Genomic DNA, 144,179 nt, shown 5'->3' on the forward strand with positions numbered 1-144,179 from the left:
ATTCAGTTAGTTCCTGGTAGCCTGCTCTTGTAATATGTGTACTTTTAAAGATTTATAAAAATTTGTTGAGCCGAATCTGAGTAACATGGTGAATTCGGTTAGTTCCCAATAGGCCGCACTAGTAATAAGTGGACTGTTCGGGATATAGGAAAATTTTCACGAACGGAATCAAAATTTCTAGGCGAATTCAGTGAGTTCCCAATGGGACATGCTTGTATGAGTTTGCTTTTCAATATCGAGCAACATTTTAAGGAACGGAATCTAAGTATCATGTTGAATTGAGTAGGTTCCGAATAGGATTCGCATGTAATAAGCTTGTTATTCAAGATAGAGCAACGTTTTAACGCACTGAAACACTGTTTCATTGTGAATTCAGTTAGTTCCTAGTAGCCTGCTCTTGTAATATGTGTACTTTTAAAGATTTATAAAAATTTGGTGAGCCGAATCTGAGTAACATGGTGAATTCGGTTAGTTCCCAATAGGCCGCACTAGTAATAAGTGGACTGTTCGGGATATAGGAAAATTTTCACGAACGGAATCAAAATTTCTAGGCGAATTCAGTGAGTTCCCAATGGGACATGCTTGTATGAGTTTGCTTTTCAATATCGAGCAACATTTTAAGGAACGGAATCTAAGTATCATGGTGAATTGAGTAGGTTCCCAATAGGATTCGCATGTAATAAGCTTGTTATTCAAGATAGAGCAACGTTTTAACGCACTGAAACACTGTTTCATTGTGAATTCAGTTAGTTCCTAGTAGCCTGCTCTTGTAATATGTGTACTTTTAAAGATTTATAAAAATTTGGTGAGCCGAATCTGAGTAACATGGTGAATTCGGTTAGTTCCCAATAGGCCGCACTAGTAATAAGTGGACTGTTCGGGATATAGGAAAATTTTCACGAACGGAATCAAAATTTCTAGGCGAATTCAGTGAGTTCCCAATGGGACATGCTTGTATGAGTTTGCTTTTCAATATCGAGCAACATTTTAAGGAACGGAATCTAAGTATCATGTTGAATTGAGTAGGTTCCCAATAGGATTCGCATGTAATAAGCTTGTTATTCAAGATAGAGCAACGTTTTAACGCACTGAAACACTGTTTCTTTGTGAATTCAGTTAGTTCCTAGTAGCCTGCTCTTGTAATATGTGTACTTTTAAAGATTTATAAAAATTTGTTGAGCCGAATCTGAGTAACATGGTGAATTCGGTTAGTTCCCAATAGGCCGCACTAGTAATAAGTGGACTGTTCGGGATATAGGAAAATTTTCACGAACGGAATCAAAATTTCTAGGCGAATTCAGTGAGTTCCCAATGGGACATGCTTGTATGAGTTTGCTTTTCAATATCGAGCAACATTTTAAGGAACGGAATCTAAGTATCATGTTGAATTGAGTAGGTTCCCAATAGGATTCGCATGTAATAAGCTTGTTATTCAAGATAGAGCAACGTTTTAACGCACTGAAACACTGTTTCTTTGTGAATTCAGTTAGTTCCTAGTAGCCTGCTCTTGTAATATGTGTACTTTTAAAGATTTATAAAAATTTGGTGAGCCGAATCTGAGTAACATGGTGAATTCGGTTAGTTCCCAATAGGCCGCACTAGTAATAAGTGGACTGTTCGGGATATAGGAAAATTTTCACGAACGGAATCAAAATTTCTAGGCGAATTCAGTGAGTTCCCAATGGGACATGCTTGTATGAGTTTGCTTTTCAATATCGAGCAACATTTTAAGGAACGGAATCTAAGTATCATGTTGAATTGAGTAGGTTCCCAATAGGATTCGCATGTAATAAGCTTGTTATTCAAGATAGAGCAACGTTTTAACGCACTGAAACACTGTTTCTTTGTGAATTCAGTTAGTTCCTAGTAGCCTGCTCTTGTAATATGTGTACTTTTAAAGATTTATAAAAATTTGGTGAGCCGAATCTGAGTAACATGGTGAATTCGGTTAGTTCCCAATAGGCCGCACTAGTAATAAGTGGACTGTTCGGGATATAGGAAAATTTTCACGAACGGAATCAAAATTTCTAGGCGAATTCAGTGAGTTCCCAATGGGACATGCTTGTATGAGTTTGCTTTTCAATATCGAGCAACATTTTAAGGAACGGAATCTAAGTATCATGGTGAATTGAGTAGGTTCCCAATAGGATTCGCATGTAATAAGCTTGTTATTCAAGATAGAGCAACGTTTTAACGCACTGAAACACTGTTTCTTTGTGAATTCAGTTAGTTCCTAGTAGCCTGCTCTTGTAATATGTGTACTTTTAAAGATTTATAAAAATTTGGTGAGCCGAATCTGAGTAACATGGTGAATTCGGTTAGTTCCCAATAGGCCGCAGTAGTAATAAGTGGACTGTTCAGGATATAGGAAAATTTTCACGAACGGAATCAAATATCTAGGCTAATTCAGTGAGTTCCCAATGGGACATGCTTGCATGAGTTTGCTTTTCATTATCGAGCAACATATTAAGGAACGGAATCTAAGTATCATGTTGAATTGAGTAGGTTCCCAATAGGATTCGCATGTAATCAGTTTGTTATTCAAGAGAGAGCAACGTTTTAACGCACTGAAACACTGTTTCTTTGTGAATTCAGTTAGTTCCTAGTAGCCTGCTCTTGTAATATGTGTACTTTTAAAGATTTATAAAAATTTGGTGAGCCGAATCTGAGTAACATGGTGAATTCGGTTAGTTCCCAATAGGCCGCACTAGTAATAAGTGGACTGTTCGGGATATAGGAAAATTTTCACGAACGGAATCAAAATTTCTAGGCGAATTCAGTGAGTTCCCAATGGGACATGCTTGTATGAGTTTGCTTTTCAATATCGAGCAACATTTTAAGGAACGGAATCTAAGTATCATGGTGAATTGAGTAGGTTCCCAATAGGATTCGCATGTAATAAGCTTGTTATTCAAGAGAGAGCAACGTTTTAACGCACTGAAACACTGTTTCTTTGTGAATTCAGTTAGTTCCTAGTAGCCTGCTCTTGTAATATGTGTACTTTTAAAGATTTATAAAAATTTGGTGAGCCGAATCTGAGTAACATGGTGAATTCGGTTAGTTCCCAATAGGCCGCACTAGTAATAAGTGGACTGTTCGGGATATAGGAAAATTTTCACGAACGGAATCAAAATTTCTAGGCGAATTCAGTGAGTTCCCAATGGGACATGCTTGTATGAGTTTGCTTTTCAATATCGAGCAACATTTTAAGGAACGGAATCTAAGTATCATGTTGAATTGAGTAGGTTCCCAATAGGATTCGCATGTAATAAGCTTGTTATTCAAGATAGAGCAACGTTTTAACGCACTGAAACACTGTTTCTTTGTGAACTCAGTTAGTTCCTAGTAGCCTGCTCTTGTAATATGTGTACTTTTAAAGATTTATAAAAATTTGGTGAGCCGAATCTGAGTAACATGGTGAATTCGGTTAGTTCCCAATAGGCCGCAGTAGTAATAAGTGGACTGTTCGGGATATAGGAAAATTTTCACGAACGGAATCAAAATTTCTAGGCGAATTCAGTGAGTTCCCAATGGGACATGCTTGTATGAGTTTGCTTTTCAATATCGAGCAACATTTTAAGGAACGGAATCTAAGTATCATGGTGAATTGAGTAGGTTCCCAATAGGATTCGCATGTAATAAGCTTGTTATTCAAGATAGAGCAACGTTTTAACGCACTGAAACACTGTTTCTTTGTGAACTCAGTTAGTTCCTAGTAGCCTGCTCTTGTAATATGTGTACTTTTAAAGATTTATAAAAATTTGGTGAGCCGAATCTGAGTAACATGGTGAATTCGGTTAGTTCCCAATAGGCCGCACTAGTAATAAGTGGACTGTTCGGGATATAGGAAAATTTTCACGAACGGAATCAAAATTTCTAGGCGAATTCAGTGAGTTCCCAATGGGACATGCTTGTATGAGTTTGCTTTTCAATATCGAGCAACATTTTAAGGAACGGAATCTAAGTATCATGGTGAATTGAGTAGGTTCCCAATAGGATTCGCATGTAATAAGCTTGTTATTCAAGATAGAGCAACGTTTTAACGCACTGAAACACTGTTTCATTGTGAATTCAGTTAGTTCCTAGTAGCCTGCTCTTGTAATATGTGTACTTTTAAAGATTTATAAAAATTTGGTGAGCCGAATCTGAGTAACATGGTGAATTCGGTTAGTTCCCAATAGGCCGCACTAGTAATAAGTGGACTGTTCGGGATATAGGAAAATTTTCACGAACGGAATCAAAATTTCTAGGCGAATTCAGTGAGTTCCCAATGGGACATGCTTGTATGAGTTTGCTTTTCAATATCGAGCAACATTTTAAGGAACGGATCTAAGTATCATGTTGAATTGAGTAGGTTCCCAATAGGATTCGCATGTAATAAGCTTGTTATTCAAGATAGAGCAACGTTTTAACGCACTGAAACACTGTTTCATTGTGAATTCAGTTAGTTCCTAGTAGCCTGCTCTTGTAATATGTGTACTTTTAAAGATTTATAAAAATTTGGTGAGCCGAATCTGAGTAACATGGTGAATTCGGTTAGTTCCCAATAGGCCGCACTAGTAATAAGTGGACTGTTCGGGATATAGGAAAATTTTCACGAACGGAATCAAAATTTCTAGGCGAATTCAGTGAGTTCCCAATGGGACATGCTTGTATGAGTTTGCTTTTCAATATCGAGCAACATTTTAAGGAACGGAATCTAAGTATCATGGTGAATTGAGTAGGTTCCCAATAGGATTCGCATGTAATAAGCTTGTTATTCAAGAGAGAGCAACGTTTTAACGCACTGAAACACTGTTTCTTTGTGAATTCAGTTAGTTCCTAGTAGCCTGCTCTTGTAATATGTGTACTTTTAAAGATTTATAAAAATTTGGTGAGCCGAATCTGAGTAACATGGTGAATTCGGTTAGTTCCCAATAGGCCGAACTAGTAATAAGTGGACTGTTCGGGATATAGGAAAATTTTCACGAACGGAATCAAAATTTCTAGGCGAATTCAGTGAGTTCCCAATGGGACATGCTTGTATGAGTTTGCTTTTCAATATCGAGCAACATTTTAAGGAACGGAATCTAAGTATCATGGTGAATTGAGTAGGTTCCCAATAGGATTCGCATGTAATAAGCTTGTTATTCAAGATAGAGCAACGTTTTAACGCACTGAAACACTGTTTCTTTGTGAATTCAGTTAGTTCCTAGTAGCCTGCTCTTGTAATATGTGTACTTTTAAAGATTTATAAAAATTTGGTGAGCCGAATCTGAGTAACATGGTGAATTCGGTTAGTTCCCAATAGGCCGCACTAGTAATAAGTGGACAGTTCGGGATATAGGAAAATTTTCACGAACGGAATCAAAATTTCTAGGCGAATTCAGTGAGTTCCCAATGGGACATGCTTGTATGAGTTTGCTTTTCAATATCGAGCAACATTTTAAGGAACGGAATCTAAGTATCATGGTGAATTGAGTAGGTTCCCAATAGGATTCGCATGTAATAAGCTTGTTATTCAAGATAGAGCAACGTTTTAACGCACTGAAACACTGTTTCTTTGTGAACTCAGTTAGTTCCTAGTAGCCTGCTCTTGTAATATGTGTACTTTTAAAGATTTATAAAAATTTGGTGAGCCGAATCTGAGTAACATGGTGAATTCGGTTAGTTCCCAATAGGCCGCAGTAGTAATAAGTGGACTGTTCGGGATATAGGAAAATTTTCACGAACGGAATCAAAATTTCTAGGCGAATTCAGTGAGTTCCCAATGGGACATGCTTGTATGAGTTTGCTTTTCAATATCGAGCAACATTTTAAGGAACGGAATCTAAGTATCATGGTGAATTGAGTAGGTTCCCAATAGGATTCGCATGTAATAAGCTTGTTATTCAAGATAGAGCAACGTTTTAATGCACTGAAACACTGTTTCTTTGTGAACTCAGTTAGTTCCTAGTAGCCTGCTCTTGTAATATGTGTACTTTTAAAGATTTATAAAAATTTGGTGAGCCGAATCTGAGTAACATGGTGAATTCGGTTAGTTCCCAATAGGCCGCACTAGTAATAAGTGGACTGTTCGGGATATAGGAAAATTTTCACGAACGGAATCAAAATTTCTAGGCGAATTCAGTGAGTTCCCAATGGGACATGCTTGTATGAGTTTGCTTTTCAATATCGAGCAACATTTTAAGGAACGGAATCTAAGTATCATGTTGAATTGAGTAGGTTCCCAATAGGATTCGCATGTAATAAGCTTGTTATTCAAGATAGAGCAACGTTTTAACGCACTGAAACACTGTTTCATTGTGAATTCAGTTAGTTCCTAGTAGCCTGCTCTTGTAATATGTGTACTTTTAAAGATTTATAAAAATTTGGTGAGCCGAATCTGAGTAACATGGTGAATTCGGTTAGTTCCCAATAGGCCGCACTAGTAATAAGTGGACTGTTCGGGATATAGGAAAATTTTCACGAACGGAATCAAAATTTCTAGGCGAATTCAGTGAGTTCCCAATGGGACATGCTTGTATGAGTTTGCTTTTCAATATCGAGCAACATTTTAAGGAACGGAATCTAAGTATCATGGTGAATTGAGTAGGTTCCCAATAGGATTCGCATGTAATAAGCTTGTTATTCAAGATAGAGCAACGTTTTAACGCACTGAAACACTGTTTCATTGTGAATTCAGTTAGTTCCTAGTAGCCTGCTCTTGTAATATGTGTACTTTTAAAGATTTATAAAAATTTGGTGAGCCGAATCTGAGTAACATGGTGAATTCGGTTAGTTCCCAATAGGCCGCACTAGTAATAAGTGGACTGTTCGGGATATAGGAAAATTTTCACGAACGGAATCAAAATTTCTAGGCGAATTCAGTGAGTTCCCAATGGGACATGCTTGTATGAGTTTGCTTTTCAATATCGAGCAACATTTTAAGGAACGGAATCTAAGTATCATGGTGAATTGAGTAGGTTCCCAATAGGATTCGCATGTAATAAGCTTGTTATTCAAGAGAGAGCAACGTTTTAACGCACTGAAACACTGTTTCTTTGTGAATTCAGTTAGTTCCTAGTAGCCTGCTCTTGTAATATGTGTACTTTTAAAGATTTATAAAAATTTGGTGAGCCGAATCTGAGTAACATGGTGAATTCGGTTAGTTCCCAATAGGCCGAACTAGTAATAAGTGGACTGTTCGGGATATAGGAAAATTTTCACGAACGGAATCAAAATTTCTAGGCGAATTCAGTGAGTTCCCAATGGGACATGCTTGTATGAGTTTGCTTTTCAATATCGAGCAACATTTTAAGGAACGGAATCTAAGTATCATGGTGAATTGAGTAGGTTCCCAATAGGATTCGCATGTAATAAGCTTGTTATTCAAGAGAGAGCAACGTTTTAACGCACTGAAACACTGTTTCTTTGTGAATTCAGTTAGTTCCTAGTAGACTGCTCTTGTAATATGTGTACTTTTAAAGATTTATAAAAATTTGGTGAGCCGAATCTGAGTAACATGGTGAATTCGGTTAGTTCCCAATAGGCCGAACTAGTAATAAGTGGACTGTTCGGGATATAGGAAAATTTTCACGAACGGAATCAAAATTTCTAGGCGAATTCAGTGAGTTCCCAATGGGACATGCTTGTATGAGTTTGCTTTTCAATATCGAGCAACATTTTAAGGAACGGAATCTAAGTATCATGGTGAATTGAGTAGGTTCCCAATAGGATTCGCATGTAATAAGCTTGTTATTCAAGATAGAGCAACGTTTTAACGCACTGAAACACTGTTTCTTTGTGAATTCAGTTAGTTCCTAGTAGCCTGCTCTTGTAATATGTGTACTTTTAAAGATTTATAAAAATTTGGTGAGCCGAATCTGAGTAACATGGTGAATTCGGTTAGTTCCCAATAGGCCGCACTAGTAATAAGTGGACAGTTCGGGATATAGGAAAATTTTCACGAACGGAATCAAAATTTCTAGGCGAATTCAGTGAGTTCCCAATGGGACATGCTTGTATGAGTTTGCTTTTCAATATCGAGCAACATTTTAAGGAACGGAATCTAAGTATCATGGTGAATTGAGTAGGTTCCCAATAGGATTCGCATGTAATAAGCTTGTTATTCAAGATAGAGCAACGTTTTAACGCACTGAAACACTGTTTCTTTGTGAACTCAGTTAGTTCCTAGTAGCCTGCTCTTGTAATATGTGTACTTTTAAAGATTTATAAAAATTTGGTGAGCCGAATCTGAGTAACATGGTGAATTCGGTTAGTTCCCAATAGGCCGCAGTAGTAATAAGTGGACTGTTCGGGATATAGGAAAATTTTCACGAACGGAATCAAAATTTCTAGGCGAATTCAGTGAGTTCCCAATGGGACATGCTTGTATGAGTTTGCTTTTCAATATCGAGCAACATTTTAAGGAACGGAATCTAAGTATCATGGTGAATTGAGTAGGTTCCCAATAGGATTCGCATGTAATAAGCTTGTTATTCAAGATAGAGCAACGTTTTAATGCACTGAAACACTGTTTCTTTGTGAACTCAGTTAGTTCCTAGTAGCCTGCTCTTGTAATATGTGTACTTTTAAAGATTTATAAAAATTTGGTGAGCCGAATCTGAGTAACATGGTGAATTCGGTTAGTTCCCAATAGGCCGCACTAGTAATAAGTGGACTGTTCGGGATATAGGAAAATTTTCACGAACGGAATCAAAATTTCTAGGCGAATTCAGTGAGTTCCCAATGGGACATGCTTGTATGAGTTTGCTTTTCAATATCGAGCAACATTTTAAGGAACGGAATCTAAGTATCATGTTGAATTGAGTAGGTTCCCAATAGGATTCGCATGTAATAAGCTTGTTATTCAAGATAGAGCAACGTTTTAACGCACTGAAACACTGTTTCATTGTGAATTCAGTTAGTTCCTAGTAGCCTGCTCTTGTAATATGTGTACTTTTAAAGATTTATAAAAATTTGGTGAGCCGAATCTGAGTAACATGGTGAATTCGGTTAGTTCCCAATAGGCCGCACTAGTAATAAGTGGACTGTTCGGGATATAGGAAAATTTTCACGAACGGAATCAAAATTTCTAGGCGAATTCAGTGAGTTCCCAATGGGACATGCTTGTATGAGTTTGCTTTTCAATATCGAGCAACATTTTAAGGAACGGAATCTAAGTATCATGGTGAATTGAGTAGGTTCCCAATAGGATTCGCATGTAATAAGCTTGTTATTCAAGATAGAGCAACGTTTTAACGCACTGAAACACTGTTTCATTGTGAATTCAGTTAGTTCCTAGTAGCCTGCTCTTGTAATATGTGTACTTTTAAAGATTTATAAAAATTTGGTGAGCCGAATCTGAGTAACATGGTGAATTCGGTTAGTTCCCAATAGGCCGCACTAGTAATAAGTGGACTGTTCGGGATATAGGAAAATTTTCACGAACGGAATCAAAATTTCTAGGCGAATTCAGTGAGTTCCCAATGGGACATGCTTGTATGAGTTTGCTTTTCAATATCGAGCAACATTTTAAGGAACGGAATCTAAGTATCATGGTGAATTGAGTAGGTTCCCAATAGGATTCGCATGTAATAAGCTTGTTATTCAAGAGAGAGCAACGTTTTAACGCACTGAAACACTGTTTCTTTGTGAATTCAGTTAGTTCCTAGTAGCCTGCTCTTGTAATATGTGTACTTTTAAAGATTTATAAAAATTTGGTGAGCCGAATCTGAGTAACATGGTGAATTCGGTTAGTTCCCAATAGGCCGAACTAGTAATAAGTGGACTGTTCGGGATATAGGAAAATTTTCACGAACGGAATCAAAATTTCTAGGCGAATTCAGTGAGTTCCCAATGGGACATGCTTGTATGAGTTTGCTTTTCAATATCGAGCAACATTTTAAGGAACGGAATCTAAGTATCATGGTGAATTGAGTAGGTTCCCAATAGGATTCGCATGTAATAAGCTTGTTATTCAAGATAGAGCAACGTTTTAACGCACTGAAACACTGTTTCTTTGTGAATTCAGTTAGTTCCTAGTAGCCTGCTCTTGTAATATGTGTACTTTTAAAGATTTATAAAAATTTGGTGAGCCGAATCTGAGTAACATGGTGAATTCGGTTAGTTCCCAATAGGCCGCACTAGTAATAAGTGGACAGTTCGGGATATAGGAAAATTTTCACGAACGGAATCAAAATTTCTAGGCGAATTCAGTGAGTTCCCAATGGGACATGCTTGTATGAGTTTGCTTTTCAATATCGAGCAACATTTTAAGGAACGGAATCTAAGTATCATGGTGAATTGAGTAGGTTCCCAATAGGATTCGCATGTAATAAGCTTGTTATTCAAGATAGAGCAACGTTTTAACGCACTGAAACACTGTTTCTTTGTGAACTCAGTTAGTTCCTAGTAGCCTGCTCTTGTAATATGTGTACTTTTAAAGATTTATAAAAATTTGGTGAGCCGAATCTGAGTAACATGGTGAATTCGGTTAGTTCCCAATAGGCCGCAGTAGTAATAAGTGGACTGTTCGGGATATAGGAAAATTTTCACGAACGGAATCAAAATTTCTAGGCGAATTCAGTGAGTTCCCAATGGGACATGCTTGTATGAGTTTGCTTTTCAATATCGAGCAACATTTTAAGGAACGGAATCTAAGTATCATGGTGAATTGAGTAGGTTCCCAATAGGATTCGCATGTAATAAGCTTGTTATTCAAGATAGAGCAACGTTTTAATGCACTGAAACACTGTTTCTTTGTGAACTCAGTTAGTTCCTAGTAGCCTGCTCTTGTAATATGTGTACTTTTAAAGATTTATAAAAATTTGGTGAGCCGAATCTGAGTAACATGGTGAATTCGGTTAGTTCCCAATAGGCCGCACTAGTAATAAGTGGACTGTTCGGGATATAGGAAAATTTTCACGAACGGAATCAAAATTTCTAGGCGAATTCAGTGAGTTCCCAATGGGACATGCTTGTATGAGTTTGCTTTTCAATATCGAGCAACATTTTAAGGAACGGAATCTAAGTATCATGTTGAATTGAGTAGGTTCCCAATAGGATTCGCATGTAATAAGCTTGTTATTCAAGATAGAGCAACGTTTTAACGCACTGAAACACTGTTTCATTGTGAATTCAGTTAGTTCCTAGTAGCCTGCTCTTGTAATATGTGTACTTTTAAAGATTTATAAAAATTTGGTGAGCCGAATCTGAGTAACATGGTGAATTCGGTTAGTTCCCAATAGGCCGCACTAGTAATAAGTGGACTGTTCGGGATATAGGAAAATTTTCACGAACGGAATCAAAATTTCTAGGCGAATTCAGTGAGTTCCCAATGGGACATGCTTGTATGAGTTTGCTTTTCAATATCGAGCAACATTTTAAGGAACGGAATCTAAGTATCATGGTGAATTGAGTAGGTTCCCAATAGGATTCGCATGTAATAAGCTTGTTATTCAAGATAGAGCAACGTTTTAACGCACTGAAACACTGTTTCATTGTGAATTCAGTTAGTTCCTAGTAGCCTGCTCTTGTAATATGTGTACTTTTAAAGATTTATAAAAATTTGGTGAGCCGAATCTGAGTAACATGGTGAATTCGGTTAGTTCCCAATAGGCCGCACTAGTAATAAGTGGACTGTTCGGGATATAGGAAAATTTTCACGAACGGAATCAAAATTTCTAGGCGAATTCAGTGAGTTCCCAATGGGACATGCTTGTATGAGTTTGCTTTTCAATATCGAGCAACATTTTAAGGAACGGAATCTAAGTATCATGTTGAATTGAGTAGGTTCCCAATAGGATTCGCATGTAATAAGCTTGTTATTCAAGATAGAGCAACGTTTTAACGCACTGAAACACTGTTTCTTTGTGAATTCAGTTAGTTCCTAGTAGCCTGCTCTTGTAATATGTGTACTTTTAAAGATTTATAAAAATTTGGTGAGCCGAATCTGAGTAACATGGTGAATTCGGTTAGTTCCCAATAGGCCGCACTAGTAATAAGTGGACTGTTCGGGATATAGGAAAATTTTCACGAACGGAATCAAAATTTCTAGGCGAATTCAGTGAGTTCCCAATGGGACATGCTTGTATGAGTTTGCTTTTCAATATCGAGCAACATTTTAAGGAACGGAATCTAAGTATCATGGTGAATTGAGTAGGTTCCCAATAGGATTCGCATGTAATAAGCTTGTTATTCAAGAGAGAGCAACGTTTTAACGCACTGAAACACTGTTTCTTTGTGAATTCAGTTAGTTCCTAGTAGCCTGCTCTTGTAATATGTGTACTTTTAAAGATTTATAAAAATTTGGTGAGCCGAATCTGAGTAACATGGTGAATTCGGTTAGTTCCCAATAGGCCGCACTAGTAATAAGTGGACTGTTCGGGATATAGGAAAATTTTCACGAACGGAATCAAAATTTCTAGGCGAAATCAGTGAGTTCCCAATGGGACATGCTTGTATGAGTTTGCTTTTCAATATCGAGCAACATTTTAAGGAACGGAATCTAAGTATCATGTTGAATTGAGTAGGTTCCCAATAGGATTTGCATGTAATAAGCTTGTTATTCAAGATAGAGCAACGTTTTAACGCACTGAAACACTGTTTCTTTGTGAATTCAGTTAGTTCCTAGTAGCCTGCTCTTGTAATATGTGTACTTTTAAAGATTTATAAAAATTTGGTGAGCCGAATCTGAGTAACATGGTGAATTCGGTTAGTTCCCAATAGGCCGCAGTAGTAATAAGTGGACTGTTCGGGATATAGGAAAATTTTCACGAACGGAATCAAATATCTAGGCTAATTCAGTGAGTTCCCAATGGGACATGCTTGCATGAGTTTGCTTTTCATTATCGAGCAACATATTAAGGAACGGAATCTAAGTATCATGTTGAATTGAGTAGGTTCCCAATAGGATTCGCATGTAATAAGTTTGTTATTCAAGATAGAGCAACGTTTTAACGCACTGAAACACTGTTTCTTTGTGAATTCAGTTAGTTCCTAGTAGCCTGCTCTTGTAATATGTGTACTTTTAAAGATTTATAAAAATTTGGTGAGCCGAATCTGAGTAACATGGTGAATTCGGTTAGTTCCCAATAGGCCGCACTAGTAATAAGTGGACTGTTCGGGATATAGGAAAATTTTCACGAACGGAATCAAAATTTCTAGGCGAATTCAGTGAGTTCCCAATGGGACATGCTTGTATGAGTTTGCTTTTCAATATCGAGCAACATTTTAAGGAACGGAATCTAAGTATCATGGTGAATTGAGTAGGTTCCCAATAGGATTCGCATGTAATAAGCTTGTTATTCAAGAGAGAGCAACGTTTTAACGCACTGAAACACTGTTTCTTTGTGAATTCAGTTAGTTCCTAGTAGCCTGCTCTTGTAATATGTGTACTTTTAAAGATTTATAAAAATTTGGTGAGCCGAATCTGAGTAACATGGTGAATTCGGTTAGTTCCCAATAGGCCGCACTAGTAATAAGTGGACTGTTCGGGATATAGGAAAATTTTCACGAACGGAATCAAAATTTCTAGGCGAATTCAGTGAGTTCCCAATGGGACATGCTTGTATGAGTTTGCTTTTCAATATCGAGCAACATTTTAAGGAACGGAATCTAAGTATCATGTTGAATTGAGTAGGTTCCCAATAGGATTCGCATGTAATAAGCTTGTTATTCAAGATAGAGCAACGTTTTAACGCACTGAAACACTGTTTCTTTGTGAACTCAGTTAGTTCCTAGTAGCCTGCTCTTGTAATATGTGTACTTTTAAAGATTTATAAAAATTTGGTGAGCCGAATCTGAGTAACATGGTGAATTCGGTTAGTTCCCAATAGGCCGCAGTAGTAATAAGTGGACTGTTCGGGATATAGGAAAATTTTCACGAACGGAATCAAAATTTCTAGGCGAATTCAGTGAGTTCCCAATGGGACATGCTTGTATGAGTTTGCTTTTCAATATCGAGCAACATTTTAAGGAACGGAATCTAAGTATCATGGTGAATTGAGTAGGTTCCCAATAGGATTCGCATGTAATAAGCTTGTTATTCAAGATAGAGCAACGTTTTAACGCACTGAAACACTGTTTCTTTGTGAACTCAGTTAGTTCCTAGTAGCCTGCTCTTGTAATATGTGTACTTTTAAAGATTTATAAAAATTTGGTGAGCCGAATCTGAGTAACATGGTGAATTCGGTTAGTTCCCAATAGGCCGCACTAGTAATAAGTGGACTGTTCGGGATATAGGAAAATTTTCACGAACGGAATCAAAATTTCTAGGCGAATTCAGTGAGTTCCCAATGGGACATGCTTGTATGAGTTTGCTTTTCAATATCGAGCAACATTTTAAGGAACGGAATCTAAGTATCATGGTGAATTGAGTAGGTTCCCAATAGGATTCGCATGTAATAAGTTTGTTATTCAAGATAGAGCAACGTTTTAACGCACTGAAACACTGTTTCTTTGTGAATTCAGTTAGTTCCTAGTAGCCTGCTCTTGTAATATGTGTACTTTTAAAGATTTATAAAAATTTGGTGAGCCGAATCTGAGTAACATGGTGAATTCGGTTAGTTCCCAATAGGCCGCACTAGTAATAAGTGGACTGTTCGGGATATAGGAAAATTTTCACGAACGGAATCAAAATTTCTAGGCGAATTCAGTGAGTTCCCAATGGGACATGCTTGTATGAGTTTGCTTTTCAATATCGAGCAACATTTTAAGGAACGGAATCTAAGTATCATGGTGAATTGAGTAGGTTCCCAATAGGATTCGCATGTAATAAGCTTGTTATTCAAGATAGAGCAACGTTTTAACGCACTGAAACACTGTTTCTTTGTGAATTCAGTTAGTTCCTAGTAGCCTGCTCTTGTAATATGTGTACTTTTAAAGATTTATAAAAATTTGGTGAGCCGAATCTGAGTAACATGGTGAATTCGGTTAGTTCCCAATAGGCCGCACTAGTAATAAGTGGACTGTTCGGGATATAGGAAAATTTTCACGAACGGAATCAAAATTTCTAGGCGAATTCAGTGAGTTCCCAATGGGACATGCTTGTATGAGTTTGCTTTTCAATATCGAGCAACATTTTAAGGAACGGAATCTAAGTATCATGGTGAATTGAGTAGGTTCCCAATAGGATTCGCATGTAATAAGCTTGTTATTCAAGATAGAGCAACGTTTTAACGCACTGAAACACTGTTTCTTTGTGAACTCAGTTAGTTCCTAGTAGCCTGCTCTTGTAATATGTGTACTTTTAAAGATTTATAAAAATTTGGTGAGCCGAATCTGAGTAACATGGTGAATTCGGTTAGTTCCCAATAGGCCGCAGTAGTAATAAGTGGACTGTTCGGGATATAGGAAAATTTTCACGAACGGAATCAAAATTTCTAGGCGAATTCAGTGAGTTCCCAATGGGACATGCTTGTATGAGTTTGCTTTTCAATATCGAGCAACATTTTAAGGAACGGAATCTAAGTATCATGGTGAATTGAGTAGGTTCCCAATAGGATTCGCATGTAATAAGCTTGTTATTCAAGATAGAGCAACGTTTTAACGCACTGAAACACTGTTTCTTTGTGAACTCAGTTAGTTCCTAGTAGCCTGCTCTTGTAATATGTGTACTTTTAAAGATTTATAAAAATTTGGTGAGCCGAATCTGAGTAACATGGTGAATTCGGTTAGTTCCCAATAGGCCGCACTAGTAATAAGTGGACTGTTCGGGATATAGGAAAATTTTCACGAACGGAATCAAAATTTCTAGGCGAATTCAGTGAGTTCCCAATGGGACATGCTTGTATGAGTTTGCTTTTCAATATCGAGCAACATTTTAAGGAACGGAATCTAAGTATCATGGTGAATTGAGTAGGTTCCCAATAGGATTCGCATGTAATAAGCTTGTTATTCAAGATAGAGCAACGTTTTAACGCACTGAAACACTGTTTCATTGTGAATTCAGTTAGTTCCTAGTAGCCTGCTCTTGTAATATGTGTACTTTTAAAGATTTATAAAAATTTGGTGAGCCGAATCTGAGTAACATGGTGAATTCGGTTAGTTCCCAATAGGCCGCACTAGTAATAAGTGGACTGTTCGGGATATAGGAAAATTTTCACGAACGGAATCAAAATTTCTAGGCGAATTCAGTGAGTTCCCAATGGGACATGCTTGTATGAGTTTGCTTTTCAATATCGAGCAACATTTTAAGGAACGGATCTAAGTATCATGTTGAATTGAGTAGGTTCCCAATAGGATTCGCATGTAATAAGCTTGTTATTCAAGATAGAGCAACGTTTTAACGCACTGAAACACTGTTTCATTGTGAATTCAGTTAGTTCCTAGTAGCCTGCTCTTGTAATATGTGTACTTTTAAAGATTTATAAAAATTTGGTGAGCCGAATCTGAGTAACATGGTGAATTCGGTTAGTTCCCAATAGGCCGCACTAGTAATAAGTGGACTGTTCGGGATATAGGAAAATTTTCACGAACGGAATCAAAATTTCTAGGCGAATTCAGTGAGTTCCCAATGGGACATGCTTGTATGAGTTTGCTTTTCAATATCGAGCAACATTTTAAGGAACGGAATCTAAGTATCATGGTGAATTGAGTAGGTTCCCAATAGGATTCGCATGTAATAAGCTTGTTATTCAAGAGAGAGCAACGTTTTAACGCACTGAAACACTGTTTCTTTGTGAATTCAGTTAGTTCCTAGTAGCCTGCTCTTGTAATATGTGTACTTTTAAAGATTTATAAAAATTTGGTGAGCCGAATCTGAGTAACATGGTGAATTCGGTTAGTTCCCAATAGGCCGAACTAGTAATAAGTGGACTGTTCGGGATATAGGAAAATTTTCACGAACGGAATCAAAATTTCTAGGCGAATTCAGTGAGTTCCCAATGGGACATGCTTGTATGAGTTTGCTTTTCAATATCGAGCAACATTTTAAGGAACGGAATCTAAGTATCATGGTGAATTGAGTAGGTTCCCAATAGGATTCGCATGTAATAAGCTTGTTATTCAAGATAGAGCAACGTTTTAACGCACTGAAACACTGTTTCTTTGTGAATTCAGTTAGTTCCTAGTAGCCTGCTCTTGTAATATGTGTACTTTTAAAGATTTATAAAAATTTGGTGAGCCGAATCTGAGTAACATGGTGAATTCGGTTAGTTCCCAATAGGCCGCACTAGTAATAAGTGGACAGTTCAGGATATAGGAAAATTTTCACGAACGGAATCAAAATTTCTAGGCGAATTCAGTGAGTTCCCAATGGGACATGCTTGTATGAGTTTGCTTTTCAATATCGAGCAACATTTTAAGGAACGGAATCTAAGTATCATGGTGAATTGAGTAGGTTCCCAATAGGATTCGCATGTAATAAGCTTGTTATTCAAGATAGAGCAACGTTTTAACGCACTGAAACACTGTTTCTTTGTGAACTCAGTTAGTTCCTAGTAGCCTGCTCTTGTAATATGTGTACTTTTAAAGATTTATAAAAATTTGGTGAGCCGAATCTGAGTAACATGGTGAATTCGGTTAGTTCCCAATAGGCCGCAGTAGTAATAAGTGGACTGTTCGGGATATAGGAAAATTTTCACGAACGGAATCAAAATTTCTAGGCGAATTCAGTGAGTTCCCAATGGGACATGCTTGTATGAGTTTGCTTTTCAATATCGAGCAACATTTTAAGGAACGGAATCTAAGTATCATGGTGAATTGAGTAGGTTCCCAATAGGATTCGCATGTAATAAGCTTGTTATTCAAGATAGAGCAACGTTTTAATGCACTGAAACACTGTTTCTTTGTGAACTCAGTTAGTTCCTAGTAGCCTGCTCTTGTAATATGTGTACTTTTAAAGATTTATAAAAATTTGGTGAGCCGAATCTGAGTAACATGGTGAATTCGGTTAGTTCCCAATAGGCCGCACTAGTAATAAGTGGACTGTTCGGGATATAGGAAAATTTTCACGAACGGAATCAAAATTTCTAGGCGAATTCAGTGAGTTCCCAATGGGACATGCTTGTATGAGTTTGCTTTTCAATATCGAGCAACATTTTAAGGAACGGAATCTAAGTATCATGTTGAATTGAGTAGGTTCCCAATAGGATTCGCATGTAATAAGCTTGTTATTCAAGATAGAGCAACGTTTTAACGCACTGAAACACTGTTTCATTGTGAATTCAGTTAGTTCCTAGTAGCCTGCTCTTGTAATATGTGTACTTTTAAAGATTTATAAAAATTTGGTGAGCCGAATCTGAGTAACATGGTGAATTCGGTTAGTTCCCAATAGGCCGCACTAGTAATAAGTGGACTGTTCGGGATATAGGAAAATTTTCACGAACGGAATCAAAATTTCTAGGCGAATTCAGTGAGTTCCCAATGGGACATGCTTGTATGAGTTTGCTTTTCAATATCGAGCAACATTTTAAGGAACGGAATCTAAGTATCATGGTGAATTGAGTAGGTTCCCAATAGGATTCGCATGTAATAAGCTTGTTATTCAAGATAGAGCAACGTTTTAACGCACTGAAACACTGTTTCATTGTGAATTCAGTTAGTTCCTAGTAGCCTGCTCTTGTAATATGTGTACTTTTAAAGATTTATAAAAATTTGGTGAGCCGAATCTGAGTAACATGGTGAATTCGGTTAGTTCCCAATAGGCCGCACTAGTAGTAAGTGGACTGTTCGGGATATAGGAAAATTTTCACGAACGGAATCAAAATTTCTAGGCGAATTCAGTGAGTTCCCAATGGGACATGCTTGTATGAGTTTGCTTTTCAATATCGAGCAACATTTTAAGGAACGGAATCTAAGTATCATGTTGAATTGAGTAGGTTCCCAATAGGATTCGCATGTAATAAGCTTGTTATTCAAGATAGAGCAACGTTTTAACGCACTGAAACACTGTTTCTTTGTGAATTCAGTTAGTTCCTAGTAGCCTGCTCTTGTAATATGTGTACTTTTAAAGATTTATAAAAATTTGGTGAGCCGAATCTGAGTAACATGGTGAATTCGGTTAGTTCCCAATAGGCCGCACTAGTAATAAGTGGACTGTTCGGGATATAGGAAAATTTTCACGAACGGAATCAAAATTTCTAGGCGAATTCAGTGAGTTCCCAATGGGACATGCTTGTATGAGTTTGCTTTTCAATATCGAGCAACATTTTAAGGAACGGAATCTAAGTATCATGGTGAATTGAGTAGGTTCCCAATAGGATTCGCATGTAATAAGCTTGTTATTCAAGAGAGAGCAACGTTTTAACGCACTGAAACACTGTTTCTTTGTGAATTCAGTTAGTTCCTAGTAGCCTGCTCTTGTAATATGTGTACTTTTAAAGATTTATAAAAATTTGGTGAGCCGAATCTGAGTAACATGGTGAATTCGGTTAGTTCCCAATAGGCCGCACTAGTAATAAGTGGACTGTTCGGGATATAGGAAAATTTTCACGAACGGAATCAAAATTTCTAGGCGAAATCAGTGAGTTCCCAATGGGACATGCTTGTATGAGTTTGCTTTTCAATATCGAGCAACATTTTAAGGAACGGAATCTAAGTATCATGTTGAATTGAGTAGGTTCCCAATAGGATTCGCATGTAATAAGCTTGTTATTCAAGATAGAGCAACGTTTTAACGCACTGAAACACTGTTTCTTTGTGAATTCAGTTAGTTCCTAGTAGCCTGCTCTTGTAATATGTGTACTTTTAAAGATTTATAAAAATTTGGTGAGCCGAATCTGAGTAACATGGTGAATTCGGTTAGTTCCCAATAGGCCGCAGTAGTAATAAGTGGACTGTTCGGGATATAGGAAAATTTTCACGAACGGAATCAAATATCTAGGCTAATTCAGTGAGTTCCCAATGGGACATGCTTGCATGAGTTTGCTTTTCATTATCGAGCAACATATTAAGGAACGGAATCTAAGTATCATGTTGAATTGAGTAGGTTCCCAATAGGATTCGCATGTAATAAGTTTGTTATTCAAGATAGAGCAACGTTTTAACGCACTGAAACACTGTTTCTTTGTGAATTCAGTTAGTTCCTAGTAGCCTGCTCTTGTAATATGTGTACTTTTAAAGATTTATAAAAATTTGGTGAGCCGAATCTGAGTAACATGGTGAATTCGGTTAGTTCCCAATAGGCCGCACTAGTAATAAGTGGACTGTTCGGGATATAGGAAAATTTTCACGAACGGAATCAAAATTTCTAGGCGAATTCAGTGAGTTCCCAATGGGACATGCTTGTATGAGTTTGCTTTTCAATATCGAGCAACATTTTAAGGAACGGAATCTAAGTATCATGGTGAATTGAGTAGGTTCCCAATAGGATTCGCATGTAATAAGCTTGTTATTCAAGAGAGAGCAACGTTTTAACGCACTGAAACACTGTTTCTTTGTGAATTCAGTTAGTTCCTAGTAGCCTGCTCTTGTAATATGTGTACTTTTAAAGATTTATAAAAATTTGGTGAGCCGAATCTGAGTAACATGGTGAATTCGGTTAGTTCCCAATAGGCCGCACTAGTAATAAGTGGACTGTTCGGGATATAGGAAAATTTTCACGAACGGAATCAAAATTTCTAGGCGAATTCAGTGAGTTCCCAATGGGACATGCTTGTATGAGTTTGCTTTTCAATATCGAGCAACATTTTAAGGAACGGAATCTAAGTATCATGTTGAATTGAGTAGGTTCCCAATAGGATTCGCATGTAATAAGCTTGTTATTCAAGATAGAGCAACGTTTTAACGCACTGAAACACTGTTTCTTTGTGAATTCAGTTAGTTCCTAGTAGCCTGCTCTTGTAATATGTGTACTTTTAAAGATTTATAAAAATTTGGTGAGCCGAATCTGAGTAACATGGTGAATTCGGTTAGTTCCCAATAGGCCGCACTAGTAATAAGTGGACAGTTCGGGATATAGGAAAATTTTCACGAACGGAATCAAAATTTCTAGGCGAATTCAGTGAGTTCCCAATGGGACATGCTTGTATGAGTTTGCTTTTCAATATCGAGCAACATTTTAAGGAACGGAATCTAAGTATCATGGTGAATTGAGTAGGTTCCCAATAGGATTCGCATGTAATAAGCTTGTTATTCAAGATAGAGCAACGTTTTAACGCACTGAAACACTGTTTCTTTGTGAACTCAGTTAGTTCCTAGTAGCCTGCTCTTGTAATATGTGTACTTTTAAAGATTTATAAAAATTTGGTGAGCCGAATCTGAGTAACATGGTGAATTCGGTTAGTTCCCAATAGGCCGCAGTAGTAATAAGTGGACTGTTCGGGATATAGGAAAATTTTCACGAACGGAATCAAAATTTCTAGGCGAATTCAGTGAGTTCCCAATGGGACATGCTTGTATGAGTTTGCTTTTCAATATCGAGCAACATTTTAAGGAACGGAATCTAAGTATCATGATGAATTGAGTAGGTTCCCAATAGGATTCGCATGTAATAAGCTTGTTATTCAAGAGAGAGCAACGTTTTAACGCACTGAAACACTGTTTCTTTGTGAATTCAGTTAGTTCCTAGTAGCCTGCTCTTGTAATATGTGTACTTTTAAAGATTTATAAAAATTTGGTGAGCCGAATCTGAGTAACATGGTGAATTCGGTTAGTTCCCAATAGGCCGCACTAGTAATAAGTGGACTGTTCGGGATATAGGAAAATTTTCACGAACGGAATCAAAATTTCTAGGCGAATTCAGTGAGTTCCCAATGGGACATGCTTGTATGAGTTTGCTTTTCAATATCGAGCAACATTTTAAGGAACGGAATCTAAGTATCATGTTGAATTGAGTAGGTTCCCAATAGGATTCGCATGTAATAAGCTTGTTATTCAAGATAGAGCAACGTTTTAACGCACTGAAACACTGTTTCTTTGTGAATTCAGTTAGTTCCTAGTAGCCTGCTCTTGTAATATGTGTACTTTTAAAGATTTATAAAAATTTGGTGAGCCGAATCTGAGTAACATGGTGAATTCGGTTAGTTCCCAATAGGCCGCACTAGTAATAAGTGGACAGTTCGGGATATAGGAAAATTTTCACGAACGGAATCAAAATTTCTAGGCGAATTCAGTGAGTTCCCAATGGGACATGCTTGTATGAGTTTGCTTTTCAATATCGAGCAACATTTTAAGGAACGGAATCTAAGTATCATGGTGAATTGAGTAGGTTCCCAATAGGATTCGCATGTAATAAGCTTGTTATTCAAGATAGAGCAACGTTTTAACGCACTGAAACACTGTTTCTTTGTGAACTCAGTTAGTTCCTAGTAGCCTGCTCTTGTAATATGTGTACTTTTAAAGATTTATAAAAATTTGGTGAGCCGAATCTGAGTAACATGGTGAATTCGGTTAGTTCCCAATAGGCCGCAGTAGTAATAAGTGGACTGTTCGGGATATAGGAAAATTTTCACGAACGGAATCAAAATTTCTAGGCGAATTCAGTGAGTTCCCAATGGGACATGCTTGTATGAGTTTGCTTTTCAATATCGAGCAACATTTTAAGGAACGGAATCTAAGTATCATGATGAATTGAGTAGGTTCCCAATAGGATTCGCATGTAATAAGCTTGTTATTCAAGAGAGAGCAACGTTTTAACGCACTGAAACACTGTTTCTTTGTGAATTCAGTTAGTTCCTAGTAGCCTGCTCTTGTAATATGTGTACTTTTAAAGATTTATAAAAATTTGGTGAGCCGAATCTGAGTAACATGGTGAATTCGGTTAGTTCCCAATAGGCCGCACTAGTAATAAGTGGACTGTTCGGGATATAGGAAAATTTTCACGAACGGAATCAAAATTTCTAGGCGAATTCAGTGAGTTCCCAATGGGACATGCTTGTATGAGTTTGCTTTTCAATATCGAGCAACATTTTAAGGAACGGATCTAAGTATCATGTTGAATTGAGTAGGTTCCCAATAGGATTCGCATGTAATAAGCTTGTTATTCAAGATAGAGCAACGTTTTAACGCACTGAAACACTGTTTCTTTGTGAATTCAGTTAGTTCCTAGTAGCCTGCTCTTGTAATATGTGTACTTTTAAAGATTTATAAAAATTTGGTGAGCCGAATCTGAGTAACATGGTGAATTCGGTTAGTTCCCAATAGGCCGCACTAGTAATAAGTGGACTGTTCGGGATATAGGAAAATTTTCACGAACGGAATCAAAATTTCTAGGCGAATTCAGTGAGTTCCCAATGGGACATGCTTGTATGAGTTTGCTTTTCAATATCGAGCAACATTTTAAGGAACGGAATCTAAGTATCATGTTGAATTGAGTAGGTTCCCAATAGGATTCGCATGTAATAAGCTTGTTATTCAAGAGAGAGCAACGTTTTAACGCACTGAAACACTGTTTCTTTGTGAATTCAGTTAGTTCCTAGTAGCCTGCTCTTGTAATATGTGTACTTTTAAAGATTTATAAAAATTTGGTGAGCCGAATCTGAGTAACATGGTGAATTCGGTTAGTTCCCAATAGGCCGCAGTAGTAATAAGTGGACTGTTCGGGATATAGGAAAATTTTCACGAACGGAATCAAAATTTCTAGGCGAATTCAGTGAGTTCCCAATGGGACATGCTTGTATGAGTTTGCTTTTCAATATCGAGCAACATTTTAAGGAACGGAATCTAAGTATCATGTTGAATTGAGTAGGTTCCCAATAGGATTCGCATGTAATAAGCTTGTTATTCAAGATAGAGCAACGTTTTAACGCACTGAAACACTGTTTCTTTGTGAATTCAGTTAGTTCCTAGTAGCCTGCTCTTGTAATATGTGTACTTTTAAAGATTTATAAAAATTTGGTGAGCCGAATCTGAGTAACATGGTGAATTCGGTTAGTTCCCAATAGGCCGCACTAGTAATAAGTGGACTGTTCGGGATATAGGAAAATTTTCACGAACGGAATCAAAATTTCTAGGCGAATTCAGTGAGTTCCCAATGGGACATGCTTGTATGAGTTTGCTTTTCAATATCGAGCAACATTTTAAGGAACGGAATCTAAGTATCATGGTGAATTGAGTAGGTTCCCAATAGGATTCGCATGTAATAAGCTTGTTATTCAAGATAGAGCAACGTTTTAACGCACTGAAACACTGTTTCTTTGTGAACTCAGTTAGTTCCTAGTAGCCTGCTCTTGTAATATGTGTACTTTTAAAGATTTATAAAAATTTGGTGAGCCGAATCTGAGTAACATGGTGAATTCGGTTAGTTCCCAATAGGCCGCAGTAGTAATAAGTGGACTGTTCGGGATATAGGAAAATTTTCACGAACGGAATCAAAATTTCTAGGCGAATTCAGTGAGTTCCCAATGGGACATGCTTGTATGAGTTTGCTTTTCAATATCGAGCAACATTTTAAGGAACGGAATCTAAGTATCATGGTGAATTGAGTAGGTTCCCAATAGGATTCGCATGTAATAAGCTTGTTATTCAAGATAGAGCAACGTTTTAACGCACTGAAACACTGTTTCTTTGTGAACTCAGTTAGTTCCTAGTAGCCTGCTCTTGTAATATGTGTACTTTTAAAGATTTATAAAAATTTGGTGAGCCGAATCTGAGTAACATGGTGAATTCGGTTAGTTCCCAATAGGCCGCACTAGTAATAAGTGGACTGTTCGGGATATAGGAAAATTTTCACGAACGGAATCAAAATTTCTAGGCGAATTCAGTGAGTTCCCAATGGGACATGCTTGTATGAGTTTGCTTTTCAATATCGAGCAACATTTTAAGGAACGGAATCTAAGTATCATGTTGAATTGAGTAGGTTCCCAATAGGATTCGCATGTAATAAGCTTGTTATTCAAGAGAGAGCAACGTTTTAACGCACTGAAACACTGTTTCTTTGTGAATTCAGTTAGTTCCTAGTAGCCTGCTCTTGTAATATGTGTACTTTTAAAGATTTATAAAAATTTGGTGAGCCGAATCTGAGTAACATGGTGAATTCGGTTAGTTCCCAATAGGCCGAACTAGTAATAAGTGGACTGTTCGGGATATAGGAAAATTTTCACGAACGGAATCAAAATTTCTAGGCGAATTCAGTGAGTTCCCAATGGGACATGCTTGTATGAGTTTGCTTTTCAATATCGAGCAACATTTTAAGGAACGGAATCTAAGTATCATGTTGAATTGAGTAGGTTCCCAATAGGATTCGCATGTAATAAGCTTGTTATTCAAGATAGAGCAACGTTTTAACGCACTGAAACACTGTTTCTTTGTGAATTCAGTTAGTTCCTAGTAGCCTGCTCTTGTAATATGTGTACTTTTAAAGATTTATAAAAATTTGGTGAGCCGAATCTGAGTAACATGGTGAATTCGGTTAGTTCCCAATAGGCCGCACTAGTAATAAGTGGACAGTTCGGGATATAGGAAAATTTTCACGAACGGAATCAAAATTTCTAGGCGAATTCAGTGAGTTCCCAATGGGACATGCTTGTATGAGTTTGCTTTTCAATATCGAGCAACATTTTAAGGAACGGAATCTAAGTATCATGGTGAATTGAGTAGGTTCCCAATAGGATTCGCATGTAATAAGCTTGTTATTCAAGATAGAGCAACGTTTTAACGCACTGAAACACTGTTTCTTTGTGAACTCAGTTAGTTCCTAGTAGCCTGCTCTTGTAATATGTGTACTTTTAAAGATTTATAAAAATTTGGTGAGCCGAATCTGAGTAACATGGTGAATTCGGTTAGTTCCCAATAGGCCGAACTAGTAATAAGTGGACTGTTCGGGATATAGGAAAATTTTCACGAACGGAATCAAAATTTCTAGGCGAATTCAGTGAGTTCCCAATGGGACATGCTTGTATGAGTTTGCTTTTCAATATCGAGCAACATTTTAAGGAACGGAATCTAAGTATCATGGTGAATTGAGTAGGTTCCCAATAGGATTCGCATGTAATAAGCTTGTTATTCAAGATAGAGCAACGTTTTAACGCACTGAAACACTGTTTCTTTGTGAACTCAGTTAGTTCCTAGTAGCCTGCTCTTGTAATATGTGTACTTTTAAAGATTTATAAAAATTTGGTGAGCCGAATCTGAGTAACATGGTGAATTCGGTTAGTTCCCAATAGGCCGCACTAGTAATAAGTGGACTGTTCGGGATATAGGAAAATTTTCACGAACGGAATCAAAATTTCTAGGCGAATTCAGTGAGTTCCCAATGGGACATGCTTGTATGAGTTTGCTTTTCAATATCGAGCAACATTTTAAGGAACGGAATCTAAGTATCATGTTGAATTGAGTAGGTTCCCAATAGGATTCGCATGTAATAAGCTTGTTATTCAAGAGAGAGCAACGTTTTAACGCACTGAAACACTGTTTCTTTGTGAATTCAGTTAGTTCCTAGTAGCCTGCTCTTGTAATATGTGTACTTTTAAAGATTTATAAAAATTTGGTGAGCCGAATCTGAGTAACATGGTGAATTCGGTTAGTTCCCAATAGGCCGCACTAGTAATAAGTGGACTGTTCGGGATATAGGAAAATTTTCACGAACGGAATCAAAATTTCTAGGCGAATTCAGTGAGTTCCCAATGGGACATGCTTGTATGAGTTTGCTTTTCAATATCGAGCAACATTTTAAGGAACGGAATCTAAGTATCATGTTGAATTGAGTAGGTTCCCAATAGGATTCGCATGTAATAAGCTTGTTATTCAAGATAGAGCAACGTTTTAACGCACTGAAACACTGTTTCTTTGTGAATTCAGTTAGTTCCTAGTAGCCTGCTCTTGTAATATGTGTACTTTTAAAGATTTATAAAAATTTGTTGAGCCGAATCTGAGTAACATGGTGAATTCGGTTAGTTCCCAATAGGCCGCACTAGTAATAAGTGGACTGTTCGGGATATAGGAAAATTTTCACGAACGGAATCAAAATTTCTAGGCGAATTCAGTGAGTTCCCAATGGGACATGCTTGTATGAGTTTGCTTTTCAATATCGAGCAACATTTTAAGGAACGGAATCTAAGTATCATGTTGAATTGAGTAGGTTCCCAATAGGATTCGCATGTAATAAGCTTGTTATTCAAGATAGAGCAACGTTTTAACGCACTGAAACACTGTTTCTTTGTGAACTCAGTTAGTTCCTAGTAGCCTGCTCTTGTAATATGTGTACTTTTAAAGATTTATAAAAATTTGGTGAGCCGAATCTGAGTAACATGGTGAATTCGGTTAGTTCCCAATAGGCCGCACTAGTAATAAGTGGACTGTTCGGGATATAGGAAAATTTTCACGAACGGAATCAAAATTTCTAGGCGAATTCAGTGAGTTCCCAATGGGACATGCTTGTATGAGTTTGCTTTTCAATATCGAGCAACATTTTAAGGAACGGAATCTAAGTATCATGTTGAATTGAGTAGGTTCCCAATAGGATTCGCATGTAATAAGCTTGTTATTCAAGATAGAGCAACGTTTTAACGCACTGAAACACTGTTTCTTTGTGAATTCAGTTAGTTCCTAGTAGCCTGCTCTTGTAATATGTGTACTTTTAAAGATTTATAAAAATTTGGTGAGCCGAATCTGAGTAACATGGTGAATTCGGTTAGTTCCCAATAGGCCGCACTAGTAATAAGTGGACTGTTCGGGATATAGGAAAATTTTCACGAACGGAATCAAAATTTCTAGGCGAATTCAGTGAGTTCCCAATGGGACATGCTTGTATGAGTTTGCTTTTCAATATCGAGCAACATTTTAAGGAACGGAATCTAAGTATCATGTTGAATTGAGTAGGTTCCCAATAGGATTCGCATGTAATAAGCTTGTTATTCAAGATAGAGCAACGTTTTAACGCACTGAAACACTGTTTCTTTGTGAATTCAGTTAGTTCCTAGTAGCCTGCTCTTGTAATATGTGTACTTTTAAAGATTTATAAAAATTTGGTGAGCCGAATCTGAGTAACATGGTGAATTCGGTTAGTTCCCAATAGGCCGCACTAGTAATAAGTGGACCGTTCGAAATATAGGAAAATTTTCACGAACGGAATCAAAATTTCTAGGCGAATTCAGTGAGTTCCCAATGGGACATGCTTGTATGAGTTTGCTTTTCAATATCGAGCAACATTTTAAGGAACGGAATCTAAGTATCATGGTGAATTGAGTAGGTTCCCAATAGGATTCGCATGTAATAAGCTTGTTATTCAAGATAGAGCAACGTTTTAAAGCACTGAAACACTGTTTCTTTGTGAACTCAGTTAGTTCCTAGTAGCCTGCTCTTGTAATATGTGTACTTTTAAAGATTTATAAAAATTTGGTGAGCCGAATCTGAGTAACATGGTGAATTCGGTTAGTTCCCAATAGGCCGCACTAGTAATAAGTGGACTGTTCGGGATATAGGAAAATTTTCACGAACGGAATCAAAATTTCTAGGCGAATTCAGTGAGTTCCCAATGGGACATGCTTGTATGAGTTTGCTTTTCAATATCGAGCAACATTTTAAGGAACGGAATCTAAGTATCATGTTGAATTGAGTAGGTTCCCAATAGGATTCGCATGTAATAAGCTTGTTATTCAAGATAGAGCAACGTTTTAACGCACTGAAACACTGTTTCTTTGTGAATTCAGTTAGTTCCTAGTAGCCTGCTCTTGTAATATGTGTACTTTTAAAGATTTATAAAAATTTGGTGAGCCGAATCTGAGTAACATGGTGAATTCGGTTAGTTCCCAATAGGCCGCACAAGTAATAAGTGGACTGTTCGGGATATAGGAAAATTTTCACGAACGGAATCAAAATTTCTAGGCGAATTCAGTGAGTTCCCAATGGGACATGCTTGTATGAGTTTGCTTTTCAATATCGAGCAACATTTTAAGGAACGGAATCTAAGTATCATGTTGAATTGAGTAGGTTCCCAATAGGATTCGCATGTAATAAGCTTGTTATTCAAGATAGAGCAACGTTTTAACGCACTGAAACACTGTTTCTTTGTGAATTCAGTTAGTTCCTAGTAGCCTGCTCTTGTAATATGTGTACTTTTAAAGATTTATAAAAATTTGGTGAGCCGAATCTGAGTAACATGGTGAATTCGGTTAGTTCCCAATAGGCCGCACTAGTAATAAGTGGACAGTTCGGGATATAGGAAAATTTTCACGAACGGAATCAAAATTTCTAGGCGAATTCAGTGAGTTCCCAATGGGACATGCTTGTATGAGTTTGCTTTTCAATATCGAGCAACATTTTAAGGAACGGAATCTAAGTATCATGGTGAATTGAGTAGGTTCCCAATAGGATTCGCATGTAATAAGCTTGTTATTCAAGATAGAGCAACGTTTTAACGCACTGAAACACTGTTTCTTTGTGAACTCAGTTAGTTCCTAGTAGCCTGCTCTTGTAATATGTGTACTTTTAAAGATTTATAAAAATTTGGTGAGCCGAATCTGAGTAACATGGTGAATTCGGTTAGTTCCCAATAGGCCGCAGTAGTAATAAGTGGACTGTTCGGGATATAGGAAAATTTTCACGAACGGAATCAAAATTTCTAGGCGAATTCAGTGAGTTCCCAATGGGACATGCTTGTATGAGTTTGCTTTTCAATATCGAGCAACATTTTAAGGAACGGAATCTAAGTATCATGGTGAATTGAGTAGGTTCCCAATAGGATTCGCATGTAATAAGCTTGTTATTCAAGATAGAGCAACGTTTTAACGCACTGAAACACTGTTTCTTTGTGAACTCAGTTAGTTCCTAGTAGCCTGCTCTTGTAATATGTGTACTTTTAAAGATTTATAAAAATTTGGTGAGCCGAATCTGAGTAACATGGTGAATTCGGTTAGTTCCCAATAGGCCGCACTAGTAATAAGTGGACTGTTCGGGATATAGGAAAATTTTCACGAACGGAATCAAAATTTCTAGGCGAATTCAGTGAGTTCCCAATGGGACATGCTTGTATGAGTTTGCTTTTCAATATCGAGCAACATTTTATGGAACGGAATCTAAGTATCATGTTGAATTGAGTAGGTTCCCAATAGGATTCGCATGTAATAAGCTTGTTATTCAAGATAGAGCAACGTTTTAACGCACTGAAACACTGTTTCATTGTGAATTCAGTTAGTTCCTAGTAGCCTGCTCTTGTAATATGTGTACTTTTAAAGATTTATAAAAATTTGGTGAGCCGAATCTGAGTAACATGGTGAATTCGGTTAGTTCCCAATAGGCCGCACTAGTAATAAGTGGACTGTTCGGGATATAGGAAAATTTTCACGAACGGAATCAAAATTTCTAGGCGAATTCAGTGAGTTCCCAATGGGACATGCTTGTATGAGTTTGCTTTTCAATATCGAGCAACATTTTAAGGAACGGAATCTAAGTATCATGTTGAATTGAGTAGGTTCCCAATAGGATTCGCATGTAATAAGCTTGTTATTCAAGATAGAGCAACGTTTTAACGCACTGAAACACTGTTTCTTTGTGAATTCAGTTAGTTCCTAGTAGCCTGCTCTTGTAATATGTGTACTTTTAAAGATTTATAAAAATTTGTTGAGCCGAATCTGAGTAACATGGTGAATTCGGTTAGTTCCCAATAGGCCGCACTAGTAATAAGTGGACTGTTCGGGATATAGGAAAATTTTCACGAACGGAATCAAAATTTCTAGGCGAATTCAGTGAGTTCCCAATGGGACATGCTTGTATGAGTTTGCTTTTCAATATCGAGCAACATTTTAAGGAACGGAATCTAAGTATCATGTTGAATTGAGTAGGTTCCCAATAGGATTCGCATGTAATAAGCTTGTTATTCAAGATAGAGCAACGTTTTAACGCACTGAAACACTGTTTCTTTGTGAATTCAGTTAGTTCCTAGTAGCCTGCTCTTGTAATATGTGTACTTTTAAAGATTTATAAAAATTTGGTGAGCCGAATCTGAGTAACATGGTGAATTCGGTTAGTTCCCAATAGGCCGCACTAGTAATAAGTGGACTGTTCGGGATATAGGAAAATTTTCACGAACGGAATCAAAATTTCTAGGCGAATTCAGTGAGTTCCCAATGGGACATGCTTGTATGAGTTTGCTTTTCAATATCGAGCAACATTTTAAGGAACGGAATCTAAGTATCATGTTGAATTGAGTAGGTTCCCAATAGGATTCGCATGTAATAAGCTTGTTATTCAAGATAGAGCAACGTTTTAACGCACTGAAACACTGTTTCTTTGTGAATTCAGTTAGTTCCTAGTAGCCTGCTCTTGTAATATGTGTACTTTTAAAGATTTATAAAAATTTGGTGAGCCGAATCTGAGTAACATGGTGAATTCGGTTAGTTCCCAATAGGCCGCACTAGTAATAAGTGGACTGTTCGGGATATAGGAAAATTTTCACGAACGGAATCAAAATTTCTAGGCGAATTCAGTGAGTTCCCAATGGGACATGCTTGTATGAGTTTGCTTTTCAATATCGAGCAACATTTTAAGGAACGGAATCTAAGTATCATGTTGAATTGAGTAGGTTCCCAATAGGATTCGCATGTAATAAGCTTGTTATTCAAGATAGAGCAACGTTTTAACGCACTGAAACACTGTTTCTTTGTGAATTCAGTTAGTTCCTAGTAGCCTGCTCTTGTAATATGTGTACTTTTAAAGATTTATAAAAATTTGGTGAGCCGAATCTGAGTAACATGGTGAATTCGGTTAGTTCCCAATAGGCCGCACTAGTAATAAGTGGACTGTTCGGGATATAGGAAAATTTTCACGAACGGAATCAAAATTTCTAGGCGAATTCAGTGAGTTCCCAATGGGACATGCTTGTATGAGTTTGCTTTTCAATATCGAGCAACATTTTAAGGAACGGAATCTAAGTATCATGGTGAATTGAGTAGGTTCCCAATAGGATTCGCATGTAATAAGCTTGTTATTCAAGATAGAGCAACGTTTTAACGCACTGAAACACTGTTTCTTTGTGAATTCAGTTAGTTCCTAGTAGCCTGCTCTTGTAATATGTGTACTTTTAAAGATTTATAAAAATTTGGTGAGCCGAATCTGAGTAACATGGTGAATTCGGTTAGTTCCCAATAGGCCGCACTAGTAATAAGTGGACAGTTCGGGATATAGGAAAATTTTCACGAACGGAATCAAAATTTCTAGGCGAATTCAGTGAGTTCCCAATGGGACATGCTTGTATGAGTTTGCTTTTCAATATCGAGCAACATTTTAAGGAACGGAATCTAAGTATCATGGTGAATTGAGTAGGTTCCCAATAGGATTCGCATGTAATAAGCTTGTTATTCAAGATAGAGCAACGTTTTAACGCACTGAAACACTGTTTCTTTGTGAACTCAGTTAGTTCCTAGTAGCCTGCTCTTGTAATATGTGTACTTTTAAAGATTTATAAAAATTTGGTGAGCCGAATCTGAGTAACATGGTGAATTCGGTTAGTTCCCAATAGGCCGCACTAGTAATAAGTGGACTGTTCGGGATATAGGAAAATTTTCACGAACGGAATCAAAATTTCTAGGCGAATTCAGTGAGTTCCCAATGGGACATGCTTGTATGAGTTTGCTTTTCAATATCGAGCAACATTTTAAGGAACGGAATCTAAGTATCATGGTGAATTGAGTAGGTTCCCAATAGGATTCGCATGTAATAAGCTTGTTATTCAAGATAGAGCAACGTTTTAACGCACTGAAACACTGTTTCTTTGTGAATTCAGTTAGTTCCTAGTAGCCTGCTCTTGTAATATGTGTACTTTTAAAGATTTATAAAAATTTGGTGAGCCGAATCTGAGTAACATGGTGAATTCGGTTAGTTCCCAATAGGCCGCACTAGTAATAAGTGGACTGTTCGGGATATAGGAAAATTTTCACGAACGGAATCAAAATTTCTAGGCGAATTCAGTGAGTTCCCAATGGGACATGCTTGTATGAGTTTGCTTTTCAATATCGAGCAACATTTTAAGGAACGGAATCTAAGTATCATGTTGAATTGAGTAGGTTCCCAATAGGATTCGCATGTAATAAGCTTGTTATTCAAGATAGAGCAACGTTTTAACGCACTGAAACACTGTTTCTTTGTGAATTCAGTTAGTTCCTAGTAGCCTGCTCTTGTAATATGTGTACTTTTAAAGATTTATAAAAATTTGGTGAGCCGAATCTGAGTAACATGGTGAATTCGGTTAGTTCCCAATAGGCCGCACTAGTAATAAGTGGACTGTTCGGGATATAGGAAAATTTTCACGAACGGAATCAAAATTTCTAGGCGAATTCAGTGAGTTCCCAATGGGACATGCTTGTATGAGTTTGCTTTTCAATATCGAGCAACATTTTAAGGAACGGAATCTAAGTATCATGTTGAATTGAGTAGGTTCCCAATAGGATTCGCATGTAATAAGCTTGTTATTCAAGATAGAGCAACGTTTTAACGCACTGAAACACTGTTTCTTTGTGAATTCAGTTAGTTCCTAGTAGCCTGCTCTTGTAATATGTGTACTTTTAAAGATTTATAAAAATTTGGTGAGCCGAATCTGAGTAACATGGTGAATTCGGTTAGTTCCCAATAGGCCGCACTAGTAATAAGTGGACTGTTCGGGATATAGGAAAATTTTCACGAACGGAATCAAAATTTCTAGGCGAATTCAGTGAGTTCCCAATGGGACATGCTTGTATGAGTTTGCTTTTCAATATCGAGCAACATTTTAAGGAACGGAATCTAAGTATCATGTTGAATTGAGTAGGTTCCCAATAGGATTCGCATGTAATAAGCTTGTTATTCAAGATAGAGCAACGTTTTAACGCACTGAAACACTGTTTCATTGTGAATTCAGTTAGTTCCTAGTAGCCTGCTCTTGTAATATGTGTACTTTTAAAGATTTATAAAAATTTGGTGAGCCGAATCTGAGTAACATGGTGAATTCGGTTAGTTCCCAATAGGCCGCACTAGTAATAAGTGGACTGTTCGGGATATAGGAAAATTTTCACGAACGGAATCAAAATTTCTAGGCGAATTCAGTGAGTTCCCAATGGGACATGCTTGTATGAGTTTGCTTTTCAATATCGAGCAACATTTTAAGGAACGGAATCTAAGTATCATGGTGAATTGAGTAGGTTCCCAATAGGATTCGCATGTAATAAGCTTGTTATTCAAGATAGAGCAACGTTTTAACGCACTGAAACACTGTTTCATTGTGAATTCAGTTAGTTCCTAGTAGCCTGCTCTTGTAATATGTGTACTTTTAAAGATTTATAAAAATTTGGTGAGCCGAATCTGAGTAACATGGTGAATTCGGTTAGTTCCCAATAGGCCGCACTAGTAGTAAGTGGACTGTTCGGGATATAGGAAAATTTTCACGAACGGAATCAAAATTTCTAGGCGAATTCAGTGAGTTCCCAATGGGACATGCTTGTATGAGTTTGCTTTTCAATATCGAGCAACATTTTAAGGAACGGAATCTAAGTATCATGTTGAATTGAGTAGGTTCCCAATAGGATTCGCATGTAATAAGCTTGTTATTCAAGATAGAGCAACGTTTTAACGCACTGAAACACTGTTTCTTTGTGAATTCAGTTAGTTCCTAGTAGCCTGCTCTTGTAATATGTGTACTTTTAAAGATTTATAAAAATTTGGTGAGCCGAATCTGAGTAACATGGTGAATTCGGTTAGTTCCCAATAGGCCGCACTAGTAATAAGTGGACTGTTCGGGATATAGGAAAATTTTCACGAACGGAATCAAAATTTCTAGGCGAATTCAGTGAGTTCCCAATGGGACATGCTTGTATGAGTTTGCTTTTCAATATCGAGCAACATTTTAAGGAACGGAATCTAAGTATCATGGTGAATTGAGTAGGTTCCCAATAGGATTCGCATGTAATAAGCTTGTTATTCAAGAGAGAGCAACGTTTTAACGCACTGAAACACTGTTTCTTTGTGAATTCAGTTAGTTCCTAGTAGCCTGCTCTTGTAATATGTGTACTTTTAAAGATTTATAAAAATTTGGTGAGCCGAATCTGAGTAACATGGTGAATTCGGTTAGTTCCCAATAGGCCGCACTAGTAATAAGTGGACTGTTCGGGATATAGGAAAATTTTCACGAACGGAATCAAAATTTCTAGGCGAAATCAGTGAGTTCCCAATGGGACATGCTTGTATGAGTTTGCTTTTCAATATCGAGCAACATTTTAAGGAACGGAATCTAAGTATCATGTTGAATTGAGTAGGTTCCCAATAGGATTCGCATGTAATAAGCTTGTTATTCAAGATAGAGCAACGTTTTAACGCACTGAAACACTGTTTCTTTGTGAATTCAGTTAGTTCCTAGTAGCCTGCTCTTGTAATATGTGTACTTTTAAAGATTTATAAAAATTTGGTGAGCCGAATCTGAGTAACATGGTGAATTCGGTTAGTTCCCAATAGGCCGCAGTAGTAATAAGTGGACTGTTCGGGATATAGGAAAATTTTCACGAACGGAATCAAATATCTAGGCTAATTCAGTGAGTTCCCAATGGGACATGCTTGCATGAGTTTGCTTTTCATTATCGAGCAACATATTAAGGAACGGAATCTAAGTATCATGTTGAATTGAGTAGGTTCCCAATAGGATTCGCATGTAATAAGTTTGTTATTCAAGATAGAGCAACGTTTTAACGCACTGAAACACTGTTTCTTTGTGAATTCAGTTAGTTCCTAGTAGCCTGCTCTTGTAATATGTGTACTTTTAAAGATTTATAAAAATTTGGTGAGCCGAATCTGAGTAACATGGTGAATTCGGTTAGTTCCCAATAGGCCGCACTAGTAATAAGTGGACTGTTCGGGATATAGGAAAATTTTCACGAACGGAATCAAAATTTCTAGGCGAATTCAGTGAGTTCCCAATGGGACATGCTTGTATGAGTTTGCTTTTCAATATCGAGCAACATTTTAAGGAACGGAATCTAAGTATCATGGTGAATTGAGTAGGTTCCCAATAGGATTCGCATGTAATAAGCTTGTTATTCAAGAGAGAGCAACGTTTTAACGCACTGAAACACTGTTTCTTTGTGAATTCAGTTAGTTCCTAGTAGCCTGCTCTTGTAATATGTGTACTTTTAAAGATTTATAAAAATTTGGTGAGCCGAATCTGAGTAACATGGTGAATTCGGTTAGTTCCCAATAGGCCGCACTAGTAATAAGTGGACTGTTCGGGATATAGGAAAATTTTCACGAACGGAATCAAAATTTCTAGGCGAATTCAGTGAGTTCCCAATGGGACATGCTTGTATGAGTTTGCTTTTCAATATCGAGCAACATTTTAAGGAACGGAATCTAAGTATCATGTTGAATTGAGTAGGTTCCCAATAGGATTCGCATGTAATAAGCTTGTTATTCAAGATAGAGCAACGTTTTAACGCACTGAAACACTGTTTCTTTGTGAATTCAGTTAGTTCCTAGTAGCCTGCTCTTGTAATATGTGTACTTTTAAAGATTTATAAAAATTTGGTGAGCCGAATCTGAGTAACATGGTGAATTCGGTTAGTTCCCAATAGGCCGCACTAGTAATAAGTGGACAGTTCGGGATATAGGAAAATTTTCACGAACGGAATCAAAATTTCTAGGCGAATTCAGTGAGTTCCCAATGGGACATGCTTGTATGAGTTTGCTTTTCAATATCGAGCAACATTTTAAGGAACGGAATCTAAGTATCATGGTGAATTGAGTAGGTTCCCAATAGGATTCGCATGTAATAAGCTTGTTATTCAAGATAGAGCAACGTTTTAACGCACTGAAACACTGTTTCTTTGTGAACTCAGTTAGTTCCTAGTAGCCTGCTCTTGTAATATGTGTACTTTTAAAGATTTATAAAAATTTGGTGAGCCGAATCTGAGTAACATGGTGAATTCGGTTAGTTCCCAATAGGCCGCACTAGTAATAAGTGGACTGTTCGGGATATAGGAAAATTTTCACGAACGGAATCAAAATTTCTAGGCGAATTCAGTGAGTTCCCAATGGGACATGCTTGTATGAGTTTGCTTTTCAATATCGAGCAACATTTTAAGGAACGGAATCTAAGTATCATGATGAATTGAGTAGGTTCCCAATAGGATTCGCATGTAATAAGCTTGTTATTCAAGAGAGAGCAACGTTTTAACGCACTGAAACACTGTTTCTTTGTGAATTCAGTTAGTTCCTAGTAGCCTGCTCTTGTAATATGTGTACTTTTAAAGATTTATAAAAATTTGGTGAGCCGAATCTGAGTAACATGGTGAATTCGGTTAGTTCCCAATAGGCCGCACTAGTAATAAGTGGACTGTTCGGGATATAGGAAAATTTTCACGAACGGAATCAAAATTTCTAGGCGAATTCAGTGAGTTCCCAATGGGACATGCTTGTATGAGTTTGCTTTTCAATATCGAGCAACATTTTAAGGAACGGAATCTAAGTATCATGTTGAATTGAGTAGGTTCCCAATAGGATTCGCATGTAATAAGCTTGTTATTCAAGATAGAGCAACGTTTTAACGCACTGAAACACTGTTTCTTTGTGAATTCAGTTAGTTCCTAGTAGCCTGCTCTTGTAATATGTGTACTTTTAAAGATTTATAAAAATTTGGTGAGCCGAATCTGAGTAACATGGTGAATTCGGTTAGTTCCCAATAGGCCGCACTAGTAATAAGTGGACAGTTCGGGATATAGGAAAATTTTCACGAACGGAATCAAAATTTCTAGGCGAATTCAGTGAGTTCCCAATGGGACATGCTTGTATGAGTTTGCTTTTCAATATCGAGCAACATTTTAAGGAACGGAATCTAAGTATCATGGTGAATTGAGTAGGTTCCCAATAGGATTCGCATGTAATAAGCTTGTTATTCAAGATAGAGCAACGTTTTAACGCACTGAAACACTGTTTCTTTGTGAACTCAGTTAGTTCCTAGTAGCCTGCTCTTGTAATATGTGTACTTTTAAAGATTTATAAAAATTTGGTGAGCCGAATCTGAGTAACATGGTGAATTCGGTTAGTTCCCAATAGGCCGCAGTAGTAATAAGTGGACTGTTCGGGATATAGGAAAATTTTCACGAACGGAATCAAAATTTCTAGGCGAATTCAGTGAGTTCCCAATGGGACATGCTTGTATGAGTTTGCTTTTCAATATCGAGCAACATTTTAAGGAACGGAATCTAAGTATCATGATGAATTGAGTAGGTTCCCAATAGGATTCGCATGTAATAAGCTTGTTATTCAAGAGAGAGCAACGTTTTAACGCACTGAAACACTGTTTCTTTGTGAATTCAGTTAGTTCCTAGTAGCCTGCTCTTGTAATATGTGTACTTTTAAAGATTTATAAAAATTTGGTGAGCCGAATCTGAGTAACATGGTGAATTCGGTTAGTTCCCAATAGGCCGCACTAGTAATAAGTGGACTGTTCGGGATATAGGAAAATTTTCACGAACGGAATCAAAATTTCTAGGCGAATTCAGTGAGTTCCCAATGGGACATGCTTGTATGAGTTTGCTTTTCAATATCGAGCAACATTTTAAGGAACGGATCTAAGTATCATGTTGAATTGAGTAGGTTCCCAATAGGATTCGCATGTAATAAGCTTGTTATTCAAGATAGAGCAACGTTTTAACGCACTGAAACACTGTTTCTTTGTGAATTCAGTTAGTTCCTAGTAGCCTGCTCTTGTAATATGTGTACTTTTAAAGATTTATAAAAATTTGGTGAGCCGAATCTGAGTAACATGGTGAATTCGGTTAGTTCCCAATAGGCCGCACTAGTAATAAGTGGACTGTTCGGGATATAGGAAAATTTTCACGAACGGAATCAAAATTTCTAGGCGAATTCAGTGAGTTCCCAATGGGACATGCTTGTATGAGTTTGCTTTTCAATATCGAGCAACATTTTAAGGAACGGAATCTAAGTATCATGTTGAATTGAGTAGGTTCCCAATAGGATTCGCATGTAATAAGCTTGTTATTCAAGAGAGAGCAACGTTTTAACGCACTGAAACACTGTTTCTTTGTGAATTCAGTTAGTTCCTAGTAGCCTGCTCTTGTAATATGTGTACTTTTAAAGATTTATAAAAATTTGGTGAGCCGAATCTGAGTAACATGGTGAATTCGGTTAGTTCCCAATAGGCCGCAGTAGTAATAAGTGGACTGTTCGGGATATAGGAAAATTTTCACGAACGGAATCAAAATTTCTAGGCGAATTCAGTGAGTTCCCAATGGGACATGCTTGTATGAGTTTGCTTTTCAATATCGAGCAACATTTTAAGGAACGGAATCTAAGTATCATGTTGAATTGAGTAGGTTCCCAATAGGATTCGCATGTAATAAGCTTGTTATTCAAGATAGAGCAACGTTTTAACGCACTGAAACACTGTTTCTTTGTGAATTCAGTTAGTTCCTAGTAGCCTGCTCTTGTAATATGTGTACTTTTAAAGATTTATAAAAATTTGGTGAGCCGAATCTGAGTAACATGGTGAATTCGGTTAGTTCCCAATAGGCCGCACTAGTAATAAGTGGACTGTTCGGGATATAGGAAAATTTTCACGAACGGAATCAAAATTTCTAGGCGAATTCAGTGAGTTCCCAATGGGACATGCTTGTATGAGTTTGCTTTTCAATATCGAGCAACATTTTAAGGAACGGAATCTAAGTATCATGGTGAATTGAGTAGGTTCCCAATAGGATTCGCATGTAATAAGCTTGTTATTCAAGATAGAGCAACGTTTTAACGCACTGAAACACTGTTTCTTTGTGAACTCAGTTAGTTCCTAGTAGCCTGCTCTTGTAATATGTGTACTTTTAAAGATTTATAAAAATTTGGTGAGCCGAATCTGAGTAACATGGTGAATTCGGTTAGTTCCCAATAGGCCGCAGTAGTAATAAGTGGACTGTTCGGGATATAGGAAAATTTTCACGAACGGAATCAAAATTTCTAGGCGAATTCAGTGAGTTCCCAATGGGACATGCTTGTATGAGTTTGCTTTTCAATATCGAGCAACATTTTAAGGAACGGAATCTAAGTATCATGGTGAATTGAGTAGGTTCCCAATAGGATTCGCATGTAATAAGCTTGTTATTCAAGATAGAGCAACGTTTTAACGCACTGAAACACTGTTTCTTTGTGAACTCAGTTAGTTCCTAGTAGCCTGCTCTTGTAATATGTGTACTTTTAAAGATTTATAAAAATTTGGTGAGCCGAATCTGAGTAACATGGTGAATTCGGTTAGTTCCCAATAGGCCGCACTAGTAATAAGTGGACTGTTCGGGATATAGGAAAATTTTCACGAACGGAATCAAAATTTCTAGGCGAATTCAGTGAGTTCCCAATGGGACATGCTTGTATGAGTTTGCTTTTCAATATCGAGCAACATTTTAAGGAACGGAATCTAAGTATCATGTTGAATTGAGTAGGTTCCCAATAGGATTCGCATGTAATAAGCTTGTTATTCAAGAGAGAGCAACGTTTTAACGCACTGAAACACTGTTTCTTTGTGAATTCAGTTAGTTCCTAGTAGCCTGCTCTTGTAATATGTGTACTTTTAAAGATTTATAAAAATTTGGTGAGCCGAATCTGAGTAACATGGTGAATTCGGTTAGTTCCCAATAGGCCGAACTAGTAATAAGTGGACTGTTCGGGATATAGGAAAATTTTCACGAACGGAATCAAAATTTCTAGGCGAATTCAGTGAGTTCCCAATGGGACATGCTTGTATGAGTTTGCTTTTCAATATCGAGCAACATTTTAAGGAACGGAATCTAAGTATCATGTTGAATTGAGTAGGTTCCCAATAGGATTCGCATGTAATAAGCTTGTTATTCAAGATAGAGCAACGTTTTAACGCACTGAAACACTGTTTCTTTGTGAATTCAGTTAGTTCCTAGTAGCCTGCTCTTGTAATATGTGTACTTTTAAAGATTTATAAAAATTTGGTGAGCCGAATCTGAGTAACATGGTGAATTCGGTTAGTTCCCAATAGGCCGCACTAGTAATAAGTGGACAGTTCGGGATATAGGAAAATTTTCACGAACGGAATCAAAATTTCTAGGCGAATTCAGTGAGTTCCCAATGGGACATGCTTGTATGAGTTTGCTTTTCAATATCGAGCAACATTTTAAGGAACGGAATCTAAGTATCATGGTGAATTGAGTAGGTTCCCAATAGGATTCGCATGTAATAAGCTTGTTATTCAAGATAGAGCAACGTTTTAACGCACTGAAACACTGTTTCTTTGTGAACTCAGTTAGTTCCTAGTAGCCTGCTCTTGTAATATGTGTACTTTTAAAGATTTATAAAAATTTGGTGAGCCGAATCTGAGTAACATGGTGAATTCGGTTAGTTCCCAATAGGCCGAACTAGTAATAAGTGGACTGTTCGGGATATAGGAAAATTTTCACGAACGGAATCAAAATTTCTAGGCGAATTCAGTGAGTTCCCAATGGGACATGCTTGTATGAGTTTGCTTTTCAATATCGAGCAACATTTTAAGGAACGGAATCTAAGTATCATGGTGAATTGAGTAGGTTCCCAATAGGATTCGCATGTAATAAGCTTGTTATTCAAGATAGAGCAACGTTTTAACGCACTGAAACACTGTTTCTTTGTGAACTCAGTTAGTTCCTAGTAGCCTGCTCTTGTAATATGTGTACTTTTAAAGATTTATAAAAATTTGGTGAGCCGAATCTGAGTAACATGGTGAATTCGGTTAGTTCCCAATAGGCCGCACTAGTAATAAGTGGACTGTTCGGGATATAGGAAAATTTTCACGAACGGAATCAAAATTTCTAGGCGAATTCAGTGAGTTCCCAATGGGACATGCTTGTATGAGTTTGCTTTTCAATATCGAGCAACATTTTAAGGAACGGAATCTAAGTATCATGTTGAATTGAGTAGGTTCCCAATAGGATTCGCATGTAATAAGCTTGTTATTCAAGAGAGAGCAACGTTTTAACGCACTGAAACACTGTTTCTTTGTGAATTCAGTTAGTTCCTAGTAGCCTGCTCTTGTAATATGTGTACTTTTAAAGATTTATAAAAATTTGGTGAGCCGAATCTGAGTAACATGGTGAATTCGGTTAGTTCCCAATAGGCCGCACTAGTAATAAGTGGACTGTTCGGGATATAGGAAAATTTTCACGAACGGAATCAAAATTTCTAGGCGAATTCAGTGAGTTCCCAATGGGACATGCTTGTATGAGTTTGCTTTTCAATATCGAGCAACATTTTAAGGAACGGAATCTAAGTATCATGTTGAATTGAGTAGGTTCCCAATAGGATTCGCATGTAATAAGCTTGTTATTCAAGATAGAGCAACGTTTTAACGCACTGAAACACTGTTTCTTTGTGAATTCAGTTAGTTCCTAGTAGCCTGCTCTTGTAATATGTGTACTTTTAAAGATTTATAAAAATTTGTTGAGCCGAATCTGAGTAACATGGTGAATTCGGTTAGTTCCCAATAGGCCGCACTAGTAATAAGTGGACTGTTCGGGATATAGGAAAATTTTCACGAACGGAATCAAAATTTCTAGGCGAATTCAGTGAGTTCCCAATGGGACATGCTTGTATGAGTTTGCTTTTCAATATCGAGCAACATTTTAAGGAACGGAATCTAAGTATCATGTTGAATTGAGTAGGTTCCCAATAGGATTCGCATGTAATAAGCTTGTTATTCAAGATAGAGCAACGTTTTAACGCACTGAAACACTGTTTCTTTGTGAACTCAGTTAGTTCCTAGTAGCCTGCTCTTGTAATATGTGTACTTTTAAAGATTTATAAAAATTTGGTGAGCCGAATCTGAGTAACATGGTGAATTCGGTTAGTTCCCAATAGGCCGCACTAGTAATAAGTGGACTGTTCGGGATATAGGAAAATTTTCACGAACGGAATCAAAATTTCTAGGCGAATTCAGTGAGTTCCCAATGGGACATGCTTGTATGAGTTTGCTTTTCAATATCGAGCAACATTTTAAGGAACGGAATCTAAGTATCATGTTGAATTGAGTAGGTTCCCAATAGGATTCGCATGTAATAAGCTTGTTATTCAAGATAGAGCAACGTTTTAACGCACTGAAACACTGTTTCTTTGTGAATTCAGTTAGTTCCTAGTAGCCTGCTCTTGTAATATGTGTACTTTTAAAGATTTATAAAAATTTGGTGAGCCGAATCTGAGTAACATGGTGAATTCGGTTAGTTCCCAATAGGCCGCACTAGTAATAAGTGGACTGTTCGGGATATAGGAAAATTTTCACGAACGGAATCAAAATTTCTAGGCGAATTCAGTGAGTTCCCAATGGGACATGCTTGTATGAGTTTGCTTTTCAATATCGAGCAACATTTTAAGGAACGGAATCTAAGTATCATGTTGAATTGAGTAGGTTCCCAATAGGATTCGCATGTAATAAGCTTGTTATTCAAGATAGAGCAACGTTTTAACGCACTGAAACACTGTTTCTTTGTGAATTCAGTTAGTTCCTAGTAGCCTGCTCTTGTAATATGTGTACTTTTAAAGATTTATAAAAATTTGGTGAGCCGAATCTGAGTAACATGGTGAATTCGGTTAGTTCCCAATAGGCCGCACTAGTAATAAGTGGACTGTTCGAAATATAGGAAAATTTTCACGAACGGAATCAAAATTTCTAGGCGAATTCAGTGAGTTCCCAATGGGACATGCTTGTATGAGTTTGCTTTTCAATATCGAGCAACATTTTAAGGAACGGAATCTAAGTATCATGGTGAATTGAGTAGGTTCCCAATAGGATTCGCATGTAATAAGCTTGTTATTCAAGATAGAGCAACGTTTTAAAGCACTGAAACACTGTTTCTTTGTGAACTCAGTTAGTTCCTAGTAGCCTGCTCTTGTAATATGTGTACTTTTAAAGATTTATAAAAATTTGGTGAGCCGAATCTGAGTAACATGGTGAATTCGGTTAGTTCCCAATAGGCCGCACTAGTAATAAGTGGACTGTTCGGGATATAGGAAAATTTTCACGAACGGAATCAAAATTTCTAGGCGAATTCAGTGAGTTCCCAATGGGACATGCTTGTATGAGTTTGCTTTTCAATATCGAGCAACATTTTAAGGAACGGAATCTAAGTATCATGTTGAATTGAGTAGGTTCCCAATAGGATTCGCATGTAATAAGCTTGTTATTCAAGATAGAGCAACGTTTTAACGCACTGAAACACTGTTTCTTTGTGAATTCAGTTAGTTCCTAGTAGCCTGCTCTTGTAATATGTGTACTTTTAAAGATTTATAAAAATTTGGTGAGCCGAATCTGAGTAACATGGTGAATTCGGTTAGTTCCCAATAGGCCGCACAAGTAATAAGTGGACTGTTCGGGATATAGGAAAATTTTCACGAACGGAATCAAAATTTCTAGGCGAATTCAGTGAGTTCCCAATGGGACATGCTTGTATGAGTTTGCTTTTCAATATCGAGCAACATTTTAAGGAACGGAATCTAAGTATCATGTTGAATTGAGTAGGTTCCCAATAGGATTCGCATGTAATAAGCTTGTTATTCAAGATAGAGCAACGTTTTAACGCACTGAAACACTGTTTCTTTGTGAATTCAGTTAGTTCCTAGTAGCCTGCTCTTGTAATATGTGTACTTTTAAAGATTTATAAAAATTTGGTGAGCCGAATCTGAGTAACATGGTGAATTCGGTTAGTTCCCAATAGGCCGCACTAGTAATAAGTGGACAGTTCGGGATATAGGAAAATTTTCACGAACGGAATCAAAATTTCTAGGCGAATTCAGTGAGTTCCCAATGGGACATGCTTGTATGAGTTTGCTTTTCAATATCGAGCAACATTTTAAGGAACGGAATCTAAGTATCATGGTGAATTGAGTAGGTTCCCAATAGGATTCGCATGTAATAAGCTTGTTATTCAAGATAGAGCAACGTTTTAACGCACTGAAACACTGTTTCTTTGTGAACTCAGTTAGTTCCTAGTAGCCTGCTCTTGTAATATGTGTACTTTTAAAGATTTATAAAAATTTGGTGAGCCGAATCTGAGTAACATGGTGAATTCGGTTAGTTCCCAATAGGCCGCAGTAGTAATAAGTGGACTGTTCGGGATATAGGAAAATTTTCACGAACGGAATCAAAATTTCTAGGCGAATTCAGTGAGTTCCCAATGGGACATGCTTGTATGAGTTTGCTTTTCAATATCGAGCAACATTTTAAGGAACGGAATCTAAGTATCATGGTGAATTGAGTAGGTTCCCAATAGGATTCGCATGTAATAAGCTTGTTATTCAAGATAGAGCAACGTTTTAACGCACTGAAACACTGTTTCTTTGTGAACTCAGTTAGTTCCTAGTAGCCTGCTCTTGTAATATGTGTACTTTTAAAGATTTATAAAAATTTGGTGAGCCGAATCTGAGTAACATGGTGAATTCGGTTAGTTCCCAATAGGCCGCACTAGTAATAAGTGGACTGTTCGGGATATAGGAAAATTTTCACGAACGGAATCAAAATTTCTAGGCGAATTCAGTGAGTTCCCAATGGGACATGCTTGTATGAGTTTGCTTTTCAATATCGAGCAACATTTTATGGAACGGAATCTAAGTATCATGTTGAATTGAGTAGGTTCCCAATAGGATTCGCATGTAATAAGCTTGTTATTCAAGATAGAGCAACGTTTTAACGCACTGAAACACTGTTTCATTGTGAATTCAGTTAGTTCCTAGTAGCCTGCTCTTGTAATATGTGTACTTTTAAAGATTTATAAAAATTTGGTGAGCCGAATCTGAGTAACATGGTGAATTCGGTTAGTTCCCAATAGGCCGCACTAGTAATAAGTGGACTGTTCGGGATATAGGAAAATTTTCACGAACGGAATCAAAATTTCTAGGCGAATTCAGTGAGTTCCCAATGGGACATGCTTGTATGAGTTTGCTTTTCAATATCGAGCAACATTTTAAGGAACGGAATCTAAGTATCATGTTGAATTGAGTAGGTTCCCAATAGGATTCGCATGTAATAAGCTTGTTATTCAAGATAGAGCAACGTTTTAACGCACTGAAACACTGTTTCTTTGTGAATTCAGTTAGTTCCTAGTAGCCTGCTCTTGTAATATGTGTACTTTTAAAGATTTATAAAAATTTGTTGAGCCGAATCTGAGTAACATGGTGAATTCGGTTAGTTCCCAATAGGCCGCACTAGTAATAAGTGGACTGTTCGGGATATAGGAAAATTTTCACGAACGGAATCAAAATTTCTAGGCGAATTCAGTGAGTTCCCAATGGGACATGCTTGTATGAGTTTGCTTTTCAATATCGAGCAACATTTTAAGGAACGGAATCTAAGTATCATGTTGAATTGAGTAGGTTCCCAATAGGATTCGCATGTAATAAGCTTGTTATTCAAGATAGAGCAACGTTTTAACGCACTGAAACACTGTTTCTTTGTGAATTCAGTTAGTTCCTAGTAGCCTGCTCTTGTAATATGTGTACTTTTAAAGATTTATAAAAATTTGGTGAGCCGAATCTGAGTAACATGGTGAATTCGGTTAGTTCCCAATAGGCCGCACTAGTAATAAGTGGACTGTTCGGGATATAGGAAAATTTTCACGAACGGAATCAAAATTTCTAGGCGAATTCAGTGAGTTCCCAATGGGACATGCTTGTATGAGTTTGCTTTTCAATATCGAGCAACATTTTAAGGAACGGAATCTAAGTATCATGTTGAATTGAGTAGGTTCCCAATAGGATTCGCATGTAATAAGCTTGTTATTCAAGATAGAGCAACGTTTTAACGCACTGAAACACTGTTTCTTTGTGAATTCAGTTAGTTCCTAGTAGCCTGCTCTTGTAATATGTGTACTTTTAAAGATTTATAAAAATTTGGTGAGCCGAATCTGAGTAACATGGTGAATTCGGTTAGTTCCCAATAGGCCGCACTAGTAATAAGTGGACTGTTCGGGATATAGGAAAATTTTCACGAACGGAATCAAAATTTCTAGGCGAATTCAGTGAGTTCCCAATGGGACATGCTTGTATGAGTTTGCTTTTCAATATCGAGCAACATTTTAAGGAACGGAATCTAAGTATCATGTTGAATTGAGTAGGTTCCCAATAGGATTCGCATGTAATAAGCTTGTTATTCAAGATAGAGCAACGTTTTAACGCACTGAAACACTGTTTCTTTGTGAATTCAGTTAGTTCCTAGTAGCCTGCTCTTGTAATATGTGTACTTTTAAAGATTTATAAAAATTTGGTGAGCCGAATCTGAGTAACATGGTGAATTCGGTTAGTTCCCAATAGGCCGCACTAGTAATAAGTGGACTGTTCGGGATATAGGAAAATTTTCACGAACGGAATCAAAATTTCTAGGCGAATTCAGTGAGTTCCCAATGGGACATGCTTGTATGAGTTTGCTTTTCAATATCGAGCAACATTTTAAGGAACGGAATCTAAGTATCATGGTGAATTGAGTAGGTTCCCAATAGGATTCGCATGTAATAAGCTTGTTATTCAAGATAGAGCAACGTTTTAACGCACTGAAACACTGTTTCTTTGTGAATTCAGTTAGTTCCTAGTAGCCTGCTCTTGTAATATGTGTACTTTTAAAGATTTATAAAAATTTGGTGAGCCGAATCTGAGTAACATGGTGAATTCGGTTAGTTCCCAATAGGCCGCACTAGTAATAAGTGGACAGTTCGGGATATAGGAAAATTTTCACGAACGGAATCAAAATTTCTAGGCGAATTCAGTGAGTTCCCAATGGGACATGCTTGTATGAGTTTGCTTTTCAATATCGAGCAACATTTTAAGGAACGGAATCTAAGTATCATGGTGAATTGAGTAGGTTCCCAATAGGATTCGCATGTAATAAGCTTGTTATTCAAGATAGAGCAACGTTTTAACGCACTGAAACACTGTTTCTTTGTGAACTCAGTTAGTTCCTAGTAGCCTGCTCTTGTAATATGTGTACTTTTAAAGATTTATAAAAATTTGGTGAGCCGAATCTGAGTAACATGGTGAATTCGGTTAGTTCCCAATAGGCCGCACTAGTAATAAGTGGACTGTTCGGGATATAGGAAAATTTTCACGAACGGAATCAAAATTTCTAGGCGAATTCAGTGAGTTCCCAATGGGACATGCTTGTATGAGTTTGCTTTTCAATATCGAGCAACATTTTAAGGAACGGAATCTAAGTATCATGGTGAATTGAGTAGGTTCCCAATAGGATTCGCATGTAATAAGCTTGTTATTCAAGATAGAGCAACGTTTTAACGCACTGAAACACTGTTTCTTTGTGAATTCAGTTAGTTCCTAGTAGCCTGCTCTTGTAATATGTGTACTTTTAAAGATTTATAAAAATTTGGTGAGCCGAATCTGAGTAACATGGTGAATTCGGTTAGTTCCCAATAGGCCGCACTAGTAATAAGTGGACTGTTCGGGATATAGGAAAATTTTCACGAACGGAATCAAAATTTCTAGGCGAATTCAGTGAGTTCCCAATGGGACATGCTTGTATGAGTTTGCTTTTCAATATCGAGCAACATTTTAAGGAACGGAATCTAAGTATCATGTTGAATTGAGTAGGTTCCCAATAGGATTCGCATGTAATAAGCTTGTTATTCAAGATAGAGCAACGTTTTAACGCACTGAAACACTGTTTCTTTGTGAATTCAGTTAGTTCCTAGTAGCCTGCTCTTGTAATATGTGTACTTTTAAAGATTTATAAAAATTTGGTGAGCCGAATCTGAGTAACATGGTGAATTCGGTTAGTTCCCAATAGGCCGCACTAGTAATAAGTGGACTGTTCGGGATATAGGAAAATTTTCACGAACGGAATCAAAATTTCTAGGCGAATTCAGTGAGTTCCCAATGGGACATGCTTGTATGAGTTTGCTTTTCAATATCGAGCAACATTTTAAGGAACGGAATCTAAGTATCATGTTGAATTGAGTAGGTTCCCAATAGGATTCGCATGTAATAAGCTTGTTATTCAAGATAGAGCAACGTTTTAACGCACTGAAACACTGTTTCTTTGTGAATTCAGTTAGTTCCTAGTAGCCTGCTCTTGTAATATGTGTACTTTTAAAGATTTATAAAAATTTGGTGAGCCGAATCTGAGTAACATGGTGAATTCGGTTAGTTCCCAATAGGCCGCACTAGTAATAAGTGGACTGTTCGGGATATAGGAAAATTTTCACGAACGGAATCAAAATTTCTAGGCGAATTCAGTGAGTTCCCAATGGGACATGCTTGTATGAGTTTGCTTTTCAATATCGAGCAACATTTTAAGGAACGGAATCTAAGTATCATGGTGAATTGAGTAGGTTCCCAATAGGATTCGCATGTAATAAGCTTGTTATTCAAGATAGAGCAACGTTTTAACGCACTGAAACACTGTTTCTTTGTGAATTCAGTTAGTTCCTAGTAGCCTGCTCTTGTAATATGTGTACTTTTAAAGATTTATAAAAATTTGGTGAGCCGAATCTGAGTAACATGGTGAATTCGGTTAGTTCCCAATAGGCCGCACTAGTAATAAGTGGACAGTTCGGGATATAGGAAAATTTTCACGAACGGAATCAAAATTTCTAGGCGAATTCAGTGAGTTCCCAATGGGACATGCTTGTATGAGTTTGCTTTTCAATATCGAGCAACATTTTAAGGAACGGAATCTAAGTATCATGGTGAATTGAGTAGGTTCCCAATAGGATTCGCATGTAATAAGCTTGTTATTCAAGATAGAGCAACGTTTTAACGCACTGAAACACTGTTTCTTTGTGAACTCAGTTAGTTCCTAGTAGCCTGCTCTTGTAATATGTGTACTTTTAAAGATTTATAAAAATTTGGTGAGCCGAATCTGAGTAACATGGTGAATTCGGTTAGTTCCCAATAGGCCGCACTAGTAATAAGTGGACTGTTCGGGATATAGGAAAATTTTCACGAACGGAATCAAAATTTCTAGGCGAATTCAGTGAGTTCCCAATGGGACATGCTTGTATGAGTTTGCTTTTCAATATCGAGCAACATTTTAAGGAACGGAATCTAAGTATCATGGTGAATTGAGTAGGTTCCCAATAGGATTCGCATGTAATAAGCTTGTTATTCAAGATAGAGCAACGTTTTAACGCACTGAAACACTGTTTCATTGTGAATTCAGTTAGTTCCTAGTAGCCTGCTCTTGTAATATGTGTACTTTTAAAGATTTATAAAAATTTGGTGAGCCGAATCTGAGTAACATGGTGAATTCGGTTAGTTCCCAATAGGCCGCACTAGTAATAAGTGGACTGTTCGGGATATAGGAAAATTTTCACGAACGGAATCAAAATTTCTAGGCGAATTCAGTGAGTTCCCAATGGGACATGCTTGTATGAGTTTGCTTTTCAATATCGAGCAACATTTTAAGGAACGGAATCTAAGTATCATGTTGAATTGAGTAGGTTCCCAATAGGATTCGCATGTAATAAGCTTGTTATTCAAGATAGAGCAACGTTTTAACGCACTGAAACACTGTTTCTTTGTGAATTCAGTTAGTTCCTAGTAGCCTGCTCTTGTAATATGTGTACTTTTAAAGATTTATAAAAATTTGGTGAGCTGAATCTGAGTAACATGGTGAATTCGGTTAGTTCCCAATAGGCCGCACTAGTAATAAGTGGACTGTTCGGGATATAGGAAAAATTTCACGAACGGAATCAAAATTTCTAGGCGAATTCAGTGAGTTCCCAATGGGACATGCTTGTATGAGTTTGCTTTTCAATATCGAGCAACATTTTAAAGACGGAATCTAAGTATCATGTTGAATTGAGTAGGTTCCCAATAGGATTCGCATGTAATAAGCTTGTTATTCAAGATAGAGCAACGTTTTAACGCACTGAAACACTGTTTCTTTGTGAATTCAGTTAGTTCCTAGTAGCCTGCTCTTATAATATGTGTACTTTTAAAGATTTATAAAAATTTGGTGAGCCGAATCTGAGTAACATGGTGAATTCGGTTAGTTCCCAATAGGCCGCACTAGTAATAAGTGGACTGTTCGGGATATAGGAAAATTTTCACGAACGGAATCAAAATTTCTAGGCGAATTCAGTGAGTTCCCAATGGGACATGCTTGCATGAGTTTGCTTTTCAATATCGAGCAACATTTTAAGGAACGGAATCTAAGTATCATGGTGAATTGAGTAGGTTCCCAATAGGATTCGCATGTAATAAGCTTGTTATTCAAGATAGAGCAACGTTTTAACGCACTGAAACACTGTTTCTTTGTGAATTCAGTTAGTTCCCAGTAGCCTGCTCTTGTAATATGTGTACTTTTAAAGATTTATAAAAATTTGGTGAGCCGAATCTGAGTAACATGGTGAATTCGGTTAGTTCCCAATAGGCCGCAGTAGTAATAAGTGGACTGTTCGGGATATAGGAAAATTTTCACGAACGGAATCAAAATTTCTAGGCGAATTCAGTGAGTTCCCAATGGGACATGCTTGCATGAGTTTGCTTTTCAATATCGAGCAACATTTTAAGGAACGGAATCTAAGTATCATGGTGAATTGAGTAGGTTCCCAATAGGATTCGCATGTAATAAGCTTGTTATTCAAGATAGAGCAACGTTTTAACGCACTGAAACACTGTTTCTTTGTGAATTCAGTTAGTTCCTAGTAGCCTGCTCTTGTAATATGTGTACTTTTAAAGATTTATAAAAATTTGGTGAGCCGAATCTGAGTAACATGGTGAATTCGGTTAGTTCCCAATAGGCCGCACTAGTAATAAGTGGACTGTTCGGGATATAGGAAAATTTTCACGAACGGAATCAAAATTTCTAGGCGAATTCAGTGAGTTCCCAATGGGACATGCTTGTATGAGTTTGCTTTTCAATATCGAGCAACATTTTAAGGAACGGAATCTAAGTATCATGGTGAATTGAGTAGGTTCCCAATAGGATTCGCATGTAATAAGCTTGTTATTCAAGAGAGAGCAACGTTTTAACGCACTGAAACACTGTTTCTTTGTGAATTCAGTTAGTTCCTAGTAGCCTGCTCTTGTAATATGTGTACTTTTAAAGATTTATAAAAATTTGGTGAGCCGAATCTGAGTAACATGGTGAATTCGGTTAGTTCCCAATAGGCCGCACTAGTAATAAGTGGACTGTTCGGGATATAGGAAAATTTTCACGAACGGAATCAAAATTTCTAGGCGAATTCAGTGAGTTCCCAATGGGACATGCTTGTATGAGTTTGCTTTTCAATATCGAGCAACATTTTAAGGAACGGAATCTAAGTATCATGTTGAATTGAGTAGGTTCCCAATAGGATTCGCATGTAATAAGCTTGTTATTCAAGATAGAGCAACGTTTTAACGCACTGAAACACTGTTTCTTTGTGAATTCAGTTAGTTCCTAGTAGCCTGCTCTTGTAATATGTGTACTTTTAAAGATTTATAAAAATTTGGTGAGCCGAATCTGAGTAACATGGTGAATTCGGTTAGTTCCCAATAGGCCGCACTAGTAATAAGTGGACTGTTCGGGATATAGGAAAATTTTCACGAACGGAATCAAAATTTCTAGGCGAATTCAGTGAGTTCCCAATGGGACATGCTTGTATGAGTTTGCTTTTCAATATCGAGCAACATTTTAAGGAACGGAATCTAAGTATCATGTTGAATTGAGTAGGTTCCCAATAGGATTCGCATGTAATAAGCTTGTTATTCAAGATAGAGCAACGTTTTAACGCACTGAAACACTGTTTCTTTGTGAATTCAGTTAGTTCCTAGTAGCCTGCTCTTGTAATATGTGTACTTTTAAAGATTTATAAAAATTTGGTGAGCCGAATCTGAGTAACATGGTGAATTCGGTTAGTTCCCAATAGGCCGCAGTAGTAATAAGTGGACTGTTCGGGATATAGGAAAATTTTCACGAACGGAATCAAATATCTAGGCAAATTCAGTGAGTTCCCAATGGGACATGCTTGCATGAGTTTGCTTTTCATTATCGAGCAACATATTAAGGAACGGACTCTAAGTATCATGTTGAATTGAGTAGGTTCCCAATAGGATTCGCATGTAATAAGTTTGTTATTCAAGATAGAGCAACGTTTTAACAAACTGAAACACTGTTTCTTTGTGAATTCAGTTAGTTCCTAGTAGCCTGCTCTTGTAATATGTGTACTTTTAAAGATTTATAAAAATTTGGTGAGCCGAATCTGAATAACATGGTGAATTCGGTTAGTTCCCAATAGGCCGCAGTAGTAATAAGTGGACTGTTCGGGATATAGAAAAATTTTCAAGAACGGAATCAAAATTTCTAGGCGAATTCAGTGAGTTCCCAATGGGACATGCTTGTATGAGTTTGCTTTTCAATATCGAGCAACATTTTAAGGAACGGAATCTAAGTATCATGGTGAATTGAGTAGGTTCCCAATAGGATTCGCATGTAATAAGCTTGTTATTCAAGATAGAGCAACGTTTTAACGCACTGAAACACTGTTTCTTTGTAAATTCAGTTAGTTCCTAGTAGCCTGCTCTTGTAATATGTGTACTTTTAAAGGTTTATAAAAATTTGGTGAGCCGAATCTGAGTAACATGGTGAATTCGGTTAGTTCCCAATAGGCCGCAGTAGTAATAAGTGGACTGTTCGGGATATAGGAAAATTTTCACGAACGGAATCAAAATTTCTAGGCAAATTCAGTGAGTTCCCAATGGGACATGCTTGCATGAGTTTGCTTTTCATTATCGAGCAACATATTAAGGAACGTACTCTAAGTATCATTTTGAATTGAGTAGGTTCCCAATAGGATTCGCATGTAATAAGTTTGTTATTCAAGAGAGAGCAACGTTTTAACGAACTGAAACACTGTTTCTTTGTGAATTCAGTTAGTTCCTAGTAGCCTGCTCTTGTAATATGTGTACTTTTAAAGATTTATAAAAATTTGGTGAGCCGAATCTGAGTAACATGGTGAATTCGGTTAGTTCCCAATAGGCCGCACTAGTAATAAGTGGACTGTTCGGGATATAGGAAAATTTTCAAGACGGAATCAAAATTTCTAGGCGAATTCAGTGAGTTCCCAATGGGACATGCTTGTATGAGTTTGCTTTTCAATATCGAGCAACATTTTAAGGAACGGAATCTAAGTATCATGGTGAATTGAGTAGGTTCCCAATAGGATTCGCATGTAATAAGCTTGTTATTCAAGATAGAGCAACGTTTTAACGCACTGAAACACTGTTTCTTTGTGAATTCAGTTAGTTCCTAGTAGCCTGCTCTTGTAATATGTGTACTTTTAAAGATTTATAAAAATTTGGTGAGCCGAATCTGAGTAACATGGTGAATTCGGTTAGTTCCCAATAGGCCGCACTAGTAATAAGTGGACTGTTCGGGATATAGGAAAATTTTCACGAACGGAATCAAAATTTCTAGGCGAATTCAGTGAGTTCCCAATGGGACATGCTTGTATGAGTTTGCTTTTCAATATCGAGCAACATTTTAAGGAACGGAATCTAAGTATCATGGTGAATTGAGTAGGTTCCCAATAGGATTCGCATGTAATAAGCTTGTTATTCAAGATAGAGCAACGTTTTAACGCACTGAAACACTGTTTCTTTGTGAACTCAGTTAGTTCCTAGTAGCCTGCTCTTGTAATATGTGTACTTTTAAAGATTTATAAAAATTTGGTGAGCCGAATCTGAGTAACATGGTGAATTCGGTTAGTTCCCAATAGGCCGCACTAGTAATAAGTGGACTGTTCGGGATATAGGAAAATTTTCACGAACGGAATCAAAATTTCTAGGCGAATTCAGTGAGTTCCCAATGGGACATGCTTGTATGAGTTTGCTTTTCAATATCGAGCAACATTTTAAGGAACGGAATCTAAGTATCATGTTGAATTGAGTAGGTTCCCAATAGGATTCGCATGTAATAAGCTTGTTATTCAAGATAGAGCAACGTTTTAACGCACTGAAACACTGTTTCATTGTGAATTCAGTTAGTTCCTAGTAGCCTGCTCTTGTAATATGTGTACTTTTAAAGATTTATAAAAATTTGGTGAGCCGAATCTGAGTAACATGGTGAATTCGGTTAGTTCCCAATAGGCCGCACTAGTAATAAGTGGACTGTTCGGGATATAGGAAAATTTTCACGAACGGAATCAAAATTTCTAGGCGAATTCAGTGAGTTCCCAATGGGACATGCTTGTATGAGTTTGCTTTTCAATATCGAGCAACATTTTAAGGAACGGAATCTAAGTATCATGTTGAATTGAGTAGGTTCCCAATAGGATTCGCATGTAATAAGCTTGTTATTCAAGATAGAGCAACGTTTTAACGCACTGAAACACTGTTTCTTTGTGAATTCAGTTAGTTCCTAGTAGCCTGCTCTTGTAATATGTGTACTTTTAAAGATTTATAAAAATTTGGTGAGCTGAATCTGAGTAACATGGTGAATTCGGTTAGTTCCCAATAGGCCGCACTAGTAATAAGTGGACTGTTCGGGATATAGGAAAAATTTCACGAACGGAATCAAAATTTCTAGGCGAATTCAGTGAGTTCCCAATGGGACATGCTTGTATGAGTTTGCTTTTCAATATCGAGCAACATTTTAAAGACGGAATCTAAGTATCATGTTGAATTGAGTAGGTTCCCAATAGGATTCGCATGTAATAAGCTTGTTATTCAAGATAGAGCAACGTTTTAACGCACTGAAACACTGTTTCTTTGTGAATTCAGTTAGTTCCTAGTAGCCTGCTCTTATAATATGTGTACTTTTAAAGATTTATAAAAATTTGGTGAGCCGAATCTGAGTAACATGGTGAATTCGGTTAGTTCCCAATAGGCCGCACTAGTAATAAGTGGACTGTTCGGGATATAGGAAAATTTTCACGAACGGAATCAAAATTTCTAGGCGAATTCAGTGAGTTCCCAATGGGACATGCTTGCATGAGTTTGCTTTTCAATATCGAGCAACATTTTAAGGAACGGAATCTAAGTATCATGGTGAATTGAGTAGGTTCCCAATAGGATTCGCATGTAATAAGCTTGTTATTCAAGATAGAGCAACGTTTTAACGCACTGAAACACTGTTTCTTTGTGAATTCAGTTAGTTCCCAGTAGCCTGCTCTTGTAATATGTGTACTTTTAAAGATTTATAAAAATTTGGTGAGCCGAATCTGAGTAACATGGTGAATTCGGTTAGTTCCCAATAGGCCGCACTAGTAATAAGTGGACTGTTCGGGATATAGGAAAATTTTCAAGAACGGAATCAAAATTTCTAGGCGAATTCAGTGAGTTCCCAATGGGACATGCTTGCATGAGTTTGCTTTTCAATATCGAGCAACATTTTAAGGAACGGAATCTAAGTATCATGGTGAATTGAGTAGGTTCCCAATAGGATTCGCATGTAATAAGCTTGTTATTCAAGATAGAGCAACGTTTTAACGCACTGAAACACTGTTTCTTTGTGAATTCAGTTAGTTCCTAGTAGCCTGCTCTTGTAATATGTGTACTTTTAAAGATTTATAAAAATTTGGTGAGCCGAATCTGAGTAACATGGTGAATTCGGTTAGTTCCCAATAGGCCGCACTAGTAATAAGTGGACTGTTCGGGATATAGGAAAATTTTCACGAACGGAATCAAAATTTCTAGGCGAATTCAGTGAGTTCCCAATGGGACATGCTTGTATGAGTTTGCTTTTCAATATCGAGCAACATTTTAAGGAACGGAATCTAAGTATCATGGTGAATTGAGTAGGTTCCCAATAGGATTCGCATGTAATAAGCTTGTTATTCAAGATAGAGCAACGTTTTAACGCACTGAAACACTGTTTCTTTGTGAATTCAGTTAGTTCCTAGTAGCCTGCTCTTGTAATATGTGTACTTTTAAAGATTTATAAAAATTTGGTGAGCCGAATCTGAGTAACATGGTGAATTCGGTTAGTTCCCAATAGGCCGCACTAGTAATAAGTGGACTGTTCGGGATATAGGAAAATTTTCACGAACGGAATCAAAATTTCTAGGCGAATTCAGTGAGTTCCCAATGGGACATGCTTGTATGAGTTTGCTTTTCAATATCGAGCAACATTTTAAGGAACGGAATCTAAGTATCATGTTGAATTGAGTAGGTTCCCAATAGGATTCGCATGTAATAAGCTTGTTATTCAAGATAGAGCAACGTTTTAACGCACTGAAACACTGTTTCTTTGTGAATTCAGTTAGTTCCTAGTAGCCTGCTCTTGTAATATGTGTACTTTTAAAGATTTATAAAAATTTGGTGAGCCGAATCTGAGTAACATGGTGAATTCGGTTAGTTCCCAATAGGCCGCACTAGTAATAAGTGGACTGTTCGGGATATAGGAAAATTTTCACGAACGGAATCAAAATTTCTAGGCGAATTCAGTGAGTTCCCAATGGGACAGGCTTGTATGAGTTTGCTTTTCAATATCGAGCAACATTTTAAGGAACGGAATCTAAGTATCATGGTGAATTGAGTAGGTTCCCAATAGGATTCGCATGTAATAAGCTTGTTATTCAAGAGAGAGCAACGTTTTAACGCACTGAAACACTGTTTCTTTGTGAATTCAGTTAGTTCCTAGTAGCCTGCTCTTGTAATAGGTGTACTTTTAAAGATTTATAAAAATTTGGTGAGCCGAATCTGAGTAACATGGTGAATTCGGTTAGTTCCCAATAGGCCGCACTAGTAATAAGTGGACTGTTCGGGATATAGGAAAATTTTCACGAACGGAATCAAATTTTCTAGGCGAATTCAGTGAGTTCCCAATGGGACATGCTTGTATGAGTTTGCTTTTCAATATCGAGCAACATTTTAAGGAACGGAATCTAAGTATCATGTTGAATTGAGTAGGTTCCCAATAGGATTCGCATGTAATAAGCTTGTTATTCAAGATAGAGCAACGTTTTAACGCACTGAAACACTGTTTCTTTGTGAATTCAGTTAGTTCCTAGTAGCCTGCTCTTGTAATATGTGTACTTTTAAAGATTTATAAAAATTTGGTGAGCCGAATCTGAGTAACATGGTGAATTCGGTTAGTTCCCAATAGGCCGCACTAGTAATAAGTGGACTGTTCGGGATATAGGAAAATTTTCACGAACGGAATCAAAATTTCTAGGCGAATTCAGTGAGTTCCCAATGGGACATGCTTGTATGAGTTTGCTTTTCAATATCGAGCAACATTTTAAGGAACGGAATCTAAGTATCATGTTGAATTGAGTAGGTTCCCAATAGGATTCGCATGTAATAAGCTTGTTATTCAAGAGAGAGCAACGTTTTAACGCACTGAAACACTGTTTCTTTGTGAATTCAGTTAGTTCCTAGTAGCCTGCTCTTGTAATATGTGTACTTTTAAAGATTTATAAAAATTTGGTGAGCCGAATCTGAGTAACATGGTGAATTCGGTTAGTTCCCAATAGGCCGCACTAGTAATAAGTGGACTGTTCGGGATATAGGAAAATTTTCACGAACGGAATCAAAATTTCTAGGCGAATTCAGTGAGTTCCCAATGGGACATGCTTGTATGAGTTTGCTTTTCAATATCGAGCAACATTTTAAGGAACGGAATCTAAGTATCATGTTGAATTGAGTAGGTTCCCAATAGGATTCGCATGTAATAAGCTTGTTATTCAAGATAGAGCAACGTTTTAACGCACTGAAACACTGTTTCTTTGTGAATTCAGTTAGTTCCTAGTAGCCTGCTCTTGTAATATGTGTACTTTTAAAGATTTATAAAAATTTGGTGAGCCGAATCTGAGTAACATGGTGAATTCGGTTAGTTCCCAATAGGCCGCAGTAGTAATAAGTGGACTGTTCGGGATATAGGAAAATTTTCACGAACGGAATCAAATATCTAGGCAAATTCAGTGAGTTCCCAATGGGACATGCTTGCATGAGTTTGCTTTTCATTATCGAGCAACATATTAAGGAACGGACTCTAAGTATCATGTTGAATTGAGTAGGTTCCCAATAGGATTCGCATGTAATAAGTTTGTTATTCAAGATAGAGCAACGTTTTAACAAACTGAAACACTGTTTCTTTGTGAATTCAGTTAGTTCCTAGTAGCCTGCTCTTGTAATATGTGTACTTTTAAAGATTTATAAAAATTTGGTGAGCCGAATCTGAATAACATGGTGAATTCGGTTAGTTCCCAATAGGCCGCAGTAGTAATAAGTGGACTGTTCGGGATATAGAAAAATTTTCAAGAACGGAATCAAAATTTCTAGGCGAATTCAGTGAGTTCCCAATGGGACATGCTTGTATGAGTTTGCTTTTCAATATCGAGCAACATTTTAAGGAACGGAATCTAAGTATCATGGTGAATTGAGTAGGTTCCCAATAGGATTCGCATGTAATAAGCTTGTTATTCAAGATAGAGCAACGTTTTAACGCACTGAAACACTGTTTCTTTGTAAATTCAGTTAGTTCCTAGTAGCCTGCTCTTGTAATATGTGTACTTTTAAAGGTTTATAAAAATTTGGTGAGCCGAATCTGAGTAACATGGTGAATTCGGTTAGTTCCCAATAGGCCGCAGTAGTAATAAGTGGACTGTTCGGGATATAGGAAAATTTTCACGAACGGAATCAAAATTTCTAGGCAAATTCAGTGAGTTCCCAATGGGACATGCTTGCATGAGTTTGCTTTTCATTATCGAGCAACATATTAAGGAACGTACTCTAAGTATCATTTTGAATTGAGTAGGTTCCCAATAGGATTCGCATGTAATAAGTTTGTTATTCAAGAGAGAGCAACGTTTTAACGAACTGAAACACTGTTTCTTTGTGAATTCAGTTAGTTCCTAGTAGCCTGCTCTTGTAATATGTGTACTTTTAAAGATTTATAAAAATTTGGTGAGCCGAATCTGAGTAACATGGTGAATTCGGTTAGTTCCCAATAGGCCGCACTAGTAATAAGTGGACTGTTCGGGATATAGGAAAATTTTCAAGACGGAATCAAAATTTCTAGGCGAATTCAGTGAGTTCCCAATGGGACATGCTTGTATGAGTTTGCTTTTCAATATCGAGCAACATTTTAAGGAACGGAATCTAAGTATCATGGTGAATTGAGTAGGTTCCCAATAGGATTCGCATGTAATAAGCTTGTTATTCAAGATAGAGCAACGTTTTAACGCACTGAAACACTGTTTCTTTGTGAATTCAGTTAGTTCCTAGTAGCCTGCTCTTGTAATATGTGTACTTTTAAAGATTTATAAAAATTTGGTGAGCCGAATCTGAGTAACATGGTGAATTCGGTTAGTTCCCAATAGGCCGCACTAGTAATAAGTGGACTGTTCGGGATATAGGAAAATTTTCACGAACGGAATCAAAATTTCTAGGCGAATTCAGTGAGTTCCCAATGGGACATGCTTGTATGAGTTTGCTTTTCAATATCGAGCAACATTTTAAGGAACGGAATCTAAGTATCATGGTGAATTGAGTAGGTTCCCAATAGGATTCGCATGTAATAAGCTTGTTATTCAAGATAGAGCAACGTTTTAACGCACTGAAACACTGTTTCTTTGTGAATTCAGTTAGTTCCTAGTAGCCTGCTCTTGTAATATGTGTACTTTTAAAGATTTATAAAAATTTGGTGAGCCGAATCTGAGTAACATGGTGAATTCGGTTAGTTCCCAATAGGCCGCACTAGTAATAAGTGGACTGTTCGGGATATAGGAAAATTTTCACGAACGGAATCAAAATTTCTAGGCGAATTCAGTGAGTTCCCAATGGGACATGCTTGTATGAGTTTGCCTTTCAATATCGAGCAACAATTTAAGGAACGGAATCTAAGTATCATGTTGAATTGAGTAGGTTCCCAATAGGATTCGCATGTAATAAGCTTGTTATTCAAGATAGAGCAACGTTTTAACGCACTGAAACACTGTTTCTTTGTGAATTCAGTTAGTTCCTAGTAGCCTGCTCTTGTAATATGTGTACTTTTAAAGATTTATAAAGATTTGGTGAGCCGAATCTGAGTAACATGGTGAATTCGGTTAGTTCCCAATAGGCCGCACTAGTAATAGTGGACAGTTCGGGATATAGGAAAATTTTCACGAACGGAATCAAAATTTCTAGGCGAATTCAGTGAGTTCCCAATGGGACATGCTTGTATGAGTTTGCTTTTCAATATCGAGCAACATTTTAAGGAACGGAAGCTAAGTATCATGGTGAATTGAGTAGGTTCCCAATAGGATTCGCATGTAATAAGCTTGTTATTCAAGATAGAGCAACGTTTTAACGCACTGAAACACTGTTTCTTTGTGAACTCAGTTAGTTCCTAGTAGCCTGCTCTTGTAATATGTGTACTTTTAAAGATTTATAAAAATTTGGTGAGCCGAATCTGAGTAACATGGTGAATTCGGTTAGTTCCCAATAGGCGGCACTAGTAATAAGTGGACTGTTCGGGATATAGGAAAATTTTCACGAACGGAATCAAAATTTCTAGGCGAATTCAGTGAGTTCCCAATGGGACATGCTTGTATGAGTTTGCTTTTCAATATCGAGCAACATTTTAAGGAACGGAATCTAAGTATCATGGTGAATTGAGTAGGTTCCCAATAGGATTCGCATGTAATAAGCTTGTTATTCAAGAGAGAGCAACGTTTTAACGCACTGAAACACTGTTTCTTTGTGAATTCAGTTAGTTCCTAGTAGCCTGCTCTTGTAATATGTGTACTTTTAAAGATTTATAAAAATTTGGTGAGCCGAATCTGAGTAACATGGTGAATTGGGTTAGTTCCCAATAGGCCGCACTAGTAATAAGTGGACTGTTCGGGATATAGGAAAATTTTCACGAACGGAATCAAAATTTCTAGGCGAATTCAGTGAGTTCCCAATGGGACATGCTTGTATGAGTTTGCTTTTCAATATCGAGCAACATTTTAAGGAACGGAATCTAAGTATCATGTTGAATTGAGTAGGTTCCCAATAGGATTCGCATGTAATAAGCTTGTTATTCAAGATAGAGCAACGTTTTAACGCACTGAAACACTGTTTCTTTGTGAATTATGTTAGTTCCTAGTAGCCTGCTCTTGTAATATGTGTACTTTTAAAGATTTATAAAAATTTGGTGAGCCGAATCTGAGTAACATGGTGAATTCGGTTAGTTCCCAATAGGCCGCACTAGTAATAAGTGGACTGTTCGGGATATAGGAAAATTTTCACGAACGGAATCAAAATTTCTAGGCGAATTCAGTGAGTTCCCAATGGGACATTCTTGTATGAGTTTGCTTTTCAATATCGAGCAACATTTTAAGGAACGGAATCTAAGTATCATGTTGAATTGAGTAGGTTCCCAATAGGATTCGCATGTAATAAGCTTGTTATTCAAGACAGAGCAACGTTTTAACGCACTGAAACACTGTTTCTTTGTGAATTCAGTTAGTTCCTAGTAGCCTGCTCTTGTAATATGTGTACTTTTATAGATTTATCAAACTTTGGTGAGCCGAATCTGAGTAACATGGTGAATTCGGTTAGTTCCCAATAGGCCGCACTAGTAATAAGTGGACTGTTCGGGATATAGGAAAATTTTCACGAACGGAATCCAAATTTCTAGGCGAATTCAGTGAGTTCCCAATGGGACATGCTTGTATGAGTTTGCTTTTCAATATCGAGCAACATTTTAAGGAACGGAATCTAAGTATCATGGTGAATTGAGTAGGTTCCCAATAGGATTCGCATGTAATAAGCTTGTTATTCAAGAGAGAGCAACGTTTTAACGCACTGAAACACTGTTTCTTTGTGAATTCAGTTAGTTCCTAGTAGCCTGCTCTTGTAATATGTGTACTTTTAAAGATTTATAAAAATTTGGTGAGCCGAATCTGAGTAACATGGTGAATTGGGTTAGTTCCCAATAGGCCGCACTAGTAATAAGTGGACTGTTCGGGATATAGGAAAATTTTCACGAACGGAATCAAAATTTCTAGGCGAATTCAGTGAGTTCCCAATGGGACATTCTTGTATGAGTTTGCTTTTCAATATCGAGCAACATTTTAAGGAACGGAATCTAAGTATCATGGTGAATTGAGAAGGTTCCCAATAGGATTCGCATGTAATAAGCTTGTTATTCAAGATAGAGCAACGTTTTAACGCACTGAAACACTGTTTCTTTGTGAATTCAGTTAGTTCCTAGTAGCCTGCTCTTGTAATATGTGTACTTTTAAAGATTTATAAAAATTTGGTGAGCCGAATCTGAGTAACATGGTGAATTGGGTTTGTTCCCAATAGGCCGCACTAGTAATAAGTGGACTGTTCGGGATATAGGAAAATTTTCACGAACGGAATCAAAATTTCTAGGCGAATTCAGTGAGTTCCCAATGGGACATGCTTGTATGAGTTTGCTTTTCAATATCGAGCAACATTTTAAGGAACGGAATCTAAGTATCATGTTGAATTGAGTAGGTTCCCAATAGGATTCGCATGTAATAAGCTTGTTATTCAAGATAGAGCAACGTTTTAACGCACTGAAACACTGTTTCTTTGTGAATTATGTTAGTTCCTAGTAGCCTGCTCTTGTAATATGTGTACTTTTAAAGATTTATAAAAATTTGGTGAGCCGAATCTGAGTAACATGGTGAATTCGGTTAGTTCCCAATAGGCCGCACTAGTAATAAGTGGACTGTTCGGGATATAGGAAAATTTTCACGAACGGAATCAAAATTTCTAGGCGAATTCAGTGAGTTCCCAATGGGACATGCTTGTATGAGTTTGCTTTTCAATATCGAGCAACATTTTAAGGAACGGAATCTAAGTATCATGGTGAATTGAGTAGGTTCCCAATAGGATTCGCATGTAATAAGCTTGTTATTCAAGATAGAGCAACGTTTTAACGCACTGAAACACTGTTTCTTTGTGAATTCAGTTAGTTCCTAGTAGCCTGCTCTTGTAATATGTGTACTTTTAAAGATTTATAAAAATTTGGTGAGCCGAATCTGAGTAACATGGTGAATTCGGTTAGTTCCCAATAGGCCGCACTAGTAATAAGTGGACTGTTCGGGATATAGGAAAATTTTCACGAACGGAATCAAAATTTCTAGGCGAATTCAGTGAGTTCCCAATGGGACATTCTTGTATGAGTTTGCTTTTCAATATCGAGCAACATTTTAAGGAACGGAATCTAAGTATCATGGTGAATTGAGAAGGTTCCCAATAGGATTCGCATGTAATAAGCTTGTTATTCAAGATAGAGCAACGTTTTAACGCACTGAAACACTGTTTCTTTGTGAATTCAGTTAGTTCCTAGTAGCCTGCTCTTGTAATATGTGTACTTTTAAAGATTTATAAAAATTTGGTGAGCCGAATCTGAGTAACATGGTGAATTGGGTTAGTTCCCAATAGGCCGCACTAGTAATAAGTGGACTGTTCGGGATATAGGAAAATTTTCACGAACGGAATCAAAATTTCTAGGCGAATTCAGTGAGTTCCCAATGGGACATGCTTGTATGAGTTTGCTTTTCAATATCGAGCAACATTTTAAGGAACGGAATCTAAGTATCATGTTGAATTGAGTAGGTTCCCAATAGGATTCGCATGTAATAAGCTTGTTATTCAAGATAGAGCAACGTTTTAACGCACTGAAACACTGTTTCTTTGTGAATTATGTTAGTTCCTAGTAGCCTGCTCTTGTAATATGTGTACTTTTAAAGATTTATAAAAATTTGGTGAGCCGAATCTGAGTAACATGGTGAATTCGGTTAGTTCCCAATAGGCCGCACTAGTAATAAGTGGACTGTTCGGGATATAGGAAAATTTTCACGAACGGAATCAAAATTTCTAGGCGAATTCAGTGAGTTCCCAATGGGACATTCTTGTATGAGTTTGCTTTTCAATATCGAGCAACATTTTAAGGAACTGAATCTAAGTATCATGGTGAATTGAGTAGGTTCCCAATAGGATTCGCATGTAATAAGCTTGTTATTCAAGATAGAGCAACGTTTTAACGCACTGAAACACTGTTTCTTTGTGAATTCAGTTAGTTCCTAGTAGCCTGCTCAAGTAATATGTGTACTTTTAAAGATTTATAAAAATTTGGTGAGCCGAATCTGAGTAACATGGTGAATTCGGTTAGTTCCCAATAGGCCGCACTAGTAATAAGTGGACTGTTCGGGATATAGGAAAATTTTCACGAACGGAATCAAAATTTCTAGGCGAATTCAGTGAGTTCCCAATGGGACATGCTTGTATGAGTTTGCTTTTCAATATCGAGCAACATTTTAAGGAACGGAATCTAAGTATCATGGTGAATTGAGTAGGTTCCCAATAGGATTCGCATGTAATAAGCTTGTTATTCAAGATAGAGCAACGTTTTAACGCACTGAAACACTGTTTCTTTGTGAATTCAGTTAGTTCCTAGTAGCCTGCTCTTGTAATATGTGTACTTTTAAAGATTTATCAAACTTTGGTGAGCCGAATCTGAGTAACATGGTGAATTCGGTTAGTTCCCAATAGGCCGCACTAGTAATAAGTGGACTGTTCGGGATATAGGAAAATTTTCACGAACGGAATCAAAATTTCTAGGCGAATTCAGTGAGTTCCCAATGGGACATGCTTGTATGAGTTTGCTTTTCAATATCGAGCAACATTTTAAGGAACGGAATCTAAGTATCATGGTGAATTGAGTAGGTTCCCAATAGGATTCGCATGTAATAAGCTTGTTATTCAAGAGAGAGCAACGTTTTAACGCACTGAAACACTGTTTCTTTGTGAATTCAGTTAGTTCCTAGTAGCCTGCTCTTGTAATATGTGTACTTTTAAAGATTTATAAAAATTTGGTGAGCCGAATCTGAGTAACATGGTGAATTCGGTTAGTTCCCAATAGGCCGCACTAGTAATAAGTGGACTGTTCGGGATATAGGAAAATTTTCAAGAACGGAATCAAAATTTCTAGGCGAATTCAGTGAGTTCCTAATGGGACATGCTTGTATGAGTTTGCTTTTCAATATCGAGCAACATTTTAAGGAACGGAATCTAAGTATCATGGTGAATTGAGTAGGTTCCCAATAGGATTCGCATGTAATAAGCTTGTTATTCAAGATAGAGCAACGTTTTAACGCACTGAAACACTGTTTCTTTGTGAATTCAGTTAGTTCCTAGTAGCCTGCTCTTGTAATATGTGTACTTTTAAAGATTTATAAAAATTTGATGAGCCGAATCTGAGTAACATGGTGAATTCGGTTAGTTCCCAATAGGCCGCACTAGTAATAAGTGGACTGTTCGGGATATAGGAAAATTTTCACGAACGGAATCAAAATTTCTAGGCGAATTCAGTGAGTTCCCAATGGGACATGCTTGTATGAGTTTGCTTTTCAATATCGAGCAACATTTTAAGGAACGGAATCTAAGTATCATGTTGAATTGAGTAGGTTCCCAATAGGATTCGCATGTAATAAGCTTGTTATTCAAGAGAGAGCAACGTTTTAACGCACTGAAACACTGTTTCTTTGTGAATTCAGTTAGTTCCTAGTAGCCTGCTCTTGTAATATGTGTACTTTTAAAGATTTATAAAAATTTGGTGAGCCGAATCTGAGTAACATGGTGAATTCGGTTAGTTCCCAATAGGCCGCACTAGTAATAAGTGGACTGTTCGGGATATAGGAAAATTTTCACGAACGGAATCAAAATTTCTAGGCGAATTCAGTGAGTTCCCAATGGGACATGCTTGTATGAGTTTGCTTTTCAATATCGAGCAACATTTTAAGGAACGGAATCTAAGTATCATGTTGAATTGAGTAGGTTCCCAATAGGATTCGCATGTAATAAGCTTGTTATTCAAGAGAGAGCAACGTTTTAACGCACTGAAACACTGTTTCTTTGTGAATTCAGTTAGTTCCTAGTAGCCTGCTCTTGTAATATGTGTACTTTTAAAGATTTATAAAAATTTGGTGAGCCGAATCTGAGTAACATGGTGAATTCGGTTAGTTCCCAATAGGCCGCACTAGTAATAAGTGGACTGTTCGGGATATAGGAAAATTTTCACGAACGGAATCAAAATTTCTAGGCGAATTCAGTGAGTTCCCAATGGGACATTCTTGTATGAGTTTGCTTTTCAATATCGAGCAACATTTTAAGGAACGGAATCTAAGTATCATGGTGAATTGAGTAGGTTCCCAATAGGATTCGCATGTAATAAGCTTGTTATTCAAGATAGAGCAACGTTTTAACGCACTGAAACACTGTTTCTTTGTGAATTCAGTTAGTTCCTAGTAGCCTGCTCTTGTAATATGTGTACTTTTAAAGATTTATAAAAATTTGGTGAGCCGAATCTGAGTAACATGGTGAATTGGGTTAGTTCCCAATAGGCCGCACTAGTAATAAGTGGACTGTTCGGGATATAGGAAAATTTTCACGAACGGAATCAAAATTTCTAGGCGAATTCAGTGAGTTCCCAATGGGACATGCTTGTATGAGTTTGCTTTTCAATATCGAGCAACATTTTAAGGAACGGAATCTAAGTATCATTTTGAATTGAGTAGGTTCCCAATAGGATTCGCATGTAATAAGCTTGTTATTCAAGATAGAGCAACGTTTTAACGCACTGAAACACTGTTTCTTTGTGAATTCAGTTAGTTCCTAGTAGCCTGCTCTTGTAATATGTGTACTTTTAAAGATTTATCAAACTTTGGTGAGCCGAATCTGAGTAACATGGTGAATTCGGTTAGTTCCCAATAGGCCGCACTAGTAATAAGTGGACAGTTCGGGATATAGGAAAATTTTCACGAACGGAATCAAAATTTCTAGGCGAATTCAGTGAGTTCCCAATGGGACATGCTTGTATGAGTTTGCTTTTCAATATCGAGCAACATTTTAAGGAACGGAATCTAAGTATCATGGTGAATTGAGTAGGTTCCCAATAGGATTCGCATGTAATAAGCTTGTTATTCAAGATAGATCAACGTTTTAACGCACTGAAACACTGTTTCTTTGTGAATTCAGTTAGTTCCTAGTAGCCTGCTCTTGTAATATGTGTACTTTTAAAGATTTATAAAAATTTGGTGAGCCGTATCTGAGTAACATGGTGAATTCGGTTAGTTCCCAATAGGCGGCACTAGTAATAAGTGGACGGTTCGGGATATAGGAAAATTTTCACGAACGGAATCAAAATTTCTAGGCGAATTCAGTGAGTTCCCAATGGGACATGCTTGTATGAGTTTGCTTTTCAATATCGAGCAACATTTTAAGGAACGGAATCTAAGTATCATGGTGAATTGAGTAGGTTCCCAATAGGATTCGCATGTAATAAGCTTGTTATTCAAGAGAGAGCAACGTTTTAACGCACTGAAACACTGTTTCTTTGTGAATTCAGTTAGTTCCTAGTAGCCTGCTCTTGTAATATGTGTACTTTTAAAGATTTATAAAAATTTGGTGAGCCGAATCTGAGTAACATGGTGAATTCGGTTAGTTCCCAATAGGCCGCACTAGTAATAAGTGGACTGTTCGGGATATAGGAAAATTTTCACGAACGGAATCAAAATTTCTAGGCGAATTCAGTGAGTTCCCAATGGGACATGCTTGTATGAGTTTGCTTTTCAATATCGAGCAACATTTTAAGGAACGGAATCTAAGTATCATGTTGAATTGAGTAGGTTCCCAATAGGATTCGCATGTAATAAGCTTGTTATTCAAGAGAGAGCAACGTTTTAACGCACTGAAACACTGTTTCTTTGTGAATTATGTTAGTTCCTAGTAGCCTGCTCTTGTAATATGTGTACTTTTAAAGATTTATAAAAATTTGGTGAGCCGAATCTGAGTAACATGGTGAATTGGGTTAGTTCCCAATAGGCCGCACTAGTAATAAGTGGACTGTTCGGGATATAGGAAAATTTTCACGAACGGAATCAAAATTTCTAGGCGAATTCAGTGAGTTCCCAATGGGACATTCTTGTATGAGTTTGCGTTTCAATATCGAGCAACATTTTAAGGAACTGAATCTAAGTATCATGGTGAATTGAGTAGGTTCCCAATAGGATTCGCATGTAATAAGCTTGTTATTCAAGATAGAGCAACGTTTTAACGCACTGAAACACTGTTTCTTTGTGAATTCAGTTAGTTCCTAGTAGCCTGCTCTTGTAATATGTGTACTTTTAAAGATTTATAAAAATTTGGTGAGCCGAATCTGAGTAACATGGTGAATTCGGTTAGTTCCCAATAGGCCGCACTAGTAATAAGTGGACTGTTCGGGATATAGGAAAATTTTCACGAACGGAATCCAAATTTCTAGGCGAATTCAGTGAGTTCCCAATGGGACATGCTTGTATGAGTTTGCTTTTCAATATCGAGCAACATTTTAAGGAACGGAATCTAAGTATCATGTTGAATTGAGTAGGTTCCCAATAGGATTCGCATGTAATAAGCTTGTTATTCAAGACAGAGCAACGTTTTAACGCACTGAAACACTGTTTCTTTGTGAATTCAGTTAGTTCCTAGTAGCCTGCTCTTGTAATATGTGTACTTTTAAAGATTTATCAAACATTGGTGAGCCGAATCTGAGTAACATGGTGAATTCGGTTAGTTCCCAATAGGCCGCACTAGTAATAAGTGGACTGTTCGGGATATAGGAAAATTTTCACGAACGGAATCAAAATTTCTAGGCGAATTCAGTGAGTTCCCAATGGGACATGCTTGTATGAGTTTGCTTTTCAATATCGAGCAACATTTTAAGGAACGGAATCTAAGTATCATGGTGAATTGAGTAGGTTCCCAATAGGATTCGCATGTAATAAGCTTGTTATTCAAGATAGAGCAACGTTTTAACGCACTGAAACACTGTTTCTTTGTGAATTCAGTTAGTTCCTAGTAGCCTGCTCTTGTAATATGTGTACTTTTAAAGATTTATCAAACATTGGTGAGCCGAATCTGAGTAACATGGTGAATTCGGTTAGTTCCCAATAGGCCGCACTAGTAATAAGTGGACTGTTCGGGATATAGGAAAATTTTCACGAACGGAATCAAAATTTCTAGGCGAATTCAGTGAGTTCCCAATGGGACATGCTTGTATGAGTTTGCTTTTCAATATCGAGCAACATTTTAAGGAACGGAATCTAAGTATCATGGTGAATTGAGTAGGTTCCCAATAGGATTCGCATGTAATAAGCTTGTTATTCAAGATAGAGCAACGTTTTAACGCACTGAAACACTGTTTCTTTGTGAATTCAGTTAGTTCCTAGTAGCCTGCTCTTGTAATATGTGTACTTTTAAAGATTTATAAAAATTTGGTGAGCCGAATCTGAGTAACATGGTGAATTCGGTTAGTTCCCAATAGGCCGCACTAGTAATAAGTGGACTGTTCGGGATATAGGAAAATTTTCACGAACGGAATCAAAATTTCTAGGCGAATTCAGTGAGTTCCCAATGGGACATGCTTGTATGAGTTTGCTTTTCAATATCGAGCAACATTTTAAGGAACGGAATCTAAGTATCATGGTGAATTGAGTAGGTTCCCAATAGGATTCGCATGTAATAAGCTTGTTATTCAAGACAGAGCAACGTTATAACGCACTGAAACACTGTTTCTTTGTGAATTCAGTTAGTTCCTAGTAGCCTGCTCTTGTAATATGTGTACTTTTAAAGATTTATAAAAATTTGGTGAGCCGAATCTGAGTAACATGGTGAATTCGGTTAGTTCCCAATAGGCCGCACTAGTAATAAGTGGACTGTTCGGGATATAGGAAAATTTTCACGAACGGAATCAAAATTTCTAGGCGAATTCAGTGAGTTCCCAATGGGACATGCTTGTATGAGTTTGCTTTTCAATATCGAGCAACATTTTAAGGAACGGAATCTAAGTATCATGTTGAATTGAGTAGGTTCCCAATAGGATTCGCATGTAATAAGCTTGTTATTCAAGACAGAGCAACGTTTTAACGCACTGAAACACTGTTTCTTTGTGAATTCAGTTAGTTCCTAGTAGCCTGCTCTTGTAATATGTGTACTTTTAAAGATTTATCAAACTTTGGTGAGCCGAATCTGAGTAACATGGTGAATTCGGTTAGTTCCCAATAGGCCGCACTAGTAATAAGTGGACTGTTCGGGATATAGGAAAATTTTCACGAACGGAATCAAAATTTCTAGGCGAATTCAGTGAGTTCCCAATGGGACATGCTTGTATGAGTTTGCTTTTCAATATCGAGCAACATTTTAAGGAACGGAATCTAAGTATCATGGTGAATTGAGTAGGTTCCCAATAGGATTCGCATGTAATAAGCTTGTTATTCAAGATAGAGCAACGTTTTAACGCACTGAAACACTGTTTCTTTGTGAATTCAGTTAGTTCCTAGTAGCCTGCTCTTGTAATATGTGTACTTTTAAAGATTTATAAAAATTTGGTGAGCCGAATCTGAGTAACATGGTGAATTCGGTTAGTTCCCAATAGGCCGCACTAGTAATAAGTGGACTGTTCGGGATATAGGAAAATTTTCACGAACGGAATCAAAATTTCTAGGCGAATTCAGTGAGTTCCCAATGGGACATGCTTGTATGAGTTTGCTTTTCAATATCGAGCAACATTTTAAGGAACGGAATCTAAGTATCATGGTGAATTGAGTAGGTTCCCAATAGGATTCGCATGTAATAAGCTTGTTATTCAAGATAGAGCAACGTTTTAACGCACTGAAACACTGTTTCTTTGTGAATTCAGTTAGTTCCTAGTAGCCTGCTCTTGTAATATGTGTACTTTTAAAGATTTATCAAACTTTGGTGAGCCGAATCTGAGTAACATGGTGAATTCGGTTAGTTCCCAATAGGCCGCACTAGTAATAAGTGGACAGTTCGGGATATAGGAAAATTTTCACGAACGGAATCAAAATTTCTAGGCGAATTCAGTGAGTTCCCAATGGGACATGCTTGTATGAGTTTGCTTTTCAATATCGAGCAACATTTTAAGGAACTGAATCTAAGTATCATGGTGAATTGAGTAGGTTCCCAAAGGGATTCGCATGTAATAAGCTTGTTATTCAAGATAGAGCAACGTTTTAACGCACTGAAACACTGTTTCTTTGTGAACTCAGTTAGTTCCTAGTAGCCTGCTCTTGTAATATGTGTACTTTTAAAGATTTATAAAAATTTGGTGAGCCGAATCTGAGTAACATGGTGAATTCGGTTAGTTCCCAATAGGCGGCACTAGTAATAAGTGGACGGTTCGGGATATAGGAAAATTTTCACGAACGGAATCAAAATTTCTAGGCGAATTCAGTGAGTTCCCAATGGGACATGCTTGCATGAGTTTGCTTTTCAATATCGAGCAACATTTTAAGGAACGGAATCTAAGTATCATGGTGAATTGAGTAGGTTCCCAATAGGATTCGCATGTAATAAGCTTGTTATTCAAGATAGAGCAACGTTTTAACGCACTGAAACACTGTTTCTTTGTGAATTCAGTTAGTTCCCAGTAGCCTGCTCTTGTAATATGTGTACTTTTAAAGATTTATAAAAATTTGGTGAGCCGAATCTGAGTAACATGGTGAATTCGGTTAGTTCCCAATAGGCCGCACTAGTAATAAGTGGACTGTTCGGGATATAGGAAAATTTTCAAGAACGGAATCAAAATTTCTAGGCGAATTCAGTGAGTTCCCAATGGGACATGCTTGTATGAGTTTGCTTTTCAATATCGAGCAACATTTTAAGGAACGGAATCTAAGTATCATGGTGAATTGAGTAGGTTCCCAATAGGATTCGCATGTAATAAGCTTGTTATTCAAGATAGAGCAACGTTTTAACGCACTGAAACACTGTTTCTTTGTGAATTCAGTTAGTTCCTAGTAGCCTGCTCTTGTAATATGTGTACTTTTAAAGATTTATAAAAATTTGGTGAGCCGAATCTGAGTAACATGGTGAATTCGGTTAGTTCCCAATAGGCCGCACTAGTAATAAGTGGACTGTTCGGGATATAGGAAAATTTTCACGAACGGAATCAAAATTTCTAGGCGAATTCAGTGAGTTCCCAATGGGACATGCTTGTATGAGTTTGCTTTTCAATATCGAGCAACATTTTAAGGAACGGAATCTAAGTATCATGGTGAATTGAGTAGGTTCCCAATAGGATTCGCATGTAATAAGCTTGTTATTCAAGATAGAGCAACGTTTTAACGCACTGAAACACTGTTTCTTTGTGAATTCAGTTAGTTCCTAGTAGCCTGCTCTTGTAATATGTGTACTTTTAAAGATTTATCAAACTTTGGTGAGCCGAATCTGAGTAACATGGTGAATTCGGTTAGTTCCCAATAGGCCGCACTAGTAATAAGTGGACAGTTCGGGATATAGGAAAATTTTCACGAACGGAATCAAAATTTCTAGGCGAATTCAGTGAGTTCCCAATGGGACATGCTTGTATGAGTTTGCTTTTCAATATCGAGCAACATTTTAAGGAACTGAATCTAAGTATCATGGTGAATTGAGTAGGTTCCCAAAGGGATTCGCATGTAATAAGCTTGTTATTCAAGATAGAGCAACGTTTTAACGCACTGAAACACTGTTTCTTTGTGAACTCAGTTAGTTCCTAGTAGCCTGCTCTTGTAATATGTGTACTTTTAAAGATTTATAAAAATTTGGTGAGCCGAATCTGAGTAACATGGTGAATTCGGTTAGTTCCCAATAGGCGGCACTAGTAATAAGTGGACGGTTCGGGATATAGGAAAATTTTCACGAACGGAATCAAAATTTCTAGGCGAATTCAGTGAGTTCCCAATGGGACATGCTTGCATGAGTTTGCTTTTCAATATCGAGCAACATTTTAAGGAACGGAATCTAAGTATCATGGTGAATTGAGTAGGTTCCCAATAGGATTCGCATGTAATAAGCTTGTTATTCAAGATAGAGCAACGTTTTAACGCACTGAAACACTGTTTCTTTGTGAATTCAGTTAGTTCCCAGTAGCCTGCTCTTGTAATATGTGTACTTTTAAAGATTTATAAAAATTTGGTGAGCCGAATCTGAGTAACATGGTGAATTCGGTTAGTTCCCAATAGGCCGCACTAGTAATAAGTGGACTGTTCGGGATATAGGAAAATTTTCAAGAACGGAATCAAAATTTCTAGGCGAATTCAGTGAGTTCCCAATGGGACATGCTTGCATGAGTTTGCTTTTCAATATCGAGCAACATTTTAAGGAACGGAATCTAAGTATCATGGTGAATTGAGTAGGTTCCCAATAGGATTCGCATGTAATAAGCTTGTTATTCAAGATAGAGCAACGTTTTAACGCACTGAAACACTGTTTCTTTGTGAATTCAGTTAGTTCCTAGTAGCCTGCTCTTGTAATATGTGTACTTTTAAAGATTTATAAAAATTTGGTGAGCCGAATCTGAGTAACATGGTGAATTCGGTTAGTTCCCAATAGGCCGCACTAGTAATAAGTGGACTGTTCGGGATATAGGAAAATTTTCACGAACGGAATCAAAATTTCTAGGCGAATTCAGTGAGTTCCCAATGGGACATGCTTGTATGAGTTTGCTTTTCAATATCGAGCAACATTTTAAGGAACGGAATCTAAGTATCATGGTGAATTGAGTAGGTTCCCAATAGGATTCGCATGTAATAAGCTTGTTATTCAAGACAGAGCAACGTTTTAACGCACTGAAACACTGTTTCTTTGTGAATTCAGTTAGTTCCTAGTAGCCTGCTCTTGTAATATGTGTACTTTTAAAGATTTATAAAAATTTGGTGAGCCGAATTTGAGTAACATGGTGAATTGGGTTAGTTCCCAATAGGCCGCACTAGTAATAAGTGGACTGTTCGGGATATAGGAAAATTTTCACGAACGGAATCAAAATTTCTAGGCGAATTCAGTGAGTTCCCAATGGGACATGCTTGTATGAGTTTGCTTTTCAATATCGAGCAACATTTTAAGGAACGGAATCTAAGTATCATGTTGAATTGAGTAGGTTCCCAATAGGATTCGCATGTAATAAGCTTGTTATTCAAGATAGAGCAACGTTTTAACGCACTGAAACACTGTTTCTTTGTGAATTCAGTTAGTTCCTAGTAGCCTGCTCTTGTAATATGTGTACTTTTAAAGATTTATCAAACTTTGGTGAGCCGAATCTGAGTAACATGGTGAATTCGGTTAGTTCCCAATAGGCCGCACTAGTAATAAGTGGACAGTTCGGGATATAGGAAAATTTTCACGAACGGAATCAAAATTTCTAGGCGAATTCAGTGAGTTCCCAATGGGACATGCTTGTATGAGTTTGCTTTTCAATATCGAGCAACATTTTAAGGAACTGAATCTAAGTATCATGGTGAATTGAGTAGGTTCCCAATAGGATTCGCATGTAATAAGCTTGTTATTCAAGATAGAGCAACGTTTTAACGCACTGAAACACTGTTTCTTTGTGAACTCAGTTAGTTCCTAGTAGCCTGCTCTTGTAATATGTGTACTTTTAAAGATTTATAAAAATTTGGTGAGCCGAATCTGAGTAACATGGTGAATTCGGTTAGTTCCCAATAGGCGGCACTAGTAATAAGTGGACGGTTCGGGATATAGGAAAATTTTCACGAACGGAATCAAAATTTCTAGGCGAATTCAGTGAGTTCCCAATGGGACATGCTTGCATGAGTTTGCTTTTCAATATCGAGCAACATTTTAAGGAACGGAATCTAAGTATCATGGTGAATTGAGTAGGTTCCCAATAGGATTCGCATGTAATAAGCTTGTTATTCAAGATAGAGCAACGTTTTAACGCACTGAAACACTGTTTCTTTGTGAATTCAGTTAGTTCCCAGTAGCCTGCTCTTGTAATATGTGTACTTTTAAAGATTTATAAAAATTTGGTGAGCCGAATCTGAGTAACATGGTGAATTCGGTTAGTTCCCAATAGGCCGCACTAGTAATAAGTGGACTGTTCGGGATATAGGAAAATTTTCAAGAACGGAATCAAAATTTCTAGGCGAATTCAGTGAGTTCCCAATGGGACATGCTTGCATGAGTTTGCTTTTCAATATCGAGCAACATTTTAAGGAACGGAATCTAAGTATCATGGTGAATTGAGTAGGTTCCCAATAGGATTCGCATGTAATAAGCTTGTTATTCAAGATAGAGCAACGTTTTAACGCACTGAAACACTGTTTCTTTGTGAATTCAGTTAGTTCCTAGTAGCCTGCTCTTGTAATATGTGTACTTTTAAAGATTTATAAAAATTTGGTGAGCCGAATCTGAGTAACATGGTGAATTCGGTTAGTTCCCAATAGGCCGCACTAGTAATAAGTGGACTGTTCGGGATATAGGAAAATTTTCACGAACGGAATCAAAATTTCTAGGCGAATTCAGTGAGTTCCCAATGGGACATGCTTGTATGAGTTTGCTTTTCAATATCGAGCAACATTTTAAGGAACGGAATCTAAGTATCATGGTGAATTGAGTAGGTTCCCAATAGGATTCGCATGTAATAAGCTTGTTATTCAAGATAGAGCAACGTTTTAACGCACTGAAACACTGTTTCTTTGTGAATTCAGTTAGTTCCTAGTAGCCTGCTCTTGTAATATGTGTACTTTTAAAGATTTATAAAAATTTGGTGAGCCGAATCTGAGTAACATGGTGAATTCGGTTAGTTCCCAATAGGCCGCACTAGTAATAAGTGGACTGTTCGGGATATAGGAAAATTTTCACGAACGGAATCAAAATTTCTAGGCGAATTCAGTGAGTTCCCAATGGGACATGCTTGTATGAGTTTGCTTTTCAATATCGAGCAACATTTTAAGGAACGGAATCTAAGTATCATGTTGAATTGAGTAGGTTCCCAATAGGATTCGCATGTAATAAGCTTGTTATTCAAGATAGAGCAACGTTTTAACGCACTGAAACACTGTTTCTTTGTGAATTCAGTTAGTTCCTAGTAGCCTGCTCTTGTAATATGTGTACTTTTAAAGATTTATAAAAATTTGGTGAGCCGAATCTGAGTAACATGGTGAATTCGGTTAGTTCCCAATAGGCCGCACTAGTAATAAGTGGACTGTTCGGGATATAGGAAAATTTTCACGAACGGAATCAAAATTTCTAGGCGAATTCAGTGAGTTCCCAATGGGACAGGCTTGTATGAGTTTGCTTTTCAATATCGAGCAACATTTTAAGGAACGGAATCTAAGTATCATGGTGAATTGAGTAGGTTCCCAATAGGATTCGCATGTAATAAGCTTGTTATTCAAGAGAGAGCAACGTTTTAACGCACTGAAACACTGTTTCTTTGTGAATTCAGTTAGTTCCTAGTAGCCTGCTCTTGTAATAGGTGTACTTTTAAAGATTTATAAAAATTTGGTGAGCCGAATCTGAGTAACATGGTGAATTCGGTTAGTTCCCAATAGGCCGCACTAGTAATAAGTGGACTGTTCGGGATATAGGAAAATTTTCACGAACGGAATCAAATTTTCTAGGCGAATTCAGTGAGTTCCCAATGGGACATGCTTGTATGAGTTTGCTTTTCAATATCGAGCAACATTTTAAGGAACGGAATCTAAGTATCATGTTGAATTGAGTAGGTTCCCAATAGGATTCGCATGTAATAAGCTTGTTATTCAAGATAGAGCAACGTTTTAACGCACTGAAACACTGTTTCTTTGTGAATTCAGTTAGTTCCTAGTAGCCTGCTCTTGTAATATGTGTACTTTTAAAGATTTATAAAAATTTGGTGAGCCGAATCTGAGTAACATGGTGAATTCGGTTAGTTCCCAATAGGCCGCACTAGTAATAAGTGGACTGTTCGGGATATAGGAAAATTTTCACGAACGGAATCAAAATTTCTAGGCGAATTCAGTGAGTTCCCAATGGGACATGCTTGTATGAGTTTGCTTTTCAATATCGAGCAACATTTTAAGGAACGGAATCTAAGTATCATGTTGAATTGAGTAGGTTCCCAATAGGATTCGCATGTAATAAGCTTGTTATTCAAGAGAGAGCAACGTTTTAACGCACTGAAACACTGTTTCTTTGTGAATTCAGTTAGTTCCTAGTAGCCTGCTCTTGTAATATGTGTACTTTTAAAGATTTATAAAAATTTGGTGAGCCGAATCTGAGTAACATGGTGAATTCGGTTAGTTCCCAATAGGCCGCACTAGTAATAAGTGGACTGTTCGGGATATAGGAAAATTTTCACGAACGGAATCAAAATTTCTAGGCGAATTCAGTGAGTTCCCAATGGGACATGCTTGTATGAGTTTGCTTTTCAATATCGAGCAACATTTTAAGGAACGGAATCTAAGTATCATGTTGAATTGAGTAGGTTCCCAATAGGATTCGCATGTAATAAGCTTGTTATTCAAGATAGAGCAACGTTTTAACGCACTGAAACACTGTTTCTTTGTGAATTCAGTTAGTTCCTAGTAGCCTGCTCTTGTAATATGTGTACTTTTAAAGATTTATAAAAATTTGGTGAGCCGAATCTGAGTAACATGGTGAATTCGGTTAGTTCCCAATAGGCCGCAGTAGTAATAAGTGGACTGTTCGGGATATAGGAAAATTTTCACGAACGGAATCAAATATCTAGGCAAATTCAGTGAGTTCCCAATGGGACATGCTTGCATGAGTTTGCTTTTCATTATCGAGCAACATATTAAGGAACGGACTCTAAGTATCATGTTGAATTGAGTAGGTTCCCAATAGGATTCGCATGTAATAAGTTTGTTATTCAAGATAGAGCAACGTTTTAACAAACTGAAACACTGTTTCTTTGTGAATTCAGTTAGTTCCTAGTAGCCTGCTCTTGTAATATGTGTACTTTTAAAGATTTATAAAAATTTGGTGAGCCGAATCTGAATAACATGGTGAATTCGGTTAGTTCCCAATAGGCCGCAGTAGTAATAAGTGGACTGTTCGGGATATAGAAAAATTTTCAAGAACGGAATCAAAATTTCTAGGCGAATTCAGTGAGTTCCCAATGGGACATGCTTGTATGAGTTTGCTTTTCAATATCGAGCAACATTTTAAGGAACGGAATCTAAGTATCATGGTGAATTGAGTAGGTTCCCAATAGGATTCGCATGTAATAAGCTTGTTATTCAAGATAGAGCAACGTTTTAACGCACTGAAACACTGTTTCTTTGTAAATTCAGTTAGTTCCTAGTAGCCTGCTCTTGTAATATGTGTACTTTTAAAGGTTTATAAAAATTTGGTGAGCCGAATCTGAGTAACATGGTGAATTCGGTTAGTTCCCAATAGGCCGCAGTAGTAATAAGTGGACTGTTCGGGATATAGGAAAATTTTCACGAACGGAATCAAAATTTCTAGGCAAATTCAGTGAGTTCCCAATGGGACATGCTTGCATGAGTTTGCTTTTCATTATCGAGCAACATATTAAGGAACGTACTCTAAGTATCATTTTGAATTGAGTAGGTTCCCAATAGGATTCGCATGTAATAAGTTTGTTATTCAAGAGAGAGCAACGTTTTAACGAACTGAAACACTGTTTCTTTGTGAATTCAGTTAGTTCCTAGTAGCCTGCTCTTGTAATATGTGTACTTTTAAAGATTTATAAAAATTTGGTGAGCCGAATCTGAGTAACATGGTGAATTCGGTTAGTTCCCAATAGGCCGCACTAGTAATAAGTGGACTGTTCGGGATATAGGAAAATTTTCAAGACGGAATCAAAATTTCTAGGCGAATTCAGTGAGTTCCCAATGGGACATGCTTGTATGAGTTTGCTTTTCAATATCGAGCAACATTTTAAGGAACGGAATCTAAGTATCATGGTGAATTGAGTAGGTTCCCAATAGGATTCGCATGTAATAAGCTTGTTATTCAAGATAGAGCAACGTTTTAACGCACTGAAACACTGTTTCTTTGTGAATTCAGTTAGTTCCTAGTAGCCTGCTCTTGTAATATGTGTACTTTTAAAGATTTATAAAAATTTGGTGAGCCGAATCTGAGTAACATGGTGAATTCGGTTAGTTCCCAATAGGCCGCACTAGTAATAAGTGGACTGTTCGGGATATAGGAAAATTTTCACGAACGGAATCAAAATTTCTAGGCGAATTCAGTGAGTTCCCAATGGGACATGCTTGTATGAGTTTGCTTTTCAATATCGAGCAACATTTTAAGGAACGGAATCTAAGTATCATGGTGAATTGAGTAGGTTCCCAATAGGATTCGCATGTAATAAGCTTGTTATTCAAGATAGAGCAACGTTTTAACGCACTGAAACACTGTTTCTTTGTGAATTCAGTTAGTTCCTAGTAGCCTGCTCTTGTAATATGTGTACTTTTAAAGATTTATAAAAATTTGGTGAGCCGAATCTGAGTAACATGGTGAATTCGGTTAGTTCCCAATAGGCCGCACTAGTAATAAGTGGACTGTTCGGGATATAGGAAAATTTTCACGAACGGAATCAAAATTTCTAGGCGAATTCAGTGAGTTCCCAATGGGACATGCTTGTATGAGTTTGCCTTTCAATATCGAGCAACAATTTAAGGAACGGAATCTAAGTATCATGTTGAATTGAGTAGGTTCCCAATAGGATTCGCATGTAATAAGCTTGTTATTCAAGATAGAGCAACGTTTTAACGCACTGAAACACTGTTTCTTTGTGAATTCAGTTAGTTCCTAGTAGCCTGCTCTTGTAATATGTGTACTTTTAAAGATTTATAAAGATTTGGTGAGCCGAATCTGAGTAACATGGTGAATTCGGTTAGTTCCCAATAGGCCGCACTAGTAATAAGTGGACAGTTCGGGATATAGGAAAATTTTCACGAACGGAATCAAAATTTCTAGGCGAATTCAGTGAGTTCCCAATGGGACATGCTTGTATGAGTTTGCTTTTCAATATCGAGCAACATTTTAAGGAACGGAAGCTAAGTATCATGGTGAATTGAGTAGGTTCCCAATAGGATTCGCATGTAATAAGCTTGTTATTCAAGATAGAGCAACGTTTTAACGCACTGAAACACTGTTTCTTTGTGAACTCAGTTAGTTCCTAGTAGCCTGCTCTTGTAATATGTGTACTTTTAAAGATTTATAAAAATTTGGTGAGCCGAATCTGAGTAACATGGTGAATTCGGTTAGTTCCCAATAGGCGGCACTAGTAATAAGTGGACTGTTCGGGATATAGGAAAATTTTCACGAACGGAATCAAAATTTCTAGGCGAATTCAGTGAGTTCCCAATGGGACATGCTTGTATGAGTTTGCTTTTCAATATCGAGCAACATTTTAAGGAACGGAATCTAAGTATCATGGTGAATTGAGTAGGTTCCCAATAGGATTCGCATGTAATAAGCTTGTTATTCAAGAGAGAGCAACGTTTTAACGCACTGAAACACTGTTTCTTTGTGAATTCAGTTAGTTCCTAGTAGCCTGCTCTTGTAATATGTGTACTTTTAAAGATTTATAAAAATTTGGTGAGCCGAATCTGAGTAACATGGTGAATTGGGTTAGTTCCCAATAGGCCGCACTAGTAATAAGTGGACTGTTCGGGATATAGGAAAATTTTCACGAACGGAATCAAAATTTCTAGGCGAATTCAGTGAGTTCCCAATGGGACATGCTTGTATGAGTTTGCTTTTCAATATCGAGCAACATTTTAAGGAACGGAATCTAAGTATCATGTTGAATTGAGTAGGTTCCCAATAGGATTCGCATGTAATAAGCTTGTTATTCAAGATAGAGCAACGTTTTAACGCACTGAAACACTGTTTCTTTGTGAATTATGTTAGTTCCTAGTAGCCTGCTCTTGTAATATGTGTACTTTTAAAGATTTATAAAAATTTGGTGAGCCGAATCTGAGTAACATGGTGAATTCGGTTAGTTCCCAATAGGCCGCACTAGTAATAAGTGGACTGTTCGGGATATAGGAAAATTTTCACGAACGGAATCAAAATTTCTAGGCGAATTCAGTGAGTTCCCAATGGGACATTCTTGTATGAGTTTGCTTTTCAATATCGAGCAACATTTTAAGGAACGGAATCTAAGTATCATGTTGAATTGAGTAGGTTCCCAATAGGATTCGCATGTAATAAGCTTGTTATTCAAGACAGAGCAACGTTTTAACGCACTGAAACACTGTTTCTTTGTGAATTCAGTTAGTTCCTAGTAGCCTGCTCTTGTAATATGTGTACTTTTATAGATTTATCAAACTTTGGTGAGCCGAATCTGAGTAACATGGTGAATTCGGTTAGTTCCCAATAGGCCGCACTAGTAATAAGTGGACTGTTCGGGATATAGGAAAATTTTCACGAACGGAATCCAAATTTCTAGGCGAATTCAGTGAGTTCCCAATGGGACATGCTTGTATGAGTTTGCTTTTCAATATCGAGCAACATTTTAAGGAACGGAATCTAAGTATCATGGTGAATTGAGTAGGTTCCCAATAGGATTCGCATGTAATAAGCTTGTTATTCAAGAGAGAGCAACGTTTTAACGCACTGAAACACTGTTTCTTTGTGAATTCAGTTAGTTCCTAGTAGCCTGCTCTTGTAATATGTGTACTTTTAAAGATTTATAAAAATTTGGTGAGCCGAATCTGAGTAACATGGTGAATTGGGTTAGTTCCCAATAGGCCGCACTAGTAATAAGTGGACTGTTCGGGATATAGGAAAATTTTCACGAACGGAATCAAAATTTCTAGGCGAATTCAGTGAGTTCCCAATGGGACATTCTTGTATGAGTTTGCTTTTCAATATCGAGCAACATTTTAAGGAACGGAATCTAAGTATCATGGTGAATTGAGAAGGTTCCCAATAGGATTCGCATGTAATAAGCTTGTTATTCAAGATAGAGCAACGTTTTAACGCACTGAAACACTGTTTCTTTGTGAATTCAGTTAGTTCCTAGTAGCCTGCTCTTGTAATATGTGTACTTTTAAAGATTTATAAAAATTTGGTGAGCCGAATCTGAGTAACATGGTGAATTGGGTTTGTTCCCAATAGGCCGCACTAGTAATAAGTGGACTGTTCGGGATATAGGAAAATTTTCACGAACGGAATCAAAATTTCTAGGCGAATTCAGTGAGTTCCCAATGGGACATGCTTGTATGAGTTTGCTTTTCAATATCGAGCAACATTTTAAGGAACGGAATCTAAGTATCATGTTGAATTGAGTAGGTTCCCAATAGGATTCGCATGTAATAAGCTTGTTATTCAAGATAGAGCAACGTTTTAACGCACTGAAACACTGTTTCTTTGTGAATTATGTTAGTTCCTAGTAGCCTGCTCTTGTAATATGTGTACTTTTAAAGATTTATAAAAATTTGGTGAGCCGAATCTGAGTAACATGGTGAATTCGGTTAGTTCCCAATAGGCCGCACTAGTAATAAGTGGACTGTTCGGGATATAGGAAAATTTTCACGAACGGAATCAAAATTTCTAGGCGAATTCAGTGAGTTCCCAATGGGACATGCTTGTATGAGTTTGCTTTTCAATATCGAGCAACATTTTAAGGAACGGAATCTAAGTATCATGGTGAATTGAGTAGGTTCCCAATAGGATTCGCATGTAATAAGCTTGTTATTCAAGATAGAGCAACGTTTTAACGCACTGAAACACTGTTTCTTTGTGAATTCAGTTAGTTCCTAGTAGCCTGCTATTGTAATATGTGTACTTTTAAAGATTTATAAAAATTTGGTGAGCCGAATCTGAGTAACATGGTGAATTCGGTTAGTTCCCAATAGGCCGCACTAGTAATAAGTGGACTGTTCGGGATATAGGAAAATTTTCACGAACGGAATCAAAATTTCTAGGCGAATTCAGTGAGTTCCCAATGGGACATTCTTGTATGAGTTTGCTTTTCAATATCGAGCAACATTTTAAGGAACGGAATCTAAGTATCATGGTGAATTGAGAAGGTTCCCAATAGGATTCGCATGTAATAAGCTTGTTATTCAAGATAGAGCAACGTTTTAACGCACTGAAACACTGTTTCTTTGTGAATTCAGTTAGTTCCTAGTAGCCTGCTCTTGTAATATGTGTACTTTTAAAGATTTATAAAAATTTGGTGAGCCGAATCTGAGTAACATGGTGAATTGGGTTAGTTCCCAATAGGCCGCACTAGTAATAAGTGGACTGTTCGGGATATAGGAAAATTTTCACGAACGGAATCAAAATTTCTAGGCGAATTCAGTGAGTTCCCAATGGGACATGCTTGTATGAGTTTGCTTTTCAATATCGAGCAACATTTTAAGGAACGGAATCTAAGTATCATGTTGAATTGAGTAGGTTCCCAATAGGATTCGCATGTAATAAGCTTGTTATTCAAGATAGAGCAACGTTTTAACGCACTGAAACACTGTTTCTTTGTGAATTATGTTAGTTCCTAGTAGCCTGCTCTTGTAATATGTGTACTTTTAAAGATTTATAAAAATTTGGTGAGCCGAATCTGAGTAACATGGTGAATTCGGTTAGTTCCCAATAGGCCGCACTAGTAATAAGTGGACTGTTCGGGATATAGGAAAATTTTCACGAACGGAATCAAAATTTCTAGGCGAATTCAGTGAGTTCCCAATGGGACATTCTTGTATGAGTTTGCTTTTCAATATCGAGCAACATTTTAAGGAACTGAATCTAAGTATCATGGTGAATTGAGTAGGTTCCCAATAGGATTCGCATGTAATAAGCTTGTTATTCAAGATAGAGCAACGTTTTAACGCACTGAAACACTGTTTCTTTGTGAATTCAGTTAGTTCCTAGTAGCCTGCTCAAGTAATATGTGTACTTTTAAAGATTTATAAAAATTTGGTGAGCCGAATCTGAGTAACATGGTGAATTCGGTTAGTTCCCAATAGGCCGCACTAGTAATAAGTGGACTGTTCGGGATATAGGAAAATTTTCACGAACGGAATCAAAATTTCTAGGAGAATTCAGTGAGTTCCCAATGGGACATGCTTGTATGAGTTTGCTTTTCAATATCGAGCAACATTTTAAGGAACGGAATCTAAGTATCATGGTGAATTGAGTAGGTTCCCAATAGGATTCGCATGTAATAAGCTTGTTATTCAAGATAGAGCAACGTTTTAACGCACTGAAACACTGTTTCTTTGTGAATTCAGTTAGTTCCTAGTAGCCTGCTCTTGTAATATGTGTACTTTTAAAGATTTATCAAACTTTGGTGAGCCGAATCTGAGTAACATGGTGAATTCGGTTAGTTCCCAATAGGCCGCACTAGTAATAAGTGGACTGTTCGGGATATAGGAAAATTTTCACGAACGGAATCAAAATTTCTAGGCGAATTCAGTGAGTTCCCAATGGGACATGCTTGTATGAGTTTGCTTTTCAATATCGAGCAACATTTTAAGGAACGGAATCTAAGTATCATGGTGAATTGAGTAGGTTCCCAATAGGATTCGCATGTAATAAGCTTGTTATTCAAGAGAGAGCAACGTTTTAACGCACTGAAACACTGTTTCTTTGTGAATTCAGTTAGTTCCTAGTAGCCTGCTCTTGTAATATGTGTACTTTTAAAGATTTATAAAAATTTGGTGAGCCGAATCTGAGTAACATGGTGAATTCGGTTAGTTCCCAATAGGCCGCACTAGTAATAAGTGGACTGTTCGGGATATAGGAAAATTTTCAAGAACGGAATCAAAATTTCTAGGCGAATTCAGTGAGTTCCTAATGGGACATGCTTGTATGAGTTTGCTTTTCAATATCGAGCAACATTTTAAGGAACGGAATCTAAGTATCATGGTGAATTGAGTAGGTTCCCAATAGGATTCGCATGTAATAAGCTTGTTATTCAAGATAGAGCAACGTTTTAACGCACTGAAACACTGTTTCTTTGTGAATTCAGTTAGTTCCTAGTAGCCTGCTCTTGTAATATGTGTACTTTTAAAGATTTATAAAAATTTGATGAGCCGAATCTGAGTAACATGGTGAATTCGGTTAGTTCCCAATAGGCCGCACTAGTAATAAGTGGACTGTTCGGGATATAGGAAAATTTTCACGAACGGAATCAAAATTTCTAGGCGAATTCAGTGAGTTCCCAATGGGACATGCTTGTATGAGTTTGCTTTTCAATATCGAGCAACATTTTAAGGAACGGAATCTAAGTATCATGTTGAATTGAGTAGGTTCCCAATAGGATTCGCATGTAATAAGCTTGTTATTCAAGAGAGAGCAACGTTTTAACGCACTGAAACACTGTTTCTTTGTGAATTCAGTTAGTTCCTAGTAGCCTGCTCTTGTAATATGTGTACTTTTAAAGATTTATAAAAATTTGGTGAGCCGAATCTGAGTAACATGGTGAATTCGGTTAGTTCCCAATAGGCCGCACTAGTAATAAGTGGACTGTTCGGGATATAGGAAAATTTTCACGAACGGAATCAAAATTTCTAGGCGAATTCAGTGAGTTCCCAATGGGACATGCTTGTATGAGTTTGCTTTTCAATATCGAGCAACATTTTAAGGAACGGAATCTAAGTATCATGTTGAATTGAGTAGGTTCCCAATAGGATTCGCATGTAATAAGCTTGTTATTCAAGAGAGAGCAACGTTTTAACGCACTGAAACACTGTTTCTTTGTGAATTCAGTTAGTTCCTAGTAGCCTGCTCTTGTAATATGTGTACTTTTAAAGATTTATAAAAATTTGGTGAGCCGAATCTGAGTAACATGGTGAATTCGGTTAGTTCCCAATAGGCCGCACTAGTAATAAGTGGACTGTTCGGGATATAGGAAAATTTTCACGAACGGAATCAAAATTTCTAGGCGAATTCAGTGAGTTCCCAATGGGACATTCTTGTATGAGTTTGCTTTTCAATATCGAGCAACATTTTAAGGAACGGAATCTAAGTATCATGGTGAATTGAGTAGGTTCCCAATAGGATTCGCATGTAATAAGCTTGTTATTCAAGATAGAGCAACGTTTTAACGCACTGAAACACTGTTTCTTTGTGAATTCAGTTAGTTCCTAGTAGCCTGCTCTTGTAATATGTGTACTTTTAAAGATTTATAAAAATTTGGTGAGCCGAATCTGAGTAACATGGTGAATTGGGTTAGTTCCCAATAGGCCGCACTAGTAATAAGTGGACTGTTCGGGATATAGGAAAATTTTCACGAACGGAATCAAAATTTCTAGGCGAATTCAGTGAGTTCCCAATGGGACATGCTTGTATGAGTTTGCTTTTCAATATCGAGCAACATTTTAAGGAACGGAATCTAAGTATCATGGTGAATTGAGTAGGTTCCCAATAGGATTCGCATGTAATAAGCTTGTTATTCAAGATAGAGCAACGTTTTAACGCACTGAAACACTGTTTCTTTGTGAATTCAGTTAGTTCCTAGTAGCCTGCTCTTGTAATATGTGTACTTTTAAAGATTTATCAAACTTTGGTGAGCCGAATCTGAGTAACATGGTGAATTCGGTTAGTTCCCAATAGGCCGCACTAGTAATAAGTGGACAGTTCGGGATATAGGAAAATTTTCACGAACGGAATCAAAATTTCTAGGCGAATTCAGTGAGTTCCCAATGGGACATGCTTGTATGAGTTTGCTTTTCAATATCGAGCAACATTTTAAGGAACGGAATCTAAGTATCATGGTGAATTGAGTAGGTTCCCAATAGGATTCGCATGTAATAAGCTTGTTATTCAAGATAGATCAACGTTTTAACGCACTGAAACACTGTTTCTTTGTGAATTCAGTTAGTTCCTAGTAGCCTGCTCTTGTAATATGTGTACTTTTAAAGATTTATAAAAATTTGGTGAGCCGTATCTGAGTAACATGGTGAATTCGGTTAGTTCCCAATAGGCGGCACTAGTAATAAGTGGACGGTTCGGGATATAGGAAAATTTTCACGAACGGAATCAAAATTTCTAGGCGAATTCAGTGAGTTCCCAATGGGACATGCTTGTATGAGTTTGCTTTTCAATATCGAGCAACATTTTAAGGAACGGAATCTAAGTATCATGGTGAATTGAGTAGGTTCCCAATAGGATTCGCATGTAATAAGCTTGTTATTCAAGAGAGAGCAACGTTTTAACGCACTGAAACACTGTTTCTTTGTGAATTCAGTTAGTTCCTAGTAGCCTGCTCTTGTAATATGTGTACTTTTAAAGATTTATAAAAATTTGGTGAGCCGAATCTGAGTAACATGGTGAATTCGGTTAGTTCCCAATAGGCCGCACTAGTAATAAGTGGACTGTTCGGGATATAGGAAAATTTTCACGAACGGAATCAAAATTTCTAGGCGAATTCAGTGAGTTCCCAATGGGACATGCTTGTATGAGTTTGCTTTTCAATATCGAGCAACATTTTAAGGAACGGAATCTAAGTATCATGTTGAATTGAGTAGGTTCCCAATAGGATTCGCATGTAATAAGCTTGTTATTCAAGAGAGAGCAACGTTTTAACGCACTGAAACACTGTTTCTTTGTGAATTATGTTAGTTCCTAGTAGCCTGCTCTTGTAATATGTGTACTTTTAAAGATTTATAAAAATTTGGTGAGCCGAATCTGAGTAACATGGTGAATTGGGTTAGTTCCCAATAGGCCGCACTAGTAATAAGTGGACTGTTCGGGATATAGGAAAATTTTCACGAACGGAATCAAAATTTCTAGGCGAATTCAGTGAGTTCCCAATGGGACATTCTTGTATGAGTTTGCTTTTCAATATCGAGCAACATTTTAAGGAACGGAATCTAAGTATCATGGTGAATTGAGTAGGTTCCCAATAGGATTCGCATGTAATAAGCTTGTTATTCAAGATAGAGCAACGTTTTAACGCACTGAAACACTGTTTCTTTGTGAATTCAGTTAGTTCCTAGTAGCCTGCTCTTGTAATATGTGTACTTTTAAAGATTTATAAAAATTTGGTGAGCCGAATCTGAGTAACATGGTGAATTCGGTTAGTTCCCAATAGGCCGCACTAGTAATAAGTGGACTGTTCGGGATATAGGAAAATTTTCACGAACGGAATCCAAATTTCTAGGCGAATTCAGTGAGTTCCCAATGGGACATGCTTGTATGAGTTTGCTTTTCAATATCGAGCAACATTTTAAGGAACGGAATCTAAGTATCATGTTGAATTGAGTAGGTTCCCAATAGGATTCGCATGTAATAAGCTTGTTATTCAAGACAGAGCAACGTTTTAACGCACTGAAACACTGTTTCTTTGTGAATTCAGTTAGTTCCTAGTAGCCTGCTCTTGTAATATGTGTACTTTTAAAGATTTATCAAACATTGGTGAGCCGAATCTGAGTAACATGGTGAATTCGGTTAGTTCCCAATAGGCCGCACTAGTAATAAGTGGACTGTTCGGGATATAGGAAAATTTTCACGAACGGAATCAAAATTTCTAGGCGAATTCAGTGAGTTCCCAATGGGACATGCTTGTATGAGTTTGCTTTTCAATATCGAGCAACATTTTAAGGAACGGAATCTAAGTATCATGGTGAATTGAGTAGGTTCCCAATAGGATTCGCATGTAATAAGCTTGTTATTCAAGATAGAGCAACGTTTTAACGCACTGAAACACTGTTTCTTTGTGAATTCAGTTAGTTCCTAGTAGCCTGCTCTTGTAATATGTGTACTTTTAAAGATTTATCAAACATTGGTGAGCCGAATCTGAGTAACATGGTGAATTCGGTTAGTTCCCAATAGGCCGCACTAGTAATAAGTGGACTGTTCGGGATATAGGAAAATTTTCACGAACGGAATCAAAATTTCTAGGCGAATTCAGTGAGTTCCCAATGGGACATGCTTGTATGAGTTTGCTTTTCAATATCGAGCAACATTTTAAGGAACGGAATCTAAGTATCATGGTGAATTGAGTAGGTTCCCAATAGGATTCGCATGTAATAAGCTTGTTATTCAAGATAGAGCAACGTTTTAACGCACTGAAACACTGTTTCTTTGTGAATTCAGTTAGTTCCTAGTAGCCTGCTCTTGTAATATGTGTACTTTTAAAGATTTATAAAAATTTGGTGAGCCGAATCTGAGTAACATGGTGAATTCGGTTAGTTCCCAATAGGCCGCACTAGTAATAAGTGGACTGTTCGGGATATAGGAAAATTTTCACGAACGGAATCAAAATTTCTAGGCGAATTCAGTGAGTTCCCAATGGGACATGCTTGTATGAGTTTGCTTTTCAATATCGAGCAACATTTTAAGGAACGGAATCTAAGTATCATGGTGAATTGAGTAGGTTCCCAATAGGATTCGCATGTAATAAGCTTGTTATTCAAGACAGAGCAACGTTATAACGCACTGAAACACTGTTTCTTTGTGAATTCAGTTAGTTCCTAGTAGCCTGCTCTTGTAATATGTGTACTTTTAAAGATTTATAAAAATTTGGTGAGCCGAATCTGAGTAACATGGTGAATTCGGTTAGTTCCCAATAGGCCGCACTAGTAATAAGTGGACTGTTCGGGATATAGGAAAATTTTCACGAACGGAATCAAAATTTCTAGGCGAATTCAGTGAGTTCCCAATGGGACATGCTTGTATGAGTTTGCTTTTCAATATCGAGCAACATTTTAAGGAACGGAATCTAAGTATCATGTTGAATTGAGTAGGTTCCCAATAGGATTCGCATGTAATAAGCTTGTTATTCAAGACAGAGCAACGTTTTAACGCACTGAAACACTGTTTCTTTGTGAATTCAGTTAGTTCCTAGTAGCCTGCTCTTGTAATATGTGTACTTTTAAAGATTTATCAAACTTTGGTGAGCCGAATCTGAGTAACATGGTGAATTCGGTTAGTTCCCAATAGGCCGCACTAGTAATAAGTGGACTGTTCGGGATATAGGAAAATTTTCACGAACGGAATCAAAATTTCTAGGCGAATTCAGTGAGTTCCCAATGGGACATGCTTGTATGAGTTTGCTTTTCAATATCGAGCAACATTTTAAGGAACGGAATCTAAGTATCATGGTGAATTGAGTAGGTTCCCAATAGGATTCGCATGTAATAAGCTTGTTATTCAAGATAGAGCAACGTTTTAACGCACTGAAACACTGTTTCTTTGTGAATTCAGTTAGTTCCTAGTAGCCTGCTCTTGTAATATGTGTACTTTTAAAGATTTATAAAAATTTGGTGAGCCGAATCTGAGTAACATGGTGAATTCGGTTAGTTCCCAATAGGCCGCACTAGTAATAAGTGGACTGTTCGGGATATAGGAAAATTTTCACGAACGGAATCAAAATTTCTAGGCGAATTCAGTGAGTTCCCAATGGGACATGCTTGTATGAGTTTGCTTTTCAATATCGAGCAACATTTTAAGGAACGGAATCTAAGTATCATGGTGAATTGAGTAGGTTCCCAATAGGATTCGCATGTAATAAGCTTGTTATTCAAGATAGAGCAACGTTTTAACGCACTGAAACACTGTTTCTTTGTGAATTCAGTTAGTTCCTAGTAGCCTGCTCTTGTAATATGTGTACTTTTAAAGATTTATAAAAATTTGGTGAGCCGAATTTGAGTAACATGGTGAATTGGGTTAGTTCCCAATAGGCCGCACTAGTAATAAGTGGACTGTTCGGGATATAGGAAAATTTTCACGAACGGAATCAAAATTTCTAGGCGAATTCAGTGAGTTCCCAATGGGACATGCTTGTATGAGTTTGCTTTTCAATATCGAGCAACATTTTAAGGAACGGAATCTAAGTATCATGTTGAATTGAGTAGGTTCCCAATAGGATTCGCATGTAATAAGCTTGTTATTCAAGATAGAGCAACGTTTTAACGCACTGAAACACTGTTTCTTTGTGAATTCAGTTAGTTCCTAGTAGCCTGCTCTTGTAACATGTGTACTTTTAAAGATTTATCAAACTTTGGTGAGCCGAATCTGAGTAACATGGTGAATTCGGTTAGTTCCCAATAGGCCGCACTAGTAATAAGTGGACAGTTCGGGATATAGGAAAATTTTCACGAACGGAATCAAAATTTCTAGGCGAATTCAGTGAGTTCCCAATGGGACATGCTTGTATGAGTTTGCTTTTCAATATCGAGCAACATTTTAAGGAACTGAATCTAAGTATCATGGTGAATTGAGTAGGTTCCCAATAGGATTCGCATGTAATAAGCTTGTTATTCAAGATAGAGCAACGTTTTAACGCACTGAAACACTGTTTCTTTGTGAACTCAGTTAGTTCCTAGTAGCCTGCTCTTGTAATATGTGTACTTTTAAAGATTTATAAAAATTTGGTGAGCCGAATCTGAGTAACATGGTGAATTCGGTTAGTTCCCAATAGGCGGCACTAGTAATAAGTGGACGGTTCGGGATATAGGAAAATTTTCACGAACGGAATCAAAATTTCTAGGCGAATTCAGTGAGTTCCCAATGGGACATGCTTGTATGAGTTTGCTTTTCAATATCGAGCAACATTTTAAGGAACGGAATCTAAGTATCATGGTGAATTGAGTAGGTTCCCAATAGGATTCGCATGTAATAAGCTTGTTATTCAAGAGAGAGCAACGTTTTAACGCACTGAAACACTGTTTCTTTGTGAATTCAGTTAGTTCCTAGTAGCCTGCTCTTGTAATATGTGTACTTTTAAAGATTTATAAAAATTTGGTGAGCCGAATCTGAGTAACATGGTGAATTCGGTTAGTTCCCAATAGGCCGCACTAGTAATAAGTGGACGGTTCGGGATATAGGAAAATTTTCACGAACGGAATCAAAATTTCTAGGCGAATTCAGTGAGTTCCCAATGGGACATGCTTGTATGAGTTTGCTTTTCAATATCGAGCAACATTTTAAGGAACGGAATCTAAGTATCATGGTGAATTGAGTAGGTTCCCAATAGGATTCGCATGTAATAAGCTTGTTATTCAAGATAGAGCAACGTTTTAACGCACTGAAACACTGTTTCTTTGTGAATTCAGTTAGTTCCTAGTAGCCTGCTCTTGTAATATGTGTACTTTTAAAGATTTATAAAAATTTGGTGAGCCGAATCTGAGTAACATGGTGAATTGGGTTAGTTCCCAATAGGCCGCACTAGTAATAAGTGGACTGTTCGGGATATAGGAAAATTTTCACGAACGGAATCAAAATTTCTAGGCGAATTCAGTGAGTTCCCAATGGGACATGCTTGTATGAGTTTGCTTTTCAATATCGAGCAACATTTTAAGGAACGGAATCTAAGTATCATGTTGAATTGAGTAGGTTCCCAATAGGATTCGCATGTAATAAGCTTGTTATTCAAGAGAGAGCAAATTTTTAACGCACTGAAACACTGTTTCTTTGTGAATTCAGTTAGTTCCTAGTAGCCTGCTCTTGTAATATGTGTACTTTTAAAGATTTATAAAAATTTGGTGAGCCGAATCTGAGTAACATGGTGAATTCGGTTAGTTCCCAATAGGCCGCACTAGTAATAAGTGGACTGTTCGGGATATAGGAAAATTTTCACGAACGGAATCAAAATTTCTAGGCGAATTCAGTGAGTTCCCAATGGGACATGCTTGTATGAGTTTGCTTTTCAATATCGAGCAACATTTTAAGGAACGGAATCTAAGTATCATGGTGAATTGAGTAGGTTCCCAATAGGATTCGCATGTAATAAGCTTGTTATTCAAGATAGAGCAACGTTTTAACGCACTGAAACACTGTTTCTTTGTGAATTCAGTTAGTTCCTAGTAGCCTGCTCTTGTAATATGTGTACTTTTAAAGATTTATAAAAATTTGGTGAGCCGAATCTGAGTAACATGGTGAATTCGGTTAGTTCCCAATAGGCCGCACTAGTAATAAGTGGACTGTTCGGGATATAGGAAAATTTTCACGAACGGAATCAAAATTTCTAGGCGAATTCAGTGAGTTCCCAATGGGACATGCTTGTATGAGTTTGCTTTTCAATATCGAGCAACATTTTAAGGAACGGAATCTAAGTATCATGTTGAATTGAGTAGGTTCCCAATAGGATTCGCATGTAATAAGCTTGTTATTCAAGACAGAGCAACGTTTTAACGCACTGAAACACTGTTTCTTTGTGAATTCAGTTAGTTCCTAGTAGCCTGCTCTTGTAATATGTGTACTTTTAAAGATTTATCAAACTTTGGTGAGCCGAATCTGAGTAACATGGTGAATTCGGTTAGTTCCCAATAGGCCGCACTAGTAATAAGTGGACTGTTCGGGATATAGGAAAATTTTCACGAACGGAATCAAAATTTCTAGGCGAATTCAGTGAGTTCCCAATGGGACATGCTTGTATGAGTTTGCTTTTCAATATCGAGCAACATTTTAAGGAACGGAATCTAAGTATCATGGTGAATTGAGTAGGTTCCCAATAGGATTCGCATGTAATAAGCTTGTTATTCAAGATAGAGCAACGTTTTAACGCACTGAAACACTGTTTCTTTGTGAATTCAGTTAGTTCCTAGTAGCCTGCTCTTGTAATATGTGTACTTTTAAAGATTTATAAAAATTTGGTGAGCCGAATCTGAGTAACATGGTGAATTCGGTTAGTTCCCAATAGGCCGCACTAGTAATAAGTGGACTGTTCGGGATATAGGAAAATTTTCACGAACGGAATCAAAATTTCTAGGCGAATTCAGTGAGTTCCCAATGGGACATGCTTGTATGAGTTTGCTTTTCAATATCGAGCAACATTTTAAGGAACGGAATCTAAGTATCATGGTGAATTGAGTAGGTTCCCAATAGGATTCGCATGTAATAAGCTTGTTATTCAAGAGAGAGCAACGTTTTAACGCACTGAAACACTGTTTCTTTGTGAATTCAGTTAGTTCCTAGTAGCCTGCTCTTGTAATATGTGTACTTTTAAAGATTTATAAAAATTTGGTGAGCCGAATCTGAGTAACATGGTGAATTCGGTTAGTTCCCAATAGGCCGCACTAGTAATAAGTGGACTGTTCGGGATATAGGAAAATTTTCACGAACGGAATCAAAATTTCTAGGCGAATTCAGTGAGTTCCCAATGGGACATGCTTGTATGAGTTTGCTTTTCAATATCGAGCAACATTTTAAGGAACGGAATCTAAGTATCATGGTGAATTGAGTAGGTTCCCAATAGGATTCGCATGTAATAAGCTTGTTATTCAAGAGAGAGCAACGTTTTAACGCACTGAAACACTGTTTCTTTGTGAATTCAGTTAGTTCCTAGTAGCCTGCTCTTGTAATATGTGTACTTTTAAAGATTTATAAAAATTTGGTGAGCCGAATCTGAGTAACATGGTGAATTCGGTTAGTTCCCAATAGGCCGCACTAGTAATAAGTGGACTGTTCGGGATATAGGAAAATTTTCACGAACGGAATCAAAATTTCTAGGCGAATTCAGTGAGTTCCCAATGGGACATTCTTGTATGAGTTTGCTTTTCAATATCGAGCAACATTTTAAGGAACGGAATCTAAGTATCATGTTGAATTGAGTAGGTTCCCAATAGGATTCGCATGTAATAAGCTTGTTATTCAAGAGAGAGCAACGTTTTAACGCACTGAAACACTGTTTCTTTGTGAATTCAGTTAGTTCCTAGTAGCCTGCTCTTGTAATATGTGTACTTTTAAAGATTTATAAAAATTTGGTGAGCCGAATCTGAGTAACATGGTGAATTCGGTTAGTTCCCAATAGGCCGCACTAGTAATAAGTGGACTGTTCGGGATATAGGAAAATTTTCACGAACGGAATCAAAATTTCTAGGCGAATTCAGTGAGTTCCCAATGGGACATTCTTGTATGAGTTTGCTTTTCAATATCGAGCAACATTTTAAGGAACGGAATCTAAGTATCATGGTGAATTGAGTAGGTTCCCAATAGGATTCGCATGTAATAAGCTTGTTATTCAAGATAGAGCAACGTTTTAACGCACTGAAACACTGTTTCTTTGTGAATTCAGTTAGTTCCTAGTAGACGCTCTTGTAATATGTGTACTTTTAAAGATTTATAAAAATTTGGTGAGCCGAATCTGAGTAACATGGTGAATTCGGTTAGTTCCCAATAGGCCGCACTAGTAATAAGTGGACTGTTCGGGATATAGGAAAATTTTCACGAACGGAATCAAAATTTCTAGGCGAATTCAGTGAGTTCCCAATGGGACATGCTTGTATGAGTTTGCTTTTCAATATCGAGCAACATTTTAAGGAACGGAATCTAAGTATCATGTTGAATTGAGTAGGTTCCCAATAGGATTCGCATGTAATAAGCTTGTTATTCAAGACAGAGCAACGTTTTAACGCACTGAAACACTGTTTCTTTGTGAATTCAGTTAGTTCCTAGTAGCCTGCTCTTGTAATATGTGTACTTTTAAAGATTTATCAAACTTTGGTGAGCCGAATCTGAGTAACATGGTGAATTCGGTTAGTTCCCAATAGGCCGCACTAGTAATAAGTGGACTGTTCGGGATATAGGAAAATTTTCACGAACGGAATCAAAATTTCTAGGCGAATTCAGTGAGTTCCCAATGGGACATGCTTGTATGAGTTTGCTTTTCAATATCGAGCAACATTTTAAGGAACGGAATCTAAGTATCATGGTGAATTGAGTAGGTTCCCAATAGGATTCGCATGTAATAAGCTTGTTATTCAAGATAGAGCAACGTTTTAACGCACTGAAACACTGTTTCTTTGTGAATTCAGTTAGTTCCTAGTAGCCTGCTCTTGTAATATGTGTACTTTTAAAGATTTATAAAAATTTGGTGAGCCGAATCTGAGTAACATGGTGAATTCGGTTAGTTCCCAATAGGCCGCACTAGTAATAAGTGGACTGTTCAAGATATAGGAAAATTTTCACGAACGGAATCAAAATTTCTAGGCGAATTCAGTGAGTTCCCAATGGGACATGCTTGTATGAGTTTGCTTTTCAATATCGAGCAACATTTTAAGGAACGGAATCTAAGTATCATGGTGAATTGAGTAGGTTCCCAATAGGATTCGCATGTAATAAGCTTGTTATTCAAGATAGAGCAACGTTTTAACGCACTGAAACACTGTTTCTTTGTGAATTCAGTTAGTTCCTAGTAGCCTGCTCTTGTAATATGTGTACTTTTAAAGATTTATAAAAATTTGGTGAGCCGAATCTGAGTAACATGGTGAATTCGGTTAGTTCCCAATAGGCCGCACTAGTAATAAGTGGACTGTTCGGGATATAGGAAAATTTTCAAGAACGGAATCAAAATTTCTAGGCGAATTCAGTGAGTTCCCAATGGGACATGCTTGTATGAGTTTGCTTTTCAATATCGAGCAACATTTTAAGGAACGGAATCTAAGTATCATGGTGAATTGAGTAGGTTCCCAATAGGATTCGCATGTAATAAGCTTGTTATTCAAGATAGAGCAACGTTTTAACGCACTGAAACACTGTTTCTTTGTGAATTCAGTTAGTTCCTAGTAGCCTGCTCTTGTAATATGTGTACTTTTAAAGATTTATCAAACTTTGGTGAGCCGAATCTGAGTAACATGGTGAATTCGGTTAGTTCCCAATAGGCCGCACTAGTAATAAGTGGACTGTTCGGGATATAGGAAAATTTTCACGAACGGAATCAAAATTTCTAGGCGAATTCAGTGAGTTCCCAATGGGACATGCTTGTATGAGTTTGCTTTTCAATATCGAGCAACATTTAAAGGAACGGAATCTAAGTATCATGTTGAATTGAGTAGGTTCCCAATAGGATTCGCATGTAATAAGCTTGTTATTCAAGAGAGAGCAACGTTTTAACGCACTGAAACACTGTTTCTTTGTGAATTCAGTTAGTTCCTAGTAGCCTGCTCTTGTAATATGTGTACTTTTAAAGATTTATAAAAATTTGGTGAGCCGAATCTGAGTAACATGGTGAATTCGGTTAGTTCCCAATAGGCCGCACTAGTAATAAGTGGACTGTTCGGGATATAGGAAAATTTTCACGAACGGAATCAAAATTTCTAGGCGAATTCAGTGAGTTCCCAATGGGACATGCTTGTATGAGTTTGCTTTTCAATATCGAGCAACATTTTAAGGAACGGAATCTAAGTATCATGTTGAATTGAGTAGGTTCCCAATAGGATTCGCATGTAATAAGCTTGTTATTCAAGAGAGAGCAACGTTTTAACGCACTGAAACACTGTTTCTTTGTGAATTCAGTTAGTTCCTAGTAGCCTGCTCTTGTAATATGTGTACTTTTAAAGATTTATAAAAATTTGGTGAGCCGAATCTGAGTAACATGGTGAATTCGGTTAGTTCCCAATAGGCGGCACTAGTAATAAGTGGACGGTTCGGGATATAGGAAAATTTTCACGAACGGAATCAAAATTTCTAGGCGAATTCAGTGAGTTCCCAATGGGACATGCTTGTATGAGTTTGCTTTTCAATATCGAGCAACATTTTAAGGAACGGAATCTAAGTATCATGGTGAATTGAGTAGGTTCCCAATAGGATTCGCATGTAATAAGCTTGTTATTCAAGAGAGAGCAACGTTTTAACGCACTGAAACACTGTTTCTTTGTGAATTCAGTTAGTTCCTAGTAGCCTGCTCTTGTAATATGTGTACTTTTAAAGATTTATAAAAATTTGGTGAGCCGAATCTGAGTAACATGGTGAATTCGGTTAGTTCCCAATAGGCCGCACTAGTAATAAGTGGACGGTTCGGGATATAGGAAAATTTTCACGAACGGAATCAAAATTTCTAGGCGAATTCAGTGAGTTCCCAATGGGACATGCTTGTATGAGTTTGCTTTTCAATATCGAGCAACATTTTAAGGAACGGAATCTAAGTATCATGGTGAATTGAGTAGGTTCCCAATAGGATTCGCATGTAATAAGCTTGTTATTCAAGATAGAGCAACGTTTTAACGCACTGAAACACTGTTTCTTTGTGAATTCAGTTAGTTCCTAGTAGCCTGCTCTTGTAATATGTGTACTTTTAAAGATTTATAAAAATTTGGTGAGCCGAATCTGAGTAACATGGTGAATTCGGTTAGTTCCCAATAGGCCGCACTAGTAATAAGTGGACTGTTCGGGATATAGGAAAATTTTCACGAACGGAATCAAAATTTCTAGGCGAATTCAGTGAGTTCCCAATGGGACATGCTTGTATGAGTTTGCTTTTCAATATCGAGCAACATTTTAAGGAACGGAATCTAAGTATCATGGTGAATTGAGTAGGTTCCCAATAGGATTCGCATGTAATAAGCTTGTTATTCAAGAGAGAGCAACGTTTTCACGCACTGAAACACTGTTTCTTTGTGAATTCAGTTAGTTCCTAGTAGCCTGCTCTTGTAATATGTGTACTTTTAAAGATTTATAAAAATTTGGTGAGCCGAATCTGAGTAACATGGTGAATTCGGTTAGTTCCCAATAGGCCGCACTAGTAATAAGTGGACTGTTCGGGATATAGGAAAATTTTCACGAACGGAATCAAAATTTCTAGGCGAATTCAGTGAGTTCCCAATGGGACATGCTTGTATGAGTTTGCTTTTCAATATCGAGCAACATTTTAAGGAACGGAATCTAAGTATCATGTTGAATTGAGTAGGTTCCCAATAGGATTCGCATGTAATAAGCTTGTTATTCAAGACAGAGCAACGTTTTAACGCACTGAAACACTGTTTCTTTGTGAATTCAGTTAGTTCCTAGTAGCCTGCTCTTGTAATATGTGTACTTTTAAAGATTTATCAAACTTTGTTGAGCCGAATCTGAGTAACATGGTGAATTCGGTTAGTTCCCAATAGGCCGCACTAGTAATAAGTGGACTGTTCGGGATATAGGAAAATTTTCACGAACGGAATCAAAATTTCTAGGCGAATTCAGTGAGTTCCCAATGGGACATGCTTGTATGAGTTTGCTTTTCAATATCGAGCAACATTTTAAGGAACGGAATCTAAGTATCATGGTGAATTGAGTAGGTTCCCAATAGGATTCGCATGTAATAAGCTTGTTATTCAAGATAGAGCAACGTTTTAACGCACTGAAACACTGTTTCTTTGTGAATTCAGTTAGTTCCTAGTAGCCTGCTCTTGTAATATGTGTACTTTTAAAGATTTATAAAAATTTGGTGAGCCGAATCTGAGTAACATGGTGAATTCGGTTAGTTCCCAATAGGCCGCACTAGTAATAAGTGGACTGTTCGGGATATAGGAAAATTTTCACGAACGGAATCAAAATTTCTAGGCGAATTCAGTGAGTTCCCAATGGGACATGCTTGTATGAGTTTGCTTTTCAATATCGAGCAACATTTTAAGGAACGGAATCTAAGTATCATGGTGAATTGAGTAGGTTCCCAATAGGATTCGCATGTAATAAGCTTGTTATTCAAGAGAGAGCAACGTTTTAACGCACTGAAACACTGTTTCTTTGTGAATTCAGTTAGTTCCTAGTAGCCTGCTCTTGTAATATGTGTACTTTTAAAGATTTATAAAAATTTGGTGAGCCGAATCTGAGTAACATGGTGAATTCGGTTAGTTCCCAATAGGCCGCACTAGTAATAAGTGGACTGTTCGGGATATAGGAAAATTTTCACGAACGGAATCAAAATTTCTAGGCGAATTCAGTGAGTTCCCAATGGGACATGCTTGTATGAGTTTGCTTTTCAATATCGAGCAACATTTTAAGGAACGGAATCTAAGTATCATGTTGAATTGAGTAGGTTCCCAATAGGATTCGCATGTAATAAGCTTGTTATTCAAGAGAGAGCAACGTTTTAACGCACTGAAACACTGTTTCTTTGTGAATTCAGTTAGTTCCTAGTAGCCTGCTCTTGTAATATGTGTACTTTTAAAGATTTATAAAAATTTGGTGAGCCGAATCTGAGTAACATGGTGAATTCGGTTAGTTCCCAATAGGCCGCACTAGTAATAAGTGGACTGTTCGGGATATAGGAAAATTTTCACGAACGGAATCAAAATTTCTAGGCGAATTCAGTGAGTTCCCAATGGGACATTCTTGTATGAGTTTGCTTTTCAATATCGAGCAACATTTTAAGGAACGGAATCTAAGTATCATGTTGAATTGAGTAGGTTCCCAATAGGATTCGCATGTAATAAGCTTGTTATTCAAGAGAGAGCAACGTTTTAACGCACTGAAACACTGTTTCTTTGTGAATTCAGTTAGTTCCTAGTAGCCTGCTCTTGTAATATGTGTACTTTTAAAGATTTATAAAAATTTGGTGAGCCGAATCTGAGTAACATGGTGAATTCGGTTAGTTCCCAATAGGCCGCACTAGTAATAAGTGGACTGTTCGGGATATAGGAAAATTTTCACGAACGGAATCAAAATTTCTAGGCGAATTCAGTGAGTTCCCAATGGGACATTCTTGTATGAGTTTGCTTTTCAATATCGAGCAACATTTTAAGGAACGGAATCTAAGTATCATGGTGAATTGAGTAGGTTCCCAATAGGATTCGCATGTAATAAGCTTGTTATTCAAGATAGAGCAACGTTTTAACGCACTGAAACACTGTTTCTTTGTGAATTCAGTTAGTTCCTAGTAGCCTGCTCTTGTAATATGTGTACTTTTAAAGATTTATAAAAATTTGGTGAGCCGAATCTGAGTAACATGGTGAATTCGGTTAGTTCCCAATAGGCCGCACTAGTAATAAGTGGACTGTTCGGGATATAGGAAAATTTTCACGAACGGAATCAAAATTTCTAGGCGAATTCAGTGAGTTCCCAATGGGACATGCTTGTATGAGTTTGCTTTTCAATATCGAGCAACATTTTAAGGAACGGAATCTAAGTATCATGTTGAATTGAGTAGGTTCCCAATAGGATTCGCATGTAATAAGCTTGTTATTCAAGACAGAGCAACGTTTTCACGCACTGAAACACTGTTTCTTTGTGAATTCAGTTAGTTCCTAGTAGCCTGCTCTTGTAATATGTGTACTTTTAAAGATTTATCAAACTTTGGTGAGCCGAATCTGAGTAACATGGTGAATTCGGTTAGTTCCCAATAGGCCGCACTAGTAATAAGTGGACTGTTCGGGATATAGGAAAATTTTCACGAACGGAATCAAAATTTCTAGGCGAATTCAGTGAGTTCCCAATGGGACATGCTTGTATGAGTTTGCTTTTCAATATCGAGCAACATTTTAAGGAACGGAATCTAAGTATCATGGTGAATTGAGTAGGTTCCCAATAGGATTCGCATGTAATAAGCTTGTTATTCAAGATAGAGCAACGTTTTAACGCACTGAAACACTGTTTCTTTGTGAATTCAGTTAGTTCCTAGTAGCCTGCTCTTGTAATATGTGTACTTTTAAAGATTTATAAAAATTTGGTGAGCCGAATCTGAGTAACATGGTGAATTCGGTTAGTTCCCAATAGGCCGCACTAGTAATAAGTGGACTGTTCGGGATATAGGAAAATTTTCACGAACGGAATCAAAATTTCTAGGCGAATTCAGTGAGTTCCCAATGGGACATGCTTGTATGAGTTTGCTTTTCAATATCGAGCAACATTTTAAGGAACGGAATCTAAGTATCATGGTGAATTGAGTAGGTTCCCAATAGGATTCGCATGTAATAAGCTTGTTATTCAAGATAGAGCAACGTTTTAACGCACTGAAACACTGTTTCTTTGTGAATTCAGTTAGTTCCTAGTAGCCTGCTCTTGTAATATGTGTACTTTTAAAGATTTATAAAAATTTGGTGAGCCGAATCTGAGTAACATGGTGAATTCGGTTAGTTCCCAATAGGCCGCACTAGTAATAAGTGGACTGTTCGGGATATAGGAAAATTTTCAAGAACGGAATCAAAATTTCTAGGCGAATTCAGTGAGTTCCCAATGGGACATGCTTGTATGAGTTTGCTTTTCAATATCGAGCAACATTTTAAGGAACGGAATCTAAGTATCATGGTGAATTGAGTAGGTTCCCAATAGGATTCGCATGTAATAAGCTTGTTATTCAAGATAGAGCAACGTTTTAACGCACTGAAACACTGTTTCTTTGTGAATTCAGTTAGTTCCTAGTAGCCTGCTCTTGTAATATGTGTACTTTTAAAGATTTATCAAACTTTGGTGAGCCGAATCTGAGTAACATGGTGAATTCGGTTAGTTCCCAATAGGCCGCACTAGTAATAAGTGGACTGTTCGGGATATAGGAAAATTTTCACGAACGGAATCAAAATTTCTAGGCGAATTCAGTGAGTTCCCAATGGGACATGCTTGTATGAGTTTGCTTTTCAATATCGAGCAACATTTTAAGGAACGGAATCTAAGTATCATGTTGAATTGAGTCGGTTCCCAATAGGATTCGCATGTAATAAGCTTGTTATTCAAGAGAGAGCAACGTTTTAACGCACTGAAACACTGTTTCTTTGTGAATTCAGTTAGTTCCTAGTAGCCTGCTCTTGTAATATGTGTACTTTTAAAGATTTATAAAAATTTGGTGAGCCGAATCTGAGTAACATGGTGAATTCGGTTAGTTCCCAATAGGCCGCACTAGTAATAAGTGGACTGTTCGGGATATAGGAAAATTTTCACGAACGGAATCAAAATTTCTAGGCGAATTCAGTGAGTTCCCAATGGGACATGCTTGTATGAGTTTGCTTTTCAATATCGAGCAACATTTTAAGGAACGGAATCTAAGTATCATGTTGAATTGAGTAGGTTCCCAATAGGATTCGCATGTAATAAGCTTGTTATTCAAGAGAGAGCAACGTTTTAACGCACTGAAACACTGTTTCTTTGTGAATTCAGTTAGTTCCTAGTAGCCTGCTCTTGTAATATGTGTACTTTTAAAGATTTATCAAAATTTGGTGAGCCGAATCTGAGTAACATGGTGAATTCGGTTAGTTCCCAATAGGCCGCACTAGTAATAAGTGGACTGTTCGGGATATAGGAAAATTTTCACGAACGGAATCAAAATTTCTAGGCGAATTCAGTGAGTTCCCAATGGGACATGCTTGTATGAGTTTGCTTTTCAATATCGAGCAACATTTTAAGGAACGGAATCTAAGTATCATGGTGAATTGAGTAGGTTCCCAATAGGATTCGAATGTAATAAGCTTGTTATTCAAGATAGAGCAACGTTTTAACGCACTGAAACACTGTTTCTTTGTGAATTCAGTTAGTTCCTAGTAGCCTGCTCTTGTAATATGTGTACTTTTAAAGATTTATAAAAATTTGGTGAGCCGAATCTGAGTAACATGGTGAATTGGGTTAGTTCCCAATAGGCCGCACTAGTAATAAGTGGACTGTTCGGGATATAGGAAAATTTTCACGAACGGAATCAAAATTTCTAGGCGAATTCAGTGAGTTCCCAATGGGACATGCTTGTATGAGTTTGCTTTTCAATATCGAGCAACATTTTAAGGAACGGAATCTAAGTATCATGTTGAATTGAGTAGGTTCCCAATAGGATTCGCATGTAATAAGCTTGTTATTCAAGATAGAGCAACGTTTTAACGCACTGAAACACTGTTTCTTTGTGAATTCAGTTAGTTCCTAGTAGCCTGCTCTTGTAATATGTGTACTTTTAAAGATTTATAAAAATTTGGTGAGCCGAATCTGAGTAACATGGTGAATTCGGTTAGTTCCCAATAGGCCGCACTAGTAATAAGTGGACTGTTCGGGATATAGGAAAATTTTCAAGAACGGAATCAAAATTTCTAGGCGAATTCAGTGAGTTCCCAATGGGACATGCTTGTATGAGTTTGCTTTTCAATATCGAGCAACATTTTAAGGAACGGAATCTAAGTATCATGGTGAATTGAGTAGGTTCCCAATAGGATTCGCATGTAATAAGCTTGTTATTCAAGATAGAGCAACGTTTTAACGCACTGAAACACTGTTTCTTTGTGAATTCAGTTAGTTCCTAGTAGCCTGCTCTTGTAATATGTGTACTTTTAAAGATTTATCAAACTTTGGTGAGCCGAATCTGAGTAACATGGTGAATTCGGTTAGTTCCCAATAGGCCGCACTAGTAATAAGTGGACTGTTCGGGATATAGGAAAATTTTCACGAACGGAATCAAAATTTCTAGGCGAATTCAGTGAGTTCCCAATGGGACATGCTTGTATGAGTTTGCTTTTCAATATCGAGCAACATTTTAAGGAACGGAATCTAAGTATCATGGTGAATTGAGTAGGTTCCCAATAGGATTCGCATGTAATAAGCTTGTTATTCAAGATAGAGCAACGTTTTAACGCACTGAAACACTGTTTCTTTGTGAATTCAGTTAGTTCCTAGTAGCCTGTTCTTGTAATATGTGTACTTTTAAAGATCTATAAAAATTTGGTGAGCCGAATCTGAGTAACATGGTGAATTCGGTTAGTTCCCAATAGGCCGCACTAGTAATAAGTGGACTGTTCGGGATATAGGAAAATTTTCAAGAACGGAATCAAAATTTCTAGGCGAATTCAGTGAGTTCCCAATGGGACATGCTTGTATGAGTTTGCTTTTCAATATCGAGCAACATTTTAAGGAACGGAATCTAAGTATCATGTTGAATTGAGTAGGTTCCCAATAGGATTCGCATGTAATAAGCTTGTTATTCAAGAGAGAGCAACGTTTTAACGCACTGAAACACTGTTTCTTTGTGAATTCAGTTAGTTCCTAGTAGCCTGCTCTTGTAATATGTGTACTTTTAAAGATTTATAAAAATTTGGTGAGCCGAATCTGAGTAACATGGTGAATTCGGTTAGTTCCCAATAGGCCGCACTAGTAATAAGTGGACTGTTCGGGATATAGGAAAATTTTCAAGAACGGAATCAAAATTTCTAGGCGAATTCAGTGAGTTCCCAATGGGACATGCTTGTATGAGTTTGCTTTTCAATATCGAGCAACATTTTAAGGAACGGAATCTAAGTATCATGTTGAATTGAGTAGGTTCCCAATAGGATTCGCATGTAATAAGCTTGTTATTCAAGAGAGAGCAACGTTTTAACGCACTGAAACACTGTTTCTTTGTGAATTCAGTTAGTTCCTAGTAGCCTGCTCTTGTAATATGTGTACTTTTAAAGATTTATAAAAATTTGGTGAGCCGAATCTGAGTAACATGGTGAATTCGGTTAGTTCCCAATAGGCCGCACTAGTAATAAGTGGACTGTTCGGGATATAGGAAAATTTTCACGAACGGAATCAAAATTTCTAGGCGAATTCAGTGAGTTCCCAATGGGACATGCTTGTATGAGTTTGCTTTTCAATATCGAGCAACATTTTAAGGAACGGAATCTAAGTATCATGGTGAATTGAGTAGGTTCCCAATAGGATTCGCATGTAATAAGCTTGTTATTCAAGAGAGAGCAACGTTTTAACGCACTGAAACACTGTTTCTTTGTGAATTCAGTTAGTTCCTAGTAGCCTGCTCTTGTAATATGTGTACTTTTAAAGATTTATAAAAATTTGGTGAGCCGAATCTGAGTAACATGGTGAATTCGGTTAGTTCCCAATAGGCCGCACTAGTAATAAGTGGACTGTTCGGGATATAGGAAAATTTTCACGAACGGAATCAAAATTTCTAGGCGAATTCAGTGAGTTCCCAATGGGACATGCTTGTATGAGTTTGCTTTTCAATATCGAGCAACATTTTAAGGAACGGAATCTAAGTATCATGTTGAATTGAGTAGGTTCCCAATAGGATTCGCATGTAATAAGCTTGTTATTCAAGAGAGAGCAACGTTTTAACGCACTGAAACACTGTTTCTTTGTGAATTCAGTTAGTTCCTAGTAGCCTGCTCTTGTAATATGTGTACTTTTAAAGATTTATAAAAATTTGGTGAGCCGAATCTGAGTAACATGGTGAATTCGGTTAGTTCCCAATAGGCCGCACTAGTAATAAGTGGACTGTTCGGGATATAGGAAAATTTTCAAGAACGGAATCAAAATTTCTAGGCGAATTCAGTGAGTTCCCAATGGGACATGCTTGTATGAGTTTGCTTTTCAATATCGAGCAACATTTTAAGGAACGGAATCTAAGTATCATGGTGAATTGAGTAGGTTCCCAATAGGATTCGCATGTAATAAGCTTGTTATTCAAGAGAGAGCAACGTTTTCACGCACTGAAACACTGTTTCTTTGTGAATTCAGTTAGTTCCTAGTAGCCTGCTCTTGTAATATGTGTACTTTTAAAGATTTATCAAACTTTGGTGAGCCGAATCTGAGTAACATGGTGAATTCGGTTAGTTCCCAATAGGCCGCACTAGTAATAAGTGGACTGTTCGGGATATAGGAAAATTTTCACGAACGGAATCAAAATTTCTAGGCGAATTCAGTGAGTTCCCAATGGGACATGCTTGTATGAGTTTGCTTTTCAATATCGAGCAACATTTTAAGGAACGGAATCTAAGTATCATGTTGAATTGAGTAGGTTCCCAATAGGATTCGCATGTAATAAGCTTGTTATTCAAGATAGAGCAACGTTTTAACGCACTGAAACACTGTTTCTTTGTGAATTCAGTTAGTTCCTAGTAGCCTGTTCTTGTAATATGTGTACTTTTAAAGATTTATAAAAATTTGGTGAGCCGAATCTGAGTAACATGGTGAATTCGGTTAGTTCCCAATAGGCCGCACTAGTAATAAGTGGACTGTTCGGGATATAGGAAAATTTTCAGGAACGGAATCAAAATTTCTAGGCGAATTCAGTGAGTTCCCAATGGGACATGCTTGTATGAGTTTGCTTTTCAATATCGAGCAACATTTTAAGGAACGGAATCTAAGTATCATGTTGAATTGAGTAGGTTCCCAATAGGATTCGCATGTAATAAGCTTGTTATTCAAGAGAGAGCAACGTTTTCACGCACTGAAACACTGTTTCTTTGTGAATTCAGTTAGTTCCTAGTAGCCTGCTCTTGTAATATGTGTACTTTTAAAGATTTATAAAAATTTGGTGAGCCGAATCTGAGTAACATGGTGAATTCGGTTAGTTCCCAATAGGCCGCACTAGTAATAAGTGGACTGTTCGGGATATAGGAAAATTTTCACGAACGGAATCAAAATTTCTAGGCGAATTCAGTGAGTTCCCAATGGGACATGCTTGTATGAGTTTGCTTTTCAATATCGAGCAACATTTTAAGGAACGGAATCTAAGTATCATGGTGAATTGAGTAGGTTCCCAATAGGATTCGCATGTAATAAGCTTGTTATTCAAGAGAGAGCAACGTTTTAACGCACTGAAACACTGTTTCTTTGTGAATTCAGTTAGTTCCTAGTAGCCTGCTCTTGTAATATGTGTACTTTTAAAGATTTATAAAAATTTGGTGAGCCGAATCTGAGTAACATGGTGAATTCGGTTAGTTCCCAATAGGCCGCACTAGTAATAAGTGGACTGTTCGGGATATAGGAAAATTTTCAAGAACGGAATCAAAATTTCTAGGCGAATTCAGTGAGTTCCCAATGGGACATGCTTGTATGAGTTTGCTTTTCAATATCGAGCAACATTTTAAGGAACGGAATCTAAGTATCATGGTGAATTGAGTAGGTTCCCAATAGGATTCGCATGTAATAAGCTTGTTATTCAAGATAGAGCAACGTTTTAACGCACTGAAACACTGTTTCTTTGTGAATTCAGTTAGTTCCTAGTAGCCTGCTCTTGTAATATGTGTACTTTTAAAGATTTATAAAAATTTGGTGAGCCGAATCTGAGTAACATGGTGAATTCGGTTAGTTCCCAATAGGCCGCACTAGTAATAAGTGGACTGTTCGGGATATAGGAAAATTTTCAAGAACGGAATCAAAATTTCTAGGCGAATTCAGTGAGTTCCCAATGGGACATGCTTGTATGAGTTTGCTTTTCAATATCGAGCAACATTTTAAGGAACGGAACCTAAGTATCATGTTGAATTGAGTAGGTTCCCAATAGGATTCGCATGTAATAAGCTTGTTATTCAAGATATAGCAACGTTTTAACGCACTGAAACACTGTTTCTTTGTGAATTCAGTTAGTTCCTAGTAGCCTGCTCTTGTAATATGTGTACTTTTAAAGATTTATAAAAATTTGGTGAGCCGAATCTGAGTAACATGGTGAATTCGGTTAGTTCCCAATAGGCCGCACTAGTAATAAGTGGACTGTTCGGGATATAGGAAAATTTTCAAGAACGGAATCAAAATTTCTAGGCGAATTCAGTGAGTTCCCAATGGGACAGGCTTGTATGAGTTTGCTTTTCAATATCGAGCAACATTTTAAGGAACGGAATCTAAGTATCATGTTGAATTGAGTAGGTTCCCAATAGGATTCGCATGTAATAAGCTTGTTATTCAAGATAGAGCAACGTTTTAACGCACTGAAACACTGTTTCTTTGTGAATTCAGTTAGTTCCTAGTAGCCTGCTCTTGTAATATGTGTACTTTTAAAGATTTATAAAAATTTGGTGAGCCGAATCTGAGTAACATGGTGAATTCGGATAGTTCCCAATAGGCTGCACTAGTAATAAGTGGACTGTTCGGGATATAGGAAAATTTTCACGAACGGAATCAAAATTTCTAGGCGAATTCAGTGAGTTCCCAATGGGACATGCTTGTATGAGTTTGCTTTTCAATATCGAGCAACATTTTAAGGAACGGAATCTAAGTATCATGTTGAATTGAGTAGGTTCCCAATAGGATTCGCATGTAATAAGCTTGTTATTCAAGATAGAGCAACGTTTTAACGCACTGAAACACTGTTTCTTTGTGAATTCAGTTAGTTCCTAGTAGCCTGTTCTTGTAATATGTGTACTTTTAAAGATTTATAAAAATTTGGTGAGCCGAATCTGAGTAACATGGTGAATTCGGTTAGTTCCCAATAGGCCGCACAAGTAATAAGTGGACTGTTCGGGATATAGGAAAATTTTCAGGAACGGAATCAAAATTTCTAGGCGAATTCAGTGAGTTCCCAATGGGACATGCTTGTATGAGTTTGCTTTTCAATATCGAGCAACATTTTAAGGAACGGAATCTAAGTATCATGTTGAATTGAGTAGGTTCCCAATAGGATTCGCATGTAATAAGCTTGTTATTCAAGAGAGAGCAACGTTTTCACGCACTGAAACACTGTTTCTTTGTGAATTCAGTTAGTTCCTAGTAGCCTGCTCTTGTAATATGTGTACTTTTAAAGATTTATAAAAATTTGGTGAGCCGAATCTGAGTAACATGGTGAATTCGGTTAGTTCCCAATAGGCCGCACTAGTAATAAGTGGACTGTTCGGGATATAGGAAAATTTTCACGAACGGAATCAAAATTTCTAGGCGAATTCAGTGAGTTCCCAATGGGACATGCTTGTATGAGTTTGCTTTTCAATATCGAGCAACATTTTAAGGAACGGAATCTAAGTATCATGGTGAATTGAGTAGGTTCCCAATAGGATTCGCATGTAATAAGCTTGTTATTCAAGAGAGAGCAACGTTTTAACGCACTGAAACACTGTTTCTTTGTGAATTCAGTTAGTTCCTAGTAGCCTGCTCTTGTAATATGTGTACTTTTAAAGATTTATAAAAATTTGGTGAGCCGAATCTGAGTAACATGGTGAATTCGGTTAGTTCCCAATAGGCCGCACTAGTAATAAGTGGACTGTTCGGGATATAGGAAAATTTTCACGAACGGAATCAAAATTTCTAGGCGAATTCAGTGAGTTCCCAATGGGACATGCTTGTATGAGTTTGCTTTTCAATATCGAGCAACATTTTAAGGAACGGAATCTAAGTATCATGGTGAATTGAGTAGGTTCCCAATAGGATTCGCATGTAATAAGCTTGTTATTCAAGATAGAGCAACGTTTTAACGCACTGAAACACTGTTTCTTTGTGAATTCAGTTAGTTCCTAGTAGCCTGCTCTTGTAATATGTGTACTTTTAAAGATTTATAAAAATTTGGTGAGCCGAATCTGAGTAACATGGTGAATTCGGTTAGTTCCCAATAGGCCGCACTAGTAATAAGTGGACTGTTCGGGATATAGGAAAATTTTCAAGAACGGAATCAAAATTTCTAGGCGAATTCAGTGAGTTCCCAATGGGACATGCTTGTATGAGTTTGCTTTTCAATATCGAGCAACATTTTAAGGAACGGAACCTAAGTATCATGTTGAATTGAGTAGGTTCCCAATAGGATTCGCATGTAATAAGCTTGTTATTCAAGATATAGCAACGTTTTAACGCACTGAAACACTGTTTCTTTGTGAATTCAGTTAGTTCCTAGTAGCCTGCTCTTGTAATATGTGTACTTTTAAAGATTTATAAAAATTTGGTGAGCCGAATCTGAGTAACATGGTGAATTCGGTTAGTTCCCAATAGGCCGCACTAGTAATAAGTGGACTGTTCGGGATATAGGAAAATTTTCAAGAACGGAATCAAAATTTCTAGGCGAATTCAGTGAGTTCCCAATGGGACAGGCTTGTATGAGTTTGCTTTTCAATATCGAGCAACATTTTAAGGAACGGAATCTAAGTATCATGTTGAATTGAGTAGGTTCCCAATAGGATTCGCATGTAATAAGCTTGTTATTCAAGATAGATCAACGTTTTAACGCACTGAAACACTGTTTCTTTGTGAATTCAGTTAGTTCCTAGTAGCCTGCTCTTGTAATATGTGTACTTTTAAAGATTTATAAAAATTTGGTGAGCCGAATCTGAGTAACATGGTGAATTCGGATAGTTCCCAATAGGCTGCACTAGTAATAAGTGGACTGTTCGGGATATAGGAAAATTTTCACGAACGGAATCAAAATTTCTAGGCGAATTCAGTGAGTTCCCAATGGGACATGCTTGTATGAGTTTGCTTTTCAATATCGAGCAACATTTTAAGGAACGGAATCTAAGTATCATGGTGAATTGAGTAGGTTCCCAATAGGATTCGCATGTAATAAGCTTGTTATTCAAGATAGAGCAACGTTTTAACGCACTGAAACACTGTTTCTTTGTGAATTCAGTTAGTTCCTAGTAGCCTGCTCTTGTAATATGTGTACTTTTAAAGATTTATAAAAATTTGGTGAGCCGAATCTGAGTAACATGGTGAATTCGGTTAGTTCCCAATAGGCCGCATTAGTAATAAGTGGACTGTTCGGGATATAGGAAAATTTTCAGGAACGGAATCAAAATTTCTAGGCGAATTCAGTGAGTTCCCAATGGGACATGCTTGTATGAGTTTGCTTTTCAATATCGAGCAACATTTTAAGGAACGGAATCTAAGTATCATGTTGAATTGAGTAGGTTCCCAATAGGATTCGCATGTAATAAGCTTGTTATTCAAGAGAGAGCAACGTTTTCACGCACTGAAACACTGTTTCTTTGTGAATTCAGTTAGTTCCTAGTAGCCTGCTCTTGTAATATGTGTACTTTTAAAGATTTATAAAAATTTGGTGAGCCGAATCTGAGTAACATGGTGAATTCGGTTAGTTCCCAATAGGCCGCACTAGTAATAAGTGGACTGTTCGGGATATAGGAAAATTTTCACGAACGGAATCAAAATTTCTAGGCGAATTCAGTGAGTTCCCAATGGGACATGCTTGTATGAGTTTGCTTTTCAATATCGAGCAACATTTTAAGGAACGGAATCTAAGTATCATGGTGAATTGAGTAGGTTCCCAATAGGATTCGCATGTAATAAGCTTGTTATTCAAGATAGAGCAACGTTTTAACGCACTGAAACACTGTTTTTTTGTGAATTCAGTTAGTTCCTAGTAGCCTGCTCTTGTAATATGTGTAGTTTTAAAGATTTATAAAAATTTGGTGAGCCGAATCTGAGTAACATGGTGAATTCGGTTAGTTCCCAATAGGCCGCACTAGTAATAAGTGGACTGTTCGGGATATAGGAAAATTTTCAAGAACGGAATCAAAATTTCTAGGCGAATTCAGTGAGTTCCCAATGGGACATGCTTGTATGAGTTTGCTTTTCAATATCGAGCAACATTTTAAGGAACGGAATCTAAGTATCATGTTGAATTGAGTAGGTTCCCAATAGGATTCGCATGTAATAAGCTTGTTATTCAAGAGAGAGCAACGTTTTAACGCACTGAAACACTGTTTCTTTGTGAATTCAGTTAGTTCCTAGTAGCCTGCTCTTGTAATATGTGTACTTTTAAAGATTTATAAAAATTTGGTGAGCCGAATCTGAGTAACATGGTGAATTCGGTTAGTTCCCAATAGGCCGCACTAGTAATAAGTGGACTGTTCGGGATATAGGAAAATTTTCACGAACGGAATCAAAATTTCTAGGCGAATTCAGTGAGTTCCCAATGGGACATGCTTGTATGAGTTTGCTTTTCAATATCGAGCAACATTTTAAGGAACGGAATCTAAGTATCATGGTGAATTGAGTAGGTTCCCAATAGGATTCGCATGTAATAAGCTTGTTATTCAAGAGAGAGCAACGTTTTAACGCACTGAAACACTGTTTCTTTGTGAATTCAGTTAGTTCCTAGTAGCCTGCTCTTGTAATATGTGTACTTTTAAAGATTTATAAAAATTTGGTGAGCCGAATCTGAGTAACATGGTGAATTCGGTTAGTTCCCAATAGGCCGCACTAGTAATAAGTGGACTGTTCGGGATATAGGAAAATTTTCACGAACGGAATCAAAATTTCTAGGGGAATTCAGTGAGTTCCCAATGGGACATGCTTGTATGAGTTTGCTTTTCAATATCGAGCAACATTTTAAGGAACGGAATCTAAGTATCATGTTGAATTGAGTAGGTTCCCAATAGGATTCGCATGTAATAAGCTTGTTATTCAAGAGAGAGCAACGTTTTAACGCACTGAAACACTGTTTCTTTGTGAATTCAGTTAGTTCCTAGTAGCCTGCTCTTGTAATATGTGTACTTTTAAAGATTTATAAAAATTTGGTGAGCCGAATCTGAGTAACATGGTGAATTCGGTTAGTTCCCAATAGGCCGCACTAGTAATAAGTGGACTGTTCGGGATATAGGAAAATTTTCACGAACGGAATCAAAATTTCTAGGCGAATTCAGTGAGTTCCCAATGGGACATGCTTGTATGAGTTTGCTTTTCAATATCGAGCAACATTTTAAGGAACGGAATCTAAGTATCATGTTGAATTGAGTAGGTTCCCAATAGGATTCGCATGTAATAAGCTTGTTATTCAAGATAGAGCAACGTTTTAACGCACTGAAACACTGTTTCTTTGTGAATTCAGTTAGTTCCTAGTAGCCTTTTCTTGTAATATGTGTACTTTTAAAGATTTATAAAAATTTGGTGAGCCGAATCTGAGTAACATGGTGAATTCGGTTAGTTCCCAATAGGCCGCACAAGTAATAAGTGGACTGTTCGGGATATAGGAAAATTTTCAGGAACGGAATCAAAATTTCTAGGCGAATTCAGTGAGTTCCCAATGGGACATGCTTGTATGAGTTTGCTTTTCAATATCGAGCAGCATTTTAAGGAACGGAATCTAAGTATCATGTTGAATTGAGTAGGTTCCCAATAGGATTCGCATGTAATAAGCTTGTTATTCAAGAGAGAGCAACGTTTTCACGCACTGAAACACTGTTTCTTTGTGAATTCAGTTAGTTCCTAGTAGCCTGCTCTTGTAATATGTGTACTTTTAAAGATTTATAAAAATTTGGTGAGCCGAATCTGAGTAACATGGTGAATTCGGTTAGTTCCCAATAGGCCGCACTAGTAATAAGTGGACTGTTCGGGATATAGGAAAATTTTCACGAACGGAATCAAAATTTCTAGGCGAATTCAGTGAGTTCCCAATGGGACATGCTTGTATGAGTTTGCTTTTCAATATCGAGCAACATTTTAAGGAACGGAATCTAAGTATCATGGTGAATTGAGTAGGTTCCCAATAGGATTCGCATGTAATAAGCTTGTTATTCAAGAGAGAGCAACGTTTTAACGCACTGAAACACTGTTTCTTTGTGAATTCAGTTAGTTCCTAGTAGCCTGCTCTTGTAATATGTGTACTTTTAAAGATTTATAAAAATTTGGTGAGCCGAATCTGAGTAACATGGTGAATTCGGTTAGTTCCCAATAGGCCGCACTAGTAATAAGTGGATTGTTCGGGATATAGGAAAATTTTCACGAACGGAATCAAAATTTCTAGGCGAATTCAGTGAGTTCCCAATGGGACATGCTTGTATGAGTTTGCTTTTCAATATCGAGCAACATTTTAAGGAACGGAATCTAAGTATCATGTTGAATTGAGTAGGTTCCCAATAGGATTCGCATGTAATAAGCTTGTTATTCAAGATAGAGCAACGTTTTAACGCACTGAAACACTGTTTCTTTGTGAATTCAGTTAGTTCCTAGTAGCCTGCTCTTGTAATATGTGTACTTTTAAAGATTTATAAAAATTTGGTGAGCCGAATCTGAGTAACATGGTGAATTCGGTTAGTTCCCAATAGGCCGCACTAGTAATAAGTGGACTGTTCGGGATATAGGAAAATTTTCAAGAACGGAATCAAAATTTCTAGGCGAATTCAGTGAGTTCCCAATGGGACATGCTTGTATGAGTTTGCTTTTCAATATCGAGCAACATTTTAAGGAACGGAACCTAAGTATCATGTTGAATTGAGTAGGTTCCCAATAGGATTCGCATGTAATAAGCTTGTTATTCAAGATATAGCAACGTTTTAACGCACTGAAACACTGTTTCTTTGTGAATTCAGTTAGTTCCTAGTAGCCTGCTCTTGTAATATGTGTACTTTTAAAGATTTATAAAAATTTGGTGAGCCGAATCTGAGTAACATGGTGAATTCGGTTAGTTCCCAATAGGCCGCACTAGTAATAAGTGGACTGTTCGGGATATAGGAAAATTTTCAAGAACGGAATCAAAATTTCTAGGCGAATTCAGTGAGTTCCCAATGGGACAGGCTTGTATGAGTTTGCTTTTCAATATCGAGCAACATTTTAAGGAACGGAATCTAAGTATCATGTTGAATTGAGTAGGTTCCCAATAGGATTCGCATGTAATAAGCTTGTTATTCAAGATAGATCAACGTTTTAACGCACTGAAACACTGTTTCTTTGTGAATTCAGTTAGTTCCTAGTAGCCTGCTCTTGTAATATGTGTACTTTTAAAGATTTATAAAAATTTGGTGAGCCGAATCTGAGTAACATGGTGAATTCGGATAGTTCCCAATAGGCTGCACTAGTAATAAGTGGACTGTTCGGGATATAGGAAAATTTTCACGAACGGAATCAAAATTTCTAGGCGAATTCAGTGAGTTCCCAATGGGACATGCTTGTATGAGTTTGCTTTTCAATATCGAGCAACATTTTAAGGAACGGAATCTAAGTATCATGGTGAATTGAGTAGGTTCCCAATAGGATTCGCATGTAATAAGCTTGTTATTCAAGATAGAGCAACGTTTTAACGCACTGAAACACTGTTTCTTTGTGAATTCAGTTAGTTCCTAGTAGCCTGCTCTTGTAATATGTGTACTTTTAAAGATTTATAAAAATTTGGTGAGCCGAATCTGAGTAACATGGTGAATTCGGTTAGTTCCCAATAGGCCGCATTAGTAATAAGTGGACTGTTCGGGATATAGGAAAATTTTCAGGAACGGAATCAAAATTTCTAGGCGAATTCAGTGAGTTCCCAATGGGACATGCTTGTATGAGTTTGCTTTTCAATATCGAGCAACATTTTAAGGAACGGAATCTAAGTATCATGTTGAATTGAGTAGGTTCCCAATAGGATTCGCATGTAATAAGCTTGTTATTCAAGAGAGAGCAACGTTTTCACGCACTGAAACACTGTTTCTTTGTGAATTCAGTTAGTTCCTAGTAGCCTGCTCTTGTAATATGTGTACTTTTAAAGATTTATAAAAATTTGGTGAGCCGAATCTGAGTAACATGGTGAATTCGGTTAGTTCCCAATAGGCCGCACTAGTAATAAGTGGACTGTTCGGGATATAGGAAAATTTTCACGAACGGAATCAAAATTTCTAGGCGAATTCAGTGAGTTCCCAATGGGACATGCTTGTATGAGTTTGCTTTTCAATATCAAGCAACATTTTAAGGAACGGAATCTAAGTATCATGGTGAATTGAGTAGGTTCCCAATAGGATTCGCATGTAATAAGCTTGTTATTCAAGATAGAGCAACGTTTTAACGCACTGAAACACTGTTTTTTTGTGAATTCAGTTAGTTCCTAGTAGCCTGCTCTTGTAATATGTGTACTTTTAAAGATTTATAAAAATTTGGTGAGCCGAATCTGAGTAACATGGTGAATTCGGTTAGTTCCCAATAGGCCGCACTAGTAATAAGTGGACTGTTCGGGATATAGGAAAATTTTCAAGAACGGAATCAAAATTTCTAGGCGAATTCAGTGAGTTCCCAATGGGACATGCTTGTATGAGTTTGCTTTTCAATATCGAGCAACATTTTAAGGAACGGAATCTAAGTATCATGTTGAATTGAGTAGGTTCCCAATAGGATTCGCATGTAATAAGCTTGTTATTCAAGAGAGAGCAACGTTTTAACGCACTGAAACACTGTTTCTTTGTGAATTCAGTTAGTTCCTAGTAGCCTGCTCTTGTAATATGTGTACTTTTAAAGATTTATAAAAATTTGGTGAGCCGAATCTGAGTAACATGGTGAATTCGGTTAGTTCCCAATAGGCCGCACTAGTAATAAGTGGACTGTTCGGGATATAGGAAAATTTTCACGAACGGAATCAAAATTTCTAGGCGAATTCAGTGAGTTCCCAATGGGACATGCTTGTATGAGTTTGCTTTTCAATATCGAGCAACATTTTAAGGAACGGAATCTAAGTATCATGGTGAATTGAGTAGGTTCCCAATAGGATTCGCATGTAATAAGCTTGTTATTCAAGAGAGAGCAACGTTTTAACGCACTGAAACACTGTTTCTTTGTGAATTCAGTTAGTTCCTAGTAGCCTGCTCTTGTAATATGTGTACTTTTAAAGATTTATAAAAATTTGGTGAGCCGAATCTGAGTAACATGGTGAATTCGGTTAGTTCCCAATAGGCCGCACTAGTAATAAGTGGACTGTTCGGGATATAGGAAAATTTTCACGAACGGAATCAAAATTTCTAGGCGAATTCAGTGAGTTCCCAATGGGACATGCTTGTATGAGTTTGCTTTTCAATATCGAGCAACATTTTAAGGAACGGAATCTAAGTATCATGTTGAATTGAGTAGGTTCCCAATAGGATTCGCGTGTAATAAGCTTGTTATTCAAGAGAGAGCAACGTTTTAACGCACTGAAACACTGTTTCTTTGTGAATTCAGTTAGTTCCTAGTAGCCTGCTCTTGTAATATGTGTACTTTTAAAGATTTATAAAAATTTGGTGAGCCGAATCTGAGTAACATGGTGAATTCGGTTAGTTCCCAATAGGCCGCACTAGTAATAAGTGGACTGTTCGGGATATAGGAAAATTTTCAAGAACGGAATCAAAATTTCTAGGCGAATTCAGTGAGTTCCCAATGGGACATGCTTGTATGAGTTTGCTTTTCAATATCGAGCAACATTTTAAGGAACGGAATCTAAGTATCATGGTGAATTGAGTAGGTTCCCAATAGGATTCACATGTAATAAGCTTGTTATTCAAGATAGAGCAACGTTTTAACGCACTGAAACATGGTTTCTTTGTGAATTCAGTTAGTTCCTAGTAGCCTGCTCTTGTAATATGTGTACTTTTAAAGATTTATCAAACTTTGGTGAGCCGAATCTGAGTAACATGGTGAATTCGGTTAGTTCCCAATAGGCCGCACTAGTAATAAGTGGACTGTTCGGGATATAGGAAAATTTTCACGAACGGAATCAAAATTTCTAGGCGAATTCAGTGAGTTCCCAATGGGACATGCTTGTATGAGTTTGCTTTTCAATATCGAGCAACATTTTAAGGAACGGAATCTAAGTATCATGTTGAATTGAGTAGGTTCCCAATAGGATTCGCATGTAATAAGCTTGTTATTCAAGAGAGAGCAACGTTTTAACGCACTGAAACACTGTTTCTTTGTGAATTCAGTTAGTTCCTAGTAGCCTGTTCTTGTAATATGTGTACTTTTAAAGATTTATAAAAATTTGGTGAGCCGAATCTGAGTAACATGGTGAATTCGGTTAGTTCCCAATAGGCCGCACTAGTAATAAGTGGACTGTTCGGGATATAGGAAAATTTTCAGGAACGGAATCAAAATTTCTAGGCGAATTCAGTGAGTTCCCAATGGGACATGCTTGTATGAGTTTGCTTTTCAATATCGAGCAACATTTTAAGGAACGGAATCTAAGTATCATGTTGAATTGAGTAGGTTCCCAATAGGATTCGCATGTAATAAGCTTGTTATTCAAGAGAGAGCAACGTTTTCACGCACTGAAACACTGTTTCTTTGTGAATTCAGTTAGTTCCTAGTAGCCTGCTCTTGTAATATGTGTACTTTTAAAGATATATAAAAATTTGGTGAGCCGAATCTGAGTAACATGGTGAATTCGGTTAGTTCCCAATAGGCCGCACTAGTAATAAGTGGACTGTTCGGGATATAGGAAAATTTTCACGAACGGAATCAAAATTTCTAGGCGAATTCAGTGAGTTCCCAATGGGACATGCTTGTATGAGTTTGCTTTTCAATATCGAGCAACATTTTAAGGAACGGAATCTAAGTATCATGGTGAATTGAGTAGGTTCCCAATAGGATTCGCATGTAATAAGCTTGTTATTCAAGAGAGAGCAACGTTTTAACGCACTGAAACACTGTTTCTTTGTGAATTCAGTTAGTTCCTAGTAGCCTGCTCTTGTAATATGTGTACTTTTAAAGATTTATAAAAATTTGGTGAGCCGAATCTGAGTAACATGGTGAATTCGGTTAGTTCCCAATAGGCCGCACTAGTAATAAGTGGACTGTTCGGGATATAGGAAAATTTTCACGAACGGAATCAAAATTTCTAGGCGAATTCAGTGAGTTCCCAATGGGACATGCTTGTATGAGTTTGCTTTTCAATATCGAGCAACATTTTAAGGAACGGAATCTAAGTATCATGGTGAATTGAGTAGGTTCCCAATAGGATTCGCATGTAATAAGCTTGTTATTCAAGATAGAGCAACGTTTTAACGCACTGAAACACTGTTTCTTTGTGAATTCAGTTAGTTCCTAGTAGCCTGCTCTTGTAATATGTGTACTTTTAAAGATTTATAAAAATTTGGTGAGCCGAATCTGAGTAACATGGTGAATTCGGTTAGTTCCCAATAGGCCGCACTAGTAATAAGTGGACTGTTCGGGATATAGGAAAATTTTCAAGAACGGAATCAAAATTTCTAGGCGAATTCAGTGAGTTCCCAATGGGACATGCTTGTATGAGTTTGCTTTTCAATATCGAGCAACATTTTAAGGAACGGAACCTAAGTATCATGTTGAATTGAGTAGGTTCCCAATAGGATTCGCATGTAATAAGCTTGTTATTCAAGATAGATCAACGTTTTAACGCACTGAAACACTGTTTCTTTGTGAATTCAGTTAGTTCCTAGTAGCCTGTTCTTGTAATATGTGTACTTTTAAAGATTTATAAAAATTTGGTGAGCCGAATCTGAGTAACATGGTGAATTCGGTTAGTTCCCAATAGGCCGCACTAGTAATAAGTGGACTGTTCGGGATATAGGAAAATTTTCAGGAACGGAATCAAAATTTCTAGGCGAATTCAGTGAGTTCCCAATGGGACATGCTTGTATGAGTTTGCTTTTCAATATCGAGCAACATTTTAAGGAACGGAATCTAAGTATCATGTTGAATTGAGTAGGTTCCCAATAGGATTCGCATGTAATAAGCTTGTTATTCAAGAGAGAGCAACGTTTTCACGCACTGAAACACTGTTTCTTTGTGAATTCAGTTAGTTCCTAGTAGCCTGCTCTTGTAATATGTGTACTTTTAAAGATTTATAAAAATTTGGTGAGCCGAATCTGAGTAACATGGTGAATTCGGTTAGTTCCCAATAGGCCGCACTAGTAATAAGTGGACTGTTCGGGATATAGGAAAATTTTCACGAACGGAATCAAAATTTCTAGGCGAATTCAGTGAGTTCCCAATGGGACATGCTTGTATGAGTTTGCTTTTCAATATCGAGCAACATTTTAAGGAACGGAATCTAAGTATCATGGTGAATTGAGTAGGTTCCCAATAGGATTCGCATGTAATAAGCTTGTTATTCAAGAGAGAGCAACGTTTTAACGCACTGAAACACTGTTTCTTTGTGAATTCAGTTAGTTCCTAGTAGCCTGCTCTTGTAATATGTGTACTTTTAAAGATTTATAAAAATTTGGTGAGCCGAATCTGAGTAACATGGTGAATTCGGTTAGTTCCCAATAGGCCGCACTAGTAATAAGTGGACTGTTCGGGATATAGGAAAATTTTCACGAACGGAATCAAAATTTCTAGGCGAATTCAGTGAGTTCCCAATGGGACATGCTTGTATGAGTTTGCTTTTCAATATCGAGCAACATTTTAAGGAACGGAATCTAAGTATCATGGTGAATTGAGTAGGTTCCCAATAGGATTCGCATGTAATAAGCTTGTTATTCAAGATAGAGCAACGTTTTAACGCACTGAAACACTGTTTCTTTGTGAATTCAGTTAGTTCCTAGTAGCCTGCTCTTGTAATATGTGTACTTTTAAAGATTTATAAAAATTTGGTGAGCCGAATCTGAGTAACATGGTGAATTCGGTTAGTTCCCAATAGGCCGCACTAGTAATAAGTGGACTGTTCGGGATATAGGAAAATTTTCAAGAACGGAATCAAAATTTCTAGGCGAATTCAGTGAGTTCCCAATGGGACAGGCTTGTATGAGTTTGCTTTTCAATATCGAGCAACATTTTAAGGAACGGAATCTAAGTATCATGTTGAATTGAGTAGGTTCCCAATAGGATTCGCATGTAATAAGCTTGTTATTCAAGATAGATCAACGTTTTAACGCACTGAAACACTGTTTCTTTGTGAATTCAGTTAGTTCCTAGTAGCCTGCTCTTGTAATATGTGTACTTTTAAAGATTTATAAAAATTTGGTGAGCCGAATCTGAGTAACATGGTGAATTCGGATAGTTCCCAATAGGCTGCACTAGTAATAAGTGGACTGTTCGGGATATAGGAAAATTTTCACGAACGGAATCAAAATTTCTAGGCGAATTCAGTGAGTTCCCAATGGGACATGCTTGTATGAGTTTGCTTTTCAATATCGAGCAACATTTTAAGGAACGGAATCTAAGTATCATGGTGAATTGAGTAGGTTCCCAATAGGATTCGCATGTAATAAGCTTGTTATTCAAGAGAGAGCAACGTTTTAACGCACTGAAACACTGTTTCTTTGTGAATTCAGTTAGTTCCTAGTAGCCTGCTCTTGTAATATGTGTACTTTTAAAGATTTATAAAAATTTGGTGAGCCGAATCTGAGTAACATGGTGAATTCGGTTAGTTCCCAATAGGCCGCACTAGTAATAAGTGGACTGTTCGGGATATAGGAAAATTTTCACGAACGGAATCAAAATTTCTAGGCGAATTCAGTGAGTTCCCAATGGGACATGCTTGTATGAGTTTGCTTTTCAATATCGAGCAACATTTTAAGGAACGGAATCTAAGTATCATGGTGAATTGAGTAGGTTCCCAATAGGATTCGCATGTAATAAGCTTGTTATTCAAGAGAGAGCAACGTTTTAACGCACTGAAACACTGTTTCTTTGTGAATTCAGTTAGTTCCTAGTAGCCTGCTCTTGTAATATGTGTACTTTTAAAGATTTATAAAAATTTGGTGAGCCGAATCTGAGTAACATGGTGAATTCGGTTAGTTCCCAATAGGCCGCACTAGTAATAAGTGGACTGTTCGGGATATAGGAAAATTTTCAGGAACGGAATCAAAATTTCTAGGCGAATTCAGTGAGTTCCCAATGGGACATGCTTGTATGAGTTTGCTTTTCAATATCGAGCAACATTTTAAGGAACGGAATCTAAGTATCATGTTGAATTGAGTAGGTTCCCAATAGGATTCGCATGTAATAAGCTTGTTATTCAAGAGAGAGCAACGTTTTCACGCACTGAAACACTGTTTCTTTGTGAATTCAGTTAGTTCCTAGTAGCCTGCTCTTGTAATATGTGTACTTTTAAAGATTTATAAAAATTTGGTGAGCCGAATCTGAGTAACATGGTGAATTCGGTTAGTTCCCAATAGGCCGCACTAGTAATAAGTGGACTGTTCGGGATATAGGAAAATTTTCACGAACGGAATCAAAATTTCTAGGCGAATTCAGTGAGTTCCCAATGGGACATGCTTGTATGAGTTTGCTTTTCAATATCGAGCAACATTTTAAGGAACGGAATCTAAGTATCATGGTGAATTGAGTAGGTTCCCAATAGGATTCGCATGTAATAAGCTTGTTATTCAAGAGAGAGCAACGTTTTAACGCACTGAAACACTGTTTCTTTGTGAATTCAGTTAGTTCCTAGTAGCCTGCTCTTGTAATATGTGTACTTTTAAAGATTTATAAAAATTTGGTGAGCCGAATCTGAGTAACATGGTGAATTCGGTTAGTTCCCAATAGGCCGCACTAGTAATAAGTGGACTGTTCGGGATATAGGAAAATTTTCACGAACGGAATCAAAATTTCTAGGCGAATTCAGTGAGTTCCCAATGGGACATGCTTGTATGAGTTTGCTTTTCAATATCGAGCAACATTTTAAGGAACGGAATCTAAGTATCATGGTGAATTGAGTAGGTTCCCAATAGGATTCGCATGTAATAAGCTTGTTATTCAAGATAGAGCAACGTTTTAACGCACTGAAACACTGTTTCTTTGTGAATTCAGTTAGTTCCTAGTAGCCTGCTCTTGTAATATGTGTACTTTTAAAGATTTATAAAAATTTGGTGAGCCGAATCTGAGTAACATGGTGAATTCGGTTAGTTCCCAATAGGCCGCACTAGTAATAAGTGGACTGTTCGGGATATAGGAAAATTTTCAAGAACGGAATCAAAATTTCTAGGCGAATTCAGTGAGTTCCCAATGGGACAGGCTTGTATGAGTTTGCTTTTCAATATCGAGCAACATTTTAAGGAACGGAATCTAAGTATCATGTTGAATTGAGTAGGTTCCCAATAGGATTCGCATGTAATAAGCTTGTTATTCAAGATAGATCAACGTTTTAACGCACTGAAACACTGTTTCTTTGTGAATTCAGTTAGTTCCTAGTAGCCTGCTCTTGTAATATGTGTACTTTTAAAGATTTATAAAAATTTGGTGAGCCGAATCTGAGTAACATGGTGAATTCGGATAGTTCCCAATAGGCTGCACTAGTAATAAGTGGACTGTTCGGGATATAGGAAAATTTTCACGAACGGAATCAAAATTTCTAGGCGAATTCAGTGAGTTCCCAATGGGACATGCTTGTATGAGTTTGCTTTTCAATATCGAGCAACATTTTAAGGAACGGAATCTAAGTATCATGGTGAATTGAGTAGGTTCCCAATAGGATTCGCATGTAATAAGCTTGTTATTCAAGAGAGAGCAACGTTTTAACGCACTGAAACACTGTTTCTTTGTGAATTCAGTTAGTTCCTAGTAGCCTGCTCTTGTAATATGTGTACTTTTAAAGATTTATAAAAATTTGGTGAGCCGAATCTGAGTAACATGGTGAATTCGGTTAGTTCCCAATAGGCCGCACTAGTAATAAGTGGACTGTTCGGGATATAGGAAAATTTTCACGAACGGAATCAAAATTTCTAGGCGAATTCAGTGAGTTCCCAATGGGACATGCTTGTATGAGTTTGCTTTTCAATATCGAGCAACATTTTAAGGAACGGAATCTAAGTATCATGGTGAATTGAGTAGGTTCCCAATAGGATTCGCATGTAATAAGCTTGTTATTCAAGAGAGAGCAACGTTTTAACGCACTGAAACACTGTTTCTTTGTGAATTCAGTTAGTTCCTAGTAGCCTGCTCTTGTAATATGTGTACTTTTAAAGATTTATAAAAATTTGGTGAGCCGAATCTGAGTAACATGGTGAATTCGGTTAGTTCCCAATAGGCCGCACTAGTAATAAGTGGACTGTTCGGGATATAGGAAAATTTTCACGAACGGAATCAAAATTTCTAGGCGAATTCAGTGAGTTCCCAATGGGACATGCTTGTATGAGTTTGCTTTTCAATATCGAGCAACATTTTAAGGAACGGAATCTAAGTATCATGGTGAATTGAGTAGGTTCCCAATAGGATTCGCATGTAATAAGCTTGTTATTCAAGATAGAGCAACGTTTTAACGCACTGAAACACTGTTTCTTTGTGAATTCAGTTAGTTCCTAGTAGCCTGCTCTTGTAATATGTGTACTTTTAAAGATTTATAAAAATTTGGTGAGCCGAATCTGAGTAACATGGTGAATTCGGTTAGTTCCCAATAGGCCGCACTAGTAATAAGTGGACTGTTCGGGATATAGGAAAATTTTCAAGAACGGAATCAAAATTTCTAGGCGAATTCAGTGAGTTCCCAATGGGACAGGCTTGTATGAGTTTGCTTTTCAATATCGAGCAACATTTTAAGGAACGGAATCTAAGTATCATGTTGAATTGAGTAGGTTCCCAATAGGATTCGCATGTAATAAGCTTGTTATTCAAGATAGATCAACGTTTTAACGCACTGAAACACTGTTTCTTTGTGAATTCAGTTAGTTCCTAGTAGCCTGCTCTTGTAATATGTGTACTTTTAAAGATTTATAAAAATTTGGTGAGCCGAATCTGAGTAACATGGTGAATTCGGATAGTTCCCAATAGGCTGCACTAGTAATAAGTGGACTGTTCGGGATATAGGAAAATTTTCACGAACGGAATCAAAATTTCTAGGCGAATTCAGTGAGTTCCCAATGGGACATGCTTGTATGAGTTTGCTTTTCAATATCGAGCAACATTTTAAGGAACGGAATCTAAGTATCATGGTGAATTGAGTAGGTTCCCAATAGGATTCGCATGTAATAAGCTTGTTATTCAAGAGAGAGCAACGTTTTAACGCACTGAAACACTGTTTCTTTGTGAATTCAGTTAGTTCCTAGTAGCCTGCTCTTGTAATATGTGTACTTTTAAAGATTTATAAAAATTTGGTGAGCCGAATCTGAGTAACATGGTGAATTCGGATAGTTCCCAATAGGCTGCACTAGTAATAAGTGGACTGTTCGGGATATAGGAAAATTTTCACGAACGGAATCAAAATTTCTAGGCGAATTCAGTGAGTTCCCAATGGGACATGCTTGTATGAGTTTGCTTTTCAATATCGAGCAACATTTTAAGGAACGGAATCTAAGTATCATGGTGAATTGAGTAGGTTCCCAATAGGATTCGCATGTAATAAGCTTGTTATTCAAGATAGAGCAACGTTTTAACGCACTGAAACACTGTTTCTTTGTGAATTCAGTTAGTTCCTAGTAGCCTGCTCTTGTAATATGTGTACTTTTAAAGATTTATAAAAATTTGGTGAGCCGAATCTGAGTAACATGGTGAAATCGGTTAGTTCCCAATAGGCCGCACTAGTAATAAGTGGACTGTTCGGGATATAGGAAAATTTTCAAGAACGGAATCAAAATTTCTAGGCGAATTCAGTGAGTTCCCAATGGGACAGGCTTGTATGAGTTTGCTTTTCAATATCGAGCAACATTTTAAGGAACGGAATCTAAGTATCATGTTGAATTGAGTAGGTTCCCAATAGGATTCGCATGTAATAAGCTTGTTATTCAAGATAGATCAACGTTTTAACGCACTGAAACACTGTTTCTTTGTGAATTCAGTTAGTTCCTAGTAGCCTGCTCTTGTAATATGTGTACTTTTAAAGATTTATAAAAATTTGGTGAGCCGAATCTGAGTAACATGGTGAATTCGGATAGTTCCCAATAGGCTGCACTAGTAATAAGTGGACTGTTCGGGATATAGGAAAATTTTCACGAACGGAATCAAAATTTCTAGGCGAATTCAGTGAGTTCCCAATGGGACATGCTTGTATGAGTTTGCTTTTCAATATCGAGCAACATTTTAAGGAACGGAATCTAAGTATCATGGTGAATTGAGTAGGTTCCCAATAGGATTCGCATGTAATAAGCTTGTTATTCAAGAGAGAGCAACGTTTTAACGCACTGAAACACTGTTTCTTTGTGAATTCAGTTAGTTCCTAGTAGCCTGCTCTTGTAATATGTGTACTTTTAAAGATTTATAAAAATTTGGTGAGCCGAATCTGAGTAACATGGTGAATTCGGTTAGTTCCCAATAGGCCGCACTAGTAATAAGTGGACTGTTCGGGATATAGGAAAATTTTCACGAACGGAATCAAAATTTCTAGGCGAATTCAGTGAGTTCCCAATGGGACATGCTTGTATGAGTTTGCTTTTCAATATCGAGCAACATTTTAAGGAACGGAATCTAAGTATCATGGTGAATTGAGTAGGTTCCCAATAGGATTCGCATGTAATAAGCTTGTTATTCAAGAGAGAGCAACGTTTTAACGCACTGAAACACTGTTTCTTTGTGAATTCAGTTAGTTCCTAGTAGCCTGCTCTTGTAATATGTGTACTTTTAAAGATTTATAAAAATTTGGTGAGCCGAATCTGAGTAACATGGTGAATTCGGTTAGTTCCCAATAGGCCGCACTAGTAATAAGTGGACTGTTCGGGATATAGGAAAATTTTCACGAACGGAATCAAAATTTCTAGGCGAATTCAGTGAGTTCCCAATGGGACATGCTTGTATGAGTTTGCTTTTCAATATCGAGCAACATTTTAAGGAACGGAATCTAAGTATCATGTTGAATTGAGTAGGTTCCCAATAGGATTCGCATGTAATAAGCTTGTTATTCAAGATAGAGCAACGTTTTAACGCACTGAAACACTGTTTCTTTGTGAATTCAGTTAGTTCCTAGTAGCCTGCTCTTGTAATATGTGTACTTTTAAAGATTTATAAAAATTTGGTGAGCCGAATCTGAGTAACATGGTGAATTCGGTTAGTTCCCAATAGGCCGCACTAGTAATAAGTGGACTGTTCGGGATATAGGAAAATTTTCACGAACGGAATCAAAATTTCTAGGCGAATTCAGTGAGTTCCCAATGGGACATGCTTGTATGAGTTTGCTTTTCAATATCGAGCAACATTTTAAGGAACGGAATCTAAGTATCATGGTGAATTGAGTAGGTTCCCAATAGGATTCGCATGTAATAAGCTTGTTATTCAAGATAGAGCAACGTTTTAACGCACTGAAACACTGTTTCTTTGTGAATTCAGTTAGTTCCTAGTAGCCTGCTCTTGTAATATGTGTACTTTTAAAGATTTATAAAAATTTGGTGAGCCGAATCTGAGTAACATGGTGAATTCGGTTAGTTCCCAATAGGCCGCACTAGTAATAAGTGGACTGTTCGGGATATAGGAAAATTTTCAAGAACGGAATCAAAATTTCTAGGCGAATTCAGTGAGTTCCCAATGGGACAGGCTTGTATGAGTTTGCTTTTCAATATCGAGCAACATTTTAAGGAACGGAATCTAAGTATCATGTTGAATTGAGTAGGTTCCCAATAGGATTCGCATGTAATAAGCTTGTTATTCAAGATAGATCAACGTTTTAACGCACTGAAACACTGTTTCTTTGTGAATTCAGTTAGTTCCTAGTAGCCTGCTCTTGTAATATGTGTACTTTTAAAGATTTATAAAAATTTGGTGAGCCGAATCTGAGTAACATGGTGAATTCGGATAGTTCCCAATAGGCTGCACTAGTAATAAGTGGACTGTTCGGGATATAGGAAAATTTTCACGAACGGAATCAAAATTTCTAGGCGAATTCAGTGAGTTCCCAATGGGACATGCTTGTATGAGTTTGCTTTTCAATATCGAGCAACATTTTAAGGAACGGAATCTAAGTATCATGGTGAATTGAGTAGGTTCCCAATAGGATTCGCATGTAATAAGCTTGTTATTCAAGATAGAGCAACGTTTTAACGCACTGAAACACTGTTTCTTTGTGAATTCAGTTAGTTCCTAGTAGCCTGCTCTTGTAATATGTGTACTTTTAAAGATTTATAAAAATTTGGTGAGCCGAATCTGAGTAACATGGTGAATTCGGATAGTTCCCAATAGGCTGCACTAGTAATAAGTGGACTGTTCGGGATATAGGAAAATTTTCACGAACGGAATCAAAATTTCTAGGCGAATTCAGTGAGTTCCCAATGGGACATGCTTGTATGAGTTTGCTTTTCAATATCGAGCAACATTTTAAGGAACGGAATCTAAGTATCATGGTGAATTGAGTAGGTTCCCAATAGGATTCGCATGTAATAAGCTTGTTATTCAAGATAGAGCAACGTTTTAACGCACTGAAACACTGTTTCTTTGTGAATTCAGTTAGTTCCTAGTAGCCTGCTCTTGTAATATGTGTACTTTTAAAGATTTATAAAAATTTGGTGAGCCGAATCTGAGTAACATGGTGAATTCGGTTAGTTCCCAATAGGCCGCACTAGTAATAAGTGGACTGTTCGGGATATAGGAAAATTTTCAAGAACGGAATCAAAATTTCTAGGCGAATTCAGTGAGTTCCCAATGGGACAGGCTTGTATGAGTTTGCTTTTCAATATCGAGCAACATTTTAAGGAACGGAATCTAAGTATCATGTTGAATTGAGTAGGTTCCCAATAGGATTCGCATGTAATAAGCTTGTTATTCAAGATAGATCAACGTTTTAACGCACTGAAACACTGTTTCTTTGTGAATTCAGTTAGTTCCTAGTAGCCTGCTCTTGTAATATGTGTACTTTTAAAGATTTATAAAAATTTGGTGAGCCGAATCTGAGTAACATGGTGAATTCGGATAGTTCCCAATAGGCTGCACTAGTAATAAGTGGACTGTTCGGGATATAGGAAAATTTTCACGAACGGAATCAAAATTTCTAGGCGAATTCAGTGAGTTCCCAATGGGACATGCTTGTATGAGTTTGCTTTTCAATATCGAGCAACATTTTAAGGAACGGAATCTAAGTATCATGGTGAATTGAGTAGGTTCCCAATAGGATTCGCATGTAATAAGCTTGTTATTCAAGAGAGAGCAACGTTTTAACGCACTGAAACACTGTTTCTTTGTGAATTCAGTTAGTTCCTAGTAGCCTGCTCTTGTAATATGTGTACTTTTAAAGATTTATAAAAATTTGGTGAGCCGAATCTGAGTAACATGGTGAATTCGGTTAGTTCCCAATAGGCCGCACTAGTAATAAGTGGACTGTTCGGGATATAGGAAAATTTTCACGAACGGAATCAAAATTTCTAGGCGAATTCAGTGAGTTCCCAATGGGACATGCTTGTATGAGTTTGCTTTTCAATATCGAGCAACATTTTAAGGAACGGAATCTAAGTATCATGGTGAATTGAGTAGGTTCCCAATAGGATTCGCATGTAATAAGCTTGTTATTCAAGAGAGAGCAACGTTTTAACGCACTGAAACACTGTTTCTTTGTGAATTCAGTTAGTTCCTAGTAGCCTGCTCTTGTAATATGTGTACTTTTAAAGATTTATAAAAATTTGGTGAGCCGAATCTGAGTAACATGGTGAATTCGGTTAGTTCCCAATAGGCCGCACTAGTAATAAGTGGACTGTTCGGGATATAGGAAAATTTTCACGAACGGAATCAAAATTTCTAGGCGAATTCAGTGAGTTCCCAATGGGACATGCTTGTATGAGTTTGCTTTTCAATATCGAGCAACATTTTAAGGAACGGAATCTAAGTATCATGGTGAATTGAGTAGGTTCCCAATAGGATTCGCATGTAATAAGCTTGTTATTCAAGATAGAGCAACGTTTTAACGCACTGAAACACTGTTTCTTTGTGAATTCAGTTAGTTCCTAGTAGCCTGCTCTTGTAATATGTGTACTTTTAAAGATTTATAAAAATTTGGTGAGCCGAATCTGAGTAACATGGTGAATTCGGTTAGTTCCCAATAGGCCGCACTAGTAATAAGTGGACTGTTCGGGATATAGGAAAATTTTCAAGAACGGAATCAAAATTTCTAGGCGAATTCAGTGAGTTCCCAATGGGACAGGCTTGTATGAGTTTGCTTTTCAATATCGAGCAACATTTTAAGGAACGGAATCTAAGTATCATGTTGAATTGAGTAGGTTCCCAATAGGATTCGCATGTAATAAGCTTGTTATTCAAGATAGATCAACGTTTTAACGCACTGAAACACTGTTTCTTTGTGAATTCAGTTAGTTCCTAGTAGCCTGCTCTTGTAATATGTGTACTTTTAAAGATTTATAAAAATTTGGTGAGCCGAATCTGAGTAACATGGTGAATTCGGATAGTTCCCAATAGGCTGCACTAGTAATAAGTGGACTGTTCGGGATATAGGAAAATTTTCACGAACGGAATCAAAATTTCTAGGCGAATTCAGTGAGTTCCCAATGGGACATGCTTGTATGAGTTTGCTTTTCAATATCGAGCAACATTTTAAGGAACGGAATCTAAGTATCATGGTGAATTGAGTAGGTTCCCAATAGGATTCGCATGTAATAAGCTTGTTATTCAAGATAGAGCAACGTTTTAACGCACTGAAACACTGTTTCTTTGTGAATTCAGTTAGTTCCTAGTAGCCTGCTCTTGTAATATGTGTACTTTTAAAGATTTATAAAAATTTGGTGAGCCGAATCTGAGTAACATGGTGAATTCGGTTAGTTCCCAATAGGCCGCATTAGTAATAAGTGGACTGTTCGGGATATAGGAAAATTTTCAGGAACGGAATCAAAATTTCTAGGCGAATTCAGTGAGTTCCCAATGGGACATGCTTGTATGAGTTTGCTTTTCAATATCGAGCAACATTTTAAGGAACGGAATCTAAGTATCATGTTGAATTGAGTAGGTTCCCAATAGGATTCGCATGTAATAAGCTTGTTATTCAAGAGAGAGCAACGTTTTCACGCACTGAAACACTGTTTCTTTGTGAATTCAGTTAGTTCCTAGTAGCCTGCTCTTGTAATATGTGTACTTTTAAAGATTTATAAAAATTTGGTGAGCCGAATCTGAGTAACATGGTGAATTCGGTTAGTTCCCAATAGGCCGCACTAGTAATAAGTGGACTGTTCGGGATATAGGAAAATTTTCACGAACGGAATCAAAATTTCTAGGCGAATTCAGTGAGTTCCCAATGGGACATGCTTGTATGAGTTTGCTTTTCAATATCGAGCAACATTTTAAGGAACGGAATCTAAGTATCATGGTGAATTGAGTAGGTTCCCAATAGGATTCGCATGTAATAAGCTTGTTATTCAAGATAGAGCAACGTTTTAACGCACTGAAACACTGTTTCTTTGTGAATTCAGTTAGTTCCTAGTAGCCTGCTCTTGTAATATGTGTACTTTTAAAGATTTATAAAAATTTGGTGAGCCGAATCTGAGTAACATGGTGAATTCGGTTAGTTCCCAATAGGCCGCACTAGTAATAAGTGGACTGTTCGGGATATAGGAAAATTTTCACGAACGGAATCAAAATTTCTAGGCGAATTCAGTGAGTTCCCAATGGGACATGCTTGTATGAGTTTGCTTTTCAATATCGAGCAACATTTTAAGGAACGGAATCTAAGTATCATGGTGAATTGAGTAGGTTCCCAATAGGATTCGCATGTAATAAGCTTGTTATTCAAGAGAGAGCAACGTTTTAACGCACTGAAACACTGTTTCTTTGTGAATTCAGTTAGTTCCTAGTAGCCTGCTCTTGTAATATGTGTACTTTTAAAGATTTATAAAAATTTGGTGAGCCGAATCTGAGTAACATGGTGAATTGGGTTAGTTCCCAATAGGCCGCACTAGTAATAAGTGGACTGTTCGGGATATAGGAAAATTTTCACGAACGGAATCAAAATTTCTAGGCGAATTCAGTGAGTTCCCAATGGGACATGCTTGTATGAGTTTGCTTTTCAATATCGAGCAACATTTTAAGGAACGGAATCTAAGTATCATGGTGAATTGAGTAGGTTCCCAATAGGATTCGCATGTAATAAGCTTGTTATTCAAGATAGAGCAACGTTTTAACGCAATGAAACACTGTTTCTTTGTGAATTCAGTTAGTTCCTAGTAGCCTGCTCTTGTAATATGTGTACTTTTAAAGATTTATAAAAATTTGGTGAGCCGAATCTGAGTAACATGGTGAATTCGGTTAGTTCCCAATAGGCCGCACTAGTAATAAGTGGACTGTTCGGGATATAGGAAAATTTTCAAGAACGGAATCAAAATTTCTAGGCGAATTCAGTGAGTTCCCAATGGGACATGCTTGTATGAGTTTGCTTTTCAATATCGAGCAACATTTTAAGGAACGGAATCTAAGTATCATGTTGAATTGAGTAGGTTCCCAATAGGATTCGCATGTAATAAGCTTGTTATTCAAGATAGAGCAACGTTTTAACGCACTGAAACACTGTTTCTTTGTGAATTCAGTTAGTTCCTAGTAGCCTGCTCTTGTAATATGTGTACTTTTAAAGATTTATAAAAATTTGGTGAGCCGAATCTGAGTAACATGGTGAATTCGGTTAGTTCCCAATAGGCGGCACTAGTAATAAGTGGACTGTTCGGGATATAGGAAAATTTTCACGAACGGAATCAAAATTTCTAGGCGAATTCAGTGAGTTCCCAATGGGACATGCTTGTATGAGTTTGCTTTTCAATATCGAGCAACATTTTAAGGAACGGAATCTAAGTATCATGTTGAATTGAGTAGGTTCCCAATAGGATTCGCATGTAATAAGCTTGTTATTCAAGATAGAGCAACGTTTTAACGCACTGAAACACTGTTTCTTTGTGAATTCAGTTAGTTCCTAGTAGCCTGCTCTTGTAATATGTGTACTTTTAAAGATTTATAAAAATTTGGTGAGCCGAATCTGAGTAACATGGTGAATTCGGTTAGTTCCCAATAGGCCGCACTAGTAATAAGTGGACTGTTCGGGATATAGGAAAATTTTCACGAACGGAATCAAAATTTCTAGGCGAATTCAGTGAGTTCCCAATGGGACATGCTTGTATGAGTTTGCTTTTCAATATCGAGCAACATTTTAAGGAACGGAATCTAAGTATCATGGTGAATTGAGTAGGTTCCCAATAGGATTCGCATGTAATAAGCTTGTTATTCAAGATAGAGCAACGTTTTAACGCACTGAAACACTGTTTCTTTGTGAATTCAGTTAGTTCCTAGTAGCCTGCTCTTGTAATATGTGTACTTTTAAAGATTTATAAAAATTTGGTGAGCCGAATCTGAGTAACATGGTGAATTCGGTTAGTTCCCAATAGGCCGCACTAGTAATAAGTGGACTGTTCGGGATATAGGAAAATTTTCACGAACGGAATCAAAATTTCTAGGCGAATTCAGTGAGTTCCCAATGGGACATGCTTGTATGAGTTTGCTTTTCAATATCGAGCAACATTTTAAGGAACGGAATCTAAGTATCATGTTGAATTGAGTAGGTTCCCAATAGGATTCGCATGTAATAAGCTTGTTATTCAAGATAGAGCAACGTTTTAACGCACTGAAACACTGTTTCTTTGTGAATTCAGTTAGTTCCTAGTAGCCTGCTCTTGTAATATGTGTACTTTTAAAGATTTATAAAAATTTGGTGAGCCGAATCTGAGTAACATGGTGAATTCGGTTAGTTCCCAATAGGCCGCACTAGTAATAAGTGGACTGTTCGGGATATAGGAAAATTTTCACGAACGGAATCAAAATTTCTAGGCGAATTCAGTGAGTTCCCAATGGGACATGCTTGTATGAGTTTGCTTTTCAATATCGAGCAACAATTTAAGGAACGGAATCTAAGTATCATGTTGAATTGAGTAGGTTCCCAATAGGATTCGCATGTAATAAGCTTGTTATTCAAGATAGAGCAACGTTTTAACGCACTGAAACACTGTTTCTTTGTGAATTCAGTTAGTTCCTAGTAGCCTGCTCTTGTAATATGTGTACTTTTAAAGATTTATAAAAATTTGGTGAGCCGAATCTGAGTAACATGGTGAATTCGGTTAGTTCCCAATAGGCGGCACTAGTAATAAGTGGACTGTTCGGGATATAGGAAAATTTTCACGAACGGAATCAAAATTTCTAGGCGAATTCAGTGAGTTCCCAATGGGACATGCTTGTATGAGTTTGCTTTTCAATATCGAGCAACATTTTAAGGAACGGAATCTAAGTATCATGGTGAATTGAGTAGGTTCCCAATAGGATTCGCATGTAATAAGCTTGTTATTCAAGAGAGAGCAACGTTTTAACGCACTGAAACACTGTTTCTTTGTGAATTCAGTTAGTTCCTAGTAGCCTGCTCTTGTAATATGTGTACTTTTAAAGATTTATAAAAATTTGGTGAGCCGAATCTGAGTAACATGGTGAATTCGGTTAGTTCCCAATAGGCCGCACTAGTAATAAGTGGACTGTTCGGGATATAGGAAAATTTTCACGAACGGAATCAAAATTTCTAGGCGAATTCAGTGAGTTCCCAATGGGACATGCTTGTATGAGTTTGCTTTTCAATATCGAGCAACATTTTAAGGAACGGAATCTAAGTATCATGGTGAATTGAGTAGGTTCCCAATAGGATTCGCATGTAATAAGCTTGTTATTCAAGATAGAGCAACGTTTTAACGCACTGAAACACTGTTTCTTTGTGAATTCAGTTAGTTCCTAGTAGCCTGCTCTTGTAATATGTGTACTTTTAAAGATTTATAAAAATTTGGTGAGCCGAATCTGAGTAACATGGTGAATTCGGTTAGTTCCCAATAGGCCGCACTAGTAATAAGTGGACTGTTCGGGATATAGGAAAATTTTCAAGAACGGAATCAAAATTTCTAGGCGAATTCAGTGAGTTCCCAATGGGACATGCTTGTATGAGTTTGCTTTTCAATATCGAGCAACATTTTAAGGAACGGAACCTAAGTATCATGTTGAATTGAGTAGGTTCCCAATAGGATTCGCATGTAATAAGCTTGTTATTCAAGATATAGCAACGTTTTAACGCACTGAAACACTGTTTCTTTGTGAATTCAGTTAGTTCCTAGTAGCCTGCTCTTGTAATATGTGTACTTTTAAAGATTTATAAAAATTTGGTGAGCCGAATCTGAGTAACATGGTGAATTCGGTTAGTTCCCAATAGGCCGCACTAGTAATAAGTGGACTGTTCGGGATATAGGAAAATTTTCAAGAACGGAATCAAAATTTCTAGGCGAATTCAGTGAGTTCCCAATGGGACAGGCTTGTATGAGTTTGCTTTTCAATATCGAGCAACATTTTAAGGAACGGAATCTAAGTATCATGTTGAATTGAGTAGGTTCCCAATAGGATTCGCATGTAATAAGCTTGTTATTCAAGATAGATCAACGTTTTAACGCACTGAAACACTGTTTCTTTGTGAATTCAGTTAGTTCCTAGTAGCCTGCTCTTGTAATATGTGTACTTTTAAAGATTTATAAAAATTTGGTGAGCCGAATCTGAGTAACATGGTGAATTCGGTTAGTTCCCAATAGGCTGCACTAGTAATAAGTGGACTGTTCGGGATATAGGAAAATTTTCACGAACGGAATCAAAATTTCTAGGCGAATTCAGTGAGTTCCCAATGGGACATGCTTGTATGAGTTTGCTTTTCAATATCGAGCAACATTTTAAGGAACGGAATCTAAGTATCATGTTGAATTGAGTAGGTTCCCAATAGGATTCGCATGTAATAAGCTTGTTATTCAAGATAGAGCAACGTTTTAACGCACTGAAACACTGTTTCTTTGTGAATTCAGTTAGTTCCTAGTAGCCTGTTCTTGTAATATGTGTACTTTTAAAGATTTATAAAAATTTGGTGAGCCGAATCTGAGTAACATGGTGAATTCGGTTAGTTCCCAATAGGCCGCACTAGTAATAAGTGGACTGTTCGGGATATAGGAAAATTTTCAGGAACGGAATCAAAATTTCTAGGCGAATTCAGTGAGTTCCCAATGGGACATGCTTGTATGAGTTTGCTTTTCAATATCGAGCAACATTTTAAGGAACGGAATCTAAGTATCATGTTGAATTGAGTAGGTTCCCAATAGGATTCGCATGTAATAAGCTTGTTATTCAAGATAGAGCAACGTTTTAACGCACTGAAACACTGTTTCTTTGTGAATTCAGTTAGTTCCTAGTAGCCTGCTCTTGTAATATGTGTACTTTTAAAGATTTATAAAAATTTGGTGAGCCGAATCTGAGTAACATGGTGAATTCGGTTAGTTCCCAATAGGCCGCACTAGTAATAAGTGGACTGTTCGGGATATAGGAAAATTTTCACGAACGGAATCAAAATTTCTAGGCGAATTCAGTGAGTTCCCAATGGGACATGCTTGTATGAGTTTGCTTTTCAATATCGAGCAACATTTTAAGGAACGGAATCTAAGTATCATGGTGAATTGAGTAGGTTCCCAATAGGATTCGCATGTAATAAGCTTGTTATTCAAGAGAGAGCAACGTTTTAACGCACTGAAACACTGTTTCTTTGTGAATTCAGTTAGTTCCTAGTAGCCTGCTCTTGTAATATGTGTACTTTTAAAGATTTATAAAAATTTGGTGAGCCGAATCTGAGTAACATGGTGAATTCGGTTAGTTCCCAATAGGCCGCACTAGTAATAAGTGGACTGTTCGGGATATAGGAAAATTTTCACGAACGGAATCAAAATTTCTAGGCGAATTCAGTGAGTTCCCAATGGGACATGCTTGTATGAGTTTGCTTTTCAATATCGAGCAACATTTTAAGGAACGGAATCTAAGTATCATGGTGAATTGAGTAGGTTCCCAATAGGATTCGCATGTAATAAGCTTGTTATTCAAGATAGAGCAACGTTTTAACGCACTGAAACACTGTTTCTTTGTGAATTCAGTTAGTTCCTAGTAGCCTGCTCTTGTAATATGTGTACTTTTAAAGATTTATAAAAATTTGGTGAGCCGAATCTGAGTAACATGGTGAATTCGGTTAGTTCCCAATAGGCCGCACTAGTAATAAGTGGACTGTTCGGGATATAGGAAAATTTTCAAGAACGGAATCAAAATTTCTAGGCGAATTCAGTGAGTTCCCAATGGGACAGGCTTGTATGAGTTTGCTTTTCAATATCGAGCAACATTTTAAGGAACGGAATCTAAGTATCATGTTGAATTGAGTAGGTTCCCAATAGGATTCGCATGTAATAAGCTTGTTATTCAAGATAGATCAACGTTTTAACGCACTGAAACACTGTTTCTTTGTGAATTCAGTTAGTTCCTAGTAGCCTGCTCTTGTAATATGTGTACTTTTAAAGATTTATAAAAATTTGGTGAGCCGAATCTGAGTAACATGGTGAATTCGGATAGTTCCCAATAGGCTGCACTAGTAATAAGTGGACTGTTCGGGATATAGGAAAATTTTCACAAACGGAATCAAAATTTCTAGGCGAATTCAGTGAGTTCCCAATGGGACATGCTTGTATGAGTTTGCTTTTCAATATCGAGCAACATTTTAAGGAACGGAATCTAAGTATCATGGTGAATTGAGTAGGTTCCCAATAGGATTCGCATGTAATAAGCTTGTTATTCAAGAGAGAGCAACGTTTTAACGCACTGAAACACTGTTTCTTTGTGAATTCAGTTAGTTCCTAGTAGCCTGCTCTTGTAATATGTGTACTTTTAAAGATTTATAAAAATTTGGTGAGCCGAATCTGAGTAACATGGTGAATTCGGTTAGTTCCCAATAGGCCGCACTAGTAATAAGTGGACTGTTCGGGATATAGGAAAATTTTCACGAACGGAATCAAAATTTCTAGGCGAATTCAGTGAGTTCCCAATGGGACATGCTTGTATGAGTTTGCTTTTCAATATCGAGCAACATTTTAAGGAACGGAATCTAAGTATCATGGTGAATTGAGTAGGTTCCCAATAGGATTCGCATGTAATAAGCTTGTTATTCAAGAGAGAGCAACGTTTTAACGCACTGAAACACTGTTTCTTTGTGAATTCAGTTAGTTCCTAGTAGCCTGCTCTTGTAATATGTGTACTTTTAAAGATTTATAAAAATTTGGTGAGCCGAATCTGAGTAACATGGTGAATTCGGTTAGTTCCCAATAGGCCGCACTAGTAATAAGTGGACTGTTCGGGATATAGGAAAATTTTCACGAACGGAATCAAAATTTCTAGGCGAATTCAGTGAGTTCCCAATGGGACATGCTTGTATGAGTTTGCTTTTCAATATCGAGCAACATTTTAAGGAACGGAATCTAAGTATCATGGTGAATTGAGTAGGTTCCCAATAGGATTCGCATGTAATAAGCTTGTTATTCAAGACAGAGCAACATTTTAACGCACTGAAACACTGTTTCTTTGTGAATTCAGTTAGTTCCTAGTAGCCTGCTCTTGTAATATGTGTACTTTTAAAGATTTATAAAAATTTGGTGAGCCGAATCTGAGTAACATGGTGAATTCGGTTAGTTCCCAATAGGCCGCACTAGTAATAAGTGGACTGTTCGGGATATAGGAAAATTTTCAAGAACGGAATCAAAATTTCTAGGCGAATTCAGTGAGTTCCCAATGGGACATGTTTGTATGAGTTTGCTTTTCAATATCGAGCAACATTTTAAGGAACGGAATCTAAGTATCATGTTGAATTGAGTAGGTTCCCAATAGGATTCGCATGTAATAAGCTTGTTATTCAAGATAGATCAACGTTTTAACGCACTGAAACACTGTTTCTTTGTGAATTCAGTTAGTTCCTAGTAGCCTGCTCTTGTAATATGTGTACTTTTAAAGATTTATAAAAATTTGGTGAGCCGAATCTGAGTAACATGGTGAATTCGGATAGTTCCCAATAGGCTGCACTAGTAATAAGTGGACTGTTCGGGATATAGGAAAATTTTCACGAACGGAATCAAAATTTCTAGGCGAATTCAGTGAGTTCCCAATGGGACATGCTTGTATGAGTTTGCTTTTCAATATCGAGCAACATTTTAAGGAACGGAATCTAAGTATCATGGTGAATTGAGTAGGTTCCCAATAGGATTCGCATGTAATAAGCTTGTTATTCAAGATAGAGCAACGTTTTAACGCACTGAAACACTGTTTCTTTGTGAATTCAGTTAGTTCCTAGTAGCCTGCTCTTGTAATATGTGTACTTTTAAAGATTTATAAAAATTTGGTGAGCCGAATCTGAGTAACATGGTGAATTCGGTTAGTTCCCAATAGGCCGCATTAGTAATAAGTGGACTGTTCGGGATATAGGAAAATTTTCAGGAACGGAATCAAAATTTCTAGGCGAATTCAGTGAGTTCCCAATGGGACATGCTTGTATGAGTTTGCTTTTCAATATCGAGCAACATTTTAAGGAACGGAATCTAAGTATCATGTTGAATTGAGTAGGTTCCCAATAGGATTCGCATGTAATAAGCTTGTTATTCAAGAGAGAGCAACGTTTTCACGCACTGAAACACTGTTTCTTTGTGAATTCAGTTAGTTCCTAGTAGCCTGCTCTTGTAATATGTGTACTTTTAAAGATTTATAAAAATTTGGTGAGCCGAATCTGAGTAACATGGTGAATTCGGTTAGTTCCCAATAGGCCGCACTAGTAATAAGTGGACTGTTCGGGATATAGGAAAATTTTCACGAACGGAATCAAAATTTCTAGGCGAATTCAGTGAGTTCCCAATGGGACATGCTTGTATGAGTTTGCTTTTCAATATCGAGCAACATTTTAAGGAACGGAATCTAAGTATCATGGTGAATTGAGTAGGTTCCCAATAGGATTCGCATGTAATAAGCTTGTTATTCAAGATAGAGCAACGTTTTAACGCACTGAAACACTGTTTTTTTGTGAATTCAGTTAGTTCCTAGTAGCCTGCTCTTGTAATATGTGTACTTTTAAAGATTTTAAAATTTGGTGAGCCGAATCTGAGTAACATGGTGAATTCGGTTAGTTCCCAATAGGCCGCACTAGTAATAAGTGGACTGTTCGGGATATAGGAAAATTTTCAAGAACGGAATCAAAATTTCTAGGCGAATTCAGTGAGTTCCCAATGGGACATGCTTGTATGAGTTTGCTTTTCAATATCGAGCAACATTTTAAGGAACGGAACCTAAGTATCATGTTGAATTGAGTAGGTTCCCAATAGGATTCGCGTGTAATAAGCTTGTTATTCAAGATAGAGCAACGTTTTAACGCACTGAAACACTCTTTCTTTGTGAATTCAGTTAGTTCCTAGTAGCCTGCTCTTGTAATATGTGTACTTTTAAAGATTTATAAAAATTTGGTGAGCCGAATCTGAGTAACATGGTGAATTCGGTTAGTTCCCAATAGGCCGCACTAGGAATAAGTGGACTGTTCGGGATATAGGAAAATTTTCAAGAACGGAATCAAAATTTCTAGGCGAATTCAGTGAGTTCCCAATGGGACAGGCTTGTATGAGTTTGCTTTTCAATATCGAGCAACATTTTAAGGAACGGAATCTAAGTATCATGTTGAATTGAGTAGGTTCCCAATAGGATTCGCATGTAATAAGCTTGTTATTCAAGATAGAGCAACGTTTTAACGCACTGAAACACTGTTTCTTTGTGAATTCAGTTAGTTCCTAGTAGCCTGCTCTTGTAATATGTGTACTTTTAAAGATTTATAAAAATTTGGTGAGCCGAATCTGAGTAACATGGTGAATTCGGTTAGTTCCCAATAGGCCGCACTAGTAATAAGTGGACTGTTCGGGATATAGGAAAATTTTCACGAACGGAATCAAAATTTCTAGGCGAATTCAGTGAGTTCCCAATGGGACATGCTTGTATGAGTTTGCTTTTCAATATCGAGCAACATTTTAAGGAACGGAATCTAAGTATCATGGTGAATTGAGTAGGTTCCCAATAGGATTCGCATGTAATAAGCTTGTTATTCAAGAGAGAGCAACGTTTTAACGCACTGAAACACTGTTTCTTTGTGAATTCAGTTAGTTCCTAGTAGCCTGCTCTTGTAATATGTGTACTTTTAAAGATTTATAAAAATTTGGTGAGCCGAATCTGAGTAACATGGTGAATTGGGTTAGTTCCCAATAGGCCGCACTAGTAATAAGTGGACTGTTCGGGATATAGGAAAATTTTCACGAACGGAATCAAAATTTCTAGGCGAATTCAGTGAGTTCCCAATGGGACATGCTTGTATGAGTTTGCTTTTCAATATCGAGCAACATTTTAAGGAACGGAATCTAAGTATCATGGTGAATTGAGTAGGTTCCCAATAGGATTCGCATGTAATAAGCTTGTTATTCAAGATAGAGCAACGTTTTAACGCAATGAAACACTGTTTCTTTGTGAATTCAGTTAGTTCCTAGTAGCCTGCTCTTGTAATATGTGTACTTTTAAAGATTTATAAAAATTTGGTGAGCCGAATCTGAGTAACATGGTGAATTCGGTTAGTTCCCAATAGGCCGCACTAGTAATAAGTGGACTGTTCGGGATATAGGAAAATTTTCAAGAACGGAATCAAAATTTCTAGGCGAATTCAGTGAGTTCCCAATGGGACATGCTTGTATGAGTTTGCTTTTCAATATCGAGCAACATTTTAAGGAACGGAATCTAAGTATCATGTTGAATTGAGTAGGTTCCCAATAGGATTCGCATGTAATAAGCTTGTTATTCAAGATAGAGCAACGTTTTAACGCACTGAAACACTGTTTCTTTGTGAATTCAGTTAGTTCCTAGTAGCCTGCTCTTGTAATATGTGTACTTTTAAAGATTTATAAAAATTTGGTGAGCCGAATCTGAGTAACATGGTGAATTCGGTTAGTTCCCAATAGGCCGCACTAGTAATAAGTGGACTGTTCGGGATATAGGAAAATTTTCACGAACGGAATCAAAATTTCTAGGCGAATTCAGTGAGTTCCCAATGGGACATGCTTGTATGAGTTTGCTTTTCAATATCGAGCAACATTTTAAGGAACGGAATCTAAGTATCATGTTGAATTGAGTAGGTTCCCAATAGGATTCGCATGTAATAAGCTTGTTATTCAAGATAGAGCAACGTTTTAACGCACTGAAACACTGTTTCTTTGTGAATTCAGTTAGTTCCTAGTAGCCTGCTCTTGTAATATGTGTACTTTTAAAGATTTATAAAAATTTGGTGAGCCGAATCTGAGTAACATGGTGAATTCGGTTAGTTCCCAATAGGCCGCACTAGTAATAAGTGGACTGTTCGGGATATAGGAAAATTTTCACGAACGGAATCAAAATTTCTAGGCGAATTCAGTGAGTTCCCAATGGGACATGCTTGTATGAGTTTGCTTTTCAATATCGAGCAACATTTTAAGGAACGGAATCTAAGTATCATGGTGAATTGAGTAGGTTCCCAATAGGATTCGCATGTAATAAGCTTGTTATTCAAGATAGAGCAACGTTTTAACGCACTGAAACACTGTTTCTTTGTGAATTCAGTTAGTTCCTAGTAGCCTGCTCTTGTAATATGTGTACTTTTAAAGATTTATAAAAATTTGGTGAGCCGAATCTGAGTAACATGGTGAATTCGGTTAGTTCCCAATAGGCCGCACTAGTAATAAGTGGACTGTTCGGGATATAGGAAAATTTTCACGAACGGAATCAAAATTTCTAGGCGAATTCAGTGAGTTCCCAATGGGACATGCTTGTATGAGTTTGCTTTTCAATATCGAGCAACATTTTAAGGAACGGAATCTAAGTATCATGTTGAATTGAGTAGGTTCCCAATAGGATTCGCATGTAATAAGCTTGTTATTCAAGATAGAGCAACGTTTTAACGCACTGAAACACTGTTTCTTTGTGAATTCAGTTAGTTCCTAGTAGCCTGCTCTTGTAATATGTGTACTTTTAAAGATTTATAAAAATTTGGTGAGCCGAATCTGAGTAACATGGTGAATTCGGTTAGTTCCCAATAGGCCGCACTAGTAATAAGTGGACTGTTCGGGATATAGGAAAATTTTCACGAACGGAATCAAAATTTCTAGGCGAATTCAGTGAGTTCCCAATGGGACATGCTTGTATGAGTTTGCTTTTCAATATCGAGCAACAATTTAAGGAACGGAATCTAAGTATCATGTTGAATTGAGTAGGTTCCCAATAGGATTCGCATGTAATAAGCTTGTTATTCAAGATAGAGCAACGTTTTAACGCACTGAAACACTGTTTCTTTGTGAATTCAGTTAGTTCCTAGTAGCCTGCTCTTGTAATATGTGTACTTTTAAAGATTTATAAAAATTTGGTGAGCCGAATCTGAGTAACATGGTGAATTCGGTTAGTTCCCAATAGGCGGCACTAGTAATAAGTGGACTGTTCGGGATATAGGAAAATTTTCACGAACGGAATCAAAATTTCTAGGCGAATTCAGTGAGTTCCCAATGGGACATGCTTGTATGAGTTTGCTTTTCAATATCGAGCAACATTTTAAGGAACGGAATCTAAGTATCATGGTGAATTGAGTAGGTTCCCAATAGGATTCGCATGTAATAAGCTTGTTATTCAAGATAGAGCAACGTTTTAACGCACTGAAACACTGTTTCTTTGTGAATTCAGTTAGTTCCTAGTAGCCTGCTCTTGTAATATGTGTACTTTTAAAGATTTATAAAAATTTGGTGAGCCGAATCTGAGTAACATGGTGAATTCGGTTAGTTCCCAATAGGCCGCACTAGTAATAAGTGGACTGTTCGGGATATAGGAAAATTTTCACGAACGGAATCAAAATTTCTAGGCGAATTCAGTGAGTTCCCAATGGGACATGCTTGTATGAGTTTGCTTTTCAATATCGAGCAACATTTTAAGGAACGGAATCTAAGTAT

The sequence above is a fragment of the Rattus norvegicus genome, chromosome 17 (genome assembly GCF_036323735.1).
Source record: "Rattus norvegicus strain BN/NHsdMcwi chromosome 17, GRCr8, whole genome shotgun sequence".
Classification (NCBI taxonomy): Eukaryota; Metazoa; Chordata; class Mammalia; order Rodentia; family Muridae; genus Rattus; species Rattus norvegicus.